This window comes from Chinchilla lanigera, unplaced genomic scaffold (assembly GCF_000276665.1).
Source record: "Chinchilla lanigera isolate Chin_1 unplaced genomic scaffold, ChiLan1.0 scaffold00002, whole genome shotgun sequence".
NCBI classification, from domain to species: Eukaryota; Metazoa; Chordata; class Mammalia; order Rodentia; family Chinchillidae; genus Chinchilla; species Chinchilla lanigera.
Window position 1 is genome coordinate 49,040,772 of NW_004955403.1, and position 144,179 is coordinate 49,184,950.

At 43.4% G+C, this 144,179-nt stretch overlaps 3 protein-coding genes across 3 annotated transcripts; 2 read left to right on the forward strand and 1 right to left on the reverse strand.

Annotated features, from left to right (window-relative positions):
- Positions 1–1,416: 1,416 nt before the first annotated feature.
- On the forward strand, positions 1,417–72,972 carry Ppp2r2a (protein phosphatase 2, regulatory subunit B, alpha; the record flags this gene model as incomplete). The annotated part of the gene is given in 9 exon segments (XM_013514116.1): positions 1,417–1,491; positions 44,482–44,579; positions 54,734–54,899; positions 60,403–60,515; positions 61,530–61,707; positions 63,039–63,203; positions 64,217–64,386; positions 66,944–67,035; positions 70,449–72,972. Coding segments are annotated over 9 exon segments (1,337 nt in total), but the record flags the coding sequence as incomplete, so codon positions are not given.
- An 8,664-nt stretch (positions 72,973–81,636) lies between these two features.
- Bnip3l (BCL2/adenovirus E1B 19kDa interacting protein 3-like) lies at positions 81,637–103,391 on the forward strand. Its single transcript, XM_005373726.2, has 6 exons — positions 81,637–81,829; positions 88,754–88,937; positions 93,548–93,620; positions 98,843–98,943; positions 99,053–99,202; positions 100,718–103,391. The coding sequence occupies exons 1-6, from the start codon at positions 81,730–81,732 to the stop codon at positions 100,764–100,766; spliced, it is 657 nt and encodes a 218-aa protein (XP_005373783.1). The 5' UTR covers positions 81,637–81,729; the 3' UTR covers positions 100,767–103,391.
- Positions 103,392–142,508: 39,117 nt separating this feature from the next.
- Pnma2 (paraneoplastic Ma antigen 2) lies at positions 142,509–144,084 on the reverse strand. The gene is given in 1 exon segment (XM_005415298.2): positions 142,509–144,084. A coding segment is annotated over 1 exon segment (1,086 nt). The 5' UTR covers positions 143,689–144,084; the 3' UTR covers positions 142,509–142,602.
- Positions 144,085–144,179: the final 95 nt, after the last annotated feature.

The window sequence follows — 144,179 nt, forward strand, 5'->3', positions numbered from 1 at the left end:
CGCTTGCCCCGGCTCCCTTGCCCGTCCTTTAATTCCTGCCTCCGTGCCCCGCAAGCCTTCCTGGGCTGTAGTCACATGTATGTGGCGCCGGGAGGGCAGAGCGCTGTGCAAGTGTATCCCCCACCCATCACCACCCCGCACCGTGGGTCCTGAAATGTTTGCGACCACAGGCCTAAATTTTTCTCTTTCCTGAGCGAGCTCCCTTCTGTTTCTTGTGCTCTAGGACCAAAGAGTGCAAGGCCTTCAATGGAGAGCACGTTGCGTGAAAAACATAATTTAAACTTTCCGTTTTGCATGTTAGCTTTTGTGCAGATGTCCTTTTCCCAGAACGGTTTCGTGAAGTTAGTTAAAATAGTTGTGGAGTTCAGTGATATAAATAGCTAAAGGGAGTGCGATTTTGTAAAAAGCTTGGAAGAAAAAAATGTATGGAGAAAACTAGGTTGGAAATACTTAGCAGGGAATAGGGGTGAAAGAAGAGAAGTAATTCCTGTGAGGATTATTTTTGTACATTTTGGTGTTGCAGATATTTTCCTTTAACTAGTAAAATCAGTTCTAGATCCACAGATTTGGGACATTTTTTTCCTTTTCCTCAGTGCTTGGAGGTGCATTTAACATCCCGAGATTAAACCCATTTTGGTGCCCCCCCCAATATTTAGGTAGGTAGTGGAGCCTTTAAAAAGTCAGCATATAGTGATTGATTTAAGTTTGCTGTAAACAAGTTGTGCTTGACCTTGTTGAATGATGAAATGAGATTAAAATTGTTTTGCACAAGATGATGACAAATCAGCAAAATGAATTCTTTACCGGGTCTTTTGGCTTCTTAGGAATAAGGTGCAGGGAGGCAGACAAGCTTTCTTTGACGGTCTGTCAGCAGCATTCATTTCCCTTCCTTTTCCTGTCTGGAGCCAGTGATTTGCTGGTAATGAATGCAAAGGAATGGGTGTCATGTTTGCTGGGTGCGCATTTTGGTGATAAGGTTCTTATGAATCATTACTCCGTCGAGGCAGTAATGTTCTCGAAATATTCTTTTCCTTCTGTGCTTCATGGTAGTTTAATCTTACTAAGTTTTCTGTGGGCTTTTTGTACACTTAGAGGAAAACTCTCAAATTTTTATTTACTTTTTTCTGGTAGGTCTTGCTTGAATGTAACTCGTATTCGAAGGGAAGGGAAAATGGAAGTTTCAAATATATATATAATGATGCTAGATAGTGTGTCTTTATTGCAGACCTGGAATCTTGTTTTTAATGTGTTACCAACTACTGGGAAGCAACCTTTTCCCAAATTTGTGCACTTGGTGGTTGTATGTGGGTAGTACCAGGCTGTTAGGATCCTGCCAGCCAAGGATACCATCTCTGTGTTTATGATGATAGTAGACATGAACAGAACTGTTTTAATTGGTATGTTTTCTTTTTCCAGGAGCTGGAGGAGGGAATGATATTCAGTGGTGTTTTTCTCAGGTGAAAGGAGCAGTAGATGATGATGTAGCAGAAGGTAAGAAAACACTTAATGCAAAATTCGAATAAGAGAATCTTTAAAAAATTTTGACAACTGAAGGTTTTTTTTGTCTATGCAGTTGAGGCTGGCCTTGAACTCACTTTATAGCTCAGGCTGGCCTCAAACTCGCAGCCTCCCCAGTGCTGGGATTATAGGCCTGTGCCACCACGCGAAGCTTGAAGGATTTCCTTGAATTTGAACTTGTTAGAGTTTAAGAACATTTTGTGTTTATTGCCCAAAAAATGAGAAGTTTTTTTTTTTTTGAAAAGTTTTCTTTAAAATCACCTTTCTGAAAATAGCTTTAGATTTCTTGTTATTTATGCCTTGTTTGATTTTGTTTTTGTGAACATAAATGGAAAGCAGTAAATGATAGGTAAACAAAGCTGTCACAAGAAAGCTCTGAGGCCATATGATAAAGGTTTCCTTGTTATATAAATTTTACATAAAATAGATGGTGCCAGAGTTTCGTGTTTGTGTGTCGTCTTGAATAATTAAGTGGACATAGGTACCATCAACTGTTAGCTCGGAAATGCTCCGCACACCATCTTTTATTTTTATCAGAGGATTTTAGGTGGTTTTGAACTTGCCTACTTTGAGAATGTGGTAGATTGGCATATTCTGTGAGGAAGTGCTGGCTCCAGTTACATATTTTGTGTTGTGGAGATTCCTGTAGCTGGTTGAGAAAATAATGCTGTCAATATATAGCTTGCATTCTGGGGAACATATTTTCTGTGCAGTTAGGAACAGATCAGTTGAAGTACTTAAATCCCGCCCCCCCAAGTTTGTTAACTTAATTTCAAAAGTTTAAAGTTTGGAAAGTTGAGGGTTGTGCATTTGTTTGAAGTGGTCTTAGTCCTGTGGTGGAGGTATTATTTCCACAAAGTACTTGCATTATTTCATTGTTCAGGAAGTTGGTCTTCTTAGAAGTATTATGTCTTAACTTACAGTTAAAGGAATTTTCTGAACAAAACTCAGGAAATTAAAGCGCTTCTGATTTTTAATAATTTTTGCGATGAGTTTACACATGATTGTTTAGGTTGTATTGTCTTTGTATGAAGATTGTATTCTGACCTTCTGTCTCTAGGCTGCTGTTTGTGTGCAGAGCTTTTCCTGGTGGTGGCAGGGTGGTGGCATGTTGGGCCAGCTTAATGCTTGCATAGTATTTGTTAGTGTACATGTTGTTCTCCATGAGGTAGAACAACAGGGTGTACATGTGGCATGCGTTAGACTTGCCATACACTGCAGAGCTCTCCCGTTCTTTCCTTTTGGGTGAGAAACCAGATGAGAAACCAGAAACTTGAAGAGACTCACTGATGGTCACACAAATAATGACGTTTTCTCTTGAAGCACATGGTGTTTTTGACTTGTGTAGAGAAAGAAAGGAGGAGTCACATATTAGTCATTTTGCAACTGCCATTACCTGTTGAATAGTAGGCAAAGACTGGATCATTAATTCTTTGCTCTTGTGTAATACCAAGTTATGAAAGTACTGTATACTTAGAAAACATTCCTTGGTTAAATTGTGTTTATTTTCTTTATCAGCAGTCTATAATGCCAGGCATTAAGGGCATGTGGTGTCTAGTGTGTAAACTGCACTCAGGGAGCTCGTAGTTTGCTTATTAACCACTAAGGAGAAAGACCATGTGGATTTTATTTAATTGGAAGTTAGTATTCAAAGGTGAACATCATTTACCTACCTGAACCAGCCTGTATAGTATTGATACATAGTGTATGATGGATCGGTTGTAGTAGTTCTTGTCTGTTAATACTTAGTAGCTGCATTTTATTGCTGATCCATTAAATAATTTTGAGGTTGTTAAATATTGTTAATATACAGTGCATTTTTAGATTCTTGAAGTGACGACTTGGTATGTGTATTCTAATAACATAATTTATTCTAGTATTTATGTTTTTACAAGTATTTTATGTATAAAAAGCATCCGATTTTCAAGTTGCACTGCTTTGGATTTTTTTTGTATATTGTAGCCTGCATGTCATTACCTTTACGCTTATTTTACTGAGAGATTTGCTTTTCTGAAGTAAGGGTTCATACATTTCCCTTATAGGTTTAGAGCAGTGGTGGTGAACGTATGGTTTTATCATTGAAAGCTCTAAAAAGTTCACCATCACTGGTTTAGAGTATAACCTTTAAACAGATTTGATCTGGCTCACCCTTTAGATTGCCTCTTTTCTGTTAATGATACATCTTCATCTCTAGGGCATACTGTTTTTTCTTCTGTAATGCTTTAGTTTCTCGTATTGCTTTCCCGTTTATTTAGTCTCAGCCTGTTTGTAACCTGTCTTGTGGTAGTTGCCTAAATCATTTCTTATTCATCCAGTGTTTCCCTTCTAAGTTAAGCAGTCTCAGTTTGGGTCATTTTTCTCAGAAATCTTTAGTGGAATGCTGTATTCACTGAGTGAGGAACTAAATTCGCACATTTCAGCCTATAATGTTTGATATTGCTCAGAATGGCTCTTATCTATGTTTGTTTGCACTGTGCCTAATGACACAACTATATGGATACTACCGCTAAGACCTATGACTTACTTCAGGACCTTTGCTTTTGCCACTCCCGCTGTGATTTGCCTCACATCTTCCTACAGTTCTTCCCTATTAGACTTGCACAGACTTGCTTCAAACCATATCTATAACTTAATTTCCTCCGTATGTGTATGCATATGCATATATATGTACGCATATGTGTGTATATGTATGTGTATGCGTATATGTGTACACATATGCACATATATGTACGCATATGTGTATATGTATGTATGTGGGTTCTCCTTGCAGTGCTGTGTATTGAATTCAGGGCCTTACTCATTCTAGGCAAGTACTCTCCTCTGAGCTACATTCCTAGTCCCTTTTTAAATTTTGAATTCTACTGCCCAGGCTAGCCTTGAACTTGTTGTTCTCCTGCCTCAACGTCCCAACTTCCCAAGTACCTAATATCACAGATATGTGCTAACATGCTCAGCTGGAAATATTTTTTAGATCTTCTTTTATAGCACTTCATAACATACGTGTCCTATTTAGTGCTCCAAACCTCCATTGTGAGCCTAGTACGGGACTAATTTATTTTTGTGCTTTATGCAGAATGTCTTGTATAAAGTGCTGTACATAGAACAATGCCTGGCACACAGCACATGTTAAATGTTTGTTGAATAAGATAATCTCCTTGGTACTGTTACTAGGTTTTGAAAGGGGAAGAAAGTGGGTGAAAAGTAGGATGATGGAGATATATTTCTGGCAGTTGTGGTTCTGTTTAGTTGGCAGCCTTTACAACTGGCTTGCTGATGTACAGTTGTGTAATACAAGGAAATCAGGAGATCTTGGTCTTTTTCCCTAGATCCGACATGAACTAGTATATGTCACATTAAGTATCCCTCTGGGGTTTCTGTGTGCTTAGACAAAAGGACAGGACTGGATTAGGTGATTTCTGCTGGTTTTTATACTCTGGTCTTGTTAATTTCCAGAGATGTCTTAGGAGGAAACAGCCCAGCATTGTTACCACTGCCAAGTAAAATTGTGATGTTGGACTCTAGAGGGGCCTTAGTTTAAAATTTAAGTCTTCGTTGGACTTTCACAAGGCTCAGAATTTTATTATTAAGTACATTACAGAGCTAAGACAGAAACAGCATTCAGTATGTTATTATTGCCTTTTGGTCTACATAGGCTCTTCCGTGAGCGGCTTTTATTTTAGTCTTCATGGTAGCAATAGCAGTGTCTATCATTTTAAATTATCCATGACGGTTTAGCCAATAATCCCAGCTGAGTGGCTGAAGCAGGATGATGACAAGTTTGAGCACATCCTGGACAATGTGTGACTTAGTGAGACCCTGTCTCAAAATAAAAAGGGCTAGGGGTATAGCTCAGGGCATAGGCCACAGGTTCAATCCTCAGCACCATACACATAAGTCATTTCATATTTTTAATTTTTTCTGTGTTGATAACTTTGTCATCAAGTGGTAAGAAAGCATTTGGGTGCTACTGGCATAATTTGAACCCTCAAATCACTTGTTTGCTATTGATCAAGGGCAGTGTAATTCATCTGTTTGTGCCTGTGTCCTGCTTCATAAATGGGCATAACAGTAAACCTTGTCTTATGGTGTTGTCTTTATGATTACATGTGGAACAGTACCCAGCACATAATAAAAGTAAAAGCCTTTCTAAGGGTTTAGCTGTCATCATTACCTGAATATGTATAGCAGATAAGGGAGAGTCTTTGGAGTATGAAGAAACTAGGGAATTTTTTTTTTTTTTTTTTTCTGGTACCAGGAATTGAACTTGGAACCTTGCGCTTGCCAGGCACGCGCTGTGCCGCTGAGCTAAATCCCCAGCCCCCGAAACTAGGGAATTGTCTTTAAAAAGCTACTAAAAATTTCTTGGCTGAAGTGAAGGAGATGATGTGTGTGTGTTTTATAAGTGTTCTTTGTATTACTAATAAAATTCAGAGAAGTTCAAAGCTAATTTTTGGTTTTGAGAGCATATGAAGCTGGTAAACTATTAACAAAAGGCTATGCACTAGTTACCACCAAAGCCAATGTGTAGTGGTTATTTTTAAGCAGGCAAGGGGGATTCCTGGTTAGGGACCGCTGGGGAGTGCAGTGACCTGGGTGGTGACTGTACCTTTCTGTTATTTTATTTCCATTGTTATACTTTTAAAAAGTTGTGGGAGACTGAGCAGGAGTGTGGCAATTTAGCACAGCCTGGGCAATTTAGCAATTTAGTGAGCATCTCAAAATTAAAGGGCTGGGGATGCCTTGGGTTTAATCCCAGTACCATTCCCCCCCTCCCCAAAAAGAAAGTTGAATTTCTGTTAGGTTTTTCAAATCCAGGACTCTAGTTAAGGGTGTGTTTGTTTGTTTTTGAGACAGGGTCTTAGTGGTTTATACTGGTCCTGAACTCACAATGAAGCCCAAACTGGCATTGAAGTCACAGCAGTCCTCCTGCCTCAGCTTCCTGAGTGCTGGGTTTACAAGTGTGTGCCACCACGCCTGGCCCAGTAAAGGGTTTAGAATGAAAAGTGGCAGTTTCCTACCTCATTTGCTCCCTCTTGTGTAGTCCTGAAAACAAGTGTTCAGTTTTGGTAGCGTTTTTCTTTGGTCCTTAATTAGTCTTTGGAAGGAATAAAATGATGACAATTGTTTTTTTTTTTTTTTTCTTTTTTTCACAGGGTCTTGCTCTGTAGTTCAGGCTGTCCTTGAACTCATGATGATCCTCCTATCTCAGCCTCCAAAGTGCTGGGATTACAGGCTGTATTTTATTAATTTTAGATGCTCCAGGTTCACTTTTCTGGTGGAAGACTAAGATGTTCACATTGTCTTCCCGTTTCTCTCCCCATTACCCCTTGACTTTACAGCATGGGCTGTGGTGGTTAGTAGCACCTACCTTAGGACCATGTATGTAGATGTGTGGTGGTTAGTAGCACCTACCTTAGGACCATGTAGATATTCAGTGTTGAATTGGTAGTGCTGCACAAGACTGCTCCTTTTATTTTCCCTGAAGCTAATAATTACCTATTTGTATATTTGCCTCCTTTATATTTCTGAAACCTTCATTCTGAAATGTCAAACATTATAGGGAATATATGGACTAGTGTAATGAACTGTCAGCACCAAACAGCACTTGGGACCAACGCTATCCCATTTTATTCCATTAGTTCACCCTTTTCCGTCTGTTAATTACAGAAATATTACCATTTACACAATTTGAATTCAATGTGAAACAAAATTTTTGTCTTTTTTTTTTGGTATTGTTTAACTTACAGAAATAAATTATTAAAAATTAAAACGCATGTGGGTAATCTGAAACGTGTATTAACTGGTTAAGATATGGAACACCTCTTAACCATTCAAGGCAGTTATTTTAATGTAAGTTTTCATTGTTTAATAAGCTTTAAAATACAGTTTTCAAGCCAGTATGGCAGCGTATGCCTGTAATCCCACAAGAGGCTGAAGCAGAACGATTCCAGCCAGTTCAAAGCCAGCCTGAACTACATAGCAAGAACCTGTCTCAAAAAAAACAAGTAGCTGAGCGTGGTGGCACACGTCTGTAATCCCAGCACATAGGAGGCTGAGGCAGGAGGATTGCCACAAGTTTAAGGCCAGTCTGGGTTCCATAGTGAGTTCAAGGCCAGTCTGAACTGCACAATGAGACCCTGTTTCAAAAAACCAAACAGTACACATGTGTAATTATTTCATTGTATTTTTCTCATCTCCATATTTAATATTAGGTTTTCTTTCATAAGAAATTATTTTAGGATATGATTTTATTACATGAAACCTGACTTTTTGAAATTTGGATCTTAGATGCATTTTATCTTTTCCAGTCCTTGCTTCCTGTTTATTTTTGGTAAGATTTAGTCTCATGGACTGGTTCTTGGAAAATATTTTTTAAATGGTAGGTTCTAAATTTACCCCAAATACAGAAGTAATTTTGAGAAACAAGTAATCCTTAGGGGTGTCATGCAGAATTTAATGGTTTTTAAAGCCATTCCGTATGTTCATTGTTACAGTGTGAGCAGATTTTAAGGTCACATCTCCCTGGCATTGTTAAGATGGTGTGCGTGCTGGACTGAGGTAATAAAATGGTAGTGCCCAGTTTATGGATTGTAAAATAAGGCACATCAGCTCCATTCCAAATCCTTGTGAGCTGTGGGCAAAGGATCACTTAACACTTCCTTTGAAAGGCACATGGCATGCTTCTCCTTAACACCTTGCCCCACCGTTGCTACTCAGTGTGTGCTGTCACTTGGAGCAGTGTAACTCTGCCATCAAGTAAAACCCCAGGCAGTGTGCACTGCACATATGTGGTTCTGGACAGCTTCCTTAATTTCATTTGAGGATACGAAGTTTTTTCTCATCTCTTTATTGATAAAATGTTTTAAGGGATAGTGGTCATTGAAAGCATCTTAGTTGGGTATTTCGTCGTAACATGAGTGAAAACTAAGCTTCAGTATTTTAATTATTAAGATTTTTATTAGTACATGTTTGCAGTAATGATTACATTCATAGAGTTGATACAAGTATATAACACATGTTAATTCTACTTACATCCCCTTAAGCTCCAATATTTTATATAATTAATAGTGAACTGACATTAAAATCAGTCAAGTCTTTGAAACCTGTGGAATAAGCAGAATGATAGAGATTATTTGAAGCAAAGAATTTTATTCGTTTGTTTATTTTTTATTTAGAAAATACTAGTTTCTGTTTTGTTGTTTTTTGAGATAGGGCCTTGTTACGCAGTTCAGGCTGACCTTGAACTCACTGTGTAACCCAGGCTGGCCTCCAATTTGATACAGTCCTGCCTCAGCCTCCCAAGTGCTGGAATTATAAGTGTGTGCCACCACACCCAATTTGAATTTATTTTATTAAGCTCATAAAGATTGCCATGTTCGTATGTGTGTATTTGCTTAGTTTATCTCAAAGCTGAGTTGCAGGAACAAAGATAATCTACATGTTAAGTTTCATACACTCTTTAATGAGAAAATTGAAAGATTGGAGAGGTTTTAACTAATGTCCTCAAAATAATGTATTTTCCCTTCTGTTATCTGAGATGATGTTGGAAACTATAATTAAATAATTGAGGGGCTACAATTTATGTACTTCCTTTACTTCCTTAGTAGGAGGAAAGAGAAGTAAAAGCCTGGATGTAAATTAGATTTTCTGTAGCTGCTCTGTGAGGAAGAGGTGGCATGACCATCTTAAGCAGTCACTCCAGCTCACCTTTACTGCGTGCGTAATCATGTACCAGGCACTGTCCCAGCTGTGTTATGTGTATTCATTCATTAGCTTGCACAAAAAACCCTATGAAATAAGCAGACATTGTTGAGAAGGTTAATTTATTAATAGTATAACCTAATTCAAATGGAGAAGCTGGGGTTCTTATTTCAAATCTTACTGTAACTTACCTAATGTAATTTTATGTATTTCAAACCTTGATCTCTATTTACTTACGGTAAATGTGTTAGAGGTTGCTGGAATGTGACTTGTTCATAGCAGAGTTGATTTTATAGTGCCTAGTAGGTCTTGGTTTTTCTTTCTGGGGTGCTGAGGATCAAACTGTGGACCCACATGCCCTTCAAGCCCTCTGTCACTGAATTGCACCCCCCAGGCCGTGTTTTAGTTTTGAGATTATTCTGTTCGGAGATGTACTGAATTTTCTACTAATGGCATTCTTAAATTAGGACACACTGTAGGTAGGTTTTAAGGAGTCTGTGCACAGAAGTTGTGTGTAATGCTCTGTCGTATGAGATGGCACATAGACATTTTCCTGGTCAGAGTTTGTAATCATCATCTGAATAGTAATCGTTAGTCCAGTGCAGCGAGGGTGAACCTTTTAGGGCTTTCAGGGATTATAAACAGCCCACTGTAGCACACATGCCGTCGGTTTGCCACAGCTGGCCTAGTGTTTTTCAGTGTGTGGTCTGGAAATCCCTGAACTCGCTCAAAAGGCCTGTGAAGTCAGAAATGTTTTCCTGATACTCAGATTTGTGCTTTTTCACTGTGGTAACATTGGCAGCCGTGGTGAAACAGCCGTGTGGGTGAACTTGTGGGCATCTCAGAGTGGGTCAAAGCAGCTGCCCCACACAGTGCCTATAGCCACAGTGCTCCGCATTGCCATGCACTGGAGTTTAGAGAGCACTGGTTTTATTTAAGAGTGGCCTTAATGAAGCAGTAAGAAAGAACTGTAGGTATTCTCTACCTGAGTCACGTGTTCTGTGGGACTAATGGAAAACACACCCAAAGCATTTCTGCCTGGAGCAAAATAGTCTGGAGGAAGAGGGGTGGTGCAGCTATTTGTGAATTTGAAGCTCAGCTAACTGCTCTGTTCAAGGAGCGCTTTTTTTTTTTTTTTCCTTTTTGTCTGGAGGCAGGGTCCCACTAGGTAGTTCAGGCTGCCTTAAACTCACAGGGATCGTTCTCTCCAGTGCTAGGATTACAGGTGTGTGCCACCACAGCTAGCAAGGAGCTTTTTTAGCTTTTTTTTTTTTTTTTTTTTTTTTTTTTAAAAGAACTCCTGGATCCTAGTTATTTAGGCTTGGATATTTCATGTTCATTTTCTTCCATGAACAGTGAACTTGTTGCCTTATTAGGTAGTACTTGTTCATGATAACATCTGAGCTTTCAAGCAAAAAGTAGAATTTTGAAAAACATACCTACTATTGTGAACTTGACAGCTTCCCAATTACTTAAAAGACTTCTCAGATGAAATCAGTGGCAACATTAATGAATTAGTTTTCGATACTGTGTAATGAATTGTGTCAACCCTTGGAAAAATCGCATAACTGAGTGGATCCCCATTTTAAAAGTGTGATGCTAGAATTCATGTATTGTGGCCAGCAAGAAGATTGGGTTTTAAATGTTACAGACCTGCCAAGCACTTGGGAGGCCGAGTCAGGAAAATCTCTGAGAGTTGGAGGGCAGCCTGGACTACATGGTGAGTTCAAGGCCAGTCTAAACTACAAGTAGTCAGGCCTTGTCTTAAAAAACCTAAAAACCAAAGTTACAAACCGTTGGTATGATTCCAGATTCCACAAACCATTAAGAAAATGTTAATGTCACATTTTGGTGTACAGTACTATCAAGGGGTATCCATAACTACCAAAAAAAAACTATTAAAATATTTCCTTATTACATATCTTGTGAGACTGGATTTTCTTCATATATTTAGCTGACAAAACACCTTTTTTTTTAATGTTGATTGCAGAAGCAGTGGAAAGAATTGTAATTCTGTTAGGCCAAATATGAAAGATTTGTAGCAATGTAAAATATTGCCATTCTTCTCACCAGTTTGGGTGTGTAGTTATTTTAGTAACGTTTTTTAATTTCTAGAGCTTATTACTATTTCACAGTGAGTAAATACTTTAAAGTTGAAAAAAATCTTTGTAAGAGTGTAAAGGGATCCTATCATCTACAAAATTCAGCAGCTGGTTTACTCTGTTAATGCATTTCATTTTACTAGTCAGTGACATTTTAAAAGTCTTACAAGCCACAAGAGGGACCAAAGTAACATGCCAGTTTTGTGCACTGATGTCCATAAAGCTTTGTGTAAAAATGATTTCCATCACTTGAGGTTATTCCCACTTTTTCCCTTAAATTCTCGTTCAGATACCAAATTAGATCTGCCCTAAGTGCTTCGTTCTGGTGATCTTGTTGAGGAAGGATACCTTTAGGACTTTATTTTTAAATTTACCTTTTCCTTGCAGAGATTAAATACCAGTAAAATATTTGTCAAAATACTTCAACTCTAAAAGTTTTTAGGGCTTTCCCCATAGTGTCTGCTTCATAACAGCATTCAGGTAACGCAGTGGGATTGCTATATTCCTTCTGCAGTGCCTAATCTAGTACTGTTTGCAGGTTAGCTGCTGGTTATTATAAATTGGTGATGACATTGTATTTTATTTTGAGCTCAGCGTGTAGCAGTTTGATGTGTTATCTTTTGAAAGAAAGGTATGTAATTGGCATAACAACATTTCCCAACTCATGCAACTAATAAGGGAGAAGGCACAGTTTTTTCTGCAACATAATTCCATTCTTAAATAGTTGGTGAATTTCCCATTCTAAGAAAGGAATATCAACTACTGCTTAAGATTTTCAGTGCTTTTCTGGCTATTTTCTGCTCTTTAAAAAAAATTCCTCAGCCAGGATTGGTGGTGCATACCTGTAATCTCCGCACTTGGGAAAATAAGACAGGAGGACTACTGCAAGTTTGAGGCCAGCCTGAGATACAAAGTGAGTTGAAGGCCACCCTGAACTACAAGGCAAAAGCCTATCTTCAAAAAGAATTTTTTTTTTTCTCCTTAAAGTACACAGGATTTAAAATTTTTTTTTTTACTCAAACTGTGCTAGTTTTTTCCACCAAGGTTTGAACAATGACTATCGTAGAAAATAAACTCAGTTAAATTTTTAAAAGTTGTAAATATTTTTAGTTGATATTAATAATAGTTGATTCAATTTTTATCTAAGTCTTTGCTTTTGGCAGATGTAGAATCCTTGGCAAGTTGTTATCAAATGCTTCTATATGCCAGCGTACCAAGGGTTGTATTTTTATGACTGGTTCTGTGGGTTAAATCTTTTCTGAATATTGTTAGCTGGAATTTTCTCTCTCAAAGTCTGAATGATTTCTTTTATTCAGTTCAGGTTGTTTATGACCAATAACTGTTGAAGAACCTCTGCTTTAACCTATAGTTTTGTCTGTGTTTACATGCCCACTGTAACTTTTAAATTGGACTCCGAATTTGGAAGAATTGAGGACATTTTGTATGATCCCAATAGTTTCAGATTTTTTTTTTTTTCCAGATTCTTGAAGGTATCCTTTCTTAGGTATTCTCCTACTGTTGTTCTGGATATATTATTAGAGTGATGAACCTTAAGAGTTTGAACTTTTCAGATTGTGTCTTTCCACTTGTCTGGGGAAAGTTCCTTCTCTTGTTGCTGGGACAAAATACCTGACACCAACAAATAAAAGAGAGAAGTTGATCTTGGTTCACAGTTGATAGAGATTTCAGTCCATAGTGGGCTGGCTCCGAGGCAGGGTGATATGGCAGAGGGCCTACTGGGGAGGAGCTGCTTACCTGATGGTGTCCTGGAAGCAGAGTCTAGGGAGGATGAGGATGAGGATGAAGGTTGAGTTCCCCAGGCCACACCCACAGTGACCTCCAGCTTCTGACATGGCCCTGCCTCCTAACAGCCAGTCAGCTATAATGCCCTGCAATCCAGTCACCTTTCAAAGGGCCTGCTGGTGATTGCATAAGGCTTTAGGAGGACTTCCAGATATGAAGCATAGAGGGATATATTGGGTTGCTTTATACATCATTCAGGGGCAATCTGAACTCTTCTCTCTCTAATTGCTTGTATTGAGAAAGAAACTAAGGTTTGGTATACGGCTCTGTGGTAGAGTGCTTCCCTAATGTGCTTGAGGCCTTGGGTTTGATACCCAGCACTGCAGAAAGAGGAGGGACCTAGGTAAAAGGGATTGACTGTAAAATTGAACACGTACCACCCCTCCACTACCCTTGCCTGAACTGAGCTATGTCTTCAGTGCTTTTTTCTTTTTTTAAGAGACAGTTTCAGTAAATTGACCAGGCTGGGCTTGAACTCACAGTGCTCCCAGCTCAGCCTCCCAAAGTGCTGGGGGTTACAAGCATGCCCCAACATGCACAGCTAAAATATAAAAAAAAAAAAAATTTAAAGATGCAGAACATGGTTAGATTTGAACAGTGTTGCATTTTAGAACCTGCCATTGTAGGATCATTGCAGGTCTGTGTGAAAGTAGAAATAGAACCTTTTATTTTTGGATACAAGGCCTCACTATGTCCTCCAGGCTGGCCTCAAACTTGGTTTATGCCTGCAGCAGCTTCCTGAGTACTGAGATTGTAGCCATGTACTACTATGCCTGGCTGAAACAGAAACTTCCTCTCAACCCTGTGATTGTATTTTTTCTAGTTTATCAGAGGAGGGTAAGAGTTGAATGGGCTAGAAATCAGTTTCTAAGGCAGCACAAGAGGAATCTTGTATTTCCTGTTGGCTGATAGAGTGGAATGGCTCTTTTTCTAGAGAAGCGAGCTGTTGCAGACTAATCTCTTACTAGTGATGAAGCACGCAAGGATGGTTGTTCTGCGACGCGTTCTGTACTTGCACCGGCTCCTGTAATGAATGAATTTGTTACTTGTGCTGCGAACATGGAATAATAAGTAGTTTTTAAAGATAGTTATTACAGGAATTGATAGTAGCAAAGGGATTGCATGCTCCCACTCATTTTTCTCGTTGACATAGTTATTTTTTTTAAAGCAGAACCAGTTTTTCAAGAGAACTATTTTTGGCTTCCTGATTTTGTTTTGAGGCATTTATCATAAAAACTTAGAAGTTCAGTGTCTTTTTTTTTTAAAGTTCAGCATCTTAAACTGTTTTAAAATACACAGTTCAATAGTGTTAACTCTATTCACAGTCTGTTACAAAGTACATTTCCAGAACTTTTTCATCTTCCAAAACTGAAAGAATACTCGGTAGATGACAACTTTTCCCTCTCAGCTCCTAGCAATTCCCATTTTACTTTTTGTTCCTGTGCATTTTACTATTTAGCTCTGTTTTATAAGTGAAACCAGGCAGGTTTTTTGTGACTGGCCTACTTCACTTAATGTGTATTTAAGTTGGTCTGTGTTACAACATGAGTTGGGATTTCCCCTTTCCCAGGCCAATATTCCGTTGCATGTATAGACCACATTTTGTTTATCCACTCCTCCTTTGGTAGACATTTGGGTTGTGTTCACCATTCAGCTGTTTGAACTTAGTTTTTTCACATATAGCCCTGAACAGGCACCATAACATTTTCGTCATTGATGAGCCATTTATATGAAGGTTGCTCTGTAAGATGATACAGCCTAGTGACATCATAGCCATCTTAGTGGATCTAGGTATAGTCTGATGTTCACACAGGGGTGAAATCGTCCAGTGATGGATTTTTCAGAACATGTCCCCCTTAGTCAAACAGTGTAGATCAGGGTTTCTGTGGGAGGAGGAGGTAAATACTTTCTATGAATGATTGGGGGTGATAAGAAGAGGTCTTGGCAAAACATGAAAGCATAGTTAGGCATGCTGGTGCACCCCTGTAATCCCAGCACTCTGGAAGCTGAGACAAAAGGACTGCCTAGAGTTCAGAGCTAGGCTGGACTCCATAGTGAGTTCAAAACCAGCCCAAACTGCATAGTGAGAGACTGTCTCAAAAAACAAAAACCCCATGTATAAAACGATCACTGGGAGCACATTAGCACTTGAAAAACTGCTAGACATAAGTGTTATTATCTCAGATTTAAATTTTTTCTTTTTTTTTTTTTTGTACCAGGAGTCAAACTCAGGACCTTGTGCTTGCCAGGCAGGCACTTGTGCTGCTGCGCTGTTTATTTGGTAGGCTGTTTCAGGATAGAATTAGGTGAAATCCAAAAGTTTGTGGGAAGTTTAGCTTATTTTGCTGTTTTCTAGCTAAAGAAAATCTTACTTATTTTGTAATGACTTTATACTACTGTAAAATTTATATTAGTAGTAATGACAACTAATGTGTAGCTTCATTTAGAGTTATTATGGCTGGTGTTTAGATGTCCCCCCCAAAGCCTCATGTCATCCGTGAGTGGGGCTTTTTCAGGGGTGCCTGGATCTATAGTGTGTGGCACTGAAATTGATTAATGGTGCAATGCTAGGATCAAGGACACTAGGATTAAGCATGTGAGTGCTGCCCATCCTAAGTAGCCTGGATAAGGTATAAGGGATAGAAAAGGCTGGATTGTCCCTTATTGCTTTGTTACCTTCTGCCTGCAGCGAACTGTCCTTCCTTTCAGTGGTGGTTGTTCTATACTTTGGTGTCTTCAAAGTGGTTTCTAAAGAAAATAAATAGAGCTATACATGAGTGACCAATTGAATATTCATTGACTATTCTCAATGCTTGATGTAGGAAACACATAATAATAAACATACATCCATTTACGAAATAGCATAGGAACAATACAAACATTACAGAGTTATGGACAGATTAGTAGAAAAATATCAATGGCTGCTGTAATACATGGTGGTATCTTCAAAGTGGTGTCTCAGGAAGACAGAGCTACTCCAGGAAGATCTAACAAGTAGTTAACAGCCTAATGGTTGTGAAAAACAGTGTATTATCTCTTCACCAGTGACTCCTTTTAGTGAGGTGTGACAGCTGGAAGGAAGGCCAAGATTGAAAAGAAGGACCGGGAGACTTGCACCTGTGTCTAGCAACAGGCTGATTTCTTTTTCCTCTATAGTCATGATTATCCAGGGCTCCTCCTTGGAGATGACAGTCTGGCCAGAGGGAGAAGGCAGAGTATGTCCTAGGCCCCCTCATTCCTGTTAGAATAACTGGTAGGATGGGTGTGAGCTCTGGGGCCTCCGCTTCAGAGGGCACACAGATTGATCTCCAGTGGTCACCTCTGCATTCAGGGCATGGCGCAGGGGGCTTCTTAGGGCAGTTCCTCTTAAGGTGGCCTGGCTTTTAACAATGGTAGCAGAAGAATGCAGTTGTCAAGTTCTTCTTGGGGCCCTGAGAATCAGACTTAGGGTCTATTTCTCTTAGTGCTGCAGCAAAAGCAGCTGCTTTTTCTCAGTCTCTGTTTTCTCTCCATGGCTGCCGCCTCGTCACGGCTATAGAATACTGAGGAGGCAATTCTTACTTACATCTCAAGTGAGCCATCTGGGGCAAAAGCCATTTTTTGTAGCGTTTTCTCTCCAGCCTCCCAGCGCACTGGGACACTGCAAGCACTTAGTGTCCTCTCCCCAACCGTCAGCACAGGCAGCAGGAATCTCATTGCAGACCTCTCTGGAGCTCCACGCGTTCCTCCATGGCAGCCTGTACTGTCAGGGGAAGAATGGCTTCCAGAGGGTCTCCCCAGGTATTGTGCAAGGTCCTCCTGGTTTCCAGCTTCTGAATGGCTCTCGTGACCCCGGTCAACTAGACCTCTGAGTCTTTGGGCGTAGCCTGTATTCTTGTGTCCTCTGAGTCCTTCTTCAGCAGCTGCTCCTCCGCTGACTCTAGACCTTTCTGGTTCTCAGCGGCAGGGGCAAGAGTGACCCATTGTGTGGCCTGTATTCCCAGGGGTTTCTCCATGTCGGGATGATTCCTGTGCACATCCCTGGGCGGGCGCCCACAGCTGGTGCATGCTGGGCCAGTTGTGTCATTGCTTCTCTGTGCCATGATAGTTCTTGACCGCGGGGTGGTGTGCCATGATAGTTCTTGACTGCAGGGCGGCGGTTGACCCGATTGGCCTGAGGGGCGCACACGCCACTACACAGCTTCCTGGGCGCGCGGCTAGGGGCTGGCCCAAAGGCCAGCGCTTCCTGCCCTGTGGCTTCCCAGGCGCTGACTGCCTGCCTCCCAGGGTGCCTGTGTGGCTAGGGGCTGGCCCAAAGGCCAGTGCTCCCCGCTGTGTGGCTTTCCAGGTGTCTTTCTTTTCGATGCCCCTGTGTCATGTGCCACCACATTGGAGCAAGCCAACTATGGCCTGCAGCCTCCAGGAACTATAAGCCAAATAAACTTTTCCTCCTTTAACTTTGGGTATCAGTTACTTTGTCTCAACAACAACAAAAAATAGGACTAGAGTCATTAAGATAATAAAAAGATGTGGTAAATGCATTGCATTTCTTAGGAGAGCCTTTCTGGATAGGAGTTATTGTTGCCATGTATGGGAGGTACTGGAGCTCAAAGAAACTGAGCAGAATTAACCTAAGGTTATGAGTTAGTAAATTACGCTGCTGTTTAGGTTTGTTTCTGTTGCCCTTTTTTTTGAGTTAGGATCTGTGTAGTTCAGGATGCTGTTGAAGAACTCAATATGTAACCCAGACTGGCCTTGAAACTAACAGGGACCTCCTGTGTCAGCCTCCTGGTTGTGGAATAACAGGCTCACACCCCCCACACCTGGTTTAGGCTGTGTCTCTACTCCCTGGTTTTAAATTACCGTTTATGTACCAAAAATACAGTACTTGGTTAGTGTGAAAAGTGGGGAGAGACCTGAGTTATTCAACCAAATGTGTCAGTACATACATATTGAGTGGCTGTATGTGGAGAATGTAAAGAAAATAGAAGGCATTGTTCCATCCTTTTAGATATATTAAAAAGTTGATTTTGTTGAAATGAACATTTTATGTAGCACTTGGCTTTTGATAGCAACCTGTTTGTGGCACTGTGATACCTCAGACTGATCAGGCCCACAACCTCCCAAATCATGGACTGTGAAGATTTAAATAAAAGAGATAAGTTGTATGAGTTTAGGGCTTCAGGAGGATCAAAACCCTCTAGCAGAATTCAAGATTCTGTGGGGGTTGAGACAAAGAACTTCTGTGGGTGGCCTGTATTATTTGGTTTTTTAAACAAAGGAAGAGGATACTGAAGAAAGTGGGAAACTGAACAGGATCTTGGGAGTCAGTACAAAGACTTTCCCAAGTAATAAATTCTGCCAGTTAGGAGGGACTGTCTTATCTCCAGGTTGATATTTTTGGCAGGAGTGAAATGCCTGCAGTTGCAGTCTCTTTATCTAGTTAATTGGGGTTGGAGCCCTGCATTTTCAGCTGTGGCCTTATCTTGCCCTTTGAGGCCTCGAGGCATCACAGGTCACTACAGGCCTTAGCCGCGACCAGTGATTCATAGAGGTTCACTTACTATGAATCCGCTGCCCATCTCCAGATAAGGGTCCCAGGCCTGAGACAAAGTCACAAGTAAACATAGAAAGCCACCTGATTAATTTTAAATCTTGCTCAGAACCGCTTTGTAGTGGTCTTGTGAGATCCTTGCCTGGGCCTCTTCAGACATTTTATAGGTAATGCTAGAATGTGATTGGTGGTTTTCCTCTTTTTTGAAGTAACATTATGCAGGTTGATACTTGTATGGCCATAGTACAGATACTTAGTTGATTCTTTGCGTTAAATGAAAGAATCACATACCTTGAATCTTAATACCATGAGTGTATCTTTCAGTGCTTTTCAGATAGTTGTAAGTTTTAACTTACTACTGGAAATTTCTCCAGTTATTTTGGTAGCCTGCAAGCCTTCAACTTTTATTCTAACAGTTTGGCAGTTCCTTAAAAGTTAAACCAAATTTACCACAGGATTCAGCAGTTTTGCGCTTTGTGTGTGTGAATTGAAAAAATTTTCCAAAGAAAAACTTGTATGCAAATGTTCGTAGCAATATTACTCATAGTATCCACAGTGGAAATGATCCGCATATCCCATCAGCTCTTGAATGGACAGCTAAAAAAAGGCAGTGTGTCCGTCCATACAAGGCAGTGTGACTGAGATGTGAAAAGGGAGGAAGCATTGACACACGCTGCAATGTAGATGAGCTTTGGGAACCTTCTAAGAAGCCAGTCACATGAGACCATTTATTATGTGCTTCCATTTATATGAAATGTCTAGAGTTGGCAGGTCTGTTGACAGAAGGTAGATTTGTGTTTGTTCAGGGATTGGAGGATGGGAGGGAACAAGTGCAGTGGGTATGATTGCCAGCAGGTACAGGTTTCCGCCGAGGGGGTGATGATAAATTTCTGGGATTAAATACTGTAGTGTTTGTTCTCTTCTGTGAATATACCAAACCTGCTGAATTGTACAATGATCATTATAAAGAATAATGAGTTAAAAACTGTCTTAGTCGCTTTCTTGTTAGTGGGATGGAAGCCTGATGCTCGTGAATTGCAGGAGAGGTGTGTTGTGGGTCATGATTTTGGTCCACAGTCAGCTGGCTCGAGGGCAGGAAGGGCGTGGTCTGGCACCGGAAAGCTGCTCCATCATGAAGGCCAGGAAGCTGAGAGGGAAGGGCAGGCGCTAGTGCCAAGAATCTGCATTCCGGGTCACACCCCACCTTCCTGTCCCTAACCAGGCCCCACCACCTAACAACGGGTCAGCTGCATGCTGCATGGCCCAGAGACCCCTCTGAATGTATGAGGCTCTGGGCAACAGTCCAGAACTAAACCAGAACAAACTCTGAAAGATCAGCAGAAAGGATGGAGTAGAATTTTTCTGTTTCTAGAACCGGTAAAGTTCATATTCACAAAAAAGAAGCTTCCATTTTGAAGTACTTTTGTCTTACACACAGATACATCCAGATCTGACTTTGTCCATTGTATTAATTAAATGCAGTTTGTAAATTTTCAATATTGTGTTTTTGTTTTAAAACCTGATATCTGTCTTATCTTTAGATAGTATATATAATGAATGTCTCTCACATCATTCTCCTAGTTTCTGTGGCCCTTTACTGTCACAGGTTGCTTTTAACTTAACCCAGGTGGGTTATAATTTTCAAGGAGGAAAATGTGTTCAGAAATCCATGAATTAGTAGGGAATGTGAATAACATCTGTTTTGGAGGGGATCTGAAAGTGAATTACCCAAGAAATTGCCATTTTTTTTTTAACTGGCCTGTGATTTCTCTATGGAGAGTAAGTTGCTGAGAAGTTTGTAACTTTTGGAATGTGTCTAGACTAGACTCTATTAAAGCCCAGTAAAATAGGTAGTAATGTCTAAGGTACCCAAGTCTCTTAAGAGTGTCAGTTTGGGTTTGTGAATGCTTAGTCTGTCATACCCCATATTAAGCCTTTCTTTAGTTGAATCTGATTGTTCTTGAGAGCTGCAAAGTGGCCATGTTATTTTGGTGATTAGTTAGGACTATACTAGACAAAGGGTGGGCTTGTTTGTTTTTTCTGAGACAGTCTTGGCTATGCAGTTTAGGCTGGCCTTGAACTCACAGCAGTTCTGCCTCAGCCTCCCAAGTTAGATGTGTGGCACCGTGCCTGGACCTAATGTGTCCTTTTAACTGTACAGTAACATGTAGGCCCTTGTGTTCATGTGTTTACCATCTCGAATTCTCAACCTGATTTCTTGGGCATTTTGTAAAGCCTTAAGATGCCGAAATGCATACTGTCCACGTTGTCGAGAATTTTAAAAAATTTTAAATTCTTGCTACACTGTAATTTGTTTTTTAGGTCTTTTGGGGTGGGCATTTTTTGGGACAGGGTCTCGCTTCGTAGTTCCAGTTGGCCTTCCATTCAATACATAGGCCAGGCTGACCCCTCCCGAGTGCTGTGACTACATACAGGTGTGAACCACCATGCCCAGCCTAGTAATTTGTTAATCTTAAGAATTTTTTATTCTTTAACGTTAAAAAAAATAACTTTGATTCTTTAAAGAAAAAACCTGACCATTTCCAGTATAGTTCTTTTTATGCTGAGATTGTGTATTTTCAAAATATGTGTGGTTTGTATATTTTTTCCAGTCAACATATTTGAGAAGATAAACGACTGTGTTATTTAATTGGTTGTCCTACCTGTTGTATTTAATTTAGACATTTGAAGTTATCTAAAACTTTTAATACTGTGAAATTATGGTGATTATGCTGTGAGAATCTTACTACTTTAGGGTACTTCTATGGCAGTGGGATTGCTAGAGTCAAAAAGGTGTGTCTATACTGCCAAGTCAAAAAGGTGTGTTTATATTGCCAAATTGTGTCTAGAATGTGATGAGAACTTTCTAAATGAAGTGAATTTTGTTTGGGTCTGGCAAGGGAGAAGAAATAGTAAAGAAACAGACATTTGAGAACAGCTTTAGTTACATTACCTGTAATATAAATAGGGATAATAGTATTTGCCTTGCTAGTTAAAGGATGAAATGTACATGAGCACTTAATTTGGGTGCATGCTGAGTGTTCATAAAATTTAGTGTGCTATTTAGCTATTTGAATATCAGAATTCATAGTTGGCAGTTAACAAAATAAAAGCCTATTCCAGTTCACAAATTAAAGTAAACTGGTTTTTGTGGTTTTGGGCACATTAAAGCATTTTCAGTAAATACATGTTGCATTAATGAATAAGTACTTAAGTTGGTTTAGGAGTGTGGGAAGCCAAGGAAAGTAGATGATTGATTTCATTGTTTCATTAGAAGTGAGGTTAGGCTGTGACTGACTCAATTTAAGTTCACGTGCCATAACAAAAGTTCGAGTGTGGTCTTACTTACTTTTTTCCATCATTTTCTCAGTTTCCACTAGTGTTCTGTTCTCCCTGTAATTGTATACTCTGCACCTTCTCTGGAGACTAGGTAGGGTGGGCAGGGTGCATGGCCTACAGGTCAGGTGCTTGTAGCAGCTAGGGGTAGAGTTTGGGAGCACCCGAGGGGTAGTATTAGGGAAACCTGGTGGAATGTTCTGTTTTAGTTAGGGTCCACTATGCTGGCCTTGAACTCATCCTTGACCCCACACTGGCCTGGAGCTTGGGGTGAAGTTGGCAGTGCTCCTTCTGCCTTAACCTCCTGATTGCTCTGATTACAGCCACTACATCAGGCCCTGGTGGAAGTATTAACCTTTAAACTGTTGTACTTTTCAAAAACCCTGTTTTTAACTCACTTGCTACCTAAGGCAACAATATTAAAAAGGTAAGTTTTTGCATTACTCTACATTTTTGCTCTATCGTCTTTCTTCCCCTGAGCTCTGAGTGATGGTACCAGTCCTTTACCAGAATGTTGAGTAGGCTGATGAGCCCTTAGAAAATTCTGCAGGAGTCTGAGATGACTAGAAAGCAAATTTTATTGTACTAATGAGCAGTTTTATTGGGGAGGCCAAGGCAGGAAGATCACAAGTTCCAGGCCAGCCTGGAAAATTTAGACCCTGTCTCCAAAAAGTTAAGTTTATATTTTTGTTTGTTTGTTGAGACAGAGTCTTGCCATGTAGTTCGGGCTGGCCTTGATCTCAGTGTGTAGTCCAAGCTGGCCTCAAACTCATGGTGATCCTCGAGCCCTACGTTCCAGAATACTGGGATTATAGGCATGTGCTACCACCTCAGGCTTAATTAATTTAAAAAGGTTTGAGGATGTAGTGTGGCACTTACCTAGCATGCTTGAGGTCCTGGGGTCGATTCCCAATACTGCAAAAGTATGCATTGTCATAATACTGTTTAGTTTTATGTGCATGTGAATGTTGTGGAAATCTTGTTAAAATGCAGGTTATAATCTTGTTAAAATGCAGGTTATAATTCCCCACTTAGGTTTGGGGTAGAACCTGTGATTTTGCATTTCTAGCTAGTTCTCGCAGTGCTAATGTTGCTGCTGGTGGTGGGTATACTGCACTACGAGGCTAGTTGGTCTTTTCAGGGTGAAGGGAGATGAGGTAAGGTTGTATTCTAATTCTTATTTTGGGGTGATTCTTTCTTTGTCCAAGTAGCTTGTGTACATAGGTTTAAAAAGTCAGTAGTTTGGAAATGCTTAATTGGGAAATTAACTGTTTTGTCATGCTGACCTATCCCTACCTTGAATATACAGTACATACTTTATCTACTCTTACTTCTTGTGATACTTCATATTTTTCTAAACTGTGCTCATACAGCTGCTTCTCAGAAGTCAAATTTAGATATACACCATTTGTAAATGGTAGTCAAGAATTGAGCTCTATCTTGTTCTTCCCATTTTCTCGATTTTACACCATTTTTATTGTTTAAACTCATGTCCTGAGTTGTAGGCTGAATACTCCCCACAGCCCCCAGTCCACATCCTAGTCCCTGCAACCTGTGAGTGTTAACCTTTAAAACAGAAGGCTTCACAGATGGGAGTAAACTAAAGATTTTAAGACAGGAATTACCCTGGCTTATCTGGCTCTAAATGTAATCACAAAAGTCTGTGATTACCAGCAAAACAAGAAAATCAAAGGGGGAGAAGGAGAGGTCATACTGAAAGCAAGAGGTTGAGTGCAGGAAGCTTCCAGAAAGTAGAAAAGGTAAGAAAACAGAATTTTCCCTAGGACTTTCAGAATCAGCTCGGCTGACACCTTGACTCGGACCTGGTGAAACTAATTGTTGAGTTCTGGCCTCCACAGTTGTATTTCACCCCATTAAATTTGTTGTTATTTTTAGCTGAGTGGCAAAAAGCGCCTGCCTGGCAAGCGCAAGGTCGTGAGTTCAGTTCCCGGTACCGGAGAAAAACCAAAACAAAAAAAAAAAAAAAAAGAAACTAATGGAAGAGCGGACATTATTTCCGTATAAATACCGTCAACTATTCGCACTTGTCTTTAGAGTTAAAAGTTACCTTGTTCATTCATTTTTAAAAATGTACTATCACTTTTCTTTCCATACCCTTTACTTGCAATTTTGAACACAGTCTAAAAGAATCACTTTGTGTTCTTTCTGGAGTTGTTTTTGTTTCAGTCTGGAGTTACTGGTCTTTCTGTGCATCATCCTTGAGTCCTCTGGCAAGAGACTGGAGTTGGTGTCTCTGTTGAAGTACATCACGTCTTCTACCCAGTTCACTCTCACCTTGAGCTCTAGCCGTCTTGCGCTGCTGCAGTCTGTGTAGTTTTGAGGTGATGCACAGTTGCTGTCCTGGGGTTTTCCTTCATTGCTCTGACTGTAATCTTCACCATCACTGGAATTCTTTCATCTCCGCAGCATTGAATCTTCTTTTCCCCAGTCCTTGGTTTTTGCTCTTTTTTTGGTACTACACAGCATCCAGTAGTGCATGTGATTTCATAGGAGGTGAAATTTTTAAGGTCCTGCCTGCCCAGAAAAAGATGACTTGTCTTTACTGCTGTACCTTCCAGGTTTGGTTGGTTAACATTTTTTCTCCTAGAATTTCAGAGGCACTTCTTCATGTCATTTTGTGTACTGATTTTTTTAATTACTGGACAATGTGCCTTGACATGGGTCATCTTCATTAATTGAGCATTTGGCCCTTTCAACTTGGACATTAATTTTTTTTCCCCTTTTCTCAAAATTTTATTTGTTCTGGAACTCGTATTACATGGATTCTGGGTTTTTCTTTAGTGATCCTGTAATTTTATTTTTATTCTTCTATTTATTACTTTATTACTTCTATTTATTACTATTTATTCTTCTATTTATTACTATTTCCTTCAGGGATTTTTAAAAATTTGTTTTCAACTGTCTCATTTATTTATTGCAGTTCTGGTTACTTTATCTTGAAATGCTCATTTTTTTCCTCTGTAGTAGTTCCTTTTTTAGCAACTTGTATTTTGAAAATGGGATTGTCGTCTCTTAAAGAAAACTAATAGCTTGTTTTCATTTTCTAATTTTGGCATTTTGTTTTCTTTTGAATTCTGTGCTTACCCTATTCGTGTTTTAGCAGGCTTCATTATCTGGTGACCCTTGGTTGTCTCAGTATTTAGGAGTGAGGTTCTAAAATGTAGATTAGAATCTGCTGCTGGGCTTCACTGTTGGGGGTGGAAATGCCAGGGTGTAAAAATGAGAAAGTGGAAATGGCCACTTGCTGGGACTACTGGTTCTGCTACGCTGATTCATTCTTAAAACTTTCTCAGGCCTTTCCTTTGTACAGTTCTTGTTCCCTTCTACTTCTAATTTTAGTGTGAAAATCTTATTGGATCCTAATTCAAGCACAGAATTTTTTATAAAATGAAAGTTAAAAATTTGAACATTAACTGGATGTTTGATAGTAAAAAAGTACTTTTTTTCCAGTTATGAAAATGGCATTTGGTTATTTTTTAAATGGTCTTTTAGCAGTATCTCTTAAAATGTCTATAGATGAAATAATTTAATGTTTGAGATTTGCATAAAATATATCATGGGTTGTAGACAAAACAAGATTGATAGGGGAAAGAGACTAAAAATGTGTACATGTACCCACTCCCCAAGGTGAATGTAAACATTCATGTACTCAAGCATGTACTAATAAAAGGAAAGGGGGGTTGTTGTCAATTTGAAATTGTTGAAACCACATAGGAATTTGTTATACTGTGCTCTTCTACCTACTTTGTATATAATTGAATACTTTAATAAAAGTGTTACCATTGGTGGTATATAGAAACACAGGGGCTGGGGATTTAGCTCAGCGGCACAGCGCCTGCCTGGCAAGCTCAAGGTTGTGAGTTCGATTCCCGGTACCAGAAGAAAAACAAACAAACAAAAAAAACCCCAAAAAAACAAAGAAACACAACCAATTTTCATATATTGATTTTGTGCTGTGCGACTTTGTGAAGGTGACAAATGATTTCATTCCTTAAGTGACCAAGAATATATTGCCTGTAAATTGGGTGAGATCCTGTTTGGCCCTTTGGCACGGTCTGATGTGTTTGTGCAGTGTGGCTGCTTGGGGAGGTTAGGTCCTGTGCAGCTATGTGTGGTAGCCCGGTGTGAGCTTTTTGTGTTTGTGTCAACACTTAGCAGTTCTGTTTCCTAAGTATTTATCAGCAGAGGACAGAGAATCAGAGTTTCTATTATTTAGTAGTATGCTATACATTTTGTTTGGGAATTTTGATTGGGAAGTTTGTTTTTACTTGATTCACTTTTTGTTGATTTCTGTACTTGCTACTCACTTTATCAGTATTCTCAGGAGAAACATACATTATTTTCAGGGAGCTGAGGGTGGATATTTTGGTTTGTGAGTTACTAGAACACTGTTGGTACTCTAACTTCAGATTTGCCTTCGGTTAAGTCCTATGCACATTCCTCAGGGCTAGGTGCCCACTCCTGGGCGAGTAGTTGCAGAGGCCTTTTTACTACAGCGTGTGACTAGTTCATCCTGTTGAACAGCCCTGTCTCGGGTTCCTTTTAGAATTGTAGGTACATTGTTAAACACTGTTCTTAAAGCTTTGTAATTAGTTGGGTTTTAAAATATGTCTGTAAACTGTTCTGAATTGAGTTCAGTGGCATTGCAGTCCCCTCTGTCCCCTTCTCTCCCCTAGAAATCAGCAGCAAGTTATTTAAGTGCTTTAGAAAAATATTTAGAAAAACAATATTCTGGGAGTTGGGGGAGTGGAACTAAGATATATCTTTGTTTCATCCAACAGTAGAATGGAACTAGCCAGGCACAGTGATACATGCCTGTAATCCCAACATTCTGGGATTGGGATTACAGGCTGAGGCAAGGGAATCACAAATTTGAGCCCATTTTGGGCAGTTTAGTGACTTAGTGAGACCTGCCTCAAAATCACAAAAAGGGCTAGGGAAATGATAGCGAACGTTTTAGAGCTTTCAGTGATACAACCCGCTGTGGCATGCGTGCTGTAGGTTTGCCTCCAGTGTCCTTGGAGGTGCTGTTCAGTGTTAAGGGCCTGTGTTCAGTCCCTAGCCCAGTGGTGGTGAACCATGGGACACATGCTGCAATTGATTGTTTCAAAGGATAAAAAGAATTGAACTATATGGCTAGGGAAGCCAACAGGCATATCCTATCATATTTATCAAAGCAGAGCCCTTTAAAGAATGTGTAAAGTGTCTTTTTTCTTTTCTTTTTTGAGACAGGGTTTTGCTGTGCAGTTTATGCTGGCCTTGAGCTCACTTTGTAGCCCAGGCTGGTCTCAAACTTGAAAGGATCTTCCTGCCTCAGCCTCCTGAGTGCTGGGATTACAGGCTTGCGCTCTGCTGTAAAGTGTTTTAAACAGATAGTTGCTTTGACTTCTGATGGAGAATAGCGATCCATGCCCATGTGTTAAAACAGACCTACATAAACACACACTGAAATGACCAACAAGCACAATGGGGAGAGTTCAGTGTCCTTGGAGCCCCTGGAAGATGCTATAGCTAAGCTAAAAAGCATTTGAGGGACATAACGGGCTGCCATGTGTTCATTTCTGTGGTTGGTGAGCCCTCCTGGGGAGTAAGAGCCGGGGACCTGTGTTGAGTAGCTGAAGTAGGACTTGAAGGGTGGTCTGTAGAGCAGTTGGTTAATGTGTACTTTGTACTTTGAAGCAGGTATTACTGGCTCAGAATGGGTCTTACATGGGGAGGATGACCAACAGAAAGGTGCTGGCTTCTGATGCTGGCAGGAGAGCGATTTAGCTGTAAAGCAGAGTTGAAACTGCTCCGGAGCTGCTTTCAATGGCCTACAGCACCACTGCCTGGCCACCTAGTTATTACTGGATCTGCAAACTGACCAAGGAAGTGTAGCAGGCAGTGTTTGAGATGGCTTCAGTGAAAACTGCCGATTTGTGTCCTGTGTGATCCCTCTTGAGTGTGGCTGGGCCTAGTGACGTCTGCAAACATGATGTGATATAAAGTAGGAGATGAAGTTACAAAAAGACTTTGGCTTCTGTGTTGGGCAGCCTTGTTTGACTTGCTCTGAGGGAAAACAGCTAACATTTTTTATGAGCTTCTCTCTGGAGTTCATGTGGCAAAGAACTGGCACAACAGCCAATGAAGACCCGATGCCTGCCAACAGCCACATGTGAGTGTTCAAGGTAGCTCCTTCCCCAGTCAGGCTTGCACTTGACAGCAGCCCCAGCTGATGCAGAGACTCCACCTTCTCAGAAGTTGAGTGGGAAGCCCCAGCCAAGTCAGATCCAAATTCCTGACCAGCAGAATCTGCGAGTGTTCGTTGCTTTAAACTGTCACTTTGGGAGTAATTTGTTAAGCTATAAGATTAATTTTTTTTGTACCAGGATTCAAACTAGTAACCTCAGTCTTGCCAGTCAAGCACTTATGCTGCTGAGCTATATCCCTGGCCCTGCTATAAGATTCTTGAACGATACAAGAAGTAACAGTGTGACCATTTCTCCTCTAGGTCTAAAAGATTTGAGTTGGGTTGTAAGCATTTTCTTAACAGACCTAATACAATTCCAAATATTACATGAACACAGGCCATTCACTTTAAGATTAAATAATATAAAACAAGGTGGCTGGTATGAGCAAGTGATAACCTGTGAAAAGACTTACTGTAACAAAAGAGAAATTGAAAGATCAGCCAATTGGTGTTCTCCGGGAAAATTAAGAGCATTTGATAGAATGGTAGGAAGGAATTAAGTAAACTTTGTGATTCTGAGCAGTTGACTCTGAAGGCAGGTAGCAAGGAGACTTTAGAAATACTCTGACAATAGAAAGGGAAAAGTAAGATGAAAATTGTAACAAACATGTTAAGAAATTCAGAGAATAGATCCAGTGTATAACAAAGTTCAAAATGTAGAGTCAGAAAAACAAAAATCTTCCTAAATGAGAGATGATAAAAGGGTTCAGTGTTGCTGATAACTGATTGAACGCTTAGTATTGCCAAGTGTTTGGTACATTGAGATTCATTTAATTGGTCTGCAACTCTTGTGTGGGGTTGTTAATATTATTTTCTTATAGACAAATAAGATAAATACTAGGCAAACTAAATGAATTGAGAAGAATTTGTTTAGGAATAACTTAGTGGAGTTTTAAATGCTAAGATACGGAAATAGTAGTTCAGATATCCAGTTAAGAAGACCGTTATTTGCAAAATAAGGCCTACTAGGTTGGCATTGTCTGTCTTCTATAATTAAATGCTAGAACAGTTATGCCTACCTAGTAAGATAGCCACTAGGCATATGTGGTTGTTAGGTTTATGGTAATTAAAATTAATAAGTTTATTTCCATTGTCACAGAAAGTTTGTTAAACACTACCATGTTAAAAGATGGTATCCAGGAAACTTTGAAGGAAAACTAGTACATATAACCCAAGAATCTTGATGAAGCTGTCCTTTACATAGGCAGGGCAACAAAACTGCAATTTTTGGACTTGCTATGGGTCTGTTATCACTCAGGTACTTTTTCTGGAAAAATAAATACTGCTCAGTACATCCAGATGAGAAATCAGTGACCCAAAAGCAAGACAAGTGAACTTCAAGGCCATGTAATTCTATTCTGTTTCCCAAAATAGCCCAAGACAAGTAGGGGAAACTTCATCTGTAGCAGATACTAAGAAGAGTTCTGTTAACAAGCCAGATTTCAGACTGTCAGCAGTGATTTCAACCTAGAAAGTCTAAGTCCTTTGAGATACAATCTATCACTATCTCCTTTTGGATACACTGTCTCTGGCTGGTTTCTGGAAAAATTTGGAAGAACAGTTCTGTAGTGAGGTCTTTTCTACCTGTTTTTTTCCTCTTTAGCTGCTAAATATAGGAGAGCCTCAGGCCTGAGGTTCAGAGATTTGAAGCTTGCTTTGTCTACTCTCACTCACTAGAAAATCACCTTTAAATATCACGACTTTAAATGCCTTCTGTGAGCTGATAGATCCTGATTAATATCTTATTTTTCTTAGACTGCTTTCAAGTTTATCTAGTTACCTCTGTGACATTTATCTACTTCATGTGCAGTTGAAATCCGTAGGAAAGATGAGAAAGTAAAATATTTAGCGCTTTTTTTTTTTTTTACCCCAAACCTATGCTTTCCTAGTGTTAGTCTCAGGAACTGGCACTGCCTTTCTCTTCATTAAACTCGATTTCATAATCATCATGCTGTCCTGTGACACTTCCATCTCTGCAGCTGTAGCAGTGCTGTCTGCAGAATGTTTTGAAGTCAGTCATTTCTCGTGGCTACCATCCCAATTTTGGCAGTCTTCATCTCTTGCTTAGGTTACTGTAGGAACCATTTTCCCTCCTTTGAATTTTGTACTTGTTCACACTTTAAAACATAAATTAGGGCTGAGGATTTAGCTCAGCAGCACACTGCCTGCCTGGCAAGCATGAGATCATGGGTTTGATTCCCCATAGCAAAAAAAAACAAAAAAAAAACCCCATAAATTAGGAAAACACAGGTGTTTTTGTTTTTTCCATGGCATACAAGGGTTTGTGCAGTGTGGCCTCAACCAAAAGCTCCAGTCTCCTCTACTACTGCTGCTAACCCTAACCCTAACCCATTAGTTGGACTTTTTTTTTCTTCTTCTTCTGCTTTGAGACAGGGACTCACCATGTAGTTCTGGCTGCCTTGAACTCACTATGTGCTGCCTCAAACTCACAGTGATCCTCTTGCCTCAGCTTCCTGAATGCTGGGATTACAGGTGTGTGCCACCCTGCCTGGCCTGCATTAGTTTTGCTTACTTGCTTGCTTTATAAAAAATTAGAACATGTTTGCAGTGCATAATACATTCATTGAGGGGAGTCAGTACATATCATATCTTAATCTTTTTATTTCTCTTTTCTCTCTCCTCCTTCCCTCTCCCAACATCTCTAGATGCCCTTCCCATCTGCAGAAGGATTATCCTGTTTCCTACTTACCTTTTGTTTTGCTCTTTGAATTATTTATACTTCCACTTCTCATATAAGAGAAGCCATACCTTATTTAACCTTGTATGTCTCATTTATGTCACTTAGCATAATGGTCTCCAAAGGCATTAATTTTCATAGAAATGACTCAGATTGATCCTTTTTTATGGCAGAGTATGACTTGCTTGTTTTTATCAAGTTTGTGAGCCTAATTTCTTAGGTTTTCTGCTTGCTTGCACCAAGTTTGGCTGCCTCATCCTTAGCCTGGCCTTACTGCACTTTGGTTTTTTTCTTAAGTCAGTTCTTTGGAGAGGCTTTCTCTGGTCCATAGTGTTATTCATCCTGTTCCTCTCTATTCCCTTTCAGTCTTTATATTCTTAGAGTTCATAGAACCACCTGGTAACAGTCTATATTTATTACTCATTTGTTTGTAATTTGTCATCACAGGCAGGCTCCATGAGGGGAGAGACTTTGTCTACTTTCTCTTGTATCCCAGTACTAGTGTCTCATACATAGTAGAGGCTTAGTGTTATATTTGTTGGAAGGATTTTTATAGGAATGAGCAAAATAAATATTCCAAAATTTTTAGGAAAAGTAGTCTTGGGGCAGTGAGGTTTTGTTTTTGTGCCCCACTGAACCACACCAGTGACGAGATGAGATGTTGTTTTGTGGTGCTACCCAGGGCCTTGTGCATGTAAACAAGTAGTCTGCCGCACTTTAGTATATGGAATCTTGTGAAAATACTTTCAAATCACTAGAAAAACTTTTTTTTTCCCCGAGACAGGGTCTCATGATATAGTTCTGGCTACCCTTGACTTTAGTACGTAGCCTGGGCTGGCCTCAAACTCACACAGATCCTCCTGCCTCAGCCTCTCAAGTGCTAGGATTACAGGGATGCAGCCCCCCCACCCCCTACCCCCACTGCCTGATTTAAATTATTTTAAAAGTATAATGGGAACAGTGAATTGTTTCAATGTAGTTGCAAATCATGACGATATCACCAGAGTTAACTTCCAAAACAGAGAGAGGATAACAAAATTTGCAAAACATTTACTGAGCTAAATTTTTTTCCCCTATAAAAGTACACAGGACATTCCTTTTGCTTAAGGGCTTTTGGTAAAGTTGTTGATGTCTTTTGGATTACTTGGCCAGTGGACCTTTTTTCTTTAACCTAAAGTGTTCTAACCATTTAGGTGCTATTAGGTGATAATTGTACGTATCTGCTTATTAATGATATGAAGTACATTCAGCTGACAGGAGTACCTGGAAATTTTTTTTTAGCTTTCACTTCACACCTTATCAGTTACTAAGCTTTGTTTTGTGTTTTTTTAAAATTTGTTCACTTGCGTCCCTTCTTTTGCCTCTCTGCATTTCTTTCTTCGTCTAACAGATCTGTGTATGACTACAACCAACTTTATGATGTGTTGTGAGGATTAAGTGTTAGCATACTGTGAGTGCACTGTGAATGTTGCCTGGTGATGATAACAGTGTGACTGGCTCGGTCACTGTTGTTGCTCATACTTGTTTCTGGAGTACCTGCAGACTAGTCTCCAATTTTCCCTCTGCTTTCTCCAATGCCTAGTGCTCTTCAGTTTGAGTGATCCAAGGCACACACCTGATTGGATTATTCTTTAAAAAAACAAAAAACTGTCCAGCGGGTGCCCTTTTACAATTAGAATAAAGTTTGTAGAAATTTTTGTATGACACATAAAAAATATTTTAGTTTTTTCCTCCAAATATGCTGCTGCCCCTTTATATCCAGTTTGTAGCTACATTGGAAAAATTGGAGTTGACTGTCAAGACAAATGGAGCGTGAAGTGTGTTCTGATTTGTGTAACATGCCCTTAATAATCATAAATTTGTAAAGATTTTGGGCAGATATGAATAACTAGGTAACAGTTCTGGTTAAGAAAGTATCTTTGTACATAGATGCAGGAGCTTTGTGCAATCACAGTGAGAAACTTTTTGCATTATTGATAAGACAAGTGAACAAGGTGATTTATTCTGTGAAATTGAGCCGGTTAACCATCAGTGGCTCGGGCTGGGGATATAGCTCAGTGGTACAGTACCTGCCTGGCAAGCGCAAAATTGTGAGTTTGAGTCCTTGGACCAAAAAAAGTCATTGGCTCTTCAATGAAATAGTAATCTTAGGTTGCTGTGTTTAAAATGGTTACTTTTATAGCAGTTCTACACGGGAAGGCTTGTCTGTGACACCAGTAGATTAAATGTATTAGCAACTTTTTGTCTCAGGTGAGTATGGTTCTGTTCCATTTTATCCAAACATGGTATCAGATTATCCAGGAACAAGTTATAAAATGGAGACTGGTTCCAGGAAATTACCTTACACAGGCCTTTACCGTCATTGCAACGTAAGTTCTCTCTGAGCATTGCAGTCAGTGATCTCTGTTGGCTCATCACAGAACCCATTCCTGCTGAACTGAAGTCAGGGGAAGGAGAGGCGATTATAGAAGCCACTAGCACCTTCTGTGCAGATTTCTTTGTAATCTGTTGGTTGGAAGTCACAGTGAGGCTAAGGTGATTATTTTTTGCCAAGAGATACAGTATCTTGTTTTTTTGGGTTTTTTTTGAGGGTCACTTTCTGTAGTTGAAGCTGGTCCTGAATTTGTGTTGCTTCGCCTGCCTCAATCTCTCAGGTGTTCGGATTATAGGTGTGCACCACCCAACCTGGCCTGTAGGCAGTTTTAATAATTGCTAGTTGATTGGAGTTTAGCCTCAGACTCGAATGAATTAAACTTCTTCGGGCCAGATTGACCTGAATATCCCAGAAACACTTCAGGCTTCCTTTTTCTTTCTATAATAAAGCCCAAGTGCCAGCAATTGTGTAGCTACATTGTGCTTACCAAGTCATGTACTTCATACAAGCTTCAGTTCTTTGCATTTATTGCTTGTCTAGCCCTCAAAGCAGCTCTATGAGGCAAGCATTTTAAAACGAGAACAGTCTTTGACAGTTACTTTTGAGGTTATGTAGACGGTAAAGTGCAGATTGATGGCCTGACTTTAGGCCTTCCCTGTTCAAGTTCCCTATATATATGGTCCTGAGAATGTTAGATGATCTCTCAGTCCTTGCATGTGAATACCTCAGGGGGACCTAGGCAGATATGAGCAGTTTCTTCTTACCTATGTAGTGTGCCACACAGACAGTGTGTTCTGTGAATGCCATGAAAGGGAGAAGCTGGGTACACATTGGCCTGCTGCTGCATTATGAAGCGGGAACATTTGTTTCTAGGTGTCCCTCCATCTGTCTTCCAACCTTGCAGTACAGGAATGAAGTTCTGGTCAGTGCCCAATATGAAGAGGGAGTTTACTGGTGAGGGAGAGGTCTGCCCCCTAGGGGCAGGTGAGTTGGTCAGACCTCATTTACTTCTGAGGAGGGACAAGTTCCTAAAGGGACAGCACATACTTAACTTGTTCTTTAGGTTGCCACAATCACATATTCTTCTGTCTTATACTTAGGGCACTTGTAAGAGTGACCTGGGGCGGGGGAGATGATAACAAGAACTTCGAGCTCCCTCTAGAGGTCAGAAGTGATAAACAAGCATCATGGAGGCCTGTAGGGATATCTGTTCCCTAAAGCTAGCCTCTCCTATAGCGAGAAACCAGCTAGGTGTTTTGTTTGTTTCTGAGACAGGGTCTTAACTGTGTAGGCCAGGCTGGCCTAAGACTCAGCAGTGATCCTCCTGCTTCAGCCTCCCAAGTGCTTGGAATTGCAGGTGTGTGCCACCACCTATGGCTATAAACTAGTGTTTCATAGTTGCATTATCCAGTAAAATGTTTTCTTATATTGAGGAAAAATGAGCTTTTGAAAAAAAATTCGGTTTAACCATATTCTGATTAGCTGGGGGGCCAGTAACAAGATTATGAACATGGCTCTTGTGCCTGAGTAAAACAGCAGGTGGCCTAATGGGAGGTCTGTGTGTTGAAAACCAACCAGATCAGAATGAAAATCCAATTTCTATGCCATTACATGCCACAGTGTTTTGACAGTGGATTCTTGCATTGAATAGAGACAAGATGGTCTGCACACCTGCTGTGTTCTCACGTTTATCTTCCCACCTTTTCCCCCCTCCCCACCTTTTGAAAAGAACAATGAGGGCTAGAAGATTAATAATAGGACACGCAACTTGCAGTCTTACGTTAATGCATCTGTGTATACAGTTTATTTTCAGAATCTCAGTGGACTACAAGAGAAATCAATTCCAGGACAGAAATCTTAGTTAATGGGTCAGAAGCTCTAAGGAATTAGTTACGGCTTTCATCTCTACTGTGGTTATTTTGATTTCATTATATTTATATTTGTCTTTAGAGCTGACTGAGTCCAATTCTTAAAAATGAGTGTGTGACTGTAGAATGAAAGAATAAAATTCTGTGATAATATAAACATTGCTGTTCTTCGATAAGTTCCACAATTGCCGAGTGAGAGCATGTGAAAGGGATCTCAGAACCCCCCTAGAAAAGCTCTGTGGCCAGATGTGAAACATTTTGAACACAGTACATGATGTAGCAATAATTTATAATCTAAAGTATAAAACACCCATGAGTTCACACTGATCAAATGAATGAATGCAGACATTTTACTTTGGAGGAATTCCACATTACTTATGTATTTAACCCCCCCCCTCGTGTTTTAAAACCCTCCATTCCTTGAGTGTGGGCGGCACTTAGTGATGTCTTCCAGAGTGCATTGTGGGGGTCAAGGAGTAAATTCATAGTGGAGAAACATGGCCAGTGGTATCCTGGCCAGATAATATGGATTACGACCAAAAAATAGTGTTATATGGCATACCCTTAACAAGGCTCTGGCAGTCCCAAACTGATGGACATTCTGCAGAGTCTCTGATCGTTGCCTCTTAGGTTGTCATGGTCATCAAAAACAAGTGAGAGACTCGCTGTGACCTGAGGAAGCTAAGGAGACATGGCTAAATGTAAACCGGTGCCCTGGGTGTGGTCCTGGGACTGGGACGGGGAAGTAGGGGAAACTGGTGAAATCTAAGTTAAGTAATTGATAATAAGTTTAACTGATAATACGTTATCAGTGTTGTTCCCCTACTTGTGACAAGTGTACATTAGTAATGTGAGGTATAAACAGAAATTAGGTAAGGGCTTATATAAGAGCTTCCTGACCATATTTGTAACTCCTGTAAATTTTAAGACTGTAATGAAACAAGTTTATGGAAAAGAAATGTGTCTTAGTTAACTACTACTGACTGCTCTTTTATTTTTCTTTAGGTGTGTTTAGAAATGCAGAAATTTTCTGTTACATAGCTGTACATTAGTAGTAGTTACAGTGAGGTGGCTTCTGATTTTTCTGTATAAAAGTGAGGAAAGGCCTGCTGCAGCACTGTAGTTTGAGACTCAACAGCTCTTGTTTTAAAGTTCGGTCTCCAGTGTGATCATAAAGAGAGATGATGGGACCTTTAAAAGAGTTTAGGGCTGGGGCACAGAGCCTGTGCTAAGTTGCTGGGGCCCTGGGTTGATCTCCATCATTAGTGACAGATTGCTAAGCATGGTCATGCAGGAATCTGGGAGGCTGAGGCAGGAGGATTACAAGTTTGAGCCCAGTCAGGACAGTTTAGCAACTTAGTGAGAAAAATGTCTGGAGATACATAGTTCAGTGTGAAAGCTCTGGGTTGAGTTTCCAGTACCACCCAAAAAAAACCCAAAATGAAACAGCCAAACAAACCAAAACAACAGGGAGAAACAGGTAGAATCTAGTGGGAAGTCTTTAGGTTATTGAGGTGAGAAGTGTTCTTGGAATTAATCAAGGTCTGATGGAACCCCAGCGTTAGTCATTATAAGAGTAAGTTGTTTAGTTTATAATGACTGTAGTATAGCTTTAAATACTTCCACTGCAGCACTGATTTCTAGTTTTGCCCTAAGAATTTTCAGGTCACCAAGTGGTCAGTTAGAACCTGTGGGTTTTAACATGTTCACAAAGGGGCTATAATTCATCTATCTCACTGCTGGGCAGCTGGGCAGCTCGAACCACTGGTGGGACATGGTGGGACATGCAGGACTGTCACATCAGGCAGCTTTTCGTTAATTTTCTTAGTAAAAGGACTGATGAGTGATTGGAACCATTTGTTCTACCATTGGCTCAGACTAGCAGGAATGTGTTAATCTTCGGCTAATTTCATTATGGTTACTAGAAACTGTGGTCTTTAAATTTATAAGTGAGCTGGGCCTGGTGGTGCATCTGTAATCCCAGCACTTGCGGAACTGAGGAAGGAGGATAACTGTGAGTTCGAGGCCAGACTGGACTACACAGTGAGTTCAAGGCTAGCCTCAACTACATGGTAAGACCTTGTCTTAAAAAATCAAAACCAGGAAAAGTTATAATTGAAATTGTTTGATTTTCTTTGACTTGGTGTATGAGGTGGGTTTTTGTTTTGTTTTAAATTTTATACCTGCTTAGAAAAAAAAACTTTTTATATTGATATAAATTTTTACGTTTCCTCTCTTCCTTCTTCTTCCCGCCTCAGTCTACCAGAGTTCTGGGATTACAGGTGTGTCAGGCTTCAAATACATTTTCTGTGTATCTGTCCCTTCTCTTTCCCAAGTATTTACCTCATCTCTCCCTCTCTGCTTTTAATCTGTCAGTCATGGGAGAGGGGTGTGCTCACTGTTGTCAATTTCTCTATTCCTAATATCCCTGAAATTATGAAAATGCTGGGCATAAAGGTTTATAGCTGTTCACATGTTTACCACACCACATGTATAACTGATATATACAAACTATGAGAGCCTCTTGTCTTAATCATATTTTTCCCTTACCAGTCACTGGGGACTTTATTGGTGTGAACTGGCATGGGCCAAGTATGGCAGTTTGTCAGTTTTGATCAAGAAAAAAATTGTTTTGTGATATTTATGGTTTAGAACAGTCTGTCAAATATTCACATTGATGAAAAAAATTAATTTTTAAGCCTACAACCCAAATCTCTTCTACTTTTTTTTTTTTTTTTGGTCTTTTTGAGACAGCGTCTCTCTAGGCAGTTCAGGCTGACCTTGAGCTCACATTGTAGCCCAGGCTGATCTCGAACTCGCAACAATCCTCCTGCCTTAGTCTTCCGAGTGCTGGGATTACAGGCATGTGCCACCACGCCCGGCAAACATAAGTTTAAGTATGTTTAAGCTTGCTGTATAAATCCATAGAAGATTGTACTTGGACATACAGGAATTTTACCCACAAAATTCCTCATGATTTTGCACTTCTGTCACCAGGGTAGATGGTTTTTGAATTGCCATGACTACATAGCTTTAGAGTCTTCTTTTATATAACTGACCCTTTTATGTTGTTGGGCATTTACTTTTTTAGATCTTCCTATCAGGGTAACAGTGATGCTTATGTTAGAACATATGGTGTTATTCTCCAGGTCAGATCTTTGTTCTGTGGTTTTTTTTTTTTCCCCCTGCCTCTTCATTTTGTTTTGATTCTATTGCTAAGTCTTCAAGTTCCTGCTCTTTTCTACTGCAATGTCTGCTCTGCTAATCCTATTGTGTAGTGCATGTTTTAGTTTTTATATGTCCCTTTTTGTCTTTCATTTCTATCAGGTTCATGATTTTATTTTTGGGCACATGGAATATATATATATATATAATAGCTGTTTTAGGTCCTTGTCTACTAGGGCCTTAATCCATCATTTTTTTGTCATTTCTGTTTCTATTATCCCTATACCTACCCCGAAATGGGTCACAGTTTGCTGCTGCTTTATATTCATGGTGGTACTTGTTTATTTTGGAGTGGTACCAAGGAGTTGAATCCATGGCCTAACACATGCTAGGCGAACATTCTGGGAAGACTGACAATCCCTAGTCCTTTACTTTAGAAACAGTGTCTCTCAGTTGCTTAGGTTGGCCTTGAACTTACTATCATCGTGCCTCAGTTTCAGGTGGCTGATATTCCTGCCATGTACCATTGGGCCCAACTTCCTAATTTTAGATGCCAAACGTCGTGAATTTACATTATCACATGTTGGATTTTGTTTTAGTGCACACATAATTAGGTTACTTGGGACCAGTTTGAGCTTATCAAAGTTTGGTTTTAAGCTGCTAGGACATGTTTTGTCTTTAGGACTGGTGTAGACTCTTTACTATCTCTAGTGAGAACTGTCTGATGTGTTGATGGTGAGGTTTCTCTTGTCTAGCTGGTGGGAGCTCCTCTATGGTGATTTCTTTCCCAGGCCTAGTGTCACTCCATGTATTTCCTGGTCTGGGTTCAGCCAGAGAGCCTAGGCTGTATCTGTTGATCCCTCTGTCTTTCTCTCTGTAGATCTTTTAGGGTACTCTGCCTGCATACCCTAGGTGCAGATGGCAAGTGTCTGGATTCATCCGACTCATCATCATGTCTTGGAAGCTCCTTGTGGTTAGGAAGGTAGAGCAGATACAGGGCTTGCTTTCTTTTCCTTGCAGTCCTGTGCTCCATGTTATTTATTGTCTGAAAACAGGTTTTGTTATATTTTGCTCAGTTTTGTTGTCATTCACAGGACAATGAATCCAAATTCTTTGTGACCAAAAACAAGAGACCAATCACTAGAGCCTGTGTGTGTGTGTGTGTGTGTGTGTGTGTATGGTGTTGTGGATAGATCCACATTTTTTCATTGGAAAAAGTTCTTTAACTGTCATCTGTTGTGTTTACAGTTCTCTTTTCCTATAAGGACCTAGAACTTAAAGTGTGTGTCTCCCATGAATGTAGCAGATAATGAATCAAGTTTTATTGTAGGGACAGGCAGTAATCATAAGGTGATCATTAGTAAGTACTATGAAGTTGATGTTATTTGGGTCTAAATATTTTATTTATTTAGTGCAGGCATTTTGGCAGCGCAAAAGTGATGATAAATTGAACACTTATACATTACTCTGTTAATCTTCATTTGGTGATGTATAGAATCCTGTGCTGCTAGTTTTTCCATATGGTTTTTTACTCATGCTAAATTTGAACTCTGGCTCTGATAACTGATTTTCTTAGGTAGTTACTGAATCTCTTGAGCTTCCCTTTGCTTACCTATAAATTGAAAATTATTCTACGTTATAGAGATGTGAAGAATTAAATGATTGTATAAATGTATACTTAGCACAGTGTTTGGTGCATTAGGGTTGTGCATGTGTTGCTCATTGTGTGCTTAGACACCAGTGTAATGTGTCTTTGTATCCACATAGCCTTGTATGCTTTGTTGCTCTTAGTATCCAGTTACATTCATATGCAAGACCAGGGCTTCTCAAACATTTTCTGTAAATGGCCAGGTAGTATAGTCTTCAGCTTGCCATGTTTTTCCAAGTAGTGACTTGAGGATACTTGATATTTCAATTATTGGTCACCTTTATTCTTTTTAAAATTTGTTTATATTTATTATTTTTATATTTTATTATTTTAAAAAATATAGTCTGCTTTATTCTTTTTTTTTTTTTTTTTTGGTTTTTTTTTTTTTTTTTTTTTTTTGGTTTTTCTCCGGTACCGGGAACCGAACTCACGACCTTGCGCTTGCCAGGCAGGCGCTTTTGCCGCTGAGCTAAATCCCCAGCCCCTGCTTTATTCTTTTATATGGGTAATACAGTTATAAGCACATCTATACATGATTGATTTCTTTCAAATCATTTGTTTGTGACATAGTCCTTAAATGGAATTACAGGATCAACAAGTACCTCTGTAAAGTTCCTCACAACTCAGAAGTTGAAATATTTAGAAACTGTCAAGGCTAAGAATAATTTGGTCACTTGATGTATAGGAATACTGTCTGTAAAAGTCTTCCTGTGTTTGATTTTTTTTTTTTTTACCGTGACAGTGTTCCCTTGGCTGATTGTATTTTGTTTATTATGACACACAAGAAACAGAAGGTAGGTGACAAGAAAGGAACACTATGCCTGGTCAGGTAATGTCTTAGTTACTTTTCTTGTTGCTGAGACAAAATATCCGACACTCAAAGTTAAAGGAGAAAAGGCTTATTTTACAGAGGTTTCAGTCCATAATTGGCTGGCTCCAAGGCAGGGTGGCATGGCAGACTGGCATCACAGAGGAGAAACAGTCCATGGCGAGCAAAAGGGAAGCAACAAGGGTTGACCACGGCTCTTTCCATCCCTTATAGCTTATCTAGGCTACTTAGGGCTGATACACTCACACCTTAATCCTAGTGCCCTTGATCTAGCATTGCACCATGAATTGATCCCAGCATCACATACTCTACATCCAGCCATCTCTGAGAAAGCCCCACGTATGACCATATGAGGCTTTGTGGGGGGTTACATCTAGACACAAGCCATAACAGGTTTAAACAGAGCAGGAACACTGCTGTCAATGCCACTGCCACTATCAACTACCATTCCACCCCCAGAGAAAATGCTGACAGTTTTGAAAAAATAGATTGGAAGAAATGAGTTATATTCTATATAATGCTTTGTAAATCTGGTTTGAATTAGTATATAAATAATTTTTTTTTTTTTTTTTTTTGTCTTTTGAGATAGGGTCTCCCTATGCAGTTCAGGCTCACCTTGAGCTCACTTTGTAGCCTAGGCTGGCCTTGAACTTGCAACAGTCCTCCTGCCTCAGCCTCCCAAGTGCTGGATTACAGGTGTGTGCCAACACACCAGACTTTTAAAATTTAACAGTATATTTTTTAACCCAAATTTGATTATGCCTTTAAAATTCTGCCCTTTTGTTGCACAGTCCGGAAATCTTTCTGAAAATTCTGTGTTGACTTACGTGTGTTGTGTAGTGGTTGACTAGTATTTTGATGAGGAGTGGGTTCTCCCTTTTTGTTTGTCTTATCAGAATGTTTTAAGATTAACACAAATATTTTTCATTATTTAATAACTTTCTTTTTCCCTTTTTGATGATGCTGAGGATTGAACCCAAGGCCTCAAAACTGGTAGGCAAACACTCTTATCACTGAGCTACATCCCCAGCAAAGTAACATTTTTAATTAGACTTAGGAACAATTCTTTTCCTTTTGAAAGAAGTTTTTTATTCATTGCGATTATGTTGTTGGTTTGTGAGACTGTGACTCAGTTGATGTACTGTACTGGGCCACACATCAAGTTCACTACTATGGCTCTGCTTTTGTGATACACTTTATTTTCATCTAGTTTTTCCTTAAGGTGTGTGTAGGGGTGTGTGTGTGTGTGTGTGTGTATGGTATGTAGGTGAATATGTAACAGTTTTTTGCTTCGCACATACTGGGGACTGCACCCTCGCCCTTAAACATGTTAGGCAAACACTGTACCATTGAACTACACTGCCAGGCATTTAAAGGTCTCACTGAGTTGTCCAGGCTGGCCCACACCTTGTGATGCTCCTGCCACAGCCTCCAATTAGCTAGGATTATAGGCATGGGCCACTACACCCAGGTTGATAGTTGTTTTAACTCAGAGTGCATTGTTCTAAAGTTCAAAATATTTTTCTAAAGTGGGTTCTGCTTGCTTTTGTTTGAGGCCATAGTTCAGTTATGGCTCTTAGAATTCCATTGGAAATTATTTTTACATTTTAAAATTTACCCTCTTTCTGCCTTAATCTTACAGACAAGTTTTGGATGTGTACAAACAAACATACTTACTCGGGTGGGCAGTAGAACTTTGAGTGGAAGAGCACTTGGCTCATGTGTGGGGCCCTGGGTTTTATCCCCAGCACTTCCCTCCCTCAAAAATTTATCAAAATTACGTTAAGAAAATTTCTTACGTGACAGAGTAGTACTTAATTGTGTATGAATGCCACATTTTCTTTAACTGTTCATCTGTTGATGGACATTTAGGCTGTTCCAAAGTTTCAGCTGTTATAAATTGTGCTGCTGTAAATATGGATATGCATGTATTACTGTAATATGATGTCTTTAACTCTTGAGAAGATAGTTAGTAGGGGAATAGCTGGGTCAAGTGGAATTTCTAGTTTCAGTTTTTTGAGGAATCTCCATACTGATTTGAGTTGTTGATTTGATTGAGTTTACCCTGTCAATCATGAAGAGCATCACCACCACCCCAGCATCTCTGGCATTGTTGATTTCTTGAAAATAGCCTTCTTTCTGGAGTGAGATGAAATCAGTGTTTTGACTTGCATTTCTCAAATGGCCAACAGTGTATTTATTGGCTGTTTGTACTTCTTTATCTTTGAAGAGTCTTTTAATTTCAGATGCCCATTTCTTGACTGGGTCTCTGAATTTGGTGGTTGTAAATTTTTTGTGTTCTTTATAGTCTATGTATTATTCCTTTGATGAGTAGCTGGCAGATTTTTTTCCCATTCTGTGGTTTGTCTCTCCACTCCGTTGGTTTTCTTTGCTTTATGGAAGCGTTTTAACTTGATGTGATCTTATTTGTTGATTCTTGACATTATTTCTTGTGCAACCAGGGTTCTGTTTAGAAAGTCTTTCCCTACACCTGTGTCTTCAAGAATTTTACCTATATTGTGTTTATGCAGGCTAAGTGTTTCTCACTATTTAGATCTTTGATCCATTTTCATTTTAGTAAGTGTATATGGAGAGATGTGAGTCTAGATTCAATCTGGCATGTGGATAGCCAGTTTGCCCAGCACCATTTCTTAAAAAGGTCATCTTTCCATGCTGCTGTTAAGAAGGATAAACTTAATTTATAGGAAAATGGTTGCACCTTGAGAACATAATGTTAAGTGAAGTAAACCAAACACGTAGGCTTAAGTATTGCATGGTTTCCAATATATAAGGAAAGTGCAAAATTAAAAATAGATACTAGGAAATGGATAGATCTGTGGCATATGGCAAGGGAATGGAAAGACAGTGGGAGGATAGGGAAAGGAGAGTAAATTGGAGTAGTAGATCAAGTCCCTATGAGGGAAGTGATTATCATGTACTAGAAACATGTTTCAAGAAAAAAATATATATATTCTTGTATATATGTACACTGTGTATGTATACTGTATATACTAAATATATATACATACTATAGATACTATATGTATGTGAAACGGAGCAAGAGGTGCAGGGAGGGGCAAGGGGTTAAAAAAAGGAAAGGAAAAATATCATGTACATGTACTAACTCCCTGTGATGAATGTAGTTATAATGTACTACAAACATGTACCAATAAAAAAAAAATTAAAAAGCTATATGAGAGGCTGGGCATAGTGGTGTGTGCCACTAACCCCAGCACTTGAGAGGCAGTTTGAGCACAGCTTGAGGTACATAGTGAGTTTAAGCCCAGCGTGAACTATATAGTGATACCGTGTCTCAAAAAACCAAAGAATAAAAATAAAAGTAGAATGTGAAAAAACTATGTAAGAAGAAGATTAACAACACAGTTTTTAATGGTACTATCATAATGTTTCAGAAATTTTCTTTGCATTTCTGAATTTAGTAAAATATTACTAAGCCACTAGTATGTAATACTATGTTCTTACTAAAGTAATTTCATGTTGGCTTATTCTGCAGAACCTTTCGTGAAAGATATTCATGCCATCACTATGATGGCAGGCTGATAGAGGCTCGGCGTATGCTAGGAAACATGCTAGTTCTCAGACTCTAGGGAACTGGCAAACGACAACTAATGTCTGTTTTTGTTTCATTTATACAGCAGATATAATTTCTACAGTAGAATTTAATCATTCTGGAGAATTACTAGCAACAGGAGATAAAGGTGGTAGAGTTGTCATCTTTCAACAGGAGCAGGAGGTAAGTGTTTAAGATTTAATATCATTTTCAGTTTGATCTTGAGACTGGAGCTCGTGTTGTACTGGAGAAGCTTATAAGAGGGTGTTGGAAGTTTTAAAAAGTCTGTTTATTGAGAATATTCAATATGTAGATCTCTGGTTTGTTAGCTTTGTATGTGTGTACATGGTGTGTGTGTTGTTTTGATTTAAAGCACACTTTAATGTAAAAAGATTTGGTTAGAGAAGAGGGTGGGAAATGATGGAACAATCCAAAAGATTTTAACCAATTTTGAATCCTAGGTCCTTGGTTATAAGTTTTCTCTTAAAACTCCATAAAGCAAAGTTGCTTTGACTTCTCAGTGCTTAGCTTGCTTTATGTGAGGATGGGAAGCTAGTTTAAAGGAAAAGCAGCTAGCTCAGTAATTTTGATGTCAGTACTGTTGCTGTGATTTAAGAATAAGTGTGAATGACAGTTGCATATATATGCATGTACACATAATGTTTATGTACAGTGCTGCTAGCTTTTAAAGTGAGTAGATTGGGCCGTGTTTCCTTTCCTTTTTGAAGAAAGGAATCTCATTGCCAAATCCTTATGTTTAAAGTGCGTTTTATTTTTCTTGTGTAGGCACACTTTAAATCTGATCGACAGGATTTCTCACTAAAATGTTATGCTGAACAAAATTGCCACACTGGTTTTTCCCTTACTCTTATCTCCCCATTTATAGATCAAAATTTAACGTTTAAAGTCTTTTCTTTTTTTTTTTTTGAAACACTGGCACCCTGTCTATAACACACTCAAAAAGAATTTAAAAGAATGTGGATAAAACACAGGGTTTTTAAAATAGATGTCATAACACAGTTAGGCTTTAAAGGGTTGTGAAATTCCTTAGATAAGCAAAGAATCTAGTAATAATACTACTACTTTGCACTTCTATAGCGCCTTTGACCTGAGGATCTCAAAGTGCTTTACAAACACTAATGAATTAATCCTCACAACACCCCAGTGAGGTAGGTAATTTAATTTTAAAAGAAATGATTAATAGTGTCTGATTAGAAGATGCACAAACACTAAATATGTGTCCTTTTATTTATTTTTATTTAATTATTTGGTTGGAAAAACAAAAGTAAGACTCAAGCTTGCTTGACAAAGAATGGTCTGGTGGGAAGGGGGCTAAATTAGTTTTCTGGTCTTGAGAGTGACATAGGACCTTAGAGATCATTGCAGCTACCCTTTAGATATATGAGGAAGTTGAGATCTAGGTCAACCAGCACCCAGAACTTCTGACTGGTTGTTTCCTTTTTTTTTTGCTACCTTTCACTTAGATAAACCAACAAGTGAGTGTTGACTTGACTACTTAGGAGTTTAGATCAGGCTTTTCTGTCAACACCCTCTGCTCTTGGGTATGGTTTTTTTGTTTTCAATTATAAGTTGTGTACTCTTGTCTTTTTGTTTTGAAGAAAGATGTTTTGAGAAAATGTTTTTAAAAACTAATTTTGCTTACTGTGTTTAATCTTGAGGGACAGTACACAGCTTGTGCATTTGAGGATTTCAGAAACAGTCTTCAGTGAGGTGATTGAATCAATATGTTATTTTTAAACTTTATCACTTAAAAGCTAAATTGGAAATATTTTCTTGACAATGAAGTCATTTTCACCTTCTGTAGGTGGTAGCTTATTTAAAGTCAAATGAGATGTGGAAAACATGGGTGGGATTTTAAGAAAAATGGAGCAGATGTTTACTTTAAAGTGGGTTCAATAGGTATGTTTAAAGTAATAGTTCGTGTTTTTCCTAAAGACCATTAGAATTAATTTAGAATTAAAGGTTTAACATACTTAATTCTTAAACATTTTACTTGTGATGGATAGGCCAAGAAATTTATACTAGTGACTAATCATTTCCTATGATTCTTTTCTAAAATCCCACTGAAGATTTAAAGTGTGAATCATTTCACATCAAACACTCTTCTTGAAGAAGAGAGCAGCTGGCTGATTTTTTAGGAAGGGCACTTCATTTTCTGTATCTGTTCTTCTTCTTAGACTTACGAATTCAAGACAGATGGGGCTTATGTTGCAGCTCGTTGGTGAAGTACTTGGCTAGCATTTATGAGGCTCTGCATTCAGTCCTAATAACAGACGCAAAAAATCTGTTGTCTAGAACTCAAGATTAGTAGCTTTTATTTCAACAATTACTGTGAATATATTTTAAGTGATAGATTAAATAACAATAATGCCAGTAATTGACTTTCTCTCTGAAATTTGATCTTGTTAGTATTAATTGATGCATTTTACCTAGTTAATTTTTCATCATTAAAAGCCATGTCTTATATCAGAATTTCTAATACAGTGTACCTTCAGGATGTCTTTGGTCATAAACGTGCATACTTCACACTTTGGCTCTAACACCATTGGGTGAGATTTTATGAAATCTCAGCTATACATCTATAAAATAGTGTTAGCTGATCTTTTTTTTTTTTTTTTGGCTTTTCTCCGGTACCGGGAACCGAACTCATGACTTTGCGCTTGCTAAGCAGGCGCTTTTGCCGCTGAGCTAAATCCCCAGCCCCGTGTTAGCTGATCTTTTCTTAATTTTTATGTAAGTCCCCCAGAAATTCATATAACAGGGTTATCGTGCTTAGTCAGATAACAAAGCTCTGAGATTAAGATTCGGGCCTCTAATTTCTAGTAGAGGTATTATGTGTATATTCCAGTGTACACTGCTGCCTACCCAGTAGATACTTAACCTCTTGACAGTGATGGTGAATTTGTTTGCAGAGCAGTAGCATTTGATGTACTATAGCTTTATCCTTTTACCCAGTGGCATGGCAGGGTTCTTTACTAAACTTGACTTTATTGGAGACCAAAATACCTCTACCACTTTTTATTGTCCTTCCTTCAAAAGAAGAGGTCATACAGTAGCAGCAGAGAACTTGCTACATCATACTTTGCCATCCTTTACCCTTCCTTTCTCTTATTTGTCCTATCTGTCAGACATGGCAGGTCTCCTTCTTGTCATGCTTTAGGGTCTCTTCTTTCCTCTTGCTCCCTCTCCATCTGTTCCCAACCAAAAGGTAAAGAAACTTAGTAGTCACTTAGAGGCTCTTCATTTAGTTTGAGTATATTTGAGGCTGGTACTTGCTTAACATTTTTAGCTGTCATTTAAAGTATCCTTTAACGTATTTGAATTGTGTTGTTACTCAGGCTCTCTGTTGGAGAAATAACAAAAATTGAAGCATGGAGGTAAAGAAAGATTTCCCTAAGGTAATCATAGGCATTATGTGGTCAGTGAGAGTCTGGAATTCTGATAAGCAGTGAGTGTTTTTATAGCATGTCTCATATTCTAATTCTTTTTCAATATAATAGCTTTTGTGAACAAATGATAGGTGTTTTCTTCTCATTAATGGAAACACTAATACACTTGTACGCCCTCGACTTAGGAACATTTGAATGCTAACTTTTCATAGGTGTACTGTATAAGACTGTTGGCTTATGAACAAATCCAGCTTACAAATAGTTCTCTTGGCTCATTAATAAGTCAGGGACTTAGTGATTAGAAGATTTGAGCAGCTATTAAAGTAGATGGTAGGTTCTTGAGTTTTTAGATGTTTGTTTCATGGGTGTTCGAATTGTTTTAAGTACTGTGGATGTAGCTGGTTTCCTGCTTACTCTGGGTTGTTCAGACCTGCGGTTTTCTAGGAGAGTTTCTTGTCTGCATGGTTAAGTGGAAGGAAGTTGGCTGTAAGGGACAGTTAATGAAAAGGGGAACAGTATCTGTGAGTTCTTTCTGAAGCTTATGAGGCCTTTGATTCGTGTTTGCAAGGACTGCTGGTGACATTCTTAAACTTCTAATTCTCTTTTGCTTTTTTGTTCTTGATGGTGATAGTTCCACAACTTCCTATAGGTTATAGGAGAAACCTTAGGAAAAATGCTTATTATAAAACATGAGTAGTATTAATATGGTGGTATTCTCTTTTTAACTTACTTGGAATAATTAGAATGGGACACAAAATGCAGTATAGCAGAATTCAGTATTATATAAAAAGGTTGGCTTAATTTGATGTTTATTTTAGTAAAGGAATAAAACCTGGTTTGGGTAATATGGCAGCATTCCTTTAACTTGATTCTTATCTGTGCCAGTCAGAGTAGCAGATGTAGAAATGCCAGTGAAGCCAGGCATGGTGTTGTACACCTGTAATCCCAGTACTCAGAGGGCTGAGGCATGAGGATCACTGTGAATTCTAGGCCAATCGGGGCTCCGTAGTGGGTTTAAGGCCCGCCTGAACTGCATAGTGAGACCCTGGCTCCAAAAAAAAAAAAAAAAAAATGTCAGTGAAGAGTTTTTAGAGGCATCCAGGCTGCTTGGCTAAGGGGAAGAGAATAATGGACAGAATTTTTTTTTTGTGCGTGTATATTTTTGTGGGACTGGTAATTGAACCCAAGGCCTATGCACAGAATTATGTACCCAGCTCCCCTATGTGTTAAGTTTTTTGTGAGACAGGTCTTACTAGAGTGCCTAAACCGGATTCTAAACTTGTGATCCTCCTGCTTCAGCTTCCCAGAGCCTGGGGTCATAGGCTTGCACTAACCATACCTGGTTTGTATGGAGAGCCTTGATGTTTATGGTTTTGTGTGAAAAATAGATGAATTTATGTTGTATGTGGGAATAAATTCACAAAGGGGCGGAATGCTCATTTGGCAGAAGTGTGATGGAGAGAATGCATGACAAACTAAAGAAAACACCCTTACGCTGTCTTTCAAATTAGGAATTTTTATCCATGAGGTTTCTTTTTTAGCTGCTGGGCTTTAACTGTGTATTTTTTTGGTTATGTATGACTCTCTGGGCATGCTTGTCAGAATGTAAAATGTTAGAATCATCTGGAGTGTGTATTTAAAATGCACATTTCTTCTGCTGACCAACATTACAAAATGGAATGTGGGGCAGTCATGTGACTTTTATCAGTCACCTTTGTATGAACTGTGTATAGCCTTTTGGTCTATACCTGATTTTAAGAGAGAAAAACAAAACTTTAAAAGTTACCTGTGTTCTAGTACCAGGATAATGATAAATGTCTTGAAACACATCTTTTAAGTTTATACGATCCACAATAGTTTGAATCATCTTTCCCAGAATAATCATAAAATACGTGAAAGCACACAATGCATTTCTATGAATGTTCACAAAATGCGTCCAAGTATCCACTAAACCAAGAAATAGACTATTATGGGCACTGCAGAAGGCTTCTGCCATCTGCATCCCCAAAAGCCTCTCCTCTCAACAGCTGTGGATTTGCTTTGAACTTAATATGTATTATGATGCATTCATAGAATTTAAGAGGTAACCAGGCATGGTGGTGCATGCCTGTAATCCAAGCACTTGGGAGGCAGAGGCAGGAAGATTGCCACAAGTTCAAAGCCAGCCTGGTCTACATAATGAGTTCAAGGCCAGTCTGAATTACAGAGTCTTTAAATTAAAAAATTAGTCTTAAAATCAAAACTAAAATGTACAGGTGTTTGCAGGGATTCTTCTAATCTTTTTTTTTTTTTTTTTTTAAGATCACCTGGGAAGTTCTCAGAATGTTTTAATTGTATAAAATAAAACACATAAGATTATGAAAGGAGCTATACTGAAATAGGCTTAACCAAAGTATGTAAAAATACTTAATATAAATGAGTAATGTGTGTGTTAAATGGGAAGTGGATAACACCTAGCTTAGACTGATAAAAAAAAAAAGTGTCACATCTATAGTGAAAACATCTAAATACTGCTATTACTCTTCTTACCCATGTCCTTAATCAGAAGAAATTTGATCTTTAACTTGAGATTAGCGATAGCAAATATCTAACCCTTTCCTCGGTGAGTTCACAGAGTCCCTAGGTTCATTCTGGATCCCTGAGGGTTGAGTGATGTGCCTCAAATGCATAAGCCCAGTAATGCAGTTTCCTTTTATAAGTAAACAGAGCGGCATCTGGACACAGTGAGGTGCTGAATCTCAAAACCTAAACCACACACATACCTTGATTACTAGCTTACAGCTTTGCCCATCTGACCTGTGCAGCAGTGACAGTTGGTGTCACTACTAAGGTCTCTTAAGTTTTACAGTCTTCACAGCAGAAGAACAAAGATGTATGTACACCTACTGTCCATCAAGTGACTTATTACAGATTTATAATAAATTCAAATTGAGACTTAGATAAATGATGTTTCCAAGATAATATAGGTAGTAGGCAAGTAAAAGCTGATTCTCCATAAATTGACATATGTCTAGAACTCTGATACTGTTTACACAGTAGCAAAAAACATCTACATGGTAATGAGCCTTATTATTAAAAATTAGATCACACAGGAAAATCATTACTTTATAGTTATGTTTAATGAGGTGAATACTTCACTTTCAGACCTTTTAATACAGGTTAAGTAACCCTAATCTAAAAATGAGAAATCCAAAATCCAAAACAGTTTGAGCACTAACAAAATGCCCCAAATGGAACATTCAACACTGCCTTGATGTGATGAGTTGTAATCAAAACTGGAGGGTGAGGCAGGAAGATTCTAGTTCAATTGTAATTTACCAAGACCTTGTCTCAAAGTAAAATAAAAAGGGCTAGAGATGCAGGTCAGATGTAGAGTGCTTGCCTAGTGTGTGTGATGCCTGGGGGCAGTCCTTAGTATTGTAAAAAAAAACCATGAATATTAAAAATTCTGTATAAAATTACCTTTGTGCTGTAAGATACATATGAAACATGATGAAGTTTGTGTTTAGAATTGGGTCCTATACCCAAGATAGTTCATTGTGTGTATATCCTAAAATTTGAAGTCCAAAACACTTCTGGTCCCCTAAACATTTCAGATAAGGGATTCTGAGTCTGTGGAAAGCTGTTGCTGAATGATCTCATCTCTGTTGCCAGCATTAGGGAGGGGAAAAGTTGGATACAGTTTGGACTAAGAGTTGAAAGGCCTGTGTTCTAGTTCGGTTTCTTGTTAAATTCACCTCACTGTTCCTTCAGGTTCAACCTTCTGTTACACACATTTCTCTCCAGCCTGCCATGAAATATTATCAACTACCTGCTAATCTTTTAAGGTTTCTGCTCATTAGGGTGTTATATTTTTCATAAGTAGAATATCATACAAAGGTACCTTTGTTGATCACTAACCATGTACTCAATAATAATGAGTAATAATAAGTAATAATAAAATAGCTTTTAGACATGATAGGGTTCCTTTAAATACTGTTCTTGCCAAGTCCAAAGTTAGGCCTTTCAAGGTGTTTTTGACATGTTGAAATAAAATTATCTTTCTAATTAATTGTATTTCTTATATTGACACACCGCCCCCCCAAATTCTCACAAGAACACAGCACTATAAAATTAATAACGCCCAGTAATTTTACAAATTATTTTTTTCTTCCCTGTGCCATTCTGTCTCCTATCCCTCACATAAGGAAAAGAAAAAAGAAGAGTATTATTTTACCCCCAAGGTCCAGGAAAAAACTCCTGTTGTCTTTTAGAACTGCACTGCCTAACATGGTAGTTACTAGATCTGTATGACTACTTACATTTAAGTTTATTAAAAATAAATAAAACTATAGAATTATTAAGTCCCTTCTTTCATCACAGCAGCCATAATTTGAAGTTATTTTATAATTCAGTGTGTCCATCGTGTGTTGCAGTGGACATAACTACATGTGTTTGTCAGGTTGAGGATCTTAACTGGGCCTTAGTTTGAAGATGGGACTTAAATTATGAGCATCCTGAAAAATCATGCCGGATCTTACTTTCAAAGAAACATGGCGCCCATTCCTTCTAATTGCTGCATCATTTTGTGCTTGCCAAATGACTCCCACCGCCCTTATCACGCCATCTTTTAGTCATTCTTTTGGCTGTTAACTGTTTATTAAATCTATTCAGTGTTTGCTACATGGGAGATGCTATTACAGGTGTGGAGAATAAATCACATCTAAGTGTGTTACAGAAAATTTCATGCACACATAGTATATGGTGAAGAAAATAAATTCTCACAGTGATTCTACAGACAGTGATTCTAAGACAGAGAAGGAGGCTAAAGGCTCTTCAGAGAAAACCCAAGCGTGAGGCATTTAAGAATGCACCATAATTCTCTGTAACATACTTTTTAAACCAGAGCCAAAAAGACTTCTTTGGTGCATTCTCATTTGAGTGGCATAGCGTTGACGTGAGAGGATGTTTCTTTTCTTGCCTACTTGTTTACTCTAGTTGGTACACGCAGAGAACTATGGCACTGTTGTCCTTACAGTCAACACCTCTTGCCAAGTAGAAGGCCTGCCACCAGTGAGGGTACTCTGTGCAGCTAGCTTGCTGTTGGTTACTGCTGATGTGTGTATATTACTGCTGCTGTCATCCTTGTCATTATTTACTCTGTCCTACAAGTGTCTTAAAATTTAGTATTTCAGGAGAAGAGAGGCTAATGCGTGTGGCATTTTTTTAGCCACAATTTTCTCCTTATATGAGGTATTTTTTCCCTGTTAAAAAGAGATGGTGCTTCTTGTAGTCCATGGCAGGTGATTTAATCGCATAATACTTCATGTGTAGATCCATACTGTTGTTCTTGTGTCTTGAATATGAGAGTATTAAATCTCAATGTTTAAAACAGCAGTCAGATTAAAAGTTGAATTGTGGTTTAGTGTATTTTCTTGATATAATACTGAACCTCGTGAGACTGGGTGAATAATTTTAAGTGGAAGAAATTCTCTAGAAGTGTTCTCTTTTTTTTTTTTTTTGGTGCCAGGAATTGAACTTGGGACCTTTTTTTGTTTGTTTTATTTTGTTTTGTTTTGTTTTCTGGTACCGGGAATCGAACTCACAACCTTGTGCTTGCCAGGCAGGCACTTGTGCTGCTGAGCTATATCTCTGACCCTAAGGTGGAGAAGTTTTTTTTGTTTTTTTTGGGGGTGGGGTTGTTTGTTTGTTTGTTTTTGAAGAAGTATTCTAAAGTGTTGTGAATATACATTTAACAAATTGGCTCATTTAATTTGGTAGAATATGGTAATAAGATCAAGGCTGTGAATTTACCTCCCAGCATAGCACCAAGGTGGATTAGTTCTGCAGTCTGCTCAGCTCTCTTAATGTTGGCAAAATCACTCTTATTGATGCTTTTACCAGAGGTTCAAATATGATTTTACCTGTGGATGCACATCCAGATCGTCAGGCTACTGAAAAAAAACCAAACCCTGAAAAATGTACCTCCAAGAGAATTTAATGAGGTTTTCTTTCAATATGAAGAATGCTAATAGGGTATTATTATCACGTATTCCTAAACATTTTTTACTTGGTAACTCATTTTATTTAAAGTAATGGTCTATCAATAATATCCAGTTATGTTTTAAAACTATTTTCCCATAGATGATTGTTTGAACAAGGTTTTTTAATGTTTGATAAAAAGACCTTTTATCATGTGATAGGTTAAAAGAAGAAACTATAAACCTGATTGTAATTTTCAGTCTTGCTGAGAGGTATTAGTGTTAACTGAGATTTATATTGTGTCTTTATCTTCTTTTTTTTCAAGCTGATAATGAAATAAAGCATCAGTGTGTATAAAGCTCTTAAGATAAGGAGGCTGATTTAAGAAGGGTGAGCAGTTCGTAGGGGTGCCAGGGTACGTTACAGGGTAGTGCTGAGCATGTACTTAATCCGTAGCAAAGTTTAGTAGTGGTCTTGGGGTGGGTGGTAGGGGTCACAAGGATCATTGCGTTTAGAAAGTTATTCTCTTTTAAGAGTTTTTCAGTAGTGAAATATTCAGAAGATAGGCATCAGAAAGGAAAAAGAGGACAAAGCATCATATTAAATAGCAGATTGGGAATTGACTCCCTAAAATGTGCAGAAAAATATGCTTCAGCCAGCTTTTTTCAGATGAACTCCTCTATTAGGGATATTCAGACTTTTAAATCAGTATGCCTATACTAATTAATTAGTAATAGTAATTAGTAATCAAGTTGATCTTTAAGGGATCTACTGTTTTACTGTTAATGAAGCCTGTTTTTCTTCTAAATTTTCTTATTCCCTGAAAGCTTTTAAATATAGAACATAGACTATAATTAAGGTAGAGCTATCTACAGTTTTTCAGAATTTGCAGGGGTTATTGGAATTATCTATGTGATTATTTTGAAATATTTCTCAGTGTTCTACATATTTTTGTTTCCATTTTAGAACAAAATCCAGTCTCATAGCAGAGGAGAATATAATGTTTACAGCACCTTCCAGAGCCATGAACCAGAATTTGACTACTTGAAAAGTTTAGAAATAGAAGAAAAGATCAACAAAATTAGGTGGTTACCCCAGAAAAATGCTGCTCAGTTTTTACTGTCTACCAATGGTAAGTGCACACCTTTGCTTTTCATGTGCCCCTCTGTGCACATGCTCCATAGATGATGCTTTACATCTCCAGGAGTGTCATTGATTTATGTGGAGAAAGATGCTTACCAGTTTTTCTTCCCTTTAAAAAAACTGCTTCTTTCTCTTTTTTACTGTTTACTGGCAGTTTTCAGATTCTCTGCAAGATTATCTGGTACTAATTTTTGATCACTCCATGTCCAGTTGGTATGAAAAGAACACCATTACACTTACCGTCAGTTCTGTTTTTGCTACTTCTCAGCTTAGAGGCCGGGGGCAGGTTCCTAGAATTTTCTTTATCAGCGAGCTGGAGATAATAATTTTATATTATGATTTTGTTATGAGTTCTAAATGTGTTAATTCTTCTACATGAGTGTGAATGCTGATAAATGTTAATTTCCTCTTCCTTTCCAAGTGTTTCCAACTGTAAATGTAGAGTGCGTTTTGAAAGGATGGTACATCCAGATGTTGTGTAGGCGAGCATTGTTTTCATTTGACTTCATGACATGTTGCCTTCTTCCCACAACCACATGACCAAAGATGACTCTTTCATAGCACTATACTTGCCCAGGGAAAGTTATCAAGTGAAGATTAGAATTGTGTAATGAGTCTGGAGCAGTTTGAAGTCCTTTACAAATTGAGGGATTTCTTTCTGTTCTAATATTTTTTCTCTTAAATTCTTTTTTTTCTTCTTTTTGTCTTTTTGAGACAAGGTCTCCCTATGCAGTTCAAGCTGGCCTTGAGCTCACTTTGTAGCCCACGCTGGTCTTGGACTTGCAAGGATCTTCCTGCCTCAGCCTCCCAAGTGCTGGGATTACAGTCATGTGCCACCATGCCCGGCTTTTCCCTTAAATTCTTGCACCTTAGGGTCTTGAGTCTATAGAGAACCATTAGAGTGATTGCTGTGGCAGAAGGTACTTTAGGATCTGGGTAGCATAGTCCATAAAAATTTATTTTTATTTTATTTTATTTATTTATTTTTTTTTTTGGTTTTTCTCCGGTACCGGGAACTGAACTCACGACCTTGCAAAAAATTTAGATTAAAAACTTTTGAGGCTGTCACAGGGTTAGGGAAAACCATTCACAATTTATCATCCTCATTTAGTAAGAAAAGCAAATTCTAACACTTGGCACCATACCATTTTCAGAATCTAAGCTGGTATGCCTCTTGGCCCACTACACTGAATTCTGGTAATGCAGTCCTCAAAATATTGCCAAATCTGTAACTGGCAGCATCAACTGTGTTTAGTCTGATCATATATTGGTTTACCATCTTAGTTCAGCTTTAATTTATATGATAAACCAAGTTATTAAAGTAGCACTCATGCCAGGTGTGATGGTACACACCTGTAATCCCAGCAGTCAGGATACAGAGGGAGGAGGTTCGCTGTGAGTTTGGGGCTAGCCTGGGCTACATAGTTCAAGGCCAGTCTGGACACAGCTATATACAGTGAGACTCTGTCTGAAAAAAAAAAGTAAAATAAAATGGGCTCAGACACTTCCCTTGGATGTAAAATTACTTCTTATATAACTCCTACTTTTAGAGAATAATCCCCAGGAATATTGTTACACATTTCCTATATTAGACTATTCGTTCCTAATAACTACAACAATTCATTTTTCATAGGCTAAATCATTTCACTTTTTATAAAAAGACAGTCTTAGATGTGAGCCAAAGTGGAGAGAACCGTATAATGAAGCCCCAGGGACCTATCATCCGGCCTCGGCAGTTCTGGTTGTGGCCAGTTCGTTTCTTGATTTCTCCTTCTTCCCCTTCCTCTGCAGTGTTCTTGGGAAGCAAATCCCATTTCAGCTCATGTGTAGGTTAAGTCTTACCTGTATTTTCCACAGGCTTCGTTGTGCCGCCTCAGCAACACATAGCCAGCAGGTGAGCCTTTCGCACACTACAGAGGCTTGAAAGAGACGGGCAGTGGGTGTCCAGCGGCTCGGGCAGGGGTGTGAACCTCCGTCCTTACCATCCATAAACAGAACCAACAGTGTCTCTTAAATATGTATGGAGTACGTATATTTGAAAAGTCTCCGGCTAGCATTACAAATTATTAAAGGCTCTGTAGAGTATGTTAATTTTGGTCATTTGTCGTTAATGAATTCTAAGTGAAACACAAGTGTCTTGGTTACTTTTCTCTCGTTGCAGAGACAAAATACCCAATCCCCAAACTTAAGGAAGGAAAAGTTTATTTAACCTACAGTTTGTGGAGGTTTCAGTCCATACTTGGCTGGCTGCAGGGCAGAGTGGCACATGGCACAGGGCAAGTGTTCATGGCAGCTGAAAACAGCAAAGACAACAAAGACAACCAGAGCAAGAGAGGAAGAGGTGGCAAGCAGCCTCTTTCCCTCCCTTACACTGTATGCAAACTGTCCGCTCCAGGGCGGGTATAGCACTCAAACCCATAATCCCAGCATTGGCTCATAAACTGTAAAACTTGCCCCATGACTGCTTGAGGATTTGGGGGGACACCTAGACACAAACCGTAACAATAAGTAACAGGAGGTTGCATGGTTTCTTGTAGGCTGAAAGTAGTTTTAACAAGTAGGCACAAGTATGGAAGGTTAAAACAGGTGTGGGCACTTTATCATCTTTTGTGCTTGGGCAAGGTAAAATGAGGAAGGATGCGAGAGAGGACTCAAGCAGTGTCAGAGTTTGTTAAAAGGATGGAAAGGAGCCGGGCGGGTACGAGGATCCGTGAGCTTAGATGCTTTTGAGACCCTGTTCCCCAAAATGAAAAGGGCTAAGCTCTGTGATTTAATCTCCAGTACTACCAAAAAAGGAAAAATAAAACAGTGATTTGGGGAAAATGTCAGTATCTGTTAGATAGGGTAACTTCTTTATTTTGTGTAGTTTTTTTTCTATGAAATACAGCATAATAACTCTGCAGTAAGTCTTTATATTCAAAATTAGAAACTACTGCGTTGGAAAACATCATTTCATTTAATATTTCTTCAGGTGTTTTCTTTTTAAAAAAATCTTCTTTTGCTTTTGTCTGAATCTTCATTAATTCTTTGATAGTGCAAAAGTGTCTGACCTGTTGGCCATGAGTCTTAAATATGTGAAAAATAGCGTTCACTTGTAAATGGCTTGTTGTTAGGTGGTTTTTGAATCTTGTTAGTAGCTGCATTTCCTCAAAGGAAACTTGTTGGCGTGGTTTTCCCTGCTCCACCGCTCTGCTAAGGCAGCAGGAGAACAGGGAGTCAGTTGTGAAGGCAGGCATAGGGAGACAAGGGCCTCTTGAGAATCTAATAATTCTCTCCAGAAAAGTGCCTGTGGGTACATAGGCCTGAATTTTTTTTATGGTGTTTGATCATTCATTCTTGCCTACCACTCCTATGGCCCAGAAATTCTAGTTTTAAAATATTTTTTGTGTCAAATATTAATTTATTTGTCACCTGCTTTCGCCCTAAAGTCCTGTATTGAAATCGTGTATTTGTACTAATACTGTGATATCCTGTGTTCGTTATTGAAAAACAGTTGTAAATATCTTGAATTTTACATTTTATCACTCTTTAAATTTTATTTAAAAATTTTTTTTCAGGGTGGTTGGTTTATTTTAGAGGGTTTTCATCCTGTAATATAAGGATCATAAATTAATTTCTTCCCATCTGAAAAATTGTTATGTATATTGTGATTTTTCTATTTGGATATTTAATGAGGATTGTGATTTTAAATAGGTCACAAGACAACTTTGGGGCGAGGGATAGGTTTATTCTCATTGTCTGTAGATGATTTAAGGTACTACACTTTATCTTAGCCAAAAGGCCAAGAAGTGATGATTTCAGAACAAATACTTACTTTCCAGAATTTAGACAAGGCTCATTTATCTGTCTAGGTTATATAAATATATATAAAGCTCATACACAGGGACATGTCACTTAGCTGCAAGTGAATTATAAACAAGACTACATAGACAGCCAGGTGTGGTGTTGCACGCCTGTAACCCCAGCACTCCGGGTGGCTGAGGCAGGAGGATCGTTGTGAGTTTGAGACTAGCCTGGGCTACAAAGTGAGCTCAAAGCCAGCCTGAACTGTGTAGCGAGACCCTGTCTCAAAAAGACCAAAAAAAAAAAAAAAAAAAAAGACTACATAGAGTTTAGAAGCAGTACTTGAGTACTAAAGTTAGCAGTTTTTATGTTTATATTTCATCTTTGAGAAAAGCATCAAGTGTTCTAAACAAGGCAGATAGAGAATAATCACTGCAATCTCTAGGAGTTGTTTTACAATGCTTTTATAAAGTGGCTTTATACATGTTTCAATTTTTATTACACCCATTTTGCTATGAAAGGTGATCGGGGATGTGATAATCTTATATAAAATGGCCATTTTAGGGTTATAACAAAACGTAAATGAGCGTTCATGAACCCACAGCAATAATTCTAAATAGTGTATGGATAGATACTCCTCCCTACAGGGAGTATAACTTCTAAGTGTGACCTGAATGTGGCGACTCGCTTCCAAATAGAATATACAACAGGGGAAATAAATTTAACTATACAGTGGAGAAGACTGGCAGGCATCAAAATTACTCACATCCACGCGCCTAGCCATAACATACTGGTGTTACATATTCCCTTAAATGATGCAGTGAGAAGTCACTTCATCTTTGTGTTCTTCCTAGAAACCCCTGATCCCAGTTTGAGCATGAAAAACAGCAGGCAGATCCAGCTGAGGAGCATTCTACAAAGGGATCTGTCCATCATTACTCACAGCTGTCCAGATGTAGAAAATGAGGGAAGGTCTAAGAAACTGCTCAAATAGAAGAGGCTGGGGAGACTTGATGACTAAATACTGTGGTGTTTGGATCCTGAAACAAACCCCAAAAAAGAATGTTGTAAAAAAAAAACCTGGTAAAATTTTGAGTAAAGTCTACAGTTTCATTAATTGTATTATACATTAATTTCTTAGTTTTGGTAAATGTACCATGGCTGCTTATGACTTTGGTGTTTGAGGATACCAGTAAAGGGCATAGGAGAACACTGCTCTATTTGCAGATTTTCTACATGTCTAAGTTTAATTCCAAAATAAAAGTTTATTTTTTAAAAGATACTGCTTTATACATTCTTGGTATGTAGGAATTTTGTCTTTGTGCAGGAGTTAAGCACATATATTTCAGCAGCCAATTTTCTTCAGGCCCTGTTTCCTACTCTTTTCCTGACATAAGAGGGGAGGAAAACCAGATTTAAATGGAAGAATCTGTGGAATCATTGATAGAAACTGCTAAAAAGTGTACCAAGGGAGCTATGTCTGAACCATTTTCATTCGAACTATTAGGCAACATTAACCAAGTTCATTGCTATTCTCTTTAACTTTATAAATTAAAAATGTTTATGTGATTGTATAATAGGTTTTTACTAGATAAGGTATGTTAAAACTCTTCCAGGTAAAATATGCAATGGCATATTTAAATTGTCTTAAATGGTATTTCTATCAATATTACCTTTTTTTGAAAGAGCTCTCTTTATTATCTTCCTAGATAAAACAATAAAATTATGGAAAATCAGTGAAAGGGACAAAAGACCAGAAGGGTATAACTTGAAAGAAGAGGATGGGAGGTACAGAGATCCTACTACAGTTACTACACTACGAGTAAGTATTTAAGAAAAAATGATTCTGATGAATAGGATTTTATATTTATCTCATGTAGCTGAAATGCTGAGAACGTGCATAGCAGTAATTACTGTCAAGGTGTCCTACCTCCTCCCCTTCCCTCCATCAGTAATTCTGTAACAAGTTGATACTATTTTGGGGCTGGAGATTTAGCTGAGCGGCACAGCGCCTGCCTGGCAAGTGTGAGGTCGTGAGTTCGATTCCCTGTACGGGGGTTGGGGGGAGTTGATACCATTTCTCATTTCATCCTAGAAACGGAATTACATAATTACATAGCTTACTGTAACACAAGGCAGAACCAAGACTCAAGCACAAGGACATTTCTGCTGTATTACTGTTCATTGGCTTTCATGGTTGAAATGTCAGTTGTTAATAGCAAGGTTAAGTTCCAGGTTTTTCTTTGCAGATCAAAAAAAAATAGAACGAAAAGGGCTGGAGACATAACTTAGTACAAAGGTCCTAGGTTCAGTCCTCAAGTACTGCAGGGGGAGAAAGGCAGATCTTTCGGTTGTAGTTTAAAAGTACTAAGAAATAGATGTTACAGATTAATTTCTTTTTTAGATTCATTAATTTGAACCCTAAAAATTTATTAGTCTACTTGGGTGTGGTGGCGCAAGCCTGTAATCCCAGCACTTTGGAGGCTGAGGCAAGAGGATCGCTGCAAGTTCAAGGCCACCCTGGGCTACATAGTGAGTTTTGGGCTACAAAGCAAGACCCTGCCCGCCCCCTAAAATTATCAGTGTTGAACATCTTTTAAGTGAAACATTAGAACTAAGAAGTGCAAATTCTAGTAGTATTGCTTCCAGTAAAAGAAGGTAAATTGTCAGAAAAATTTTTTTCTTCGCATTTCAGCACTTTTTAAATTAAGGATCAATATCATTTGCTTTTAAAAACTAAATCTGTATTCTACTGTAAAAAAAAATGAAGCGCTCTATTTACTGCTGTGTGAAACAGTGAGCCTTTTGTAAATTGTTTTTCGTGTCTTATTGACAGGTGCCAGTCTTCAGGCCCATGGATTTAATGGTGGAGGCCAGTCCACGAAGAATATTTGCCAATGCTCATACATACCACATCAACTCCATTTCTATTAATAGTGACTATGAAACTTACTTATCTGCAGATGATTTGCGGATTAATCTTTGGCACTTGGAAATTACAGACAGGAGTTTTAGTATCCATTTGATTTTTCTTTTTTTGGTGTTTGATAAAGCATACTGTGTCCATATTGAATTTATTTTCTTCTTTATTATACTGATTCCTTTTTATAGTGTCTTAATATATGTGGACTCTTACTTTTTTTCCTTTGTATATATGACTAACCACTAGAGGAGATTACTTTATGACGATAAATAACATAATGCATTGATTTCAAAGTTTAATTCATGGAATTATCAGGGATTTGTGTATTTATGAAAATAGGAATTTATATTTTATAATTTAATTTTCTGGGTTTTGTGGGGGCTGGGGGGGGTTTGGTACTGGGAATGGAATTCAGGACATTGTGCTTGCCAGGCAGGGGCTGTGCCACTCCCTGCCGTAATTTCTGTTCAGAAAATCAAGTTTGAGGAAAGTGTATTTGGTTTTAATTATAAAAGTACTTCCAACAAGGTTGGAAAAAAGTACACACAACTTGTATTTCTTGATGGCATATAAAATCAGTAGAAATTCTCTAAATTCAATTTTTATTGTTATATAGCCTCCTAAAACTTATTGTGCATATTTAAGTATGTAATACAAACATACATACCTGTGCACACTGATACATATATACAGGATAGTAATATATATAAATATATTTATTAATTTTTGTTTGTTCATTTTGTTATTGAGATAGAATCTCACTATGTAGTTCAGGCTGGTCTTAAACTCACTGTGTAACTCTCACTGGCCTTGAAGTCAAGGTAATCTTCCTGCCTCAGGTTCCTGAGTGCTGGGATTAAAGGGTTTCTGTTTGTTTTTTTTGTTTTGTTTTGTTTTGTTTTGTTTTGTTTTGTTTTGCTTTGAGTTTCTTTCATTCTGAGTAGATTTGGGCATCTTTTTCATGTTCATCAGCCAATTAGCCAGTTGTATTTCTTTTTACTTTTTTCCAAGTTTTTACACCAGGTTTATTTTTTATTTATTATTTTTTTTAAAATACCCTTTTTGTGTTAAGTAAATTTTGCTGTGTTTATATGCAATTAAGCTCCTTTTCATTCTCTTGAGATACATTTGTTTTGGAATTCTCTTAATATTTATGAAAGCAAATATATTGATCTTTATGGCTTCTGGGATTTGTATCATAATTAGACCTCTACAGGCTAAATTAGCCTGTACTTTCTTCTGAAATCTAGTTTTTTATTTTTTAGCTTTAAAATTTAATACTTCTGAGTTTATAATAAAAAGTAGAACGCAGTTCAGAATTAGTGATTGTTTTTAAATGTATGAGTGAATTCTAGATTTGAGGAACACAGGATTATATTTGCCCTTTATGAAAATGAAATTCCTTAATAAAATGCTGCCTAGATATTGTGGATATCAAACCTGCCAATATGGAAGAGCTCACAGAAGTGATCACAGCCGCAGAATTCCATCCCAACAGCTGTAACACATTTGTCTACAGCAGCAGTAAAGGAACCATTCGGCTCTGTGACATGAGGGCATCTGCCCTCTGTGATAGGCATTCTAAATGTAAGTCTAGAGCTGGGGAGGTGGCTTGATGGTAGAGTGTGGTGGATGGATATAATTCTGTGGTATGTTTTTAAAAAATAGCCTGAAACTAGCACCAGAAATGTATTCAGGGGCTCCTGTACCCTTTGGGGCTTCTGGCTGTGAGGCATTCCCCCTTATGGAAGCATATGTAGCAGGGCTCCCTTGGGGCTTGTCCATTGATTCCCAAAGAGCATATATTTTTAGTATTCCAACCTTACATTCAAGTAGACCAGTTCTTTGTCCCTTCTCCCTTCCTCATCCCTGTTTTCTGTTTTGATTTTCCTAGGAAGATTTATTCAAAGAAGTTTTCTTGGCTTAAAAATAAATTTTAAAACCATCAGATTGTGGGCTGGTGGTGTAGTTCAGTGATAGATCCCCAGCACAACCAAAAATGAATAATGGGAAAAAATTAAAGGGTTGTAATAGTCTTTTCATCTATTAAATGTATTTGAAATACGGAACAGGTATAAACTGTTACCAAAATAAATTTAGCTGGCCACTAGAAAAAAATCTTGGTATGATTTGGAGGAGTGAGGATGGTGTGTTTCTCACAGTGATGATACAGGCAGTGGTCAGTGATGTTGCAGAATATACCATCCTGGTGTGTGGAAATTAAAACCCCGGGTAAGTCCAGTTCTGCTAAATTAAGCATATGACTTTGGAAGTGTGCATTATCTTCAACAGTAAGTCATTTTCTTAAGAAACTTTGAAGGGAATTACATTACAATGTTATATAGCCGGCCAGGTGTTTCTCAGTCCTTTATTAGCCTGTGATTTTACCTCACTGCTAGGAAGTTTGTGAATGGCTGTTTCAAAAATGATTTGTCCAGGGGCTGGGGATTTAGCTCAGTGGCACAGCGCCTGCCCGGCAAGCGCAAGGTCGTGAGTTCAATCCCCGGTACGTGAAGACAAAAAAAAAGAAAAATGATTTGTCCAAACCAGACCTTTGGTATACCCTGCCTTTCTGTTTCTCTCTTTTTGCTTGTTTTTAGTGTTTGAAGAACCTGAAGATCCCAGTAACAGGTCGTTTTTTTCTGAAATCATCTCCTCTATTTCTGATGTAAAATTCAGTCATAGTGGTCGCTATATGATGACTAGAGATTATTTGTCAGTCAAAATTTGGGATTTAAATATGGAAAACAGGCCTGTGGAGACGTACCAGGTATTTGTAGTTCTTTCTTGAATAAGCATGTGTCCTGTATACTTTCAGGTGTTCAAAGAGGATTTTGTATAAGGTGTTAATCCCAGTAGACTTTGTTCACCACTAGGCTTTTTTCCTGAGGTCTGTGAACTGTCACTTTCCCGTATGCTTCATGTGTATGTACCTACGTACATGGTGTTGTAAGTTCAGTTTTTTTAAAGTGTGATTTTGTTCTCCAGTTTAGTTCAGTATTAACTTCGTGTGCTGCTGTGCCATTAAATGAGAAGGGATGAGCACGCTAAGTGGGGCTAGGGGCAGGAAGAGGGCTGGGGGAAACAGTGCTAGTTGGGGTCCCTCCAGCTGGAGAGTGTGTGATGGTAGTTGCTCAAGAAGTTAAGCTTCACATGCTGAGTCAGATGAACTTGAATTCCATGCTTTGTTGTAAGCTAAAGCAGAGGGGCTTGAAAGCTCACCAGGTTGCTCTAGGAGCTGCCTATTGGTGGGAAGATGTTGGTCAGTTCGAGATTGTTAACCAGCTACTACCTGTGTTCCGTGTCTACTACATCAGAGAAAAGAGGTTGAAGTACCCAGCCCAGCACAGGGTAGGGGATAGCAGAAACTCGTTAGGATAGAAAATACTTTACACTGTATCTTAGTTTTCTCATTGCAGAGGCAAAATAACCTGACTCCCACAAGTTAAAGGTGGTTTATTTCCGCTCACAATTTGTAGAGGTTTCAGTTCCTTGTTGGATGGCTCCAAAACAGGGTGGTATGGCAGAGGGACATCACAAAAGAGAAACAGCAGTTCATGGCATGGAAGGTAGGAGCCAGGAAGAGCAGCAAGCAACAACACCAGCAGTAGCAGCCTTCTTTTATCACTTCCAGGCTATCCACCTTTTGGTGATCCCTCTGATTATCCACACCCAGACCTATGCTAAACCAATCAGTGGACTAATGTAGTGATCAGAAACCCTTGATCCCACTGCACACTTACTCCCAGCATCACACAAGCCTAGATCCAGCTGCCTCTGGAAAGCCCTAGTTATAACCACATGAGGCTTTGGAAGGGGACATCTAGTTACAAGTTATAACACATTGTCTTAGAACTAGAGTTCATAAATGATACCTTCTTTATGTTATACATTCCTAATAAAATTGAAACAAAGTTTTTAAAACTTAAATCCTATTTGACAGACACAAACCACTCAAGATTCTCTTAAACAGTATTAGAAATTTCAAAATACAGTAAATACTACATTGAAATAAAGACAGATCACGTACTGTTTTGTTTTCAGAGTACGTTTTTGATACAGTTCCTAGTTAACTCTGTCATCCCATTGAGAACTGATTTGAACCTAATTGAGAGTAGCTAGGAAGCTGAATTGTTTGGTGAGAACAATCAGCCCCTGTACTGTGTGTAACCTTGACTATGGGTATTGTGAAATGTTACTGAGTTTGAGTCATCTACTGATATGTTACTGATTTGTTGATTTCTGCCTATGATGAATTAGATTAATGATTGAGAATAGTCACGAGATTAGCTCATATAGATTCAGCTATTTTTGTTCAATTTGTACAATCATCTTGCTGAGTTGTATGTGACTGAGGGGATTTTCTGATCTGTTTTTCACATTGCATGCAGACATATTTAACCTCATGTGAGTTCCATTGTTCTCTAATACAGATTTTCACTTAAATATCATGTTGATATGCTTGAATCCTGTTGAAAGTAGAATGGACACTTGAAATGATAATAGGTTGTTTCTTAAAGAATTCTAATTTAGAAGTTACCATTATTTCATTTTAAGATTTTGTTTGAGTGAAAAAGGGCTAGCTGATAGATGCTTTTTCCCTCATTACAACAAATATTTTGAAATTTTGCTCTGTACTTCAGCAGTATCAATGTTGAAATGTATTTCATCTCTGAGACCTTTTACATACCAGATTCACTTTCTTATTTTTGTGAAGTTTTTAGGATTATAATTCAAAATGTGCATTCTCATTAGCTCTTGACAATCTACAGTGATAGGAAGTGATACAATCAGATTTCTAAACAAGGTGGCCATTAGAACTTAGCGCAGACCAGAGCATCACAGTGTGCATAGGGTGTACAGTACACTGAGTTAGAAGCATAGGCCTGTGGCAAACGCGCGTGCTGAACATGCCGTGTGGAAGCAGTGCTTTTATCAGCAGTTATTGGGTTGAAAGCCACATAATGATAAATCAAATATTACTATAACGTTCTTTTGTTAGTCTCTTATCTGTCACTGTAAAAAATTTTGTGGCCTAAATATAGTGGTTTGGCTTATCTGGGTAGGTGTACTGTGCTCAAAAGAGAGTTTTCCCCTGTTCTACAGTGGGAAAGTGTGTCTCCTGCAAGGGGCTTTATGTGTTTGTAAAAGGGTAAAACACCTTATTGTTGCTAAGAAGATTGAGATTTACCATAATCACAAGGTGTGTGTTATCAATATACATAATGCTTTTTTTTGAGCTATGGCAATATTAATCATTTTCCTGATTTAACTGGATAGCTCTTGAGGCAAAAAAAAAAAAAAAAAAATATGTGTTTTTTCCCCAGGTGCACGAATACCTCAGAAGTAAACTTTGTTCACTGTATGAAAATGACTGCATATTTGACAAATTTGAATGTTGTTGGAATGGATCTGACAGGTAAGTGATTTTAATTTGCATTCTTATTCAAATACAAGTTTTATTAGGTGATAGAAACCTGTTTCATACCTCCTGTTATAGTTGCCACATTAGTTAAGAATGTGGCCAATATTATTTAGATTTTAGAGTCCTAAATTCATTTCCTGAAGGAGTTCTCAAAATAATTGCAGTGACCTTAGTACTAGTGGTACTGACAAATGGAAACTAAGCTTCAGATTTACTAGTAAATGTCACACAAAACATCTGCAGCAGAAAATTATAGATAACTTACTATTTAAATATCTTAAGATTTCCCCCTTTATGAGGCAGATGAATAACACTTTGAGCTAGGTACATTGGCATACCTATACACATCTGTGGTCCCACCTGTTTGAGAGACCGAGTCAGGGAGATCACTAGAGCACAAGAATTTAAGGCAGCAAGACCGTTTCAAAAAAAATTCAAAAAATCACATTTCTCGCATGGCCAGCACTTAATTAAAATGGTGACTTTTCACTGTTCCTTAAAATATGTAGTATATGTGCTGCCAAAGCAAGCACCCTTAAAATATTTAGGCAGCAGCTTCTTTGGATTTGTATGCACCAGTTTCTCCATATATTGCATTAACACCTCACAAAAGTAGTCATTTATACATATTAACAGTATTATCACAGGTAATTACCCTTATAATAATAAACAATTTTGTAGCAGTATGTACAGTTCATCAAAATCTATAGGATTCTTTCCAATGATAAATAAGCTTTACTTTTAGTTGTCAGTATTATTTACTACTTACTATGATCCAGTTAAAACATAATTTTGAAATTATTTTAACTTGTAACTAGAGATATTTTATTCAGTAATAATTTCACCATAGTAATGTAATATTATTCTGGTGTTGTGATAATAGGATGTTATAGAGGGTAATAGAACTTGGAATTTTTATCTTTTGTCTGGTTTTTTCAATTATACAATGATCTGATTTTAACATAAGGCCCAGCAATAGGCTGATCACCCTGAAACAGAGGCCTTTCACAGGGGCGATCACACAGTGTCTCTAGACAGCTGCCAATAAAACCGACGCATAAAAGGGAAGGAGAGAGGGGGCGTTGCCGTAACAGGGTTTGTGCTGCGCTGCTACAGCGACTTCTTCCTTGTGCTCTGAGCAGTACTAAGTTATCTCCTTCAACAGTAAAACATTTTTTGGAATAACTTCAAACTTACAGGAAATGTGATAGAATAACACAAAGAACTCTCCGTCTAACTTTTACTCAGGTTCCCTCATTGCTGTTTGCTCTACCTTGGTCTTTTCTGTCCTTATTTATAGCTTTAACCTGTCTATATAAAAATCTATGCATGTGGACACATACAGACTTTTAAAAACTGTGTATCCCTTGGGAGTAAACACCAAATATGGTGACTGTTACCCCTAAATTCTTTACTATCTCCTATAAGACAAAAGCACTGTCCTACAAATGACAGGGCAGGCATCTAAAGCCGAAATAGGTACACTGATGCGGTGCTGCTGTCTTAATTCTCAACCTCATTAAAATTCCACCACTCATCTCAGACATTTCCTTTATGGCAGAGAAGAAAACTGTGGTCCAGGGCCCAGTCCAAGATCCTCTATAGCATTTATTTGCCACATCTCCTTCTTACCTTTATTCTGGAACAGTTCTTTATTCTTTCCCTGTCTTTTATGGCCTGGGTATTTAAAAAAGAAAAACAACCACACACCAATTACTTCATAGAATATTTCTTAATTCACTTTTTTTTTTTTTTCTTCCCCCTGGTACCGAGAATCGAACTCATGACCTTGTGCTTGCCAGGCAGGCTCTGTGTTGCTGAGCTAAATCCCCACCCCCTTAATTCAAGTTTTGTCTCATGTTTAGAGTCGGGTTGTACATTTTTGTCAGGAATGACAAAAAAGCTGACCCAATGATATATTGATTTATTTACTTACTCATTTATATATTGAGATAGGAGCTCACTATGTGGTTCATGCTGGCCGTGAATTTGCTTATGTAGCCCAGGCTGGTCTTGAACTCACAGCAGACCTCCTGCCACACAGCTACTGGAGTGCTGGATTTACAGGCAGGCACCACCATGCCTGGCTGATAATCTTTAAAAGTACAAATAGCGAAAGAATAGACCTGCTTAATTCATTAAAACCTCCAAATTCAGATAATATGAGGATGCTGACCCAATTTATATAACTCATTTAAAAAGAAATAGTTCCATTATTTTCAGGGGCATGCACCAACTGGAGTTTGATTAAAATTTTTGTCAAGTGTCCTTTGGGGAAATAGACATTACTAAATAGATGATAATCCTTTGTAGGTTACAGATGAAGCATTACTTCGAACAATTCCCTAGTTTCCTGTAATCTCATTTATAATAATTTGAATCATGTGATGATGTGGAAGTGGTAAATAGTAGGGGCACCAGACCCTTTCCAAACTTTCAAGGGTTCCAAACTTGTGAAGTTTGTGCCTTTGAGTGTACTTGTGAATGTTGATCAGTGACATACTGCACATTGAATTGACAGCACATCCTGGGCCCAGGCTCAGTGGAGCAGGCCTGCAGTCCTAGCTGCCTGGCAGTTTGGGACAGGAGGAGGATGGAGGATGAGTGCCCCACCAGCCTGTACAGTAGAGGGAAAACTCATCCCCTCCTGTCCCCACCAACAGTGTGTGTCTTGAGTAGGCTAGAAATTTGGTTCTCCTTGGAACTGATACTTTGGAAAATATTTGTTAAAAGATGTTTTTTGTGGTATAGGTAAAATGCCTACCAATAAAAATACTATATACTACTTTGTAAACATTCTCAGTAGTGTATTTACTATAAACTGTGTAAACCAGACTACTTGAGGATGAGTTCAATAGCTTATAATTTACATGGTAAAATAAAGCATTAGTTTTTTTTTGTTTATTGACACCCACCCCTCCCCACCCCTCCACGCCCCCACCTCTCCCCCCCCTGTACTGGCAGTCAAACTCACAACCTTGAGCTTGCCAGGCAGGCGCTATGCCCCTGAGCTAAACCACCAGCCCCCATAAAGCATTAGTTCATTGTGGTATTTTACAAATTATGGAGGGGGTTAGAATGTGTGAATGTGTTTCTGCTTCAGTAAACTGTCTAGTCTGGTTGACCACATGACCTATAATTGCAAAAGTTATTCAGCAAAATAACTCAGCATTAGAAGTTTTACTGATGCTCTTGACTTCGCTAATAGTTTTGGTAGTCATAGAACCAAATGAATTAGTATACAGCCAGGTTTATTTTCAGTGATTGGGTTGACACCAGTAGCCCCATCTCTTAATTCAAAGCTGCTTGAAGTAGATGCCTTCATATGGAGTCCTAGGCAAGGGTTAGTTATGGAACCATCTCGTATCTCGTGTTCCCTTGTTTGACTGAGTGTTCTGCTTTTACAGTGTTGTCATGACTGGATCTTACAATAATTTCTTCAGAATGTTCGACAGGAACACAAAGCGAGATATAACCCTAGAAGCATCACGAGAAAACAATAAGCCCCGCACGGTTTTGAAGCCACGCAAAGTCTGTGCAAGCGGCAAGCGAAAGAAAGATGAAATAAGTGTTGACAGCCTAGATTTCAACAAGAAAATCCTTCATACAGCCTGGCACCCCAAGGAAAATATCATTGCTGTAGCTACTACAAACAATCTGTATATATTTCAAGACAAAGTGAATTAGGGTCGGCATTCCTAGCAGAAGAGCCCACTTCCTGCTTAGTTGAGATAGTTGAATCTAGCATTCGTACCTATAAAAGAGAGAGGTCCATTGTGGCACCCCTTCCAGTGTTTGACAGTGTGCCATTCGACAACACATGTTTATAGCTACATGGAGAAAGCTCTGTGGAGTCCTCCCTGGTGTTCTCCATGTCTGCTAGCCATTTAGGTAAGGGTAGGGCACTTTTAATTTAAATGACTTCTTGCACCATCTTGCCTAATGGACTAGATTGGACTGTGTCAACACTGATTTACTCCACTTTTTATGCCTTCCATTGTGATGACGTCAAACACAGTGAACGCCTTCAGTCATGCTATGGGATTTAATTGTGTATCCTCATTACTGTATCATTTGTGGGGTACACCCCTCCCCTTTTTTAAATTAAATACAGCTCATTCTTACTGTGGCTTGTAGCATTCCTCCTCTCTGGCCTCCTGGACTGTCCCCTCATCTCTCTTACCCTTGCCCCTTCCACCCAGTCTTGGTGGTGGTATATTAAAAAACGAACGAAAGCACACAAAGTGAAAATTGGGGTCAGTGGTAAAGGGGGTATGTGTTGCGAACAAATGTTTAATAACAGATGGCTGTAATCACTCCTTGCCATGTCTGGCAGTGAAACTAAGGAAAAAAAAAACTACTACTGAATAAAAGTGACAAAGAATGGAGCATCTGGTTTTCTTTTTCTTTTTAACCTACCTCTTTAAGCCAATATTTTGTGTCATACCCTTGGGTGCAGTGAAATGAAATGGGTTTCCATTGTTTTATTGGTATGTTTTGTTATTTTTTAACAAATGTTCTTTTTCATGGAGAAGGAGAGGTATTGGTTCTGTGTGAACGTGTTCTGAATATATATTGGTATTAAGGATTTCATGATCTATAAATGCTACTAGAGTTTTTTTACTGTAGTTATGAGGGTATTGGATACATTGTATCTATACTTTTAACTCATCTGTTACTGAAATTATTGTAAATGAGAACCTAATTTGTAGAACTTCATTTTTAAAGACTTTTTATAGTGTTTAATTTCATTTTTGCCTTACTAAATACTAAGTGAAAGACTTAAAAATGTTTTTAACAAGTTAAAACTTTTTTGTCACTCAGTCATATAAGAGCAGAAAACTAACATCTAGGAATTTCATAGATAAAATTGACACTACACCAAATACTTTTTTTTGTATTTTATTGCTATCAAATCAGAATCAAAATGAAATGTAATTTGCCATAGATATTTTTCTTGTTTTTTGTTTCCCAAAGCCTATATTAAAGACAAACCTTTAAAGATACAGTGTTCAAAAAGTGCTTAATGGACTCCAACTGCTGCCTCAAAGATTTAGATCTATAAACGACTGCATTGTCCTTAAGTGGTGATACCCAAAGACGAAGAGGACCCCTGGTTTTAATAGTGGGATGCCCTTTTGTCAGTCCTGCAGAAGCTTTAATGGAGAAAAAGATGGACTTTATTTTTAAAAGATGAATCGAGCAGGCATTTATATTATAAAGAATGGTAGTATATTTTGTTTGAGCGGTAATATAACAACAACCTTGAATACAGAGGACTCAAGTGCTTGTATGCCCACTACCTATTGTTCTCTTCTTCAGTAATGGAAAATATTGAACTCCACCATAATTTCCTCTCCATTATACAAATAATTATGTCTTGTAAATTAAGTTTTTAGCACACAGGAGAAATTCTATGTAATAAAATTACTGTATCTTTTGCACATGAGTTTGTAAACACTTGATTATATGTCTGATAATTCTTAATGGCACTTTGACTAATTTATTTGGGGATCTTGGGTACATTCGTAATCTGTTACACTTGAGTTGCAAGTGGGCTATTCCTTTATCAGAAGTATCAGTGGTATTCTGTTTTCTGATTGGACAACTTTACAGACCATCTTTTTGGGAGATGGTTTCCTTACACTTTGCTTGTATTTCTTGAGGTGAAATACCAGCAAATAGCTCTGAGAAATTCAGTTTTGATTTGTCACTAGCTATGATAATTCTCATCCATGACACTAAGGGTTAGTTTCAAATACTAATGATAAATAATTACTAAAATTAAAAATGCCTTTATCAAGGATTGCTATGATGAATTACTGTAACTTTTAACTCAAGTATTTAATTTCTTTGCTGTAGCAGACTATAAGCCCAGCCACTCATTTTATATGGTCATTAACGTTTTATTAATAAAAATTATAGAATAAAGTCTTGTCAAGTTGCTTGTATTCCCTGAACTCTTGCCACTAATACACATATGCTGTCCCTTCTCTCTCAACCTTTTGAGAAGATTACGGAAGAACATGTATTCTGTTAAATCTCTGATTTTTGTGGCTGGGCAATAAGTTAGTTTATAAATCTGTGTAAATATGCTTATATAACAACTACTACGTATTAAATTTTTTTTGAATCCTTTAGTCTTGGAGTAAAACAATACATGCAACTTTTTTCCTTTAAAAATTACGAGCCTTGGGGCTGAGGATTTAGCTCAGCGGCACAGTGCCTGCCCAGCAAGCACAAGGTCGTGAGTTCAATTCCCAGTACCAGAAAAAAAAAAAAATCATGAGCTTTTTTAAAAACCTTGACTGTGAAAGTTAATTCTGGTTAGTTATACAAAACTGTAAATATGAACCTCGAAGTTTTTCTGGTGTGGAACTCATAGAGCAGTGTGTTTAGTTAGAAAATTGTGTATCTGTGGGAGCTAAGCAGCACTGATAAAAAACATTTTTAGTGAAACCATTTTCTTCTCTGGGGATATTCATCTTTTTTTCTACCACATACAAACTTAGGTGGTGATAGTAATGTGCACTTCAGAAAGAAAACCAAGTGCTGCTTTTGTTCCCTAGGAAAGCGATAAGTATATGCCATATCATCAACCCTCAGGTCTGTTTTCTTTTGTATTTGAGAACACCACTTTTTATGGTAATCTTGTCTGGTCACGTGTGTGTGCGTGGATAAGATTGCTTACACCCCTTGCCCTAGAAGCCTTGAGAGCATCTTGCTTTATTTTATAATTAATCCATATGAATCAAATTACAGCTATTAGATGAGTGATACTCCACTATGTAAACTACTCCTTCTGTCTTAGAACACCCACCTTACAGGCTTAACATTAAAAAGTCCTTCCCTACCTAGCACAGCGCCTATCACAGAAGGCACTACAAAGACTGTTTTCATAGGCATTCTTGAATTTGGCAAATGATAGTTGCGCTGGGGTGTGTCCCGTGGATGGAGTGCTTGCATGCACATGCGACTGTGTTCAATCCCCAGCACCGTGCTAAAACTGGCATCGGGGAAAAGATGGTACTATTTCGTTGCATTTTTAGAATGTTCTACTTAAGCTCCCACTAGTGAATAGCAACAAGTTATTTGACAGCTTTCCCACTAGGGGGCAATGGTTAAGTCTTGAATAGCATTTGTGAGGGATTTTTAAACAGGAAGTTCTTTTTCTATAGTAGAAGAGAGCTTTGTTACTAAAAACCAGATTGGGGACCAAATGAAAGCTAAATCCAAGGTATTTGTATATGTGCAAGTAAGACCACAATGCGGCATGACCCAAGAGTAAGTGTGTAAAGACCCAGTGCTGGAGGGAGAGCCCAGATGCCAGCTGGTGTGCCACTGCCCAGCCCTTTGCAAAATCAGAGCCTATGGGCAGTTCGTTTTGTACACGAGGACCGCAGGGATTTTATGTTGCTCATTTGCTGACTTAACTGCAATATCTAAAGTTCTTTTTAGTAAATTATATTCTGAATACATGCTCTTTGGAAAGTTTGTTTTTGTTGTATTTCGTTGTTTTTAAGAAGGAAAATGTCCTACCAATAGACCAGGCAACTCCCATTGATGTTTTTATGTATTTTATTTTCTGTCCTGGAGGCTTACTGCTTTTTATAGAAAATCACTTCAGAATGGTTTCATATTTTATGTCTGTACTCAACATCTTGAGCAGTTTCCCCCACATTCTCTGTAAGCAAAATTTCTCTATGTAGTCTAATCTCATTACATTGCATGCCCCATACTTTAACTCAGCCCACTGTTAACAGATTGTTTTCATTTTCCAGTAGGAATATGAAGATACTGAACACACCAGTGTAGATGTATAAAGTCATTAGGACACATTCCTAGAGCTATAATTATGTTACTAAAGGATATATTTAGTATCTGGTGCATACTGGAGATTTTCCTTTTCATTTTGATTTAATAAAAAAAATCAGTTTCTATGTTTGTAGCTTGATCCTAATTTTTGTTATCTGGACCCAAGACTTAACCAGACATGCTTTATAAATGTTTTCTCTCAATCAGGCTTCCTTTCAGCAGAGCCTTTTGAAATGCAGTAGTAGTTAATTTCTCAAAATCAGTTTTTTGCCTAATTCACAGTTACAAAAACATTTCTAGAAGTTCAGTAGTTTCCACTTTCCACATTCAGACCTGTGATCCATTTGAGTTTTATGTGTGGGACATTGATAAAAATTACGTACAGTGCATACCATATGTATGTAGATCAAAGCTCATTTTTCACACTTGTGTTGTTTATTTCTGAACTATTTCATTAATGTATGTGTGTGCACTTGTTACCAGTATGTCGTCTTGTATTTTATGTAAGACTGGAAATCAGGTAGTGTGAATAATATGACTCCTTTTCAAGTTTATTGCTTTTTTGTTTTGTTTTGCCTTTACCTCATTGACTTAAAAGAGCAAAACAAAAAATGCCTTGGGGTTTTGATGGTTCTTGAATCTGTAGACCAGGGAAAGTGGACATCTTGGTATTTATCAAACCATAGATACGACCTATGGCTCCATTTATTTCAGTCTTTGCTGCTTTTACTACTGTTTTCAACTGTTAACATACATTCCGGATGTGGTGGTGCAGGCCTGTAATACCAGCACTCTGGAGGCTGAGACAGGAGGATCATTGCAAGTTCGATACCAACCTGGGCTACAAAGTGAGCTCAAGGCCAGCCTGAACTGCATAGTGAGACCCTGTCTCAAAAAGACCAAAAAATAAATAAAAATTTAAAAAATTAAAAAAAAAAAAAAACTTCAAACATACAGATCTTGTTCATTATTCCTAGTCTTCCACAAGATCCTGGTTTGCTCCTGTAAGTGGTAACTTTTCATATTTCAATTTCTAATTTATTGATAATATATAAAAGTTCATTTTTGTGCATTGGCCTTGTATCCTGATATCTTGCCAATTTAGCTTTTGTAGGGTTTTTTGGTAGGTTTTTAAAACAGCTTTTCTTCACAGATGAAATTTTCTTGTGCAGATTCCTCTGTATGTTTCATTTCTTTCCCATCTTCCTCTCCAGTACATTTCTTTCTTTTTCATGTCCTGTTGCACTGAACTGACCCTCCAGAATGATGTTGAATAGAAGTAAGACCATCATCAGTATCAGGGGCAAGCATGGTCTTTTACCAGTAAGTTCTAGCACTTTTTTTTTTTTTTTTTGTACACACCATAATAGGCTGAGGAACTTCTCTTATTCCTAGTTTCTTAAGAGTTGTTAATCATGTTTGGATATTGGATTTTGTCACGTGCTTTGTCTACATGTTTTTTTTTTTTTTGGTGTTTTTGAGACGGTCTCGCTATGCAGTTCAGGCCGGCCTTGAGCTCACTTTGTAGCCCAGGCTGGTCTCGAACTCACAATGATCCTCCTGCCTCAGCCTCCCGGAGTGCTGGGATTACTGGTGTGCGCCACCACGCCCGGCTGTCTACATCTTTTGATGTAATCAATCAGTGGTTTTTTGTTTTGTTTTTTTATTTCATACTAGGAATTGAACTTGGGACCTTGTGCTTGCCAGGCAGGTACTGTGCCACTGAGCTATGTCCACGACCCCTCAGTTTTCTTAAAAAAATGTTCAGGGGCTAGGGATTTAGCTCAGTGGTCGTGAGTTCGATTCCTGGTACCGGAAGAAAAAACAAAACAAAAAAAATGTTCATATGAGACTCAAGTGTAGAGCAGTCTTGGATTACTGAAATACTGTTGAGAGTTGTTTTGCTACTAATTTGTTAAATATTTCTGCATCACAGTTCATGAGAAATAGATTCGTAGTTTTCTTATGTTTTAATGTCTTTGGTTAACATAGTGCTGACCTTATAAATGAATTACCCTTCTCTCCTGTATTACTGGAGAATACTGGTATAATTTTATCATTACAATTTACTACTGATAATTTATTCTGATTTTGTCAACGGTCACATTGCTAAAGTCACTCCACAAGAACTATAATATTTCCCCCTTTTGGAAACTGAAGTGTATGACTGTTTTAATTGCTAAATTGCCCAGCAGAGTTAGCAAAATGACATACTGCGTGTATCAAATCATACTTTAGTTTCTTACAATATTTTTGAAACAAAATTAGCAGTAGTCTAGATCAAACTCTTGTTGCCCAACAGTTTACCTGGTCGTTGATCAGGTAACAAAGCAGTTAAGTAATGAAGAACAAAACAGGATGTCCTGGAAAATACAAGAAAATATAATGTTCTATTTTCCTCTGTCTTCTTTCCTTTCCCTCCACCTCACACCCTTTATTTCCCCCAGCACCCAAATTGTGACTTGCTCTGCAGACAGGCATTTGGTCATTGGATGAGAATGCCTCTCCCCAATCACTTCAGCTTCCTCCCCTCCCTACGCAAATTTCCCTTCCTTCTCTATCCTTTGAGTTGGCACCTCCTCTGCTGCTTTAGAATTAGGGCAGAGCCATGCAGGAGCACTTACATTTAAGCCTTAAGCAACCATAAGGCTTAAGGAAGCATAAAAGAAACATCATGGCCTGTTTGCAAGAGAAAGGAACAGGAACTGTGGCTGTGGAAGCAGGGACTTTGGACATACTAGACCAAGATTTTACATCAGCTGTTTTAAACAATTGTACTGCCGGGCATGGTGGCACATGCCTGTAATCCCAGCACTTGGGCGGCTGAGGCAGGAGGATCGTTGGGAGTTCGAGACTAGCCTGGGCTACAAAGTGAGCTCAAGGCCAGCCTGAACTGCATAGCAGGACCCTGTCTCAAAAAGGCAGGAGAGAGAGAAGAGAGAAGAGAGACAACTGCAAAAATTAAAACTAACGTTGCATAAAACAAATAGAAATGTGCTAGCATAGCGTTACAGATTGTATTATTATTCTCAATTCTTCACACTCCAGATTCATTGCTTTGGAGTGTAAGTTGGTGGTTGGCTGGCTGGCCTGAGTTGGCCCGTGGGTTGGGCATGGAAATGATGCTCCAGAGCTGCATCTGTTTGTTTCTCTATTTTATTCATCATGAGAGGACCACTCAGGCCATGCTGTGTGCCACAGAGGATGACAGATGACAGCAGAGCTGGACCATGTCTCACCTTAGACAAATGCTGAGTATCATAATAGTCCCTCAGAGGAACAGGAGAGAGTAAGTGTCCTCTAACGCTGTGAGTTTGAAGAAGTGTGTTACTCAGCATGATAACCAGTAGCTATGGGGTACTATGATGCGTAGATGCTATTAGTATTGATGTGAGTTAAAAGCAGTGATTTGTGGTGAGAAGCAAACGAGGTAGAGCAAATATGCTACCTGACTTCTCATCCAACATATTGTTAATCAAGTAATCTGAATTATCTCAAAAACTACAAAGTATTAAGATGATCAACTAAAACAATGATAGAAGAGAAATTACACTAATTTCATTATTGTTCCTTGCTGGGCATTAAAAGAAACTTTAATGAAATGGAAAATTAATAGAATTAATTAGACGTATTAGACAAAGAGTACAAGGTTTCTTTTTCAGGTGTGAAAGGGTACCAAAATTAGATTGTGTTGATGGTTACACAATCGATAGAGTAAAAGTATTGAATTGTGAACTTGAATTAAATGGATCAATTGAATAATATGAAAATTACTTTCATTCAGTAGAGCTGTTAATGCAACCACAAAATAGGAATTACATTCAAGAGTCAATAAAATAAATCAGTAAGGGGCTGGGGATTTAGCTCAGCGGCAAAAGCGCCTGCCTGGCAAGCGCAAGGTCGTGAGTTCGGTTCCCGGTACCGGAGAAAAACCAAAAAATAAAAAAAAATTAAAAAAATAAAAATAAATCAGTAATATAATCAAGAAGAAAGAGGACGGATGCCACAAAATACGAACAGCAACACCCTACAGAAGCAAAGCCAATGTGCTGTTGAGCACCGTGCCCATTTCCAGAAAGGAGCTGTATCATTAGAGCAAAGTAGAGCAGTTACACTTAAGACCAGAGAAAATGGAAGGTTTTTTTCTATTTCCTTTTTTTGAGAGGAGTACTGAGTATTGAACCCCAAGACTTTTTATTTTTATTTATTATTTTTTATTTTTTACTTATTTACTTTTTATTTTTTATTTACTTATTTATTTACTTATTTTATTTACTTATTTTTATTTAGTGTCTGACTAAGTTGACCAGGGTAGGCTTGAACTTGAGATCATCCTGCCTCAGCCTCTTAGAGTGCTGCAATTGCAAGCAGCCACCAGCACACCAGGCTGTACTTTTTTTTAATAAAATGATCATAAAGATGGTATCAAATCAAAAAATTAAACGTTTAAAACCTTTTAGAAGAAGCATCTAAAATGGGAAGACAATTTTGTACCTATGCCAATTAATGTTAATTGAATGTATTTCTGACAAAAATGTTAAGAATATTCCAGGGGATAAACTAACCAATCCTTTTAAAAAGCTGTATAGTATAGAATTTTTAAATGTATTAAAATTAGAAGAATCGTTTAATATATCACCCTGCTTCAGTAATTACCCAGGGGACAGAAAAGCTCAGCAGCAGAGGACTGAATTTGATCTCCAGCACCACAAAAATAAATTAAAAAAAAAATAACCAATGTACGGTCACTTTGGGAGAAACTTTGTTTTTGGACACAAGGCATTATGTAGCGCATGTTAGCTTTGGACTTGTGCCTTTCCTACCTTGGGATTACAGACTTGGACAAGTCTCTTTTCAAGTTTATCTAAATTCTTCACGGCTAGTGAAAAAATTAAAAAAGACAAGAGAAACTTTCTGTAATGGTTATCTAATAAAGGTACTGTATGCTGTGTGATTGAAGTATACAGTGAATATTAAATCTTTTTTAAGTTGCCATTAATCCCTCTCAAAATGCTCCCCTCTCATTTTAAACGTGCTTCACTCAAAAAGCCCCCCGGGTGAGTCCAGTTCTGCTACTTTCTAAATCAGTTCTGGATTTCCTTTTCTCATCAGTGTCTTTAATTGCACTGTTGCAACTGCCTGCAGTGTTTATCCTTCATGGTCATTTTGCCTTTGGGGAAGAACTGAAAGCTGCATGAACCCGTGAAAAAAGTAGATAAGGACACACCACAATATTTTTATGAGCCTGAATTTCTGTTGGATGCCACTCAACAGTAGCACTCACCGGATTTTTATCATAGAAAGGACATTCAAAAAGGAGGACTTGGGGCTAGGGATTTAGCTCAGTGGCACAAGTGCCTGCCTGGCAAGTGCAAGATCCTGAGTTTGATTCCCAGTACCACAAAAAACAAAACGGGACTTCCAGAACTTCTTCATAAAAGTAGCAAGAACAATGGGGTATGTTCTAACGGAGGGGGATTGATGGTAATGTGTCTTTTACTGTGATAATTTTTTTAAAAAAGTAAACATTTTTATCACACTGTATAGCTAGGCATGAAGTAGACACAATATTTCTGTGAGCATTTAATCAGTTGGAAAACAACGCCTTAAGAATCAATAAGTATTGCCGGGTGTGGTGGTGCACGCCTGTAATCCCAGTACTTGGGAGGCTGAGGCAGGAGGATCGCTGTGAGTTCCAGGCCAGCCTGGGCTACAAAGTGAGCTCAAGGCGAGTCTGAACTGCACAGCGAGACCCTGTCTCAAAAAAAAAAGACGGAAAAAAAAAAAAAAAAAAGAATAAGTATTGTTGGATCAAGGAGCTTCAAAAGTGGGAAGGATTCAAGTTAAGTAATTTACAACATATGAAAAACGGGGTCTAAATGTAAAATTAGGCCTGTCAGAGAATTAGAAAAAGAAGATTCAAAATTTTGGTGGGAGGATCTTCCCAAACCATGTAAGAATGACAGATTTGGTTAATAAAAAGTTTAAACTAGGGGGCTGGGGATTTAGCTCAGCGGCACAGCGCCTGCCTGGCAAGCGCAAGGTCCTGCGTTTCGATTCCCGGTACCGGAAAAAAAAAAAACAAAAAAGAGTTTAAACTAAAACAGAATTTAACAAAGTCACAGGACAATAGGCTGAAGCACAGACCACACACAGATCAAAGTAACACGGCAATATGTAGGAGTGCTAAGGAACAGAAGCTACGGTACTTTAGAGTCACCCACGTCAAGACACGTGGCTTCCTAGGTCACGTCCCAGAAATAGGTTAGGTAGGTGATGGGTCTTGGGTGATTTTCTTCTGTTTTCCTCATTTCTGTTTTTTTCTTTTACGGTGATAGCGTGTGTTGTATATCCAACTGAAATTTTTAAATGCCTAAACAACAGAAAGGGGCCCCCTTAGATTGTTTTCTGCTCGCGTTGTTGTTTCATCAGCTTTAAGATAAGGGGGGCAAACACTGAGAATCTTTTTGTTGTTGCTTCCTTGAAGTGTCTGTGGAAGGAGATTTGGGCGCTTACCCCTAAGCATTTTGCATTGCCTCATTACACACCTCTTCCAGTTCTCTATCCCGAGCTCTCGCATAACTCTTTGCATCCGGTCAGGCCGAATTACACGCAAGAATTCATTCCTGGCGCGCGCGTCAGCGTGACTCCCGCGTCCGCACATCCGGGGTGGGCATGGGAACGCCCCTCCCCGCCCCGCCCCGCCCCGCCTGTGGTTGTGTTGTCATCACGTGGCCGGGCGGGCCCTGACGTCACGACAGGGGAGTGGCTGCGCAAGCGCAGAAAAGGGGGCGGGGGACTCGGCTTGTTGTGTTGCTGCCCGAGAACCGGAGACGGTCCTGCTGCGGCCGAAGCTCTTCCAGCCGCCAGACCATGTCGTCTCATTTAGTCGAGCCGCCGCCTCCCCTGCACAACAACAACAACAATTGCGAGGAAGGGGACCAGCCTTTGCCGCCGCCAGCCGGCCTCAACAGTGAGTGCTGGGCCGACGGGCTCGGTAGAGGGATGGGGGAGGAGGAGCTCCTCTGGCGGCCGCCGCCTGCGCCGCGCGGGGGGCGGGAGGAGAAGGCTGCCCATTGGTCTGGGGCGAGGATGTCCTTGTGATTGACAGCGCCCGCCTCCAGTCAAGAAGAGGCGCTCGGGTCTTCCTCACGGCTCATCTGCACCGCCTCCGGGGGTCGTGGGCTGCGGGCGCCAGGGTCTTTAGTCCAGGCCGGGTCAGGGTGGCGGAGAGGGCATCCCGCGTCATCCGCGCTGGCCCTTGAGCTCAGCTTCGGGAGCGGGCCGTGGGGGCGGTGGAGGTGGGCGGAGCGGACCGCTGGGGGACGTGGGCCGGGCCGGGGACGTGCGGCTGGGATGCCGGGGGATGGACGCGCGGCGGGCGGGGCGCGGGCCGGGACGTGCGGCCCAGCAGGTGCGGGGTCCCGCGCGACCCACCCGGGGATCGGGGTCCGGCCCGAGGATCGAGCCCGAGCCTGCCAGTTGTGTCCCTTTGTTGCCACATGCTGGTCACGAAAATCCATTGGGTAACTGTGTGGGGCTGAGGAGGCCTTGCGCCTTTTTAAAAAAAAAATTTCTTAGATTTCCCCGAGTTGCTGAAAATTTTTTTTTTTTTGGACGATGGGATTGCATTCCCAGTAAGTCTGTTTTTTTATACACCACCCAACGTTGCACCCATCACGGAGTCTGGGCAGTGAGTTTTCAGAAACAGAATTTTAGACACACAGACGCCCAGGTGTTTAAAAGTTCATGAGCGTTATGAGGTGAGGACCAGCAGCGATTGCTTTATTTAGCCTTCTGGTGCTCTCACAGCTGGTCCTAAGACTGTTCCTGGTTGCGGTGCGGTGAGCACCTAGCTTGTTGGAAAGGTTGTTGCCAAACCTTTCTTCAGTTCATCTCTTATGAAAGAGGTAGTGGGGGCCGTCACCATATGGCCATATGCAAATGTTTAAAAAGGATCCGGATGCCGAAAGATCATGCAGTTTATTTCATAAGAGGGAGATGCTTCCAGCATGGCCTAAACATTTTAGAGAAGTTCCTGTCTTCGCAGGGTGGGGTTAGCATTTGGATATTTTTACCTGTTTCCATTGTTTGTTGCTGTTGCTCCATCTTTTGATTGGCTGATTCTCTTAAACCTTGACCTTTTTTGTAAGCCTTTAATTTGTCTTGTGTTTTAGAGTGTAGGGTTTTTATATTACTTCCCACAGTAAATGCCAGGGGATGTGTCTTTAAATGTTACTTGTATTATCAAAACAGAATAATCCGTACTTTTCTTGGAAACATGGATTTCACAATGAGAAGAGACCTCGGAGATCGAGGTGTACTTTGTTTTTACTGGTTAAAAAAGAGGAGGTCTAGAGTCAAGGGTCTGGGGCAAGTCCGTAGGTGGCTGTGATCCAGAGCCCTGTTCCCACTCAGCCGGTCTGGTGTTCTTTTCAGGATCCTTTTTAATGGGCCTGTATCTCTTCTTTCAGTATGTCCTTAGGTGTACAGAAGGGGCCAGCCTGTCTTTAATATTCTTTTTCTTAGTTGTGCTTCATGTTTTCTTCTGAGTCAGGTATGTAGTCAGTATGTGTATGATTGCACGGAAAGCAGAAGGATTTATATTTTTCAGTGACCCTTTAACAACAACAGCAAAAGATTGAGGTGGATGTAATCTTTTATTTTTCCTTAAGTCTTTCTGGGGGTTTGAACTCAGGGCCTTTGCACAGAGCTACACTCTTACCCCCTTTTTGTTTTATATTCTGAGAACAGATCTCACTAAATAAGTTGCCCAGGTTTGGCTCAAACTTAGGATTCTCCTGCCTCAGCCTCTCAGAGCCCTGGGCTTACAGGAATGTGCCACCACACCCATCTTGTGATTGTTTGTCTTGGTATCTGACAGACCTGTGAGGTGTTCCATGTCTTCAGCCAATCATTTCCTGCCACGTATGGCTCTTACAGAAGTGGTGGAACATGCAACGTGCATGTGATACCAGGTGTTGCTTTGGGAAATCTGCTACATAGAAAGTATTTTATTTGGAATAGGCTGAGCTTCTAAATGACTGAAAAGCTCTTAGATAATGCCATACTTAATTACTCATCTTGCCTCTTTGTTTGCTTTCTTAGCTCGTTATACAACACTGCGCTGAACAAGACAGCCGTATTGACTCTTTGAAGTGAGTTTCAGGCATTGAGCAGAAAACTTACTCAGGCATCTAATACCATCTAAATTGCTGATAAGTCCGAGCACCGTGTTGGATAACATTGCACAACTGGAAATAGAAGATGAAATTTATATAGACTACCTGGTGTAGGATTTTATCTTTAATTTAGGAGTAAAAGCATAGTCTTAGTTGTTTTGTTTTTTGAGACAGGGTTTCACCATGTAGTTCAAGCTGGCCTTGAACTTACTACCGTAGCCCAGGCTGACCTCAAACTCACAGTGATCCTCCTGCCTCAGCATCCTAAGTGCTGGGATTACAGGCATGCAGCATCACACCCCGCATTAGAGTCTTAATAATAAATTACTGAAATATTTGAAATGTGAAGACTTTCTCTGATGTCTTTTTTTTCTTTTAAATTTCCCACTCTAAGGGAAATTCACTTTCATTACAAATTAGCGGGCAGGGCAGACATCCAGTTTCCAAAGTTAAAAGGATGTTTCCGCTTTTATTCTTAAAACTCTATCAGGTTTCTTAATATTTGAATAACACATTTATGTCTTGGTTTTTTTGTTTGTTTTCCGGTACCGGGAATTGAACTCATGACCTTGTGCTTGCCAGGCAGGCGCAGTGCCACTGAGCTAAACCCCCAGCCCCTAACACATTTATGTCTTGAGGTTTTAGTGGGCTGTAGAGGAACATCAGGGTGTTTGACGTGGGGAGTACAGGCTTTGCTCTTTAAAGATCTTCAAACACAGGGGCCTTGCTTCCCCTGTGTGGCAGGAGGGCTCTTACAGGATAACACGGTAATGCCACTGCCTTTGAATAGTTTTTTGAATAAAGAAGTCACCGGTGTGCAAACACCCACTTGGTGCAGAAAAGTCAGCATCTTGTTAGAAGTCTGCCCATGACTGGTGTAGGTCTGGTCTGGACTCCCAACATCAGGTCCCCAAAACAAGCAGACAAAAAAGACTTTGAGGAAAGAAGGAAAATCCAGTGAACTGTGTTCTCCTCTGTTAGGGTACCAGTTTCACACAGGGCTTTGCCAAGCTAGGGGGAAATGGGGAGAAATACTCTCCCCCACACACACCAGGAGATAAACTGGTGATGATAGAACTGTGGCGTCTGCAGGGTACAAGCATGAATATAAACACAGTTATTGGACCAACTCGGACAGTTCCTCTTAGCCGTTCTCCAGGACTCAAACTAGAGCGTGTGTCCCTGTGTGTGTGTACAAAGTGGAAAGGGAACAGCTTCCAGCTTGTAAAGCGCCTTGTAAAGTAACAGAAAGCTCCCAGCTCTTGTTTTAAAGCCTGCTTATTAGAGAATTCGCTCAGAGCTTGTTTTCTGCTTGTCTTGCTTGGACAGCGCAGTCCTCATACCTCCTCATACCTTGCCTTGTTTGCTTTCCAGGCGAAGAAAAGAGGACATCGTGAGGATTGGTAGAGATAGAACCAAAGAAATTCCAAGGCTGTCAGTGCAGAGCGAGTTAGGTGATGGGGAAAAGACGCGTGGAGCTCATCTGCTAAGCCCGATTTGCTTTTGTGTGTTACTCAAAGGGCAAGGCTGACGTGTAGCCTCTTAAGGAATGTGTTTGTAACATTCTCTGTAGTGTTACACATTTTCCTCCATGATACTTCTGGAGGAAAATCACTGAGTTAAAGGAAATCTAAGGCTCTTCATAAATGTTGCCCAATTACCCTACGGAATGTTCTTTTAAGCCTCAGTTAACTGTTGCCATTGGATAGTGGATAAGGTGTGATGCGTCTTTATAAGCAATGAGAACAGTGCAGGTGTTTAAAAGAATAAATGTTCTCACATATTGACATGGAAGACAGCTCTGAGTTTTAGGTGGAAACGCTACTTACAGAAACACCTACAGTACATTTTCACTTGTTTATAAAAACAACAGAAAATTGCAGAAGTCTCCATGTGAACCATTTTACAGTTATTTCCCTTGGGAATAGAAATGGGAGGTTAGTGAGGTACTGTTTTTAACCTTATATATTGATGTTTATATTTTCATAGAACACATTTTTGCAGTCAGAAATGATTTTTTTAAGTATACAAAATGTAATTACGATAGTAGTGAACACGCACTTAGCATGTGCTGGGGACTGTTCTTGTTTTTCTGTATTCACTCACTTAATCCTTCTGACATCTCTGTGGGATAGATACAGCCGTTATCCCTGTTTCAGAGATGAGGAAACAGAGAGAGATTAACCAGTCCAGAATGTACCACCTGTAAGTAATAGAGTTGGCTGTCTCGCTTCAGTCTGTGCTTTTAACCCCTGTGCCCCCGTTTGCCAGATAAAAATGGTCTGCCAACCCAGGTACGGTGGCAAAGATTTGTAATCCCAGCCGCTGGGGAGGCCAAATGGAAGAGTCCAGGGTTCAGGGTCAGCCAGGGCAGCTGAGCGAGATCTTGTCTCAAAACAGAAAAGATCTGCCTTAGGTACAAAAGCTACCCACTGGCTCCAAGGTGGTAGGGCATGATAAGGATCATTTTTATCCAGCCTTCCTAGGCATGTCTTCTTAAATTCCTGAACTACGTGTTTCGTTTTGTTTTGTGGTACTAGGACCGAACCCGTGGCCTTCAGACTGAGCTACATCCTGAGCCCTTAGGGTTTTTTATTTTGAGACTGGCTTTCAGTAAGTTGCCAAGTTGTCCAAGCTGGGCTCAAACTTAGGATCCTCCTGCCTCAGCCTCCCAGAGTTGTAGGATTACAGACCTACATGGCCACACCCAGCTTCGCTTGTGTATTTTTAGCGCAGAAAATAGAGTTTACTATACACACTGGTTTGGAAGTCCTTCAGAAAAGCACAGACCAGAAAAAGCAGGCATTAATAGCTGTCCTTTTTCTCTCTGATTAGATACTTCAGGTGCGCATTGTGTTTTAAGGAAGGCTGGCTCCTACCGGCCCATCTGGAACCCCTGGTTCTTAGTTCTGCTCTGCCAGAGCAGCTTTGGGAGTTATTTTACTCACTGGGATCTTTTCAAGAAGTGGCTCCAAAAGAAGTTTGAAAACCTTGAGGGGCAGTGGAAGTAGAGAAAGATTGTTATGTAATACTCTCCCCGCCACTCATACTTCACACAGCTGTAAATTTAAGGATGCTTTCAGTATATTACACACTCCGGAGCCCTCCACGGCATTGATTAAAGTGCCTTGAGTGTTGGATCTGGCTTAGCCTTGCTGGTCGTTAGCACTCTTGCGGTTTCTGTCGTCTGTGTCCATTGACACGCGGGTAGAGAAAGAGGCTGCACAGCTGCCCCACACCTGTGTCATCCGCCAGCACAGTCCCGAGGAGCTGCTGGTGGCGGGACAGGAACAGCCCCTGGGGCTGCCCTCTGCATCACTTCCTTCACAGGCGTAACCTCTCCTAACCAGCGTGTGAGCGTGCGTCTCCCTCTTCCTGGGCACTGGCGTGGCTCCGGCTGGTCCTCTGGCAGCCCTGGAGGCAGTCGAGGAAACTGAGGCACGGGTCTCGCAGGTGGAGGGGAGGCCCTGGGGTGGGAGTCCCATCCGGCTGTGCCTTAGAGCTTCTACTTGGTCAGTCTGGTGCAGCCCTCGCCCCAGGAAGGTGCAAGTTCAGGGTTGAGCTGGTTTTCATGGTGCTTCTGACTGACTGTTGGAACCCCTCAGTCTGCCTGGCCCTCAGACACTTCACGGGGAGCTTAGAGGAATGGTCCCACCAAACTGCCAGGTTACATTTTTTCAAACCAAATTTGTTATAAACAAGGAAATTTTTAAAATACATAATTCTCTCTTTGTTGTGAAGTTGGTTTATAGCTACTCTGTTACCAGTTCTTAGTAAAATTCAAGCACCAGCATCCTTCAGCAAACACTTCAAGCCAGTGAAAATTGTCAGGACCTGTGCTCCTTTACCTGTGGCTCCGCCCCCTTTCCTGAAGCCCCACCCCCTTTGACTGTGCCCCAAAAACTGCCTCCTTCCTGTGGCCCAGGTACAGCGGCTTCACTCTCCAAGCCAGCAGGGCTTGATGCAAACCCAAGGAAGTAGGACCTCGTAGCCCAGGAAGGAGAAGTGACAAGTCTCTAAGGTATGTTCAGTGAGTGAAGGAGGAGGAAGGGTAAGGTATGAAGGGAAGGAATAAAACCAGATGTGGAGTAGAGCTGCAGCCTTTCCCCCAGAATTTTTACATTGTCACCTGACTTTATGAGGAGTCAGCTGCATTAATTTTATGCTCTGGGTTTGTGCCCGCATTAAAATTTAGTGATTAAGTTTAGGTTTCCTCGGGACATCCTTTGGGATATAGTTGTGAATCTGCTTAGTTGAACTTCATGGTCATGTCCATTTAATTTGTGGAGTAGATACAGCTAAATAGGTGAGGTAGATTGTGGACTGTATATTAAGCGTGTGTGAACTTAAATAGTAAAGCCAAGTAGCCTATCTCGTAATAAAGTAATAAAGGTCACTTTTTGAAAGCAGCCTCAGTTTTTAGTAAACCAGTGGTTGTATATAAACAAAGCGTTAAGCAGAGAAAATTCACTTCAAGATGCACTTTCTGAAAGGTTTTAGATTCCAGCTTCTTCTAAATTGGTTGACTGCATGAGCAACTTCAAGAACAGCATGAGCTCGGGTTCCGCTTACTGCCCTTGTTTATTTTCTGTAGCACACTCGCTTTAGCTTTGAGGCCGGTCAGAGTGCTTATCTGAGTTCTCCATACTGACATCTGTGCACACACGACAGATTTTCAGTCCTGCCGTGGTTAATTTATCTGACCCGTCCAACAGGTTCCTGGGTGGAGCTACCCATGAACAGCAGCAACGGCAATGATAATGGCAACGGGAAGAATGGGGGTCTGGAGCACGTCCCTTCCTCGTCCTCCATCCACAACGGGGACATGGAGAAGATCCTTCTGGACGCACAGCACGAATCAGGACAGAGCAGTTCAAGAGGCAGCTCTCACTGTGACAGGTAACCGAGCCCCGTGCTTTCGTGTGGGTTACGAGGCTGATCCACAGGAGAAAACCTGCCTTAACAAAATACAGCGCGTGTGTTCAGGTCACACAGCTAGTTGACAGGCACTGACGTACCCACTGTTTTTCCTCAGATGAAGTCATTTTGCTTGTCTTATTTTAGGTGGTTTATTGGTTTAAAAGTCAGTGGTACAAATGTTAATTTATAGAATTCATCCTTCCTGATCTTCCCTTGTCGTAGTCCCTGTTTCACGGGTCACACTGTGCCTGAATTACAGTTCCTCTGTGGACATCTGTGTCCCCTCTGGGTGTGCGGCTCCGGAGGCAGGGCTCAGGTTCCCTCCTCTTCCCACCCATGAGCAGGTTCAGCTGCAAGCCACACTCAGTCAGAGTCCCTTCCTAGGAGCTGCATGTCGATTCAGATAGTGTCCTAGCAGTGCTTGCAAGGCTAATGATAATTCATTTTGAAAGCCATTGCCTTCCCTCAGGAAGTTTTGTTTTTCCCCAAATGCTGTGCATTAAATACAGAGCCTTTGCACTGAGCTACACCCCTGGCTTATTTTTTGGAGACAGGGTCTCTCTAAGTTTCTGAGTTGCCCAGGTTAGGCTCAAACTTGTGATCCTCTGGCTGGCTTCAGCTTCCCAGAGTGCTGAATCTACAGATGTGCACCACCACCATGCCTGGTTCCTCAGGGAATTTTTGTTTGAGATCTTATTTTGGTATTTGGCTAAAAGACACTAATTCTACTGATGAAGATTGGCTTATGTGACAGAATAACAATTCAGAGAGTTGTATGTATAGAATGAAACCAGGTCATTAAATTATTTTTCAGTCTAAGCTTTTCTTTTTTTGTTTTCAGAGTGACTAGGTATTAAGTGGCACTTAAAAATTCTTAGTGCAGTTGGGTGTGGTAGTACAGAGCTATAATCCCAGGTACTTGGGAGGCTGAACTGGGAGCATCGAAAATTTGAGGCCAGCCTGGGCAAGACTGTCTGAAAATTTTTTTAAAAAGCTAGGAATGTAGCTCAGTGGTAGAGCACCCCTAGGTCAATCCGAAGTACTGGGGAAAAAATTCTTCATGCAGTGACCAGCATGCTGTTACTTTGTGATCTTCAGGTTAATTCTCTTAACTGATACTGAGCATGCAGAAAATGGACACACACAGGAAGAAAGACTAAGGGAACGCCTAAAAACATAAACAGTAACTGTGTGTGGAGGACAGAATTTTCTTAATATTTGTATAGTTTGTAAAAAATGGTGCATACAGCAGGTATAGTCCATTGAAGGGAAGGGAAAGAGGTCACACTGCGCTGGACCTTCCTGTGGCTCGGGATCCACTGAGGTTAGGAAGACAGCCAGGGACTGGGCCGGGTGACACACCGACACCCCCACTGTCTGCACGTCATCTCTGACCTGGCCCTGTGCTTCTCAGAGCCCGGGGGCGGCTCTTGATGTAAGCAGAACCAAGCAGATGGCCCTTCTGAGCAGCTGGCCATTGCTTCCAGTCGCGGCAGCATTAGTCTGTCTCTTGAGTGAAGATCTAGGTCGTGGAACTCCAGGAAGGCCATCTCCAGTGTTCTGTCCGAGCGCTCGCCTCTTTTGGCCTGTTCTGCCGCACTCTCACGTGTCTGCACCCGTGAGCGTGTTGTCCACACGGTGCGGAGAAGGCACCTGCTCCCCTGCGGTCCTCTTGTGTCATTTACAGCAGCCTTCTCCACATGATGGAGAACGAACCCTCCTTCCCAGGGGCGGGTCAGCAGGGTTCCACATCCGAGGGAAGAGGCGCTTTCGAATGCCTTTCTGTCCCTCAGCTCACCTACTTCCAAGGGGGCCTGAACTCCGCTCAGTAGTAATGCTCTCCCTGGGATTCTGATTGACGCACTGTATAGGAATGTCCTCAACACTCATGTCATTTGAATTGACGTGCTCTGCTGCATTTGAAGTTGTTAAGAAGTGTTTCTTAGAGGTGGAAGAATTTTAGATGGTTGGGTATTTTCAGCTTAAAAATTACTCCATAACCAGGCATGATGGTGCACACCTGTGACTCCAGCACTCCGGAGGCTGAAGCAGGAGGAGGGTTGTTGTGAGTTCAAGACCAGCTTGGGCTCCAAAGTGAGCTGTAGGCCAGTCTGAACTGCATAACAAGACCCTGTCTCAAAAAGACAAAAAAAAAATTATTCCATAGATTTATTTTTATCTGCAGAGATAACTAGAAGATAGCTCTTGTATGTTTTGCTTTGTGTTCCACACAGTTATAAAGGTTTCAAACCGTGACTGCCCACTATATTGATCCAAGGAGCTTTTAAAAATACCAAGGTACAAGCAAAGTGTGGTTGTGCCTGCTTGTAATCCCAGTGCTCTGGAAGGCGGAGTGGGAGGATTGCAAGTTCTCATCCCACCTGGGTGATTTAGTGAGGCCCTCTCTCAGAAGATGGGGAGGGGTGAGGGTTATACCCCAGCCCCCAGGACTGCTGAAGGAAACCTTAAAAAGCGCCCGCACCGTCCTGAGAGCTTCTCATTCAGCTGTTAGGGTGCAGCACACATGGGAAGGATTTCCAAGTGCCAGGTGGGCCCCAGGAGGGGCCGTGGTGGAAGCCCCGTTGCTGTCCAAGTCCCCCCGCGGTGTGGGCAGCGCACCAGTGAGAGCTGTGCTTCTCGCAGCGGGGTCTGAGTGGAGGAGCAGAGCGTGCTCTGTGGGCTTGACCCGGGCTCGGCCGTGTAAGGCAGGCCGCTAAGCTGATGCCAGCCCTGTACGAGTGAGCACAGACAGTAACCTGAGGGTGAAGAGACCTCATTCTGCTGCCAGGTCCTGTGGTGTCGAGTGGGTCTAGGCCCTTGCTGTCCCATCCAGAGAATTGTCCAGGACAGTCGATGAGTCAGTCAGTGCTCACTAGGGAACCAGATACAGTGCCAGATATACAAACTTGTAAGAATTGCCAAGGTAGGCTTGCAGTGGCTGCTTGCAGAGTTGGGTGCAGAAGGGCTGTCAGTGCACTGGTGTCCCGGGGCCCAGTCGAAGGCCTGGAGCCCACTACAGTACCCTGTGTGAGTCTGTATCAGGAGGCCGAAGGGTCTGTGATAGAACCCAGGAGATGGGATTCAGCATTATTTTAGATACAGCTTTGTTTTAGAGATGGTGAAAGATCCAGTGATTTGCTATGTTTACACAAGGAATGATTGATAAAGCAAGAAAAGAACTCAGCACATTAATCTATTTTATCAAATATAGTTTGTCATGATGTGTTTCTGTCGGGGTAAATTTTGTGTGGGAGACCTTTCTCCCCTCTGCTTTTTTGGTACCAGTAATTGGACTCATGGGCTTAGGTTTGCCAGGCAAGTAAGTGCTGCCCCACGAGCTAGATCCCTAGCCCTATCTGAATTTTTGTAGATCTGGGAATATGTTTTGTACTATGGTAGAAGTTTTTATATTCAAATACAAGTTTATATAACTCACTCTGAAATAGCTTAGGACATATATTTATGAGATAAATAAAACAGTAGTTCTCTAAGTTTTGAGTTTCCATTGCCTTTTGCAATCTAAAAACTGTTAGGTACTTCAGAGAGCTTTTATGCCTGGGTTGCGTATTTGAATGTGCTGTATTAGAAATTAAATTGCGGCTCGGGTTGTGGCTCATGGAGAGCCTGAGAGCCTGGAGCAGCCCCGGCCCCGCCCTTCTCCAAAGGAAACAAACACAAAATTTCAATCAGGCACTGCTGGCCGTAATCCTAGCTGCTCAGAACGCGGAGATAGGAGGATCGAAAGTTTGAGGCCAGCCTGAGCCACTCAGCAAGACCTTATCTCAAAACGGGCTTGGACATAGCTCAGTGGTGAAGCGCTTGCCTAGCACATGTGAGGCCCCTGGGTTCATTTCCAGAACCACACACAAAGAAATTTAGAGTATTTCAAAAATAATAAGCTCATTACATTATAACATAAGTAACTCATTTAATGAAAGCTATTTCTTATAACCAGAAATAAAATCAGCATGAGATAGTGCCAGTGGTTTTCATTTCTGCAGCTCTCTTTAGTAGAGAGCAAATAGCTTAATGGAAAATAGCTGGGTTCTCGTCTGCTTTTATGTTCATTTTGTTGTAATACCACACATCATCTAGCCTTTGGGATATCCCACTGCACTGTCATGGGAGGACAGTGAGAAGGGAAATAAATCCTGTTAATATTATGAAAGCAGTTTCAACCTTGTAGGTGCTGATGGAGTTTGAGAAATATTCTGCACACTTAGGGAATTGCTGGAGGTGATTTAATGATGAAAGAATGTGGAGAGAAACATCCGCAAGGTTTTGTTAGCTCTGTTGGAAAAGAGTAAAACGAGAGAATGTGAGCCTTGTGTCTGTACAAGATTTTTTCTTTGCCGTTTCACTGTCGTGAAGGAACTCCGCACTGACAAAGTCGAGCATTTTGTAAGAGTGCTCCGTTTCACTTGGCTGCTTAACTGTGACATACAGTTTGCTTACGTGATCTACTTCTTGAATTTGCTGCTTTTTCAAAGCCATCATTCTATAGCTTAATTTTCTCATTTCCAGTAGAGGCTCATTCATTTGACAGAAAAAGAAAATTAAAACTAACGGATGTGCTCTTTCTTGCCTAGCCCCTCGCCACAAGAAGACGGGCAGATCATGTTTGACGTGGAGATGCATACCAGCAGGGACCATAGCTCTCAGGTGAGGACGTGAATCCCGGGAAACGGCAGGGACCACGCAGGTCGTCTCAGTGTACTGGCAGGAGTCCACTGGAGAAGACCTCGTCTGCTCCCAGGCAAGGCTCCTGTGGGAAGTCTGCCTGCACTTGCTCAGTCACTGGCTGATGTCTGTCATTTGGCCGTGTGCAGTGAGCTATAACTAAAGCCGTGTGATTTGAAATGGTTTGAAGTTAGTTAATTTCTGACTGTTGGATTTATTTAGGGTGGTGTAGTTCCTGTTGCACTTCTTTACAACTATGGATTTTGGGCCATTTTACTGTCAAAGAGTTGGAAAGTTTTGTTGATAATGTATCATACCAGTATTTCAGACTAGTTTCTTGAGTTTAGTGGTAGAAAATCTGAGATGGATGTCTCATTTAAAACGACAAAGTAAAGTGCAAGGTCGTGAGTTCGATTCCTGGTACTGGAAAAAAAATAAAAAAAGACGACAAAGTAAATGGAAATGCAGGTCAGATTGGAACTAGGTATGAAAAGTTTAGCCCTGTCTGAAATCAAAGCAGTGACTTAAAAAGCTAGAGATAAAAAATTCATCTAAATTATCTGACTACCCTAGAATTGGCTAAAGAAGATAAATAGAGGTCGCCAGGAGTTGACATGGTTGGGAATATAGATGGGTACAGTTTTGAAATCTTAGAAAGGGCGGCTGGGGGGCTGGGGATTTAGCTCAGCGGCAAAAGCACCTGCCTGGCAAGCGCAAGGTTGTGAGTTCGGTTCCCGGTACCGGAGAAAAAAACCAAAAAAAAAAAAGAAATCTTAGAAAGGTTTGCATTACAAAACTTCAAAAACAGATGACTCATATAATTGTTGATAATGATTTAGGGTACACGTGGCTAGCCCTTAGCTACTGACGTGTCACCTTACAGGAAAGTGTCACTGCAATGTGAGTTCTTTAGGGCGGGAACCATTGTCTTTCTCTCCTGTGCCGAGGTGCTTAACATATGGAGTGAATGTTTACATAAGTTGACAGAAACCTTGTTGAGCAGCGCGTGGTGATGATGCACAACTGTAATTCTAGTACTTGGGAGACTGAGGCAAGAAGATCACAAGTTCAAGGCCAGTCATTACTAACAAGACCTTGTCTCAAAAAAAAAATACATACACACACACACACACACACACAGAGTCTGCCCCAAAAAAGTGTATATCAGGAAAAGAAATACTAGTATAAACATTTTAATCCTAAATTTATTGAGACGTCATGAGATTAATACGAGTACCTTTGGCCTCCACAGTAACAAGAGGTGCTCAGAGTGGTGGCTCTTAGCTTCCAGACATTAGTAAGGTGAACTGCTGTGTGTACACATTTTTTTTGCAGACTCTGTATGTATAGAAAGAAAAAAAAAAAACGTAAGGTGTTCTCCCAGTCCAGTCCTGGGTCTCTTTGCACTAGAAATATTTTTCCCTAGAAACAGCTGTCCGGACTGTGCATTCGAAGGCTGCCCAGTTTCTCCATACTGTGGACTCTGGCTCTGTTTTAACTCCTGTCTGAAGCCCAGAACATCGGTGCACTGAGCGCCAGCTTGCTTTACCCTCTAGGCAGGGCTGCCGTGGGGGAAGACTGTCCGACTGGAATCGTCGAATCAGTGGCTGATGTTTGCCAGTTTGGTTGCAGGCAGCAAGCTATAACTGCATAGAAGTATGTAGCGTCCTTGTGACAAAATGCATACCAAGCATCCAAGAGAGGAAGTCTTCGCTGTAGTTTTTCCTTGAAAGATGTCTTCAGTCAGTATTAGGTTGTGTACAGGTAGGTTGAAAATCTAGATTAACATTTTCCAGAGTGTGTCTGAGAAATGCTCACTCAGTGAGAAAAAGCTCCATGAGAAAGTTTTAAAGTCAAATATGTGGAAAGTACTGTAGTCCTGGTTCCCATAGGTCACGCTGAGTAATGGCTCTGAGAATCCCTGCAGTAATCCAGTTTCTTGACCCAAATGTCTCCCAGGCTTTTTGGATCTTACTCCTTCCTCCCCTCCACAAGACGCAGCGTGTCCGGACACTGCCCTAAGCACTGTCCTGAAAGAATGGCGGTGTATGAACAGGCTTCACCAGTCAGAGCAGTTCACATTCTAGGTTCTAGAGCCGAGGGCTCCACTGTAGAATTCCAGATTCCCAGAATTTGTGAAATTGCAGAGAAAAATACAAAGTGTTTAGCATTTTTGTCAGACCGTGGTAGGATTGCCAGCGTGTTCCCTGTGCAGACACAAGGCGAAAGAACACTGGCTACCGCCAAGCGGGGGAGAAGCCGCGGAGCCCCCCGGACAGTCAGGGCGGACCAGGAGGTGTCGGCGGAAGCAGTGTGGCTCCTTTAAGACACAGCTGCAGAGTAAGACTTACAGGAAGGGAGATAGCAATAATAGTACTTATCTAAACTTTATTTTTTTTTTATTTTTTATTGTTTTGGTACCAGGAATTGAACTCAGGACCTTGCGCTTGCCAGACATGTGCTTGTGCCGCTGAGCTGTGTCCCCGGCCCTACTTACCTAAACTTTCAAAAGCCTTTTGCACTTTTTTTAACTGAAGAAATAATTTTAAACGTTTAGGATTTGAGAAAATGAATTTTTTTCATGAAAATGAGAGAAACCTTTAGGGTTGAGAAATAGAAACAGTTAACAGAAGTCTGTCACTGTAATTTATCTTCTGAGACGTTTTCATATGCGTCTCTGAAGAACATAGGACGATTTTGAGATTTTCTAGCGGGAGCGCGAGGACAGGCACTAGCACTTAGCCAGATAGGTGCTGAGTGTTAAATGTAGTTTTAAAACCGCTTCTCACTTGTGTATTCTCGGTCCAATGAAAGAGGTGATATTATCCTCGTGGGCAAATGGGGAAAATAGGGCTTTTTTGGTCTCACTTAGTTATCTGGGTGACAAAGCAGGCAAATGCCAGAGCCAGGATTGAAGACCTGTGGCCCCGACCCTTCTCCTGAATTAAGCTGCCAGCTAGAATTGGGTACAGAAGCCGGGCCCGCGAATAAGCGAGAGCCACACAGCCGTGGTGTGGGGGTCCTGGTAACGCTTGTGGGCGTCACGCAGCTACAGGAGTGCGGTGGGAGCGGAAGTCTCCATCTGCAGCAGGAGACAGACTGGGCCGTCCTAGAGACATGGCTGCTGGTGATTCGGCACCGGAGAGGCCAGCGGTGTTGGGTGTCGCTGCAAGGTGATCCAGACTGGACATAGCCTCCCTTTTCTGCCTTGGAAAACTGGCTTCCCCGTGCGCGGGTCCCTGTGCGCCATTTAATGTCTGTGCGGAGGCCTGAGGACCGGCTGTGGCCGCAGGGGGCGGAGCTGCAGGTGAGGAGGCGCAGGGCTCCTCTGCAGAGGTGTGGGGAGAGGGCTGCTGACTGCTCAGGTCAGAGCAGGAACCACGCGTAATCAGATTAGGAATTGGAAGGTGATTCAGAAGCTGAAAGTAGCAAATTTAAGATTAAAGGAATTTTAATTAAAGGAAGATTAAATTTTAAGATAAAAGGAAATGACGGTGGTAAAGGAAGGGAGCTCACCACGCTTATCTGAACATTAGAATAGGTTTAGAGACTTAGCTGGAGTTACATTTTGTTTTTTTAAGTACTAATTAAAAGTAACTTCACTCAGTTGAGAAAAAATCCTACCACCTTTTAAAAAATTGAGAGTGCTGGGGATTTAGCTCAGCGGCACAGCGCCTGCCTGGCAAGGCCAAGGTCATGAGTTTGATGCGTGGTAGTGGAAAAATAAATAAATAAGTAAAAAATTGAGAGCATAAGATCTTACTGCATGTGCTAACCTGTCCAGAAGTGGAGGCCTGCGTCTGAGCTGCTGGGGGAGAGGTGGAGGCGACGAGGGCGCCGGAAGTGCGTGACCGCGGGTCGGGAGGCAGGCCCCGAGTGCAGTGTGAGAAGTGAGACTCGTTTCTGTCGATCTAGGGGGATTCACCAGGGCTGCGAAAGGGCAGACTCATGATGCTGAGTAATCGCCACGCCCGGTGGAAAAACCCGGGTCCTGAGTGCTGCATTGTGCCGCGCAGTGGGGTTTGCCGGGCTCAGCACGAGACGAGCGCGATGCTGACCAGAGCACAAACATCCCAGGGTTTGTGCTGCCTTTGGTGGGAGGCGCTGCGTGTGTAGAGCCAGTCACTAGCACCCTCCGGGTACAGCCGTGTCGCTGAATCATGGGAGGGTGTGAGGCTCTGTGGCACCCACCACCTGCCCGGGAGGACAGGAGCTCAGACCAGAGGGCCGGTCCTGCTCGGAATCAAATCGGACACCTCTCAGCTTGACGCCTCGGGTGTGGGGTCAAAGTCACATTCTTCAGGGCTCGTATTCAGGGGTGGTGTGAAATAAGAAAACCATTAGTTTTAGGAATTTCTCATTCCTCTGGGTTCTAGTAAAAAGGAACTTTCAGAAATTTTAATTATTCTTGGCCTAAATTTTGGCCTAAAAATTTAGATTTTCCTTAGTAAAAAAATGTTAAATTCTTTATAGTAAGTTATTCCAAAAAGCTTGTGCCTGACATAGTTTTAAAACCTTGGGAAGTGTTTAGATAATGACTCACCTAAAACATTTCTTTGCAGAGGGTAGAACCCAGTGCTTCAGTGGGGGCGTTAGAGGCTCTTGGTCTGGATTTGGATATTGGCCTTGCTGCTTACCAGTTATGGAGCTGTAGGTCTCATGTCAGTTTCCTCACTGTACAGTGGGGTTTCCGCTCCAGTTTTCACGGGGTTGGCGCGGTGTCAGCGTTAATGCTTGTCTCTGAGCGCTCAGTAATACTGTTACTTCCTTATCACATCTCCCGCTTACTTTTATTTTTCACCAATTTATTTTTGCTATGTATTCCTTTTTGATACGTTTCCTTTTTTTCTCTTAGTTATAAAACATTAAAATGTGTACAAAAATAAGGAGACCAAGAGGGTGGACCTCCACAGAAGCGTGACTTGGGTTCAGAGTCACTGCGGCGTCCGTTCCTTGCCGTTCCAGCCCCAAGGTGGCCTGTTCAGTGCATAGTCTGTGGTCAGGTGTAACAGCAGCCCAGCTTACTTGAGTTCTTTTCAAGATACAGTACTCAATACTGATAGATCGTTTTGTCAGCCTTTTTCAACAGATGGCCCGTTTCTTACATAGAAATTACTGGTGTACAAGCTTAGGGGTTTTTCTCGCTGTCTGTGTAATAGAAGCAATTGGTTCCCCCCTCCTTAAGTTTGAATTCCTCTTTATAGTCAGAAGAAGAAGCTGTAGAAGGAGAGAAGGAAGAGGCTTCGAAGAAAAGTGCAGACTGGGTCTCAGACTGGTCCAGCAGACCTGAAAACGTGCCACCCAAGTAAGTGCTTCCTGTGCATCCGGGGCCTGCTGACCTCTGGAGCCTGGTGCCCAGGGCCCGGAGATCCCCCGGGTCCCCAGCCAGTGTGTCTCTGTCCTCTCTCGCTCAGGGAGTTCCACTTCAGACACCCGAAGCGCTCCGTGTCTCTGAGCATGAGGAAGAGCGGAGCCATGAAGAAAGGGGGCATTTTCTCGGCGGAGTTTCTGAAGGTGTTCATCCCGTCTCTCTTCCTTTCCCACGTTCTGGCTCTGGGGCTGGGGTAAGTGCTGTTCAGCCGCTGCGGTGTTTTCCAGGCACTTCGTTCTCATAGTTTATCTTCAGGTGTGAGAAATACATGTGGAAGTATTGTGCACTGCTTTTTTTAATGTTGTGCATCGATAAGGTGAACTTAAGACAAATTAAATTGGTACACAGCGGGTCTGTGAATTAGCAGGCCTAATGATTATTTTTTCAGTACTCAGGGCTTTCGCTCTGAGCCACGTGTCCAGCCCGTTTGTAAACCTTTTTATATTTTGAGACAAGGTCTTGCTAATTTGTGAAGTTGGCCAGGCTGGGCGCGACCTCGATCCTGCCTCAGCCTCCCAGAGTGCCGTGATTACAAACACGCACCACCACGCCCAGCTAGTTTTAATGATAGCAGGGTTTTTTCTTCTTTTGAGACTAAGATATTCACAGTAACCTCCTGGTGATGATTTTTAAGTGGGCTCTTCAATGATTTATTTTTCTTTTTTGAATTTTGTTGTATAAAATAGCAAATCTTAAATAAGTTCGAAAAATTAATCTTCAGCATGTGATTTTGAGAATGTGAAACAATTTTTTTCTTTCACAGGTTTTTACTGTAAAGTCAGCCTCATATTTACCTCTAATATATTGATTTTTTCAGGCTCCTCTTAAATGTGTTGCTCTTTTCATGATTTGAATTACTGAGGGACTGCACTTCTGAACGAAGAGCAGCTGTTCATTTTCCTCAGATGTTTGTGTCGCACTCGTCGGGGAGCGCCTGGCCATCCTGTGTGCGGCACCCAGGAGAGGGCTCGGCCCTCGCCTCCCTCTGAGCAGAGGGTCGGCCTGCTCCCACGGCGCAGTTTGCAGCCCCTCTGCCTCCCGCCGGGATCCGCTTCTGTGGGCCGCACACAGCAGGCGGGCGAGGCTGGAGGCTGGAGGCTGGAGGGAGGGTGGGAGCTTCATCGCTCCTGGCTGCTCAGTACGTTGAGTTTGGTACCTTGCCGTAGCTCTTGCTTTCATGAATCTTTACGTTAGTTTTTGTTCTGCTTCTCCTTGTTTTTGCCTTAAGTGTAACTTGCTGTGGATGCGTGGAAAGTGAGTTTAAAAAGTTGGTTGCTTCATTGCAGCGGGGATGGAGCTAGTTCCTGACCGCCCCCAGCTTCCCTTCGCTGTGTTACGGAAGGGGTCAAGTGCTTGTTTGATGTGGAGAAGCCACACCAGATCAGGAGGGGCGCTTCTGCTGTGCGAGGAGACTGTTCTCTGCCCTGGTTTTCCTCTCATCACTGCCCAGCACTGTCCAGGGCGAACAGAGTCAGATGAAGCCAGTGTGGCGGGCAGTGGGAGGGGCAGCTAGGGATGTGGCCAGGGGGGCGGCAGAGCACTTTTTGCCTGTGTGAGAGAGAGAGAGAGAAGCCGGGTTTGGTTCCCAGCACCATCCGCACCCAGTGAAGCGGCGGTCATTTCAGGGCCTCGGGAGCGTGCGTACCTCTCTAGGGCCTTTCCTGGGGCCTTCTCACTGAGGACTGTGATGCGCTCTGCTTCCTTTCAGCATCTACATTGGAAAACGGCTGAGCACACCTTCCGCCAGCACCTACTGAGGAAGGGACGCTGCTGGAGACACGCTGGCCTGTGAAGTGGTGTATTGTTGTAGTTTATCTGAACTTGAGACCATCGTAAGCATGACCCAACCTACCACCCTGTTTTTACACAACCAATCCCAGTAACTCTCCAATCAGTATTTTATTCAAACTCTGATGAGGCATTTTACTAACCTTATTCCCTTTTTGGCCTGTAAGACACTTTAGAATTTCCTAACAGTTTACCGTTGTTTAGAAATTTGCAAGGGCTTCTTTTCCTCAACCGCCACCAGCAGAGTATAATTTTGTCAGCAGCGCTGTCATCTCCTGTTAGCACCGAGAGAATTAGAGCTGTGTCATCCATGGCAGAAATTTTACTCTGGCAGTGAAGCTACCGTCTCTCTCTCAAAACAAGATCAGGTTAGCATAAGCTTTGTTTTCCAGCACAAAGACAAGCTTGTCTGAGCTTGAATTTATAGTTATTAAAAAGAAAAAAACAAAAAACACAAAAGACAAGAGAAAATATCCTGGGCAATAAAAAGTTATTTTCAACCAGCTTTGGAGCCACTTTTTTTCCAAGCCTCCTAATAGCGCCTTTTAATTCGTAGGAGGCAGGCTGTATAAATGGTAGGTAGGAGATAGAATAAGAACTAAACTACATCAGCAGATTTTAATACTAGTATGTTGTAATGCTGTCTTTTCTATGGTGTAGAATCTTTATTTCTGATAAGGAACGTCTCAGGCCTAGACATATATGAAACTGCTTTTCAGATTTTTGTGTGTGTTTGGTATTTCCATATGTTAGCTGCATGTGAATTTTTCATGACTCTTCAATTATTTTTTAATTTCTTTTATTCCTATAAGAAGAGATTTTGGGATGAGTCCAATTTATGGTGTTAATCCAGGCTTCTTGTTTTAGGAAGCTTCAATTATACTCTGAAGCCTTTAAACTCTGAAGAAAATCACTTCAGAGTTATTCCAAGCACTTGTGCAACTTTGAAAAACACCCAAGGGTGGTGGGAGCAGAGCTCTGGACAGGTGCCGCTTGCGTTCGCATGGCCCTGCTCCCAGGGCTCGCTGTGCCGTCTTCCCGCGGTGGCCCTGTGAGGCCGCAGGCCCCAGGGTTCTCATGTAGCTGTCTTTCAATGACGTCCCACTCCTGACGTTCCTGAACACTCAGCAGATTCCTTCAGTGACATACTTTTTCATTTGTTTCTAAAATGTGAAGCTTTAGGACCAAATTGTTAGAAAGCATCAAGATTACGGATTATTTTGCGTAGGTTTTGTTGGATTCCAGAACGTCCAGCATGACTCCGAAAGATACTACTATATGTTTTATATATAAATAATTACTGTTTATGATATAGGCCTTGCTATTGACTATTTAGAGAAGCATTGTTAATCTTAAAGCTAGCAATCTATAAAGTGCATCAGGTTAACTTGAATAAAACACTATTGTAACAACCAGGTTTGCCAGTTTGCAGAAGCTAACTCTTCTCTCTCACGTCAAGGTTTGTAAAACTGCCGTGGTACAGTGGAAAATAACACAGATTAAAGAAAAACGTTACTTTCTATCTTTCTTCAAGAACGTAGCTGGCTGTCTTTAAGAGTGATGATACATCCAAAACAGTTTTGTGAATGATTTTATTTTTCTTTGTAGAATTTGAGGTCTAAATAATTTTAGATACTGTACCTTGTTTCTGTCTTACTCTTAAACCTGGTAACACTTGATTTGCCTTCTGTTTATTTCAAGTGTTCACATTGGAATTTCTTTGGAAAAAAGGAAACCCACTGTCTTTCGAAAAGTCTGGATAAAATTGGGAAGGCTGGTAAAGCCAAGAGACCCAAATAGCTGTGCTAAAATGTTGTAATGTACAATTTGTATTACAATTGGTATTCTGGGAGAGAAGAGTAAAAATTACACTATAAGTAAGAGCATCTTTTTATGGGCAGTACATTGTACTCTTTCTAAATTCAGTAGCAATTTTATCCGTAGTGCCATTGAACTTCGGGTATGTTTATGATTTTTTTTTCCAACATTGAAAACAAATTGACTTTTGCCCTATTTCTTAAAGTTTCTGTAAAATTACAGAATGTTAACTGAAAATGAATATATCATCACATTAGAACTTCTGTAAGGGGAGCTCATGCAGTATTTATTGATAGGCCTAACATATGGGCCAGATGTTTATTCTCTCCCCAGATTTTTGTTGAATGAGACAGATTGATTGGAAAGGCCATTAACAACAGCTGAAATTCTAAGATTAATGTTTAAAGAGCTTTACACCTGTTTACAATTTGGGGAAGAAAAGACAGGCTTTTTTCTTACGTCTGATGAGAACTGGCTTAAGATGTTCATATGTACAACCAACAGCGAAAGTGCCCTGCCTTGCCGGGTGACAACAGCAACGTGTCACCCTGACTGAGTACAAACATTTGCTATAAAAAGGAAGATTGACAACTCAGCCTGTGAGGTGAATTCCTAACTGAACCAGTTGTTGAAATTATTGGAATTAACTGAGCCAAAGTGATTATGCATTCTTCATCTATTTAGTTAGCATTTTGTATCATTATATACAGTTTACAATACATGTATACCTTGTAGCTATAAACATTTTGTGCCATTAAAGCTCTCACAAAACTTTCTGTACAGTGTATCATTTTTCTGTCCCCTGTGTTGCCAGGGAGTTTAGGAGGGGGCAGGCTTTCCCTGTTACATATGGAAACCTTCCCTAGTGCGAGGCCCAGAATCGGAACTGAGGTACCTGGATCAGGCGCCCGCTTCCATGCAGTGTGTCTCTGCTGAGCGCCAGCTCAGCTGTGTACAAGGTGCCGAGCACCTGTAGCCAGGTGGTGACAAGGCGCCACCCACCAAGGAGAGGACGGAGAAAGAGAGGCGTGCAGATGTTTAGCAAGTGCGGGAGGAGTGAAGAGTGTGCCCAGGAGGGAGTGGACGCGGCCTGGTGGTGGAACTGGTGCCTGAGACCCTGGATTTGTTCCCCAGCACCCCCCCCCCCCACACACACACACGGCTTTTGCGCTGGATGAGGTGCTTTAGGTGGAGGTGACTTAAAGTGTATGCAGAGGTCGCACCGTTGCTATATAAGAACTTGAACATTTGCAATGTCAGCGTTGGGGGTCCAGGTTCAGCCTGTGGGAGAGACTGAGGGGTGGCTGGACTGCACACAGCTTGCTTTTCTCGAGGCCCCGTCTAATGCAGCCTCACAGCCACCTCGTGGGGTCGCTCCAAGGGCTCTGACTCCGTGGCTCTCCTCTCCTCTCCTCTCAGCTGCCACAGGAACTGTTCTAAAATACAAAGCCCAGAGTGCCCTGACATCCTTCAGTGCCCCCACTGTCCTGAGGGTTAAAGTGGTTTTGAGTCCGCCTTCTCCCCGCGTCCCGACCCTCCCTGCAGTCTCCCCGGAAGTGCTGCGTGCCTGGCCCCGACCCCACGCTGGCAGCCGCCACCCTGCCGCTAGTTGTTCTCCCAGATGGGTGCTGTGGCTTGTTTCCCACCGCATCCCAGAATTGACCTGGTGCTTGTTACTTGGTGCACGCTAAACACGCATAGACTATTACTGAATTCTCTTTTCAACACCAAAGAAAATGATTTTGACCATTTTACTGGATTTGAAATAACCTAGACATCAGAAATGACACCTCTAAGGGCAATGCGTGAAACAGCACCAAGCTTTTGAAAAATTTCATTTTTGAGAAGAGGAAAACGAGAAGCACGAAGGCACGGAAGAGGAGAGGTCGCGGGAACCGGAAACCTGAGGCGATGTGGCCGGAGCCAACCCGTGTTTAAATTCTGGCTGAACCCACAGTCTTGTCCCAAGAAGGTGCCTTCATATTGTCCTCTGCCTTCCTGGGAGAAGAGAAGACGGTGGCTTCAGCCAGGGGTAGATGCTTGCCTGGCGGGCCCCAGGCCCTGGGTTCCATGCCCAGTACCTCAAAAAGGCTAACAAAGACAATACCAAACGTGGGACCGTGGTGAAGCTCTTGCTTTGTGACTGGGCTCAAGTCATATGGCCTGAAGTGGGACGACTGGCCGTGGACGAGGGTTTCTGGATGGAAGCAGCCTACAAAGCCGGGAGGGTTAGAGGCTGCTTCACATCAGTGGCCCGGTGAGTTACCCTTGCTGCCTTTTGAGAGGAAGCGCACTGTGAGGGCTTTTTTGCCGAGCTCCTGGGTGGCCGTCCGTCTGTCCCTAGCATTCTGTCGGGGCAGTGGCAGAGGGAGGCACCAGCACTGAGCGGTCTGAGGAGCTCGCCCCTGCCCTGCAGTTCTCCAAGTCACAGCGTCCCGGGTGCCACAGACCAGGCTTTTCAGCGGTGATAAAGGAGCCATTGATGCCCAGAAAATCACGGTTTCTAGCCAGAACATTAGCTTCGGCTGTGCTCATGCTCCGGGAAATCCTCGGCCGCGGCGGTGCCTGTGGCCCCGGGAGGCGACAGGACCAGCTTGGCAGCTTGGGCCGCGTGGCTTATTTTGCTCTGTGTGTATTGGGCAGCACCAGCAGCCCTGGTGAGAGATGGGTTTTAGCCTTCACGGCATCCATTTGGGCATCGCTCGCTTTGGCATGACGGATCCAGTTAAAGAGAGAAACCCATATGCATTTCAACTGTTTATGAAAGTTAATTTTCATATCGTCTGTGCTGTTGTGAGGGCTCCCGCGTTCCTGCCGAAGAGTCCGTATTTGCAGGAGTGTAAGAGCATGAGCTTCTCTGCAGGCTTCCTAAACGGGCGCGGGGAGGAGGAGAAGGTGAAGGAAGGAAGCTTTGAGGGCCCGCGTGCGGCGAGCCAGACCCGGTGCGCGCTCTTCTGTTCCTTCGTCCACACGGCGCCCCCAGTCCGAGCCCGCTGATCGGCGCTCACGGAAAAGGTGAGGTGTTTCACGTCCGAAAGAACCCGTCTGTGCTCTGCGTTCTCTCAGCGAGCACCCCGAACGCTCTCAGTCCGGCTGCCAGCCCTGCGCTCAGAGGGGACGACCGTCCTCAGAGAAGGCCCGGCCCTTCCTAACTGCTAACCCAACTGTTGGTGGATTTGAGGAAGTCATGATTGAATGCATGCAGTCAGCACGACCTTAAAGGGACCCGCAGCGTCAACCCTGCCGTGTTCTCGCTTCGGTTTTACCTGTGTGACTTGTCATTTCGGTGTGAGGCGGGCATGAGCTGTAAAGTGACCGAAGCTGCTCCGTGGCTGGCAGTCTGCTGAGCACACGCACCTTGTGCGCGCGTCCTTGCCGACGGCCCGAGCGTGCAGACGCCGAGGCCTGGAGAGCCGCGTGGGTCCGTTCGCTTCCACTCCGGGAGCTCATGCTGCAGCCGCGAGCACCCCGCCATGAGCCCCAGGAGCCCTTGCCACCCCACTTCCGTCCCATGTCCCCCAAGAGCCTCAGGCGCTCCAGGCGGGGTTTGGGGAGGTGACCAGGCCGCGGGCTCCCAGCTGACGCTGCTGGGGCGGGGCCTGCGAGATCAGGGTCAGCAGTTTCTGTGCTCCCCGTGCCTCCCCCCGGCTCTGCTTGCTGGATGGCAGCTTTTCCTCTGCCTCGCCCCAGCGCCAGGCTGCCCTGCCTGACAGCCAGCGACTGCCCACGGCAGAATCTACCCGCCGGGAGCCAAGAGACACGTCGGCTGCTTTGAAAGTGACTCAGTCACGCTGCCTCCTCCCGGCGCTGACGTCCTCACCACTGCTGACGCCAACCCGTGTTTCTGTGGTGGCCGCTGCCCTCTGGCCTGGGCTATGTGGGGGCCTCCGGACGGCCCTGCAGAGGCCTGGCACGGGGGCGGCGACCTGCTCGGGTGCCAGTCCGGTCGTGGCAGTGTCTGGCGCTGCCTGGTGGAAAGGCCGTGAGGGAAGCAAGAAGCAGGTATGGAAATGGGCATCTGAGCTCGTTGTCTAAGTGAGGGCCGAGACGGTGGTGTCTGGGGTGCCACTCTGTTGGTCGAACCCAAGGCCTAGCGTGAGTCAGGCAAGGGCCACTCGAGGCCCCGCCGGCCGCGGACAGGAGGCAGGAAGCCGCCGAAGCAGGCTGGCTGCGGCTCCGCCGAGAGCTTGCCCACAACCCGAGGCCCGGCTCCCACCCGCTGCTCAGAAAGAGGCTGTGGCAGGAGGCTCCCTCCCCTGACGGCTGGCAGGCGCGGGGCCCTGGTGCCTCCAGCAGCTGTTCCTTCCCATCCAGACCGGCCAGCGTTCATAGGGCCCTGACGACACTCATCGCGGGAGTTGCCTCGTGTCCACAACACATCCGGCTTCTTTTTGTTCTCGTGTAGCTTAATATTTACTAATTTTTAACTCACACCTCTTGAGGTTTTGCCTGTGACATGTGACCAAAAGAGAGTATGCCAACATATGTAAAATCAGTACAGCATTTGCAGTTTTCCTTCTCTGCGAAGTTCTCACTTTAAATAATTTGGTACCTGTGGAGGACCACCTAGGTGACTCTCCTTCAGAGGGGAGCCGTTGCCTCGGTTTTGGCTGAGCCTGACCCTGTTTCCGTGTACTGATATGTACAGAGCTGGCTGGGACTTTTCCTTACCCCTTCAACTGGCTGTAAGCAATGCGTGTTGGTCTAGTCCAGGTGCTGGTGGTAGTCTTTGGAGATGGCAGGCGTGTTTCCCCGGCCTCCTGTTATTCCTCGAGTCAGCTGGGATGAGGCGGGGTGTGTGAGCCAGTGCTCCACGCTGTCGGCTGGGAATAGAGGCTACGAATTCCTGGGGCTCCAAAGATTACACATCCGAGCTGAAGCACCGACCCCAAAACATTAAATATTGTCTCAGTTGTGTTACGCAGACTACTTCTGCAGATCCTTCTCTGCATTTGCAGGGGTGATTTCAGGCCTCCTACCTAGCCCAGCTCATGGCCCTCATGTGCTTCCCATGGTTCTCACAGTCACTCATCCTCGAGCCTCTCCCTTCTCCATGAAAGATTAAAACCTGGGTTCGGCCTTGAGTCGAGGCCTTTGTTCCAGATAGTGTTCATCATGGTTGGACTTAGGACCCCTTGGCTCCCCATAACTGCAAATATGCCTTAGTGTCTTTATTCTCGCCATGGGTTGCACTGGAAGTGGTAGACTGGAATTAACTCGCTAGAATTCCAATAACTTTTCATGGGATTACAAACGTAAACTTCCTGGGCCGTGATGAGGACTGGGAAGGGCTCTCTATAGATACCCTGTTATTTAGGAGCTAAAGGTTCAAGCCACAATTTCTCCCTTTAAAAATAAATGTGATGTAGAGTGCTTGCCTAGTATGCACAAGGCCCTGTGTTCAATCCCCAGTACTGCAAAAATATAAATAAATAAATAAATAAGATGGGTTGGGCATGGTGGCACACACCTGTGATCCCAGCGCTCAGAGGCTGAGGCAGGAGCATCGCCGCGAATTCAAAGCCATCCTGGGCTACATAGTTTAAGGGCAGCCTGAGCGCAAGACCTTGTCTCAAAAAACAGAAATAATAAGTAAATAAGCAGGGGCGCACACCAGAGATCCCAGTTCCTGGGAGACTGAAGCAGGAGGATCCCTTCTCCATCTCCTCAAATGCTGAAAAAGACAGGTTAATGAGCGGGTTAAGAAGGTTAGCCAGGCAGCAGGGGCGGGGTCTGCAGTTCTGAGCCCGTGGATCCACGTGGATCCAGGTAGCCCAGCGAAATGGTCTACGGTGGAGACGAGGTGCGGCGGGGCGGACTCGGTTCTTTGCTTTGCTGTCGGGCGCGTCCTGTGGGCCCCCCGGTGTTTGAATGGCACTGCCCGGCGGCCGGCGTGGAACACGCGCCAGCCCCCGCCCCGCCGTGCTCCTTCCAGTCCTTCCCGGCTCCCGAGGGTTCCTGGTTCTTGCGTTCCTTTAAACGTGCAAATCGCAGCCGGCAGAGTAGCGCTGGCCCACAAGCCTGCTACTGAGGAGGCTGAGGCAGGAGGATCCCATTTGAGCCCAGCCTGCGCAGTTCAGCGAGACCCTGCCTCAAAATAAAATAGACGTTGTCTCAACAGCTACACGGTGTGTGTGGGGAGGTTGGGGGTGTAGCTCAGTGGCAGAGCTACTTCGCCCTGGGTTCAATCCCCTGCCCCGGGAAGTGGGGGAGGCAAATGTCCGGCTTTCTCAGCCAGGCTCGAAGCAGCCGGCTAATCTGCCCTTTCCCTGGGCTGGGAGGAGCCTGCTTCTTGAATGCGGCTGAGTCTGAACCCAGGCCGGTGACAGCGCCCCCTGGGCCTCCACTGAGCCCGGGGGACGCTGGGAGCTTGGGCTGGGGTTGGGGGAGGGGGTCCTGAAAGTAGCAGAACCCGGCTGCGCAGAAGGCGAGCGCGGATGCCGCCCGGCCCACGGCCCCGCGTGTTTCAGGCATCCGGGTTAGGGTGACAGCCGGGTCGTGTCCGGGACCCACACGCGGGAGTGGCCCCGGGGAGCCCTGGGCGCGGGGTGGGCGCTTGCCGTCCGGGACACACACGGAGCAAGTGCCCAGCCTGGAGGGACGCAGCTGGGCTTCGGGCTTTTGACCGGCTGAGTCACCCAAGTGCTGCGTGCGTGCGGGAAGTCACTGTCACGAGGTAGCTGGCTAGTTCGTTAATTGCGAGGCAGCAGGGACAGCCCGGAGGCGGCCTGGCAGGAGCACGGCATCCCCCAAAGGGACAGGTGCGGCTGGCTCTCCCGGGAGACTTCCTGCCCCTGAGGTTCCCCGGAGGCAGAGTGCGGCCCTGTGAATGTACCTGTTGCTGGCAGCCGCCTGAGGGATGGGGCAGGGCGGAGGCACCAACGCCCGCCTGTGTGGACCCACCCAGCCGCCTTCCTACTCCCCGAGGGAGGACCCCGCCAGGGTGGCACGCACATTGTCGTGCCCCAGAGAGAGGGAGCCGGAGGCCGCGTCTGGAGTGCAGTGGCTGGGCGCCCCTTCACTGTGGCCAGGCTGGTGTCCCGCTGCACCTTGGCCCTTCAGCGGTCTACTGCCTGCCCTCAAGGTCACATGTTCTGTGACCTCATGGAGCGTTCGCAGTCATCCCACACAGGATCTAGAATGACCTTCCAGGGCTTTACATGTGTGTATATATATTTAGTATTATTATTTTTTGGTGGTACTGGAAATTGATCTCAGGGCATTTGCACTGACCTACACCCCCAGCCTTATTTTCATTTTTACTTTTTGTTTTGTTTTGTTCTTGAGACAGGGTCTCGCTATGCCGTTCAGGCTGGCCTTGAGCTCATTTTGTAGCCCACGTTGGTGTCGAATTTACAACGATCCTCCTGCCTCAGCCTCCTGAGTGCTGGGGTTACAGGTGTGCACTACCATGCCTGGCTTTACATTTTATGTGGAAGCAGTGTCTCACTCACTTGCTAAGTTCCCCAGGCTGGGCGCAAACGTGCCATCCTCCTGCCTCAGCTTCCCAGAGTGATGGGATTGCAGGCTTGGGCCCCGGTGCCTGGCTCAAGTGTATACATCTTAGCTAACTTGAAATCTCAGTTTCCTGGTGCCAGGGACACCATGCAGTAAGTACATCACTGTGCCGAAAACAGCGAGTGCATTTCTGGCTCCCACTCGGCTCTCGGGGGACTGCGGCAGGTTGAGGTCATTTCGTTGTCCCCTCAGCCCCTGCCTGTGACGGGGCGTTGATCTCTATGACAGGTGGTTCTGCAGCAGTCTGGGCCTCACTCGCAGATGGGCAGTGTCCTCCTGGGAGCCCCAGTCCTTGTCCTTGAGCAGCCTGGCTGCCAGGCTCCACGAGGACAGAACAGGGCACTAAGGGCTTCCCATGGCAAAGTGACACGATGCCACTCCTACAGCACCCACCACATTCCAGCGAGTCTCCAGGGCAGCCAAGGTGCAGAGTCCATTGATGTATAGGAGGGTGTCACGGTTAGTCTTGACTGTCACCAGATTGGCCACGTCATAAAGGTGAGTAAAGCACATTCTGGGTGGGTCCTGGGACAGTGACCTTAGGGACTGTATCTGCTCCCTGGCCTCTTCCTCTCTGTCTCTCTCTCCCTGTGCTCTGCTTGCAGACTGCCTCGAGCTGATCAAGTTTGCTCCACCACAGCCCCCTGCCGTGATGTCCATGCCTTGGTGCCCACTGGCCAGGCACTGACCCCTCTGAGCCAGAAATAATTTCATCCTAAAAGCAAATCCTGTATCAGAAGACCTGTGCTTCAGTGTGTAAAAAAACATGGCCAAGCATCATGGTATACACTTGCAATCCCAGCCTGTGGGAGGCTGAGGCAGGAGGATTCAAGTTCAGGGTTAGCTTTGACTACATACCAAGACCCTGTCTCCAAAAATAGAGCACATTTAATGTTTTTTTGTGTCATGTCAGTGATCATCAGTCCTTTACTTCTGACCCCAGGTATGCAGCTTCCCACACAACCACTCTCCACCACCAACCAGGCACCTTAGGCTGCAACTCAGTCCTGACACTGCCCAGAATGTGCACCAGTCCCACGAGTCCAGGCTTTAATTACCATGCATGTCCTTCTAACAAGGACCTTCTCCTTCATGTGCACAGCAAAGCCGTCTGTCTTAGTTACTTTCCTCTTGTTGCTGAGACAAAATACCCAAAGCCCAAAATGAAGGAAGGAAAGGTTTGTTTAGGTCACAGTTTATGGAGGTTTCAGTCTGTCATCAGCTGGCTCCAAGGCAGGGTGGCACATGGCACAGGGGCAACAGTTCCTGGTGGCAGAAGACAGCAAAAGAAACAAGAGCAAAAAAAGGAGAACAAGCCTCTTCTCCCTTATATTGTATGCAGGCTGTCCGGCCTCAGGTGGGTGTAGCACTCACACCCTCTCCGTCCCCTCCTCTTGCCCAGGCTCAGGTTGTTTACAAGTGAGGATCCTGGTGCCCTGCTGAGTCACTTAGTTAAACCTCTAAACTTCTCAAATCAACACAATGAATCAACCATTATAACATCCTGGAACTTAAACAGCCACCCTAGGGCATGCCCTCTGCACCCTAGGATGTAGAACTGCTGAGTTACTTAGTTAAGCTTCTAGACTTCTCAAGGTGTCACAATGTATCAACCACTACACCGTCAAAATTAAAGTCTAAGCAGTGAATGTCCATGCCCTGCTGCCATCTCATCCTCACGTGGAGACCTGCCACTTGTTCCAGTCATACAGGATCATGCGTTTGTTTTTGTCTCCTTCATTTTTGTGGTTTTAGTCAGCTTTCCTATTGCTGATACAAATTACCAGACACCCACAGCTTAAAAGAGGAGAGATTTCTTTTTGGCTTGTGATTTCAGAGGGTTCAGTCCATGGTAGGCTGGCTCCAAGGCAGAAATGGCCTGGCGGAAGAGTCTGGTGGAGGAAAGCTTCTCCATGTATCCAGCACCTGGACAGCACTATGTCTACTGCCATCGTCATGCTAAGTTACCATTCTCATTTTTGTTGTGTCATTTAGTAGGAGCACATTAGAGACCTATAGGAGAGAGCCAGGCAGGAGAGCTGTAGGTGTTAGGGTAGAAGGAAGATCCGTGGCATATTAATTAAATCACATCTATAAGTATGGAAAGCAACTAGATGGAAATATTCTAATATGTTAACAGTGGTTATCTCTTTTGGTGGAATTTGGAATTAAAAAGGTATGTTTTATAAGTTTTGTGAGATGACTAGTATTTAAATTTTTAAAAATTTAGAAGGACCCTGGTTAGGTTCAGAATAATTCATTGAAAACTGCTCTTGGCCTGAGTGATTGCTATGCATTTTTCTTCTGCCAGGTAGGTTCTAGAGCGGAATGCTTCAGCTGGGTGTGGTGGTGCACACAGCTTCTGAGGCTGAGACAGGAGGGTCCAAAGTTCAAGGCCAGCCTTGACTACTTAGCAAGAGTCTGTCTCAAAATAAAGAAAAAAAGAAAGGGAGCTGGAGGTGTAGCTTGAATCCCAGTACTAGAAAAACAATAGAACAGATACAAAACAAAAGCAATAGAAGCAAACCAAAGAAAGACAAAATGGATACAAAACAAAAACAGTAGAATAGTTACTTTGTGGCAAATCCTGGTGTCCCTGTTTATTAGCTGGGTGATAAGGAATGAATTAACTAATCTCTCTGTACCTTTGTGTTTTTCTTCTGTAAAATGGGTCCTTACAGGCTTACTTAACAACTTGCATTGCTGCTTATAAATCCCTGGTACACAGAACACACCAACAGTGTTCTCTACGGATGGCATCGGTGCTGCAGGGCAGGGGCTGGCATGTGGCAGGTCATCCGCACATCTCAGAGGGAGGAGGTCACTCTCCGGTCACTCTCCCGGCATGGCGGGCAGCTGGCCTCCCCTGGGGCAGCAGTTGAGGCAAGGGTGACAAACCTCGGCAGGGGAGTGTTTGTTGTTCTCTCTCCTTGGACAGAGTCCAAGAGATCGGCGTCTTCCCTGACTCAGCGGCCTGGCGCCCACAGGACAAAGGACACGGCTGTGTCTCTGAGTGGAGTCCAGTCTGGGAATCCGTCTTTCATTTTGCTCATTCACGCGTTCATTGGGCTGTTCACTTCGCATTCATTCGGCTGTTCATTTCGCGTGCGTTTATTATATGCCTGCCATGTGTTGGGCACTGATTTATGCAGTGCGCTAAGTCATTAACAGGAGGCTAACAGAAATGAATGGAGTTGATAAGGGAGTTGAACAGATCGCTCTGCACCCGTTACTCACAGTCACCAAGAGGTGGGTGAATGGGTAAGCAAAATATGGGTGCGGACAGCAGAAGGCTACACAGCTGCCAAAGGAAGACCTGGACGCAGGCTCCGGCATTAGGACAGCTACTCAGGCACATGAGGCCCTCAGCAAAGGACAAATGCTGTATGATTCCACTGTGTGAGGTACAGGAACTAAACTCACAGACACAGGCAGAGTGGGGGCTGCCAGGGTGGGGAAGAGGGTGCGTGTTAGCGATTAGTGGATACCTCTTTGGATTCACTGATTTCTCTGGGCATCCTTCCAGGTATGCATGAGGCACATATGCTATTAACCTTCTGTTTGCTTTTTGCTTGTTAATCTGGCTCTGTTGTTGTTGTTACAAGGGCGTATTCCAACTCTGAACAATGAAGAGTAGAAAGAAAACTATTTTTCTTCCCCTGCAGTTTTTACCGGCACTGAACTGTACACTGACGTATGGTTAAAATGGTAAATGTTATGCTATATGTATTTGTTATGGTTTGTATTTGGAGGTCCCTCCAAAGGCTAGGCACACAGAGGTGGGGGCTGGGGGAAGACGATTGAATCACAGGGGCTCACTGGGTGCCTGGAGCGGGGTGCAGCTCCCTCCTCGGCTCCTCCCTTCTCCCCTGCTTCCTGTCCACCACGCCATGAGCAGCTTTTGTCCGCCCAGGTCCTGCCACTGTGCCGCTGAGCACACAGGGACTGATCCTTCTAAACCGTGAGCTAAAATGAACGCCTCCTTCTTTAAATTGTGGATGTCAGGTGCCGTGTCTCAGGGACGAGAAAAGAGACTAAGAAAATACTTTACCACCATCTTTAATGTGAAAAAAGTATCCCTGTCGCTTGAGATAATGGACTGAAACGTAGAAATCAAGTTCATGAGAAAAAGATTCGTGCTCGAGTTTAGCTTTTGCAATTTATTTTCTTTTTAAGTTTATTTTGAAGACATCACCCAAGGAGAAGCACACGCACATGAAAAGACACTCAGCGACTTAGTCATGAGGAAATGCAACTCAAAACCATATAATAAGACTGTGATGCACCAATTACAATGGCTAAAATTAAAAAGCTTGACTACTGGGACAAGAGGGGGTTTTGCGTGGTAGAAGACGTGCGCAGGCTCACAGGCAGGAGAGCGCCAGGGATGGGGACTCCGTGGGGCTGGAACTCGGCCCGGGGGCAGTAGATGGGGAGATGAAACCACAGCTGTAGCTCTAGATCTCATTGACCTTTCTCTGATTCCCGAATGGAGCCAGGTTCTGTTCTACAGAACAGATCAAGAGCTCCCATTGGGCAATAGCAGAATATTGAGCTTGGATGGTGAAAACAAGGAAATAAAGAGATCGGAAAGACCTGCCTTGTTAGCATCAGGTTACTTATTTGTTTAGGGTGAAAGCAGAGTGTTATGGCTGTGTCTAGATGTTCCCCCCAAAGCCTCATGCAGTCTTAAATGGTGCTTTTTCCGAGATGGATGAATTTGGAGTGCGTGATGCTGGGATTAAGCGTGCGGCGTTACTAAATCAATCCACTGATGGGTCTGGCGCTGCCCTAATCCCAGTAGCCTAGATCAACCACAGAAAGGGGCAGAAAGACACTGTTAAGGTCCCTTGTTGCTTTTGCTATCTTGTGGGCAGCATGAACTGCTCTCTGTGATGCCCCTCTGCCAAGCCGTCCTGCCTTGGAGCCAGCTGATCATGGGCAGAAACCTCTGCAAACTGTGAGTTAAACAAATCTCTCCCCCTTTAACTCTGGGTGTCGGGCATTTTGTCTCAACGATGAGAAAAAAAATAACGAAGATACAGAGGGAACTTCCTTCTCATGCCTCGGTAGAGATTTAGCTATTTTGTTTTTGAAAATTTATTATGATTGCTTGTTTTGATTTGTTGGCACAGGGCTGGCTATGTATCCCAGGCTGGCCTTGAGCTTGTGATCTTCCTGCCTCAGCCTCCCATGTGCTGGCATTATGAGGCGTGGACCACCGTGCCTGGCTAGAGACTTAGCTCTTACCTCTCTGCATCCTGGTAAGTGCCTTAGTTTCCGGGTGCTGAGGTGGAACCCCAAGAGGAGACCCTCTGTTGTGGTTTGGTCTACTGGGCCCAGTGCAGAGGCTCAGTCAAAGCAATGGCCTTGCACATTCTGTCTAGTGATGGGGTTATTCTGTGTGCTTTTGTTTGTTTGTTTCTTTGAGACAAGGTCTCACTATGTAGTGCAGGCTGGCCTTGAACTCACCATATATCTTAGGCTGGCCTCAAACTCACAGTGATCCTCCTGCCTCAGCCTCCCGAGTGCTGGGACTGCAGGCGTGCACCACCACGCCCAGCTTCTGTGTGCATTTTGCCAGATTGCCCTGACTGCCACCTGGGAAATGAGCAGAAGAGGAGGCAGCAGGCGGAACGCAGGTGTCCCTGGCTGGAAGGGATCTCTTCCTGTGTCAGTTCTCTCCCTCTTCTCAACACCCTGAGGGTCAGGAGACTTGACCCCAGCTTTGCAGAAGGCACAGGAGGTTCTCCATACACAACAGTCAATGAACTGAGCCGATGGTCCTACGGGTGCTGTGTCCAAAGTCCGACAGCAAAAGCATCCCTCCCGTGTAAACAAAGACCATCCTAGAAGAGCTCTGTCTTGCCGCAGCTGGAATTTGCACCCTCGCTGTGGTCTGTTCGGGGACTGGCTTCCCGAGGGGGAACACAGGGTGCCCCGGAGTGTGCGTCCCCTGGAGTTCAGGAAAGGAAGGCTTCTGAAGGGGTGATGTTGCAGCTGAGCCCTGTGGGGTGAGGGGAAGCTGCCCCCCTTCCCTCCGCTGTTCACTGGAATTAACTGATGATAGGGTACACAGGAAGTGAAGCGGGCTGATTTAACCTTGAGATGGGAGACGTGGAGGCCCTGGCTCGGTCCCTGCAGCAGCAGAGCGGTTACCTGCCATCCCCGCTCCTGTTTCTATCAGGTCAGGGGACAGAGAGGATTAGCAGGAGAAAGCGGTGGGCATGGTGCAGGGACGGTGGCCTGGGACAAAGCCCACGGACCACAGAACGTACTGGATTGTAAATGTTTCTCCCTGGGATGGAAATGGAGGCCAGTGGTGTGTGACAAAGCCAGGGTGTCGGCAGGCTTCCGTCTTTCTTCCTATGATGCAGCAGGCTCAGTCTCCTGCTGTTAATGAATTGCATAAGACGCCTAGAGGTCTCTGTGTGCCTTTCCAGGGGACCCAGGCAGGCGGGAGTAGGAGGGACAGGACAGGCAGGAGACCCGGAGGCTGAGTTAACATGGAGTTAAGGCCACTCGAGTGTCAGGCGTAATCTTGGGGACAGGAGAGACGTAGGGGTAGAGCACTCGCCTCGCATGTGTGAGGCCTGGGGGGTTCCACACCCAGCACACAGCCCCCCAAGAAAAGCCCCGGTGTACGGGGTATCATGAGCCCCAGCAGCCCTGAGGAACCGGAAGGGAGAGGAGCTAACAAAGGAGCTGAGCCGGGAGGGTGAGAAGCAAGAGGGACAGTCCTGCGTGGCGACAGGGCACAGCACCAACGCCGTGCCTGCCTTCTCGGCAGAGAATGGAGTGTGCAGGAGTGAGGCCAGGAGGGCGAGCTCCGTGGGTTTGGCGGTGGGATCTGGCCTGCCAGGCATCGCTTGCTGCGGTTACCATGGAAACGCCAGGCGGCCTCCGAAGAAACACCACCTCCAACCCCTCTTAGTACGGATAGTGAGACTTCAGGTCAGAGAGCGGAAGAGACTGCTGTCTTTCCTGTGAGTAGCCTGGAAAAATAGTGTAGTCTGGGGCATGGGGGTGCGTGACTAATGATCCCAGCTCCTGGGAGCGCTGAGGCAGGAGGATGGGAAGTTCAAGGTCAGCCTGGGCAACTTAGGGACACCCTGTCTCAAAATAAAATTAAGAAAGGCCGCAGATGCGGCTCAGCGCTCCCTAGGTTCAATCCCCAATACTGTAATATGCATATGAAATGTACTACAACGCAGGCAATGACGGATAGTGTAAACTTTATCATTTACATTGTAAGTATTTCTAAGCCGACAGATCTGCGACATTAAGCACATGTACGTTTCGGTGCAGCCTTTGCCTTCACCGCCATCCTCTTGGGCACCGTCCCCTTCAGAATCCTTTTCATCAGTGGACACTGAGATCCACAAGCCATGAAGTAGTTCCTACCCCTGGCCTCCCGGCCTGGCAGCCCCTTTCATCTGCTCTTCAGGCACCTGCCCGCCCTGGTCCCCGCACAGGTGCAGTGAGACAGCGATTGTCCTTTTGGGGCTGGCTTGTTTCCCTGAGCATCGGGTCCTCTGGGCTCCCGTGGTGTAGCATGTGTCAGGCAGGATGTCCCTCCTTTCTGAGGCCCGGGGACGTGGCTAGACTGCGCTTTGCGTTTCGCATCTGTCAGTGGTACCAAGGGGCTTCCGCCTTTTGGCTGTGGTGAGCAGTGCTCCCGTGGACGTGGGCCTGGCCCACCTTCATACCCGCCGGCTGCTGGTCTCAAGGGCAGGACGAGGACGTGGACATTTGCCAGTATGATTTGAATAAGAAGAAAGGAGACTTCAGGGGAAAAAAAGGACACTTCTCTCATCGGGAAGCCGTCTTTGTGTCTAAAAGCTGTCAGGATGCATTATAGGCTCCCCAGTTCAGTTTTTTTTTTTTTAGACAGGATCTCACTACATAGTTCAGACTAGCTTTGAGCTCGCTATGTAGCCTACCCTAGCTTTGAACTGGAGGCAATCCTCCTGCTTCAGCCTCCCAAGTGCTGGGGTTACAGGTGTGTGCCACCACACCTGGCTCTTTTTGTACAATTTTTTCAGTAGGATTTTGCTGTGTGAATGTTTGTGTGCCCCCCAAATTCATACATTGAAACCTCATCCCCAGGATGCTGGCTTTGGGAGGCCAGACCTTTGCTCTGTTCTGAGTGGCGGTCCAGTCTGCGTGTGTTTCCGGCGGGGGGCGAGGGTGATGGAGACAGCAGAGTGGCTTTCATCCACAGAGCGCAGATCCATTTCCCTGGGGAGGCTCCGCCTGGGGACCCTCTCGGCTTCAGCAGGTCTACCTGGTCTACCTGGGCCTACCTTTGCCAGAATGAAGGCCCCAGGGTGGCAGGGCCGTCTGTCTGTTTTATTAACAAGTGCACCCCTGCCTGCAGCCCTGGCAGACTCATGCAGGGAGGGGTCCTTCCACTCACTGGACCTGCATGTGGCCTGAGACAGGAAGGGATGCGGTGTGAGGACCAGGCCCGGGAGCTTCCTGGCACTGCCCTAACGTGGCGCGTGACCTGGGCCTGTCCTCTGTCCTGCCTGCTTCCCCATTGCTCAGCTGCACCGTGGCCCTGGGCCGCCTTGGCTTCCTGTTGCCGGTACTTGATTTAGCATCTCGGCTGGAGTTGGCCGAGGTGGAGGGTGCGAGGGACGTGCCCTGGGCTGTCCTGGACAGGTCGCCTCGGGCTGGCAGCTTCTCTTCCTGCCCTTCACCTCTGAAGGGCACAGAGGGCCTCATCCACTCCACAATGGGAAGCTCTTGGTGGAGCAGGTGGGCGGGGCGTGGGGTGGGCCTGAGCTCTCCCGCATGGGCTCCCATTGTTGTTATTTTATTCACTGAAATGGAGATGAACCACTAAATGCAATGTTAAATGTGATTTAAATTGTATATCTCTGCAGTTTTTCAGGGACACTCGCTAATTAAATCTTTCACAGACACTTGTCCTTGTGTTTCTGCCGCGTGAGCCTTGGCAAGCTGGGGCCAGGCGTTCCTGCTGGGAATGCGGTTTGCTTTCTGCGCAGCATCCGAGACACTAAGCGGGAGACCCAGGAGGCTCGAGTCTGACCTGGCCCGGCTGCCTTCAAGTACACCCAGGGGTGGCCTTTGGAGAGCTCGTGGGTCCCCATGGAGCCACCGCTTCCCTTCCACTTCACCTCGCTAGGCCGCTTCCCATTTCCCGACCCTGTCTCCTCACTGTGAGCTGAGATTTGGGCATGAATCGTGCTTTTGAATTTTCTGTTTTCAGGTACTCTGACATCCGGGACCTGCAGGAACTTCAGGACCAGCCTGCAAGCGTGTCTTTCTTTTTTTTTTGTCTTTTTGAGACAGGGTCTCGCTATGCAGTTCAGGCTGGCCTTGAGCACACTTTGTAGCCCAGGCTGGCCTGGAACTCGCAACGATCCTCCTGCCTCAGCCTCCCAAGTGCTCGGATTACAAGCATGCGCCACCACGCCTGGAGCAAGTTTGTCTTTCGCAGGCTCTTCTGCTCAGTCCTTGGACCCCGGGGAAGGGACCAGGCGACCAGGGACAGGCTCCGTGCCCAGAGCCACTGGGGTTACCTGAGCAGCCCGGGCCTGTCAGCCTGCCTGGTTTTTCTCATAACAGCCACGGCAAAGTCCCCTGTGGGCCTCGCTCCTTCTGCCTCTTGGCCCACCTGGCGCTTCCTGGTGTGGCCCTGAGCAGTGGATGGGCGAGTATGAGGGCGTGCTTTGTGACGGTCCCTGACACGACCCCAGGCCTTACCACACGTGATGAAAACAACCGGAAGTGGCAAACCAGACACGAGCAGAGCTGGACGCACTCAGGGAAGAGAAATCACCTGCACGGTGTCCTCCAAGCTATCCTAGGAAGGTCTCTGTCCCCGCATGCCCTGCTGCCCCAGGGCTCCCGAACAGCCAAAGCAGCCCTGCTCTTGGGGGACCTCCTCCCCTGTCACATTTTTGGTCTGGAATAAGCTTTCTCAGTGACTTTTCCCTTATAGTGAAAGAAGAAAGATTGGACCGAAAGGGCACACCAAGAACACATGTCCACGTCTCCTTCCACCTGCAGCCCCAGAAACGACAGAAATGTCGTGTGAAGAGGGGCCACGCTCCAAGTCACTCATACTCGCCAGCCACGCTGAGTGTTCCAGGATAACGTATGCTTTGATTAACACCACTGTTTTGTTTGGGTGGTGGTAGCTCTGGGGTCAAACCTAGGGCCTTCGCACTAAATTACATCCCCAACCCTTGATATTTTTTTCTTGAGACAGTTTCTCACTAAGTCACTTTTCCTCCCTCAGTCTTCTGGGGTGCTGAGATGACGGTTAGTCACCCCTGTACCTGCCTTGGCCCTAGGTGTGGATAGAAAAACATAAATTTAAAGTTAAAGGATGTCAGTAGAGCAATTGAAGCATAATGTAGAATTCCAAAACACTAGAAGAAAAATGTAATCCAGCAAAAATAAGAAAAATGAAATAGCAGGGCGTGATGGTACACACCTGTAATCCCAGCACTCGGGAGGCTGAGGCAGGAGGATTGTTTCGAGTTCAAGATCAACCTGGGCTACAAAGTGAACTCAAGTCCAGCCTGAACTACATAGCGAGACCCTGTCTCAAAAAGACAAAAAAAAAAAAAAAAAAAAAAGAAGGAAAAGAAAAATGAAATAAAGTACAAGAGAGCATAGTAGATATAAAACATAAAAGAAAGTTAGAAATGGATCTGAGGGTACTAGTAATCACAATGAGCTTAAATGGGTTTAAATATTCTCTTAAAATGGGCTTAAATATTCTCTTAAAAGTCTTTCAGATTGGATTAAGAAAAGACTTCTCAAATCCAAGAATACAGTTTGTAAAAGACCTTCGTAAGACAAAATGTTATAGAAGAATTGTAAATAAAACATGAAAAGGGATTGTACAGTCTACACATGTATTAGAACACACTGTACCCTATAAATATACTCTACAATTACTGTTAGTCAATTCAAACAAGAGCTAGCATGAAACTTTGGGTTTGGTTCTCAGGACCACAAAAATAAATGAATGAATAAACAAGTAATTAAATAAAACACAAAATTTTAAAGCATAAAAAAAGATAATTTAAGCAAGTGTTCACTGAGATGTAGATACTTATTTGCATCAGACAAAAACAGAATTCAAAGGGAAAATTATCATGAGAGTTTCATTTTTTAATTATAAAGGATACAACTTAGTTATAAAGGGTAAATCTGTGTGCACCTAACAACACAGCTGTGAAGTAATACAAGCACACACTGACAGACGTACAGAGAAATGCGTGAGTCCATAATCACAGTGGAAGATTTTATAAATCCATATTTTCAGATATTGACAAGTAAATAAAAAAAACTGAGAATATGAGGGTTTGACTAACATATTTTATTTTATTTTATTTTTTATATAATTCCTATAGCATTTTATTTGTAGCTCAGCAGCATGGCACCTGCCTAGCAAGTGTGAGGTCCTGAGTTCGACTCCTGATTCCAAAATAATAAAAAATGTCAGTCAGGGGCTGGGGATTTAGCTCAGCGGCAAAAACGCCTGCCTGGCAAGTGCAAGGTCGTGAGTTCGGTTCCCGGTACTGGAGAACAAACAAACAAACAAACAAACAAACAAAAAAAAATTGTCAGTCAGTCCTGCCAGTGGTCAATTACTTTCTGGGTGGATGCCAAATAAAATGACTAACATATTTTACAAATTATTATATGTAGAATTTTATACCCTACAAAAGAGAGACTGCATTATTTTTATACACTAAAGATGCCTACTGAATAAAAATTGGCCACCAGGTCACAGAGAAAAATCTCAATTCCAAAAATGCAGGATGGTCATAACACCAAAAATGACTGCAAAAGGAAAAAAAAATCAACAAAACGATGCATCCAGTGATATTAGAACAAACCCAGCACTGCTACAAACAGTTACTCCTGGGGATAGAATTAGAGGTGAGTGTGCTATTGTTGCCACATGTATCAGGTGTTTGCCTGAATTTTGAAAAAATGTGTAGCTTAAAAATTTTTAACCAGTACAGAAACTAACAAATGAATATATAAAAAACTGTCATCTTCCAGTTGAAAAATACCCTAAAAATATTCATAAAAATCAAAGCTTTGCATAAAAGACAAAGTAATAGCCTGGATACCTAAATACAAACATAGCCTCAAATGTATAGACTAGAAAATAATAAACAGAATGCAAGAGAACTAAGCATTTAACTGAAAAAAGACTTCTCTTTTTTGTATCGGGGACAGAACCCAGGGGTGCTTTACCCCTGAGATACATCCCTGGGCCTTTATTTTTTTTTAAATAAAGGACCTCACTAAGTTGACCAGGCTGGACTTGAATCTGAGACCCTCCTGCCACAGCCTTCCAAGAATCCGATATTACAGGCATGCACCACCACATGCAGTGGAGAAGGCTTTTTAAAATCCTCCAGAAATTAAAAGAAAGGTCAACCCAAAATAAAATGTGTAAACACTGAACAGAGACAAGACTGTTATTTGCTGTACCTATAATTATCTACTATAAACATCCTAGAGAATCAACTAAAACACCCTGTGACCCAGTAAACGGGAAAAAACAATGTGACTATTTTGCCCCTTATTTGGATAGAAGTCAGCCACGGCTGTTGATGGGGTCTGGGAAACGCGGAGTCACATCTGTGTTGGTGGAGATGTAAACTGGTCCGCTGGTGAGGGCGACCCGGGAGAACTGACCAGCTTTGAACTCACACGCAACAGTGCTTGTCACCAGTGAGAGCGGTCCTTTCACACAGCTGTGAAGAAACTGGAGCCGTCTTCCGCGGCGCTACTGAAATCATGGGAAATTGGGCGTGATCTAAACGCTTACCAACTTGGAATGTCCACGACCTCCTGTTTAAACTACGGAATGTCTCACAGAACTCAAAAGAATGGTACCGGTGCACTGACAGAAGCTGTGAGGCAGACGGTTCCTCAGAAACACCTGAGAAACATCTGTGGGCGGAAACAGCTGCCGGGGCGCCAGCTGTGCCCAGCCGCCTCATCCCCCGCTGTCTTCTCCGTGGCCACACGAGCCAAGCCTGGCGCCTGCCTTTCTCACTTCCGCTGTGTCCAGAGGTGGCAGGCAACACAGGTGACCCTGGAGGCTCACACACGCCTGCTGTGGTTTGCAGACAACCTCTGTCCTGGTCGGCGTCGGACTCCACAGCCCCGGCCCCCTTTCCCCTGTCCTCGAGCACGTGGACTTCACAGCCGCAGAGCCTGCGAGAGACCTCACTAGTGCGCAGGCCCGCCCGCCCTCCCATAGAGCGCACAATTTTATCCAGCTGTGCCCTACGTCCAGCGCTCATTTCACCACGAAACCCTGAGCTCCAGGAAATCGGAGACGCCGCTGGCTTTCCGCAGCACTTTATCTTCAGTAGCTCACGCGCTCTGGACTTGTGCCTGGCGCTCAGTAGGCAGTTGTCGCAGGAGCGCGAGCCTCCGTGACTCACTCCCTCCCCGGCTCAATGCAGGACGCTGGCTCCTGGCTGCGTTCTGAAAGGCGCAGAGTCATGCAGGTGAAATGGAAATGCTTGGAAGTGTGGGTGGCCCCAAGAGAGGAAGCCCATTGGGCTCTGCGATGGAGTATGGCTTTGACTTCCAGGGCCGCGGACTGGTGTTTCTTTCTCCCTGCACACGGCTCGCTCTGAGGCGCTGTGCGTGTTTTACAGGACCACCATTTCCTCGGGGCTCGGGGGAAGCTGGGCTCTTCTATTTGCCACAGTCTGGACTCTCTGATAAGGTGTGACTTTTTTTCTTTTCTGTTTTTGAGACAGAGTTTCACTATAGAGCCCAGCTGGCCTTGAATGTATGGCAATCCTCCTGCCTCAGCCTCCCGAGCGCTGGGATTACAGGCATGTGCCACCACGTCCACTGTTAAAGTGTGAATTTCTAGCGCCACTCCATGAGTAGCGGGAGGGACACTCCTGAACTGGCTGTCTCTTTCTGACAGGGATCATGTGGCAGATGATGGTCCAGATAGGACTCAGTTTCTCCCAGGAACTCACCGCTGGCCTCATCCAGGACAGGACACGTGACAGGGGAGTGTCGGGACCACAGAAACGGCTCCTGAGTCGTCAGTCCCAAATCTGGGAACAAATCCAGGAGGGTGGGTGGAGAACTGAACTGAACTGAGCAGCAGAGTGGGTGGTCCTCGTTCCATGGCCTCTTCTCTGAGAATGCCGAGGGCAGAGGGGTGGTCTGGACACTGCACTCCCGGTGCTGGCTTGACCATTGCTTCCACGTGCAGAGAGGTGGGCCAGCTGACATGCAGTGAGAGACAGCCGGGCTAAAGAGCATGAAGACAAAAATCCAGGTGGTCCCAGCAAGGAGGAGGATGTAAACTTAGTCCCTGACCTCCCAGTTCCTGCCTACAGTCCTGATGAGGCCCGGCTGTGCTTCCGGTTCTGATATCCCACAAGTTACTCCTCCTTCCAGTGGATTGTAATTTGTGCCTGACTGTCCCACGTAAGCAGAGACAGAGAAGCCAGGGGAGGAATGGAGAGGCATTTCAAGTGGAGAAATGGCCGCTCTCTGGGCAGACCGGAAGTGAGTGTGTGAATGGGGACTCTGCCACTGGCCGAACAACGCTGCTTGCCTGGCGCAGTGCTACAAACCTCTCACATACCAGTTCTTTGAGCTGCGAGAAACCTATGCAGCAGATGTTATTTTCATCTCTTGCCAGACAAGGAAGCAGAGGCTCAGAGAGGTCATGCAGTGTCCCCAGGCCGTAAGATTAGCAGATGGTACGGACATGGATACGGAGCTGGCGTGGAAGCAGAGGGCAACTCCACTGGCTCCTGCTGGAAAGTCCGACCGGCTGCTGAGAGGTGGGGTGGGGTATGGCTCGGGGAAGAGGCACCTCCCTGTCTAGGAAAGCGGTTGCACATTCGTCTCCGGTCCGGGCGGTGCCGGATCACTGTCATCCATGCTGCAGAATGAATCAAATACATTGGCTCTGGAAAATTCCTTCTCTGCCCTCAGCCCCTCTCATCTCCTCCTCTGACATGAAAGGCTGCAATTAACGTCCTAACCTTCCCAGGCAGATGCCTGTCTGGCCTGTCACTCAGGCCAGGGGAGATCTTGCTCAAGGCCACGGAGGGGTTGGTGCACTGGGTTTGCAGGGAGGACAGGCAAGGGAAGAGCAGGAGGGGGCGGGGTCCCTTCTGAGTGTAGAGCAGCGGGCGCATCGCTGTCCCCTGACACCTCGCAGCCTCCCGCTCCAGGCTCCACATTGTCTCCGGAGCTGGGCTGGCTGATGGTGCTGGAAGCTGCCCTTCCACATGCACGGCACACACATGGTTTCCATGGAAACATCTCACAGGGAGGGTACTGGATCCCTCACTCTCGGTGGCCTGGGATAAACAATGTATTGCATGTTTCTCAGAAGTTCAGACCCTTCCCTCTACCTCCTCTTACGCTGTTTACAAGCACCCTTCGTACAAAAAGCAGCTGAAATGAAAAATTCAGTCCATGCAGTCTTGAACAGGTAGTTTAAAAATCATTTGTGTTTACTTATGAAGCCAAGTGTTTGTGTGCATCCGTGTGTGTGAAACTCACACTCCTCAAACCTGCTCTGAAGTGCAAAGTGTCCTGAGAGAGAACCTGGGGTGGGGATGCTGAGGGGATACCGGCTTCCACCTGACCCCTTGCCTGTCCACAGAAGCTGGGGCTGGTTGTCACTCAGCTAAGGGCTCATTCACTCACTCATTCACTCATTCATTGATTCATTCTCGCACTCCTGCAGTGCGTGGAGCCCCTACTCTGCACCAGCCCTGTAGCCCCAGCTGGGGACACCAGGGACGCACAAGGAAGAAAGACACAGTGGGCCCAGTGGCGAACGACGGCAAATCCAGACCACAGGCAGGAGGACAGCAGCCAGCCCAGCCCGCCACGTCCAAGTCACCTGTTCAGGTGTCCCTGTTAACAGCCCTTCCATCCCTCCCCACAGCGCTGAGTACTAAGGCATTGTCTTCAGAGGGGACCGGCCACCTTTCTCTCCCGAGACCACCTGCTGTGGAGGGGACCCGCCAGGCACCCCTGCGGCCCCCGGACCCTGTTTTCAGCTGACTTTGATGATGTTTTCGTATCACACGGCAGCACCACGGGCTTTGAATCAAGGGTCTGGGGACAAAACTTCAGCCTGTCACTTGCTAGGTGGTGCCGGTGTCCTCACTGCTGAGGTGGGAATGTCGCGTCTGATAGGCCTGTGGCGAGCGTTCCTGGCTCCATGCTTTGGCACATGGGAAGAGTTGCGTTTCAGTCCCTTCTCGCCCACTTACATGCCCGTCCCTCTTCTACGTGTTGTCAACTATTCCCTGCCTGTGCTACCCGGGAGACCCCACGCTGCCGGACCCGGGTGATGGGTGATTTATGTTGTTCATGTGTCCCCTTGGCTGGGCCACGGGAGCTCCAGGTCACAGATTCCGTGTCTGTGAGGCTGCTTGTAGACGAGGCTGGCTGTCCACGAGTGGACAGCGGCAGCGTAGAGGCCCTTACCTGGGGTGGACACCGTTCAGGCTGCTGGGGGGCGGACAGAACAAAGCTCGAGGAAAGAGGAGGCCCCTGGCCTCTTTTTCTTGTTGTGAAGCTGGGAAATCTCGTCTTTTCTTGTCCTCAGACAGGGATTTACATCATCAGTTCCCCTGGCTGTGGGGCCTTCCAATTCTACTGGAACTGTACCATTGGCTCTACTGGGTCTCCAGGTTGCCAGCTGCAGATCTTTTGGGAGTGCCTTCAAGAGGTGGTCAAAAATATGGCGAATGCTATTGCTGAATTTTGTCCAACAGAAAGGCAGACTCATAAAAACATTATGGTGTGTCCTCATATATCCTATTCACCAGATCTGACACTATGTGACTTCTCGCTCTTCATGTCATGGGGATATTCTATTCTGATTTCCCTTCCTTTGGGTATATACCCAGCTGTAGTACTGCTGAGTAAGTAGTTCCTTTTTTTTTTTTTTTTGACTTGTACTATGGATTGAACCCAGGACTTCTGCATGCCAGGCAAGTGCTCTGTTACTGAGCTACATCCCCAACCTGGTAGTTCTAGTTTTATAGTCTATTTTTTTGAGGACCTGCCATGCTATTTTCCCTAACAGTTGCTGTGCCACTTTATACTCCCACCAACAATGTTCAAGGGTTCCCTTTGGTTATGGCTTGCGTCTAGATGCCCCCCCACCCCAAGCCTCATGCGCTCATAGGTGGTACTTCTGGGAGGTGGCTGGATCTGTGGTGTGTGATGCTGGGATTAAAGGTGGGAATGGATGATGGATGCCACACCCTGGATGTGGAGTGGCACCAATCAATAGGTTTGTAGCCTGGATGGAATATAAAGGGGCAGAAAGAAGGCAGGCTTGCTGCTGCTGCTGTTGCTTCCCTGCCTCTTGCCTGCCCTGCCATGAGCTGTTTCTCCTGCAAGACGCCCATCTGCCATGCTGCCCTGCCTTGGAGTCAGCTGACCATGGACTGAAACCTCTACCAGCTGTGAACTGAAATAAATCTCTCCTCCTTTAACTTGTGGGTGTCGGATATTTTGTCTCAGCAATGAGAAAAGTAACTAAGACACCTTTCCCCAACATTCTCACCAATACTTACCTGTTTTTAAAACAGGATCTACAAATAATTTTATTGAAATTGAACAAATGGCAGAACGGTCTTCCTGTGCTGGGGAGCACCAAGCCGTTTCCCATGCTAGTAGCACAGAGCTTACACAATAAGGAATTAAACAAACAAACAAACAGACAGACAAAAAGTTATTTCTATATAGAAATCAGCCAATTGGGAGACCCAGACATTCAGCCCACTATAAAAGGGTCAGGATGAAAAAAATCAGACTCGGCCCGCACACCATCAGGGACTAGACTATTTACAAACCTTCACACTTTAAGTGCAGTTATTTCTTTTACAGTTTTGCTCTCCTTTCTGTCCCTATCAAGGGGCCCTGGTACCTTCCCTTGACTGGTCCAGAGGGTGAGGAGACTGGAGGGGAAGAGTGGAGGGCTCCTCACAGCACTGCAGGCACCCGCCGGGTGTGAGGGGGGCCTCCCCGAGGGGGCGTGGCTGGCACAAAGGAAGGGTGGCGCAACTCTCCATGGGCACAGGCAGCACAGCCTGTCCTGACTCTGGTCTGCACCCTCTCACCTACAGGGCAATAACTAGTTGCACTGGGGAGGAATTAGCCACGCCCTGGAAAGGGGGAAGCTACCTGTACCAGGCCCCATCCCTACTAACAACCATCTGGAAGTGGGGACAAGTGGCAGGGAGGTGGGGAGACAGCCTCTGTCCAATACGGGAGGAATCAAGGTGGCAAACGGCTGGAACGCTCTGCCTGTGCGCACAGGCAGTGAGGCTGAGGGCGCCCGTGTGGAGCTCCCAAAGCCCAGGGGCGGGAAGAAGGCAGACTGCTTGTGAAGTGCTGGAGCTTCAGGCAGGCTGCGCGCTAGGCAAGCTTGGACCCTGGAGGAACCAGGAACCACGCATTCCTGCCCTGCACACGCCCTGCCAGGTTCTTCTACACCAGCCTCAGCTTGGCCGCTTCTGCCCGTTCTTGGTGACGACTGTCTCCTCACAGAACTCGTGAGCCAGATCCCCAGCTTCGTCACAGAACAAGGAGCTGCGGCGCGGGACACGAAGGGGGACACCCCTGGCCTCGCGGCCTCAGCAAAGCTTGCTCAGCACCCACAGTCTCCCGGACGCCGTCCCCTCCCCCGCCGCCCCAGCGCCCAGGCAGAGGGCTAAAGGCTCTGCACTTCAGAGCTGTTGGTGCCAGCCTTGTGGTCACCGACACACGGCGGCCAGGGCCACTGCGCTTTCACAGCGCAAACCGCGCCACCCTGCCAGGTCCAGCCTTGGACAGCAGGTGGTGCTACTGCCCCCACCACTGCTGCTTTCTGTAGGGGGACTGTCTCCCTATCTTTTTATTGAGACAAGGTTTCACACTGTAGTTCAGGCTGGCCTTGAACTTATGGCAGTCCTCCTGCCTCAGCCTCCCAAGGGCTGGGATCACAGGTGAGCCACCACGCCTGGCCCTCTTATCTTTTTAACAGTAGCTGTGCTAACAGGTGTGAGGCAATCCCGCGCTGTGGTTTTAACTTGTACTTCCCTGATAAGCAGTGATGTTACATTTTTTTTTTTTCATGTATGTGTTGAATCTTTTTTCAAGGATGGCGATTCAGATCCTTTGCCATTTTGTGGCAGTTGCTTTCTCATGTGAGGTTTGCTGCATCATCAGGCTGGTCTTGAATTTCTCTGTAGCCTGGACTGGCCTTGAACTCTTAATCCTCCTACCTTGGCCTGCTGAACGCTGGGAACACCAGTGTGCACCACCAGGCCCAGCTGCCCCTTTTTCAAGCTGGGTTATTTTTTTCTTTCTATTGAGTGGTCTGAGTTCCTTATATACATTGAGTACTAATCCTTGGCTAGAGTTTTCCTAAGGGAGGGGTTGATTGAGCAGCGCATCCCCCACCTGCAAGGCTGGCCTCAGCCCCTAAGCAAGTAAACAGCTGCGGGTGGTGGCCCAGGCTTAATTCTAGCACTCTGGGAGGCTGAGGCAGGAAGACTGCAAGTTTGAGCCCAGCCTGGGCAATTTAGCAACTTAGTGTGACCCTGTCTCAAAATAAAAAAGGGCTGGAGATACAGCCCAGTGAGAAGGCCCTGGGTTCAATTACCAGTGCTAAAAAACAACAACAACAAACGGCCGCTGGTCGCTGGGGTCTGCGCCCTGGTTGGCGGCCTGGCCCGTGCAGATGGGCATCTGCGCGGCAGGAGCTCGTCGGCGTTGCCCTGTGGCTGCGCCCGTTCCCTCGATCTGCGTGTCCAGGTCCCGCTTCCCCAGCACGGTGTTTGTCGGCTCTGGAGAGCTGCGGAGACGCCTGCGAGAGCCTCCCAGCGAAGCCGGCCTGCGGCGGAGCACAGTGCGCGAGCCTGGAGAGCGCTTCGCGGTCAGCCTAAGTGGCTTCTTGCGCCCCCTCGTCCTGTGCCCGGCGTGTCCCCCACGGGGCCCTGAGCAGCCGCGGGAAGCTCTGCCAGCACAGGCCACACCTCGGATTTCTGACAGATGACTGCTTTCTTCTCCCCGCGGCTCCAGTCACTCATTGTTCTTGTCACAAACTGAGACAAAAGCCGCGAGGCGCTTAGCGAATCCCACGGCCTGCTCTTGACACCTCCCGCTAGGAAAGCGGTTGACAACTGGTTCCCATGGCAACAGGCTTTCTTTCCAATAATTTCTTGTACCATGCACCAGACCCCCTCCTTTCTCTTCTTGGGAGGAATGGCCAGCCCTGAAAATCTGAAAATGAGACAAGGAGAGGCCAGTGAGACGGTGAAGCCGGCAGGAGGGCCCTGGTGGGGTCAGCTCTCTGGCCTACGGGACCCTGCGCAGGGTCCCCCTCCTCAGGGCTGCGCTGGTGCTCACTAAGGGGTTAAAATGCACCACTGGAAGTCTGCAGAAAGCTGACGGCAGCATCAACAGGCGCTATTTACAGCACCGCAGAAGTGCAGAGCGCTCTAATTTTGGAGAAGGGCCATGTTTGCACGTTGTGCAGCGGCACCTGTCCCGAAGCTGCCGGCTTCCTTTTCTCGGTCCGTTTTCCCCATCAGAGAAGAACTGAGCCCATCCCCTGCTCCCGTTCTTGTCCTCACCCAGAAGGGGACAGCGGGAGCCTAGGCTTGGTCACTGCTGCGGGTTGAACTGTCCCCCCAGACTCATCTGTTGAAGCCCCAGCCTCCAGTACCACAGGACGTGACGATACTTGGCGATGCGGCCTGGGAAGAGGTGATGTGGTACAGGGAGGCTCTTAGGGTGGCCCCGATCCAGCCTGTGTCCTTGTAAGAGGAGATCAGGACACAGACACACCGGGGACTCGTGAGGGAGGAGCCAGCTGTCTGAGTCCAGCTGCCATAACAAAATCCCATCAACCAGATGGTTTACGCACAACAGAAATTTATTTCTCAAACTCTTGGAGGCTGGGAAGTCCCAGACTCAGGTGCTGGCAGATTTGGGGTTTGCTAAGGACTGGTTTTCTGGAGCATAGATGGTGCCTTCTCTCTGTGTTTTCAGATGGTGGAAAAGCCGAGCCAGCTCTCCGGAGTCTCTTTTGTAAGGGGATGAATGGCAGTCCTGAGGCCCTTCCCTCAGGACCTTCCAAGGCCCTGCTTCCCAATCCCACTCCCATAGGGGTTAGGGTTTCAATGTATGAATCTGGGGAGAGATGCAAACTTTCCCTCTACAGCAGTGCAAGGCAAGATAAGCGACTTCTGCGGAAAACAACTCTGCTGATATCTTCCTGGCCCTGACTTTCCAGCCTCCAGATCTGCAGGGAAAGAAGTCTCTGTTGGGGAAGCCCTTGGCATTTTGTCACAGCAGCTCATGCTGACTAATACAGCCTCCCACCCCGGCCACAGAGGGGCCTCTGTCAGACAAGGGCTCAGGACAGTCAGCTTGCAGCCTTCCTGCCTCCCAGCCTTGTTCCAAGATGGACAGACCCACCCAATGTGCCGAACAGGCCCACGACCTTTGCCTGTAGCCTGTGATGCCCCATGTCCTGACCCATCCCCAAGTCTGTTCTGGGTCTAGCATTCAGTAGAGGCACTGACAGAGACCAAGCCATCCACTGTTTATAGCAGAAGGAGGTGCCTTAGTCATTTTCTTGTCTCTAGGACAAAATACCTGATACCCATAACTTAAAGGAGGGAAAGTCTGTTTGGCTTACAGTTTTCAGTGGGTTCAGTCCATGGTGACAGTTCCTCGGCAGAAGGGCCCAGCAGAGGAAAGCTGCTTAGATCATGGTGGCCAAGAAGCAAAGAGAGAGAGAGGAGCCAAGGACAAGAACACAGTCTTCCCGTGACCCACACCTCCAACAGGGCCATCTCCGTGAATCCAGTCATCTTCCAAACAGTAAGACTTTGCGGGGGACATTCTGGACCTAAAGCTTAACAGGAGGCAAAGGCAGGTCTGAGTGATGCCACTAGTGAGGCCCAGGAGGGACCTGAAGATGTGTTTTTGCTTCTTCTACCCACCTACCTTTACCATAGTTTTAATGTATGTGCCATCCCACAATGGGATTCCCTGAGACTGGGATGCTTTCTTGGTTCTCTGTATATCCCAACATTGGGAAGGTGCTGAATAAATGTTTCTGAATAAACTGATGCATAGTATTTTTGCCAAGATTTAGGAAGCTTCAGGGTATAAAGCTAAAAGAGAATTTACTTGTCTTTTCCTCCTTTTTTCTCCCTCATGGTTGGGGCGGGACTCAAGGCCCTGCACACACTAGCCAGTGCCACCGTGCCTGGTTTTTTCTTCATATCTTTTTGCAGAGGAGGAGACAAAAGCATAGAAAGGAAGTCACTTGCCTGAGTCGCACAGAGGCAAAACAGAATGCAAGATCTCCTGCGTCCTGGTTCGGGGGCTTCCTGCTGTGCCGCTCTGTAAACTGACATACAAGCAACTGTGACAGAGCCCCGCCAGGAGAATACAGACCTCCTCCTGCTGGGCATGTCTTCTTGGGACAGTAAGCAAGTGTGAATGTCCTTACTGTGTTCAAAGAACCTGACATCACTTAGTGTACTTACTGGTATTTGCCTCCTTCACCTCTTCACACCTCTGATTAAAAAATATCAGTGGTTCCCAGTGTCTACAGCTCCAGGGAAAGTCTGCTCATCAGAAGCATCTAGTGCACTTTTAGAAATCAATTAATGAATAAATAAAAGCAGAAAAATGACTTCCTTCCCGTTGCATACAAAGCCCTCTACAATCTGTCCCCTCAATGTCCACCCTCAGACGTAAGCCTTTGCTTCAGCCGGGTTAAGTTTCCTCTGAGAAATAGGAAGTTTGCCATCCTGCTCATGCCATGACACCAGATTCACAGGGTCCTTCTACCCCCAGTCCCCCGCCTCTGCCTTTGGGTCCAACCCAGAGGCTCTGAGTGCTAAGTGCACCGCCACTGAGCTGCACCCTCAGCCCCTTCTCTGCACGGGGCTGCGCTCCCCTTGCAGCCTCACTGAAGCCTCCCTCTTCCTGCTTGGTGCACAGACTCGAGCAAGGAGGATTTCAAGTCCACAAGGAGCTGGGGGCAGAAAGAGGGAGAGACAGAGCTGCAGCCTTCGCCACGTGGGGAAGCTGTGAGCTCAGGTGAGCCACAAGCTCTGCGGCTGAAATCCCTTGAGTGTGCCCTGGGGCTTCAGACTAGACGCTTCCGGCCGTAATGCTGAGTCCCATCAACCCAAAGAGCCTCTGTCTGTCCTACAGACGTCCAACCCTCCTCTCCTCCCATGCAGGGAAGAGGCCACCTTCCTGCCAAAGGCCATGCGTGCTCAGAACCCTGTTCTCCGGAGCCGTGACCCTTGGGTCTCTTTTGTTTGTATTCAACTCTTCCTCTCCAACCTTCCTTTGCTACCAGCATTCAAGGTGCTGAGTATCACTTTACACCTTCAATCCAGGAAAGTGGATTTCCACCCTCGTCCATGATGGAATGGAATATCTAGTACTAGACTTTCCTTCCCACTAAGAACGTGAATAATTTGACAAAATACGTGGAGAAAACAGGCAGGGCAGCGATCCTAACAGGAAGGAACGAGTACTCTTGTATGGCGCCTGGGGACAGCACAGGGGGAGGCACCGTGCAGAGCCAGCGGTTCCACTGAGGAGCAGGAGGTCAGGCTGGCTGAGCTCAGCAGGCAGAGTACAGGAGAGGAAAGAGTTGTGCGGGGAAGTAGTTATTGACATCAGCACAGGGCTGCTGGATTCTTCTCAAAGAATCAGGTGTCTGCAAACAGTCACACCTGGTCAGACAGCCCTCCACATCACCAGGCCAAGAAATCCACAGAGAGTATTCTCCTCTGAAAACAGCAGGCTTGGTGATATCTGAGTTAGGAAGAGCCAGAGAGACCTGTTTGAAAAAGCACCTAGATCACTGCGCAGACTCCAGAAGGATCGTGTGTTAAAAGCAGGGCTAGGGCCAGGGATGTAGCTCAGCGGCACAGCGCTTGCCTGGCAAGCATGAGGTCCTGAGTTCAGGTCGCAGTACCACCCCCTAAAAAAACAGAGCCAAATTAGTCCTATTTGGCACTCTCTGACAAAGCTCAGAAAACAAGCCTCAAAAATTTCAAGCATACTAATAATGGAAAAAAAAACCCTACATTTCATGCAAGGAAGCTGAGATAATTCCTTGTCAGCAGGTAAGCACTACAAGAAATTACTAAAGGGATTTCCGGGCCAGGGACGTAGCTCAGGGATTTCCTTGGGCTGAAGGAACTAGAGATATCACACACGTGAGTAAATTTAAAACACATTTGCTCTCAATTTTTAATCTCTTTAAAAGACACGTAAACGAGAGGACCTCTATTTTCAGCCAAGATGGATAAAATGGATTCAGTTTACTTTGTATATGTACATGTGAGTATGAAATAGCTAGACTATATTAAATATCTGTTCAGGGCTGGGGATATAGCTCAGCAGCATAAGTGCCTGCCTGGCAAGCGCAAAGTCCCGAGTTTGATTCCTGGTACCAAAAAAAAAAAAAAAAAAAAAAAAAAAACCTGTTCAAAGAAATTGAGTATCCCCCAGAATCAGCTGGTAGTGACCCCCTGATTGCTGCAGTTCACTGCCTGGAGGGAACCTGAGGGCTGATTAGGGGGTAAGTAACCCGGTGACTTGATGGTCTCCCCAAAGAGATGGAGCTGGGAGGGGGCTAAGTCACTGGAGTCCCCAGGGTCACTTTCTACAGTCCTAACCTTTCTACAGAATTTGCCAGAGGGAGAAGAAGGCTGAGCAATACTAGATTTACTCCAAAATTTGCCATTTTATGTCTTTATAAAATAGGGATAAGCATTAAAAATACAGAGCTGCATACTTTAGCTTCAAAACTAGCAAAAAGATAAGAATAAAGAAGTACTCTAGGGAAAGCAGAAAAGAGAGTGAAGGATGAGTAGAGTGAAGAAAAAAAAGCTGGCAAATAGAAAACACATATCAGATGCACACACAGAGATGGTCTAATTAATTTCAAACATATCAGTAATAAAAGCAAATGTAAATGGACAAATTTCTAAATTACAGTGGCCATTATATTTTAAAATCACTATTTATTTTCAGGTTGATTTGCATTGGAACCTGAAAATAAATAGTAAATATACTTTGTGATAAAAAAAGACAAAAAAAGTCCAAGAATTATAAAGATAAACAGAAAATTTCACAGAGTGGGAAATTTTTAACATAAGTGAATTAAAAAATTAGAGGTAAAGTAATTGAAAATTAAATTTTTTGAGGATTTTAGACAATAAATTAATAATATAGAAGCCTACAGCCAATACATAAAGAATATAGATTATTTCAAGAGCACACAGGGGATTTACACAGTTGGCCACATGTTATAAAACAAATTAAACACATATTTCAGAAGATTAATACGCTCACTGATCACAATGCAATTACTTAGAAAATCTTAAGAAAGACATCTGCAGTGACTTTGCTCCCCCAGAAGTTAACTCAGTGTTTAATAAAAATGAAAATATTTCAAATAGTACATATCAAAGTTGTGAGATGTGAGCCAGGGATACAGCTCAGTGGCACAGGTGCCTGCGTGGCAAGTGCAAGGTCCTGAGTTCGATTCCAGATACCAAAAAAAAAATCAATTCAAAACTGTGAGATGTAACAAAAGTGGTACTTAAGACATACATCTCTTTGCTTAAATATATCTACTGAAAAATTATGGAACATAGAAAACAAGGAACAACCCTCAAGAAGTGAGAAATGCAATGATGTGTTAGTTCAAATACAGGAGAGGAAAAAATAAGAACAATAAGGATAGAAATGAATGAAATAATGAAAAACAGCGTAAATAATACAGAATACTGGTTCTCTTAGAAAAAAGCCAAGGAAATAGCTAATTTTCTGAATATAGTAACCAAGGTGGGGGGAGAGAAATAGTTAATAAGTTAATATTAGAAATGAAAAGGGAAAATATTAATGATTACAATGGCAGAAGACTGAAAACCATGCATGTACATACGGAAACATGGATAAAATGAAAACAAGTTTGAAAGTCTGCATCACTAAAATTGACTAAAGAAGAAAAGAGAAAACCTAAGTCATCTAAAAACAGAGAAATCCATCAGCAGGCAAGTTTCTTCCCAATTGCCCCAGCCCCACCCCACAGCCAGTATCGCCACGTAGAATCCAGTTTCAGACGACTTTAAAGGCACAATCTTACTAAATTTTGGCTAAAGAAAATATTCCTGTTTATCCAGTGGCTTAACGTTGCTATCACCCTGTCTTTTGGCCTCCATATTTTCTCCTGAGGAGTCAGCAGTAATTCCTATCATTTCCTCTGTCTACTTTCAAGATCTTACCTTTATCTTTGGTGTACAATGGTTTGGATGAGGTGCCTATGTATAATTTTCTTTCTATTTATTCTGCTTGGAATTGACAACATGTCTCTATGTTTTATTCCACTTCTCATTTATTTCTTTTCTTTTCTTTTTTTGTCTTTTTGAGACAGGCTCTCGCTATGCAGTTCAGGCTGGCCTTGAGCTCACTTTGTAGCCCAGGCTGGTCTCAAACTCACAAGGATCCCCCTGCCTCCTTTGCTCTATCTGCTGTTTCCAACATAGGCTGGAAACGCCAATAGCATATGTGCGGTTTGTGTGTTGAGTTTAAGGGTGGCCTCTTCTGCGTCTTCTTATTCTTCAGCCCATACCAATTCCCACCCTCGCTTGGTGTCTGTGTGCTCCGTCCACTTCATAAGCAAATGTCCAGTTCAGGGAGTGTACAACCTGCCCACTACTGGCAAACACAATAGGCCCGTGTGTCAGCAGAGGAGGCCGATGTGCCCAGCCTGACTCCTTGCACTAAAATTCCTAAATGAAGCTGAACTACACTGTTACCAGTGGAATACATTGCAGACCACGGCATCATGCATTCTGAAGCATCAGGGCACGTGGGGCAGACCTGGCCAAGAAGGAATAGTCCCAAGTAGTTCAGTTGCAGATCACACTAGTGGACCAGGTAGGGAAATGGGATTTAGGGACTCCAGAGCTCTGCCAAGGCACCCTTTCTACTAAATTGCACAAGAATCTCATTACTAAATCCCATAGTAGGCTCTGAGGATGGCCTCTGGGACCTCAACAGCCTGTTTCTCATCCCACATTGCCACCTGTAGGCTGCCAAGCCAGACCAGTGACAGGACGTGGGAAGCCTAAGAATTACTACTTTAGCTTTAGACCCAGAAGCCAGCTTGAAATGGGAAGTGACCCGAGCCATTCTGGATTGAGATATGCTTTTCCAAAGACGGTCGCACACCTAGCCATAAGCATTCATACTACCTTAGGCTCACAGACACACCTTCTAGTCAGGGCATTTAAAGTGCCCATTAACCATGACTTGGCTGACACTTGCAGATGTTCCTGGGGAACTATATTACAGTCATCCACAGACCACGGCCTCCCTTCTTCACCCATCCCATTCCCACTGCCTTGCTTATATTCACTAGCAATATAGAGTTGACTTTTGTCACAGATGTTTGTGAAGGAAGCTTTTATTTTAGTAATTAAGTTTGTTGGGAAAGACCTAATGGTGAGGAAAGACCTTTACTGGGCCTGTCATTAAGCCCCACTGGACTGGGCAGGTCTGGGCAGGATAGGATGCAGACAGAGCCTTCCCTTTCCTCCCACGGACTGCCACAGGGGCCCCAGCTTTAGCACTGCGACTCCTCCCACTTGGTGACTTTTCCTTCTAAGGCAGAAGGGAGGAGGACTGAGAAAAATCCCCTCAGCTGCTGCTTAAATCCACCCCAACAATTAATAGCCAGCTCCAGATGGTGTCCCCAAAGCAAGACTGAAATCCTACACCTTTTTCTGACTGATAAAATTGATTTTGACACACTTCTGGAGTTGCAGCGATTTTTAGAAAATATCCATTTGGAATGTCGAGGAGCATTTGGGCCCAGAGAGAAGTGGGGGTCACTGAGGTCAGGACCAGGACGACTCCCGGCCCTGCTCCAGTGGGAAGGCTGGCTTCTTAGAAGACCACCCGTGGACATATTCTTCCACCTCACCACAGCGTTTCAATGAGTGTGAGCCTTCCTTGGACAAACTCAAGGATTCTGGGCTCACAGACAGATGGGGGTTGGGAGAGACATCTGCCCTGATCCTAGGTGATCAGACCTTGAAGGGTTCTGCTGCTGGCACGTAAAACACATCCGGAATCATGTGACAATATTCATCTCAGCTGCTCTTTCTTTACTTCTGTTTCATTTCAGGCTCTGGCTCTTCCAAACTCCAGCTCTGGCCCTTCTTGCTTTCTCAGTCTCGCAGGACTCCCACGGACACTGCTGAGTCATAATCTTATCTTCCTGCTCTTTTTGACTTTAGAGAACACCCAGCCAGGCTCAGTTGTGTGTGGACCTTTCTCTGCATGGGCTTACTCTGTCCTTGCCCTTGGCCACTGTCATTGTTCGGGCTCAGCAGGACCCCTCGCTCCACTGTGCCTGGTGGGACAGAGCAGCAAGCACCTGCCAGGAAGGAGCACATGTATCTGAAGTGGGAACACGATGGTGGCGAGCCAGGAGAAACACTACCACTAGCTTCCAACCCCTCTGACGTGCGGGAGACAAGCAGCTTCCTAGGCAGCGGTCATCGGGGCCGAAGAACACCTCGAGGAAGACTGGGGTTCACTTAAGGACACGGTGGAGCGACAGCATGCACAGGAGCAGCAGCAATGCTGAGGCTTGCTGCCAGCTTAGCACTTCACTCGGACGGAGAACCCAACAGGACACAGAGCTGGGCAGAATGGCTGGTGCGGGTGTGAACATCTGGTGACACCCAAGGCCTGAAGAGGCACGAGGCTGAAGGCCTGGTCTGTAATTTGCACCCCTAGTAAAAAGTGATTTTTGGCAGAGGTGCGTAAATCTTTTTTTTTTTCCAGTACCAGGAATCAAACTCACGACCTCACACTTGCTAGGCAGGCACTGTGCCACTGAGCTAAATCCCCAACAGGCCCTCTTTTACTTTTGGTACCAGGAATTGAACTCAGGTCCTTGCCAGGCAGGCACTAATGCCGCTGAGCTATATCCCTGGCCTAGTGTGTAAATCTTGAAGAGCTGTCTCCAAGGGTTAGGACAGGAGACCTAAGAAGTGTAGGATGAGACCCACCTCCTAGGAAAATTCTGCTCAAGTGACTGGGAGATGGGGTCGGGCACCTTCAGACCCTCATCTTTTTTTTTTTTTTCTGGTACCAGGAATCAAATTCACGACCTTGCACTTACCAGACAGGCGCTGTGACACTGAGATAAATCCCCAGCCTCTAGACCCTCATCTTTAATGGACTGGTCTGCCATATGTACGACCCCATGAGGGATGCTTCCCCATCACACCTCAGACAAGAGGAGAAGTAATTTCAAGATGCTCAAAGGGAAGAGGAAATTTCCCCCTGTACATCAACATAAGGAAGCTAACTTCAGCATGGAAATGCAAGATTCCACCTTTTGGTCCCTTCCCCCTTGGCAGATCAGAGGCTGGGGCATTTGTCTGGACAGTCATTTTCCGAAGCAAGTAAGCTGGTCGTCTCAGAAGAGGTGGCTTCCATCTGTTTCTGTGTATTTCAAAGGGAAATCAATGAGGGGTGGGCTAAGTTCTCTCTGGTTCCTGGAGACACAGCCCAAGCATTATTTCAGCATTTCAGATTTTCTGGCCTGGAGGAGTTCAAGACCTTTTGGTTTAGCTTGATTTTATAAAAGTGTCTCCCAGAATATTTTTTAGTGAAAAATATTCTGTAGTGAAGCTCCTTCTTCAAACAATAGCTTCTACTGACCACAATATGGGGATCAGAAAAAGGAACTCAGGATTTTATTAGCACAGATTTATTTTACAACTTCACAATGGTAACATTTCACTTTGTAGAATGTCAATAAATGACAATAGTGAGGCCATTTTCATGAGCACAAAACCACATGAAATCAGGGTATAATGGATGATGATCACATCCCTCTGGCAAAACAGTACTGAGAAGTAGTCTCAAGAAAGACAAATGGTCACAAATGATACCTTATTTAAAGTGCTTTTCTTATAACTCAAGGTATTCTCCTGATAAATGAACCTACACTCTAGGATGTTGTTTTAAAGTCAAGTCACTAATGACTGTCAACAACTGCTGGAATACGCATCACAAGTACAGAAGGCTGAAATGGTTTCCAACGAAAAGGCCTCACAACTGGGCGGGAAGATTACACCTTCACTTGTTCCTGCACAACCGGAAGAACAGTAAGGACAGCATGCATTAAGCTGACAAGAAGCATCACGAAAATCCCAAGAGCCTCAATGTACTGACACTCTTCTAAGTTCCAGACATCAACAGAAGGGCTTAAAAGGCATTTTGTCATTGATCCTAACCACTACCCTGTATTCTCATCATCCCATTTTCAGACGAGGAGACTGAGGTTTACAGAAGCTAAGCAATTTGTTTATGGCATTGCACAGATCTACCCCAAGGCTGTACATAACTGTAGCAGAGCTTTGCCCAGCACGTTACTAATGGGTGGTGCTCATTTGCACTGCCTGGCACACTTGATGTAGCATTCAGGACCCTGATTTAAACCTTCATGAGGTTCTACAGCTTTTAAATCTAGGGACAAATAGAGGAAGTTTGGATAGGTGCACGGACGGACACCAGCAGGAAAGTTTTGGTCAGGGTCTACACAAAGTGGGTCAATCTGGAAACAAAAGCAGATCTGCTGGTAAATGCTGAGCTTTAACGTTTGTTCACCAGCACATTTGAGCCTACCTGTTATTTGTTAGCTACTTCAAGGGTATAAAGCACATTTTGAACATGGGCTACTGAAAAATCTCTGCAGGACTTTGAGAACACAACCTGAAAGCCACGAAGAAGGTGAAGAGCAGATCTGCATGAGTCAGAGTTCCAGGCTTTGGTCTAGGTGGCGCTACATAGTATTTTGGTGTTGAGAACACTGACCCCATCTGAACTTCAGTTTCTTTCTCTTCCTAAAGAGCAAAATAATAATAAAAAAACAACCAATAAAGAGCACAGTTGCTGCATACATTCACTGAGACACTGAGAAATTCCTTATTATCCCTCAATAATGAGGTTCTTTCCTCTTTGCCCTTTTTTGCCACTCAAAACCTTCCTCCCCGACCAGACCAGTCCCTTGGCTACATGCATGTGTCCTGTGTGTGCAGCTGTCCTCCAATGTCCACCCTCTCCTTGAGGCCATTTCTGTGCCTTGGGCCTCCTGAAAGCAGGGACGGCATGCATCCCGTGTCTTCAGAGCGCGATGCAGCGTTTGGTTCTGGGACCCTCTGCATCAGTGGTACCAAGTCTTGTGGCACGAGGGGCTGGCTTCATGGAAGACAGTTTTTCCAGGGGCCGGGAAAGGGTGGTATGTGTATGGTTGGGGGATGATTTGAAGGAATGCACAAGCTAGAGCCCTCTGCTTGTGCAGGTCACAGTAGGTTCATGTTCCCATGAGAATCCAGTGCTGCTGTTCATCTGACAGGAGGCAGAGCTGTGGGGGGTGATCTGAGTGATGCAACCTGCTATAAATACAGACAAAGCTCCACTCACTTGCTGGCTCCCTTACCTCCTGCTGTGCAGCCCAGTTCCACGGACTGGGGGCTTGGGGAGCCCTGACCTATGTGAATACTTCCCAGGTGAGAGAAGGAAATCCGGAGGAGGTGGTGTCCTACTCTTCTGTCCACACCCTCCCTACACACCTGATGCCCAGGCAGCTCCTCTCTGCTGGAAGCTTCCCGAGCACCTGCCCATCTCGCAGGTGCACAACCGCTTAACTGTCCACGGTGGCCGGAGCTCTCTAACTCCTATATCAAGTCTCCTGTGCTCAGGGCTTAGCAGGAATTTGCTGGTTTGAGAGAGGTAAATCCACAGCAGGCCAAGCTACTGTTTTTCAAACTCATCACAGAAGCTACTTTTTTCTGATGTCAATTTTCCCTTCTGTTGTATGAACACATTTTAGTCTATTTGGGGTATTTATTTAAAAAGAACCAGAAGTATGGGCGTTTTAGATTTCTTTAGGCTACGTAACATTTGGAATTCAGTCTCTTATTTATTAACAATCTGCTGAGGGCATAAGAAACTCCAGGTATTTATTTTCTTAGAAAGAAAAAGCAAGAGTTGATTCAAATGCCTTGATTTCAAACCTGTACATTATTATTATTATTATTATTATTATTTTATTATTATTTGTCTTTTTGAGACAGGGTCTCGCTATGAAGTTCAGGTTGCCCTAGAGCTCACTTTGTAGCCCAGGCTGGCCTCGAACTCACAATGATCCTCCTGCCTCAGCCTCCCATGTGCTAGGACCATTGGCATGTGCCACCACGCCCAGCTTCAATCCTATACATTAAAGGATAAAGAAAAAATACTGTGAAGGTCTCAGCCTAATCAAGCAAAGGTCCCCAGGCCTGCCGGCTGGGGGCGGCCACTCCTAGCTGCCTTTCAGTCCTCTCGCTCTTTAACCCAGGGCCCACAGCCACCTCCTTTTTGTGGCTCCTCAATATTCTCATTTTTAAAAGAGGCCTCTTTCTCTTCTTCTTCCTGTATCTCCTTCATCAACTCCAGGAAGGTGGGTGGCTGCCCCTGATCCTTCATCTTCCTGAGGCGACACCAGAGGACCTCGCTGAGGCTGGCCCCGGCCATGACCTGCTCCAGGCAGACCTGGTCGGTGATGTTCCTGGGAATGGCCCGCTTCTCCACGGATCTCCAAAGCAGGGTTTCCACCCGCAGCATGTAGGCCGAGACCTTCTCCCCTTCCTCCTGGTAGGTCTTCAGGTAGCTCACCAGGGAGCACCTGCTACTCTCCATGCTCCCGAATACCTATTTGAAGGCCTCCAGACACGCTTCCATGCTGATGGATGGGTTGTCAGCCTGGACTATGTGCGTGAGGTCCAGGGCGGGGCCCCGCAGGCTCTCCATCAGCCGCCTCTTCTTTTCTGCCTCCATGACAGGCCATCCTTTGACTACCTCGGCGGCCTGTTCCAACCAGACCTCGAAGGGCTCCTCCTCTGGGGTGGGTGTGGCACTCCTGGAGAAGACTCTCAGCTTCGGGTACCGCATGGGCAGCAGGGGCCGAGGGGCATGTGCCATCGCCTGTCTGAACAAGTGGGTCAACAGCTCTGGGGACATGCAGGGGACAGTGGCCAGAGACACTCCCTCATGCCCAAGGGCTCGGAACATCCCTGAGACTGTCTGTCCCTCTTTCTCTAGAAAGAAGTTTAGCCTTTGGAGAAACTCAGTGTCCTGGCTAGGGGTCTTGAAGGTCACTTTCCAGACACCCTCCTTTCCCTGCACCTCCCTGGGTATCCCTGAGACATCACGGTCTTCCAGGAGCTCCAGCAAGACGGCTCTGGGGTTCTCCTGCTTCCAGAAGATCCTCCCAAGCAGTCTGTACCGGCCCACGCACTTCAAAGTCTCCTGCAGGGTGGCCTCGGTCTCAGCCTCCCCACAGTCCCTTGGGATGCCGGTTACCATCAGCGACTTCCGATCACCCACGCCCATGAGCCTGCACCAGTCCTCCACCGCCATGGTCCCAGACACTGCTGAGCTCTCACTCCAGGGCAGCAAGCAGGGCGCAGAGACGTGCTCGGCCTTAGCAGTGACGAAGTCATGGGGAAGCTTCTCAACACAACCCAGCCGAGCACGGGTCCCTGCGTGGGGAGTCTTCTTGAGGTCCTCCGACCCAATAACCTGTCCGTGACCAGTGCCAGGAACTCAGCACTTCCAGACTATCCTCACATCTACCCCACCGAGGTGGGCAGGTCATGGCTCAGTCGTCACAGTGCCACTGCCTGAGGGTCTATGGTTCATGGCAGCCATGCAGTGGGGACTCTCCCCCCATGGCCAGGCACCTGGGACAGCTGCTTTCCCACTGCTCCTGGCCTTCGACACTTCACCCTTCCCGGCTCGGTGGCAGCGAGATGCTTTCCACTCTTATCCTGGAGACAAGTCTCACAGCAGGGCACTGGGCTCCTGGAGAAACAATGCTCGGTTTTACCACAAACCCTTCCGGTCCCAGG

What these genes read in the sequence shown, in the direction of transcription:
- Bnip3l (XM_005373726.2), top strand. Translation starts at nt 81,730, where the DNA reads ATGTCGTCTCATTTAGTCGAGCCGCCGCCTCCCCTGCACAACAACAAC. An exon ending in GGCAGCTCTCACTGTGACAG is followed by an intron (nt 88,938 to 93,547) that starts GTAACCGAGCCC and finishes TTTCTTGCCTAG; the next exon opens with CCCCTCGCCACAAGAAGACG. An exon ending in GTTCTGGCTCTGGGGCTGGG is followed by an intron (nt 99,203 to 100,717) that starts GTAAGTGCTGTT and finishes GCTTCCTTTCAG; the next exon opens with CATCTACATTGGAAAACGGC.